This window comes from Mauremys reevesii, linkage group 4, assembly GCF_016161935.1.
Source record: "Mauremys reevesii isolate NIE-2019 linkage group 4, ASM1616193v1, whole genome shotgun sequence".
Classification (NCBI taxonomy): Eukaryota; Metazoa; Chordata; order Testudines; family Geoemydidae; genus Mauremys; species Mauremys reevesii.
In genome coordinates, this window is record NC_052626.1 from 131,271,719 (window position 1) to 131,413,734 (window position 142,016).

The window sequence follows — 142,016 nt, forward strand, 5'->3', positions numbered from 1 at the left end:
AAGCTTCTAACAAAGAGAACAAGGATGGCAGGGGGCTAATACTCAGGGAGGAGAGTCAGAATCTAGGTTTATTTAGGGTCATTGAAAAAATAAGGGGCTAACATAGAGTGGCTGTGAGGCTTGGGTCATCTGTGGATAGTACTTTGATTTCATCAGATAGAGGAGACCACTCAGATGGCAAAATATGACCCTCTTTCTCTTTAAATCATTGTCCTATATTCTGTCACTGGGGGACATTTCAGATGCTGGAGGCAACTTGACATTTACTTATTGATTCAAAGGTTTTCCTATCTCCATTCACAGGGGAAGTTTGTGAGGGAAAACCAGCTACAGAAAACGAATCTCATTTGTAGCCAGAGGTGTATTGAGTGCCCTGAAAACCCACCATGATCCATCACCTGATCTAAAACCCAGGTTGGGCTGGGTTGGTGGTCTATACAAACAAAACAAGTATCCAGCTTTACTCTATTTTATCTGTCCACTTGCAAAATAAACTCAGCATTACTGCAAATAACAATCTCAGGGTCCACCTAATTCTAAGGGGGAAAGGGAAAGTTCCTTTGGCTGTGTGCTTCCTGGGTTTGCATTTGAAATACTTTCTGATCTATCACTACAAGAGACCAAATGAAAGCACAAATGTAGAAATGCAGTTTGAATCTGGAGGGGCGGGGGGGCTTTGAAGTTGTGGAGTGTGGAGATGAACAACTTGACTCTAAAAATATAAGCAATCCAGAAAACACTCTTGCAGACTGTGATTCTGCTCTTGAGGGGCATCCCCAGAATCTCTGGCAAAGGACCCCACATTTTCCTAAATTACACAAACACTTTTAAATTGACTTTTTTTTTTAAAGGTCTCTTTTAAAAGCTAGGGAAGGGGGGGAAGTAAGTGGATAAAACAGGGAGGACTCCCTGCCAGGGGGAGGATTTAAGACTCCTGTGAACACTTAGAGAAAGAAGCAAGGAAAAGGAATGTTTCTCCGTGCATAGGGGAAGTAAACGATCTACCAACAAGCCTGTGAACAGGGTGATGTTGCAACAATGATGATGAGTCATAAAGCCACTTTTTTTATAATCATAAACAGACACACTTACTGGGATAAGGAAAACAGTATTATTCCTAGAGACTTATTTTTCTTTTTCTCTCACTTAATTGTAGAGTTTCTGCCTTCAACCCTCCTCAGTCCCCTCCTGCCTGGCTTTTGCTAGGGATTGAAAGAAATGGGTCTAGCCATGCAATTCAAGTAATCAACCAGTAGGTGTCAGTGTTGCTTGTTCGTCTATTTCAATGTGGCAGAGAGGTGCTTCCCTAGCCGGTAGAAGAAATGTTCTGTAAAACTAGAAACAGTGGTTCAAGTCCCAGCTTTGGCTCCTTGGAAGCTGCACCTCTAGAGGTTGCTAACCATTCATTGTTCCAAAGCAAATCAAGATCCTGAAGTTGTCCAGAGCCTTCTGTAGATTTACAATGCCATGTTGTGTATATTAGTCTTTATAAAAGATCAGTGGGACGACAAATGCAAGTCACATCTAGGCAATGACTAGACTGCAATGTCAGTAGGCAGCTATAGTACCATGTGATCTTTATCTATAGTTGAGATAAGGAAAACAAAGCTACCAAATGGACCTTGTCTTCCAGCCAGATCCTGAGTTTTGGCTCTTTCAGAAATACAATCCATGATCTGAGGCCCCTAATGTTTATACTTGACTTAATTTCTCTCATAAAATGGCCTGCAGAATGAAAACTCTGGAAAATAGCTATGCTTAAGCCATTGACTAGAGATGAGACACAAATCTTGAAATATTAAGCTAAGTTGTTAGTTTTAGCAGCCATGATAAGGGCTGGACTTCTTTGTAGTCCGGGAAAGTTTCTCTTTCTAGGCTAGATCCTCAAAATGTGTTTGAGGAAATGCAGGTACAGACAGGAAAACTACATGGCCTAATAAATTGATTGTTGGCACAACCGACTGTATTCACAGCCAATTGCACTGGTTAGGAAAGAAAAGGTTTTCCTTTGGACAATCACTCCTTTGATATATTGGACAAAGTTTGTGATGGGGAGAGTGTCAATTGCAATAGCATCAGATTATTACAAACACTGACATCTGTGTCATGTTTCCTGTGAGCCATAAAAAAGTGTCTTTGTGGCATGTCTCTGTGGCCTGGTCTACACTAGGACTTTAATTCGAATTTATCAGCGTTAATTCTGGTTGCACATCGGGGCGAGCTCCGCAGCACCCGCAACGATGCAGAGCTCTCCAGCAGAGGAGTCCGGGCAATCCCAGAATAGAAAGAGGTCCCCAGCATGGAGTGACCGGGAAGTCCAGGATCTGATCGCTGTGTGGGGCGAGGAGTCTGTGCTCTCGGAGCTGCGCTCCAACAAGCGGAACGCGAAGACCTTCGAGAAGGTCTCTAAAGCCATGAAAGACAAAGGATACAGCCGGGATGCGATGCAGTGCCGCGTGAAAGTGAAGGACCTAAGACAAGGGTATCAAAAAGTCAGAGCGGCAAACGGACGCCCGAGCCCCCCAGACATGCCGCTTCTACGAGGCACTGCATGCCATTCTAGGTGGGTCTGCCACCAGTGCCCCACCAGTGACGGTGGACTCGAGGACGGAATAGTGTACCAGGACAGTTCCCCCTGTTCGCCGATGGGGAAGATGAGGAAGGGTCTTTAGAGGACGCGCAGGCGACATCGAACCCACTCCCGCTTTCCCTGACAGCCAGGATCTCTTCATCACCCTCACAGAGATCCCCTACCAACCGTCCCCCGTTAACCAGGACTCGGAATCAGGGAAGGAGGATCAGGCGGTAAGTGCTACAAACAGGGAAACATTTATTTTTTTAAGAAACAGGGATTTATATAAAAATAGAAATACTATATAAACATTTTTAAATATGAAACTAAACAAACAGCAGGTCTACACAAACAGCAATGGAGCAATAGTCCTCTGGGGATATTTCAAAAAGCTCTCAGAGAGCAGCTGGAAAAGCCTCAGCAAGAGGTTTCTTGGGAGAGGTGCTTTATTGGGTGCTCCGTTGAAGCACACTCTTCCGCGCCATGCCATCCTCAGGTAGAGGGGGACCATCGCCTCTGAGCATGGCAGCGTAGGGTCCTGGTCTGTGCAGGGCTTCTATTAACATCCGCTCTCTGTGTGCGCCTGACACGCCTCAGGGTGATGTCGTTGTGGAAGTGCTGCATCTAATTAGTGGAATTAGTGTACTGTTACTATTGTGCATGGTAGACTTTTACTTTGCATAAGAATGACCCTCGCTTAACAGAGTTTTACTTTGCATAAGAATGACACTCGCTTAACAGAGTTTTACTTTGCATAAGAATGACCCTCGCTTAACAGCCACGTGTTGCAGGCCTCAGAGGAAAAGCATACGGGGTCTTTCGCGGTCACTGGCGGGAGATGCCGCATAACGCTCATCTTTTCTGCTTTGCACATTGCCTCCAGCAGGAGAGCACAGCTAAGCACTATCTGATAAGCAGTCTGTACTGTAAGGCTTACCAGGACTTTGTGCAAGAGGGATGCAGCTGTCTCTCCTCGCTTGTGCGCTATCCAGTGCAATCGCGCCGCCAATGAGAGCGTATTCCGAAATCTCGGACTAGTTCCGAGATCTCCTGAGACTTGGTTCCCTGTTTGGTCTTCTTAACTGAAAATGACTAGACTGTGTTTACTGTTGGCAAACATGTATTTGTTCAAGGAAATCACCTACTTTTTCGCATCACACAGCTTCGCTCCTTCACGGACTGCCCGCCATCCCCTCGCAGAGGCTGGCTCAGATTAGACGCCAAAGAAAAGACAAGGGACGACATGTTCCAGGAACTGATGGCCAGCTCCAGAGCGGAGGCGGCAGAGCAGAGACAGTCGAGGGAGAGCCTGTGTCAGCAGCATCGCACACCTGGAACGGGAGGATAGGTGGCGGCAGGAAGACCAGCAGGCGACTCAAACGCTGCTTGGTCTAATGAGGGAGCAAACGGACACGCTCCGGCGCCTTGTAGATGTTCTGCAAGACCACAGGCAGGAGGAGAGAGCCCCCCTGCAGTGCATCTGCAACCGCCTCCAACGCCAAGAAGTCCTGTCCCCTCACCCAAAGTGACAAGAAGGAGGTGCGGTAGGGGCCGTGAGAACTGTCACTGCACCGCAGCAGAGCGCTAATGTACAAGACACCTCTCGCGCTGTAAATTTGTAGAAGTTCTTCCCTTACAGGATCACCCAGTCCCAAATCCAAGTTTCAACCCCCCACTGTGTATAACATTATTAAAAGCGGTTTGCTGTTACTCTCTGTTTCCGTCACGTTTCTCGTGTCAGAAGACTTTGTGGGGGGGGGGGATTTTTAATTACAGTGCATAGCCCACATTACCAGGGTACAGACTTGGGGGCAGGGTCAACTGCAGGGCACACACAGACTGCAGTCACTAGGCACCAGGGACAGTCTGTGTGGTGTATGCTGCCCCGGGTCTTTCCTTGATGTGTAGGGTCCTGGTGCCTGACATCCCCGAATGTAAAGGCAGGCTTCCCTTCACATGCATTTGGACCGTAGTCACGATCCTCCCCGGTGCCCCGAGCCCCAAAAAGAGACCTCATCCAGGGGCAGATACTCACCCTTCCCCCACACCCCTCACCCCTTCCAACGCCCAAACCCACAGCCGTCATGGTAACCCCTATCCAAGGACGGCACCCCTCGCCCCTTCCTGCAAACCCACCCATCAGTGCACACCTTAACCAGCACAGAATGCTTCCATGTTTCAACGAAGAAACAGAAATGCAAAGTCAACGAAAGATTTATTATTAATTACTAAAACATGTCCTTAGTTTTAAAACGTCCTTGGGAAGTGGGGAAAACTTGGTTTATGATCAGGCTCTCTTAAAATCAAGTGGACAGTCACAGGTTACCCTGCTCTGCGAGGAAACTCGCTTTCAAAGCCTCCCTGATGCATATCGCTTCCCGCTGGGATATTCTCTCAGCACGGGTGTCTGGCTGATCATAAACAGCAGCCAGGCGATTTGCCTCAACCTCCCAAGCGGCCAAAAGGTCTCGCCCTTGCTCTCACAGAGATTGTGGAGCACACAGCAAGCAGCAATAACTACGGGATATTCTTTCGCTGATGTCCGAGCGAGTCAGTAAGGTCCGCCATCTCCCCTTGAGACGTCCGAAAGCACACTCCACCACCATTCTGCACTTGCTCAGCCGGTAGTTGAAGAGTTCCTTTTCAGTGTCCAAGGTGCCTGTATAGGGCTTCATGAGCCAGGGCATTAGCGGGTAGGCCGGGTCCCCGAGGATCACTGTAGGCATCTGCACATCCCCAACCGTTATTTTGTGGTCCGGGAAGAAAGTGCCTGCCTGGAGGCGTCTAAACAGACCAGAGTTCCTGAACACACGCGTCATGAACCTTGCCCGCCCACCCGACGTTGATGTTGGTAAACGTCCCCTATGGTCCACCACAGCTTGCAGCACCATTGAAAAGTAGCCCTTTCGGTTAATGTACTCGCTGGCCTGGTGGGCTGGTGCCAGGATAGGGATGTGAGTCCCATCTATAGCCCCACCGCAGTTTGGGAATCCCATCGCGCGCGGCCATCTATGATGACCTGGACATTTCCGACAGTCACTACCTTTGAGAGCAGTTGCTCAACGATTGCGTGGGCTACTTGAATGACAGCAATCCCCACGGTAGATTTGCCCACGCCAAAGTGGTTCGCTACTGACCGGTAGCTGTCTGGCGTGGCAAGTTTCCAGAGGGCTATGGCCACTCGCTTCTGCACAGTCAGGGCTGCTCGCATCCTTGTGTCCTGGCGCTTCAGGGCAGGGGACAGCAAGTCACACAGTTCAAGGAAAGTGTCCTTACGCATCCTGAAGTTTCGCAGCCACTCTGTGTCATCCCAGACCTGCAGCACTATGCGGTCCCACCAGTCTGTGCTTGTTTCGGCCCAGAATCGCCGTTCCACACCATGAACTTGACCCATTGCCACCATGATCTCCACTGCCCGGGCGTACCCTGCTTTGTGAGAGGTCTGCGCCACTCTCTCACCGTGCTGCTGGAGCCTCCTCGCCCGGTTTCTCAGCATCTGACTGTGGAAGAGGTGGACGATAACGTGCGAGGAGTTGACAACGGCCATAAGTGCAGCGATGATCGCAGCGGGCTCCATGCTCGCAGTGCTGTGGCGTCCGCGCTGTAACCGACCAGAGAAGGGCGCGAACAGATTTCCCGCCGGCGCTTTCAAGGAAGAGAGGGAGGGCGGGATTGACGGTTCAATGACGACACATTTTTCCCCCAGCATGCATTGGGGGGAAATCCCACAATTCCAATGGGCAGCGGGGAGTGCGGGAACTGTGGGATAGCTTCCCACAGTGCACCGCTTCCAAAGTCGAAGCTGGCCCCGTGAATGTGGACTCAGAAGTTCGAATTTGTGTATTTAGTATGGATACACAAATTCGACTTATTAAGGTCGAATCCACAAATTCGACTTAAGTAGATTCGAAATAGTCCTGTAGTGTAGACAAGCCCTGTATGTCCCACCTCTTAATCTACCAATGTTTGTAAAGTACCTATCATCCTATCTGTGTAATATGAAGGAGCAGTGAAAGTCAGTCAGAAGGGACAGTCAGTTTTCTCTTTATCCTGCTTTGTGACATGGTCATTGGCTTCTACCTTAGAGCGCATTGCAAGATATTCTGTTGCGTGGAAGAATGGTTTGATGAGGAGGAGTATATGTGTGTGTGTGTGTGTGATTCTTGTAACCTTCAGTTCAAAGTGCAAGGGTCACCTTGCGAGTGTGCAAGGATCATCCTATCTCCTATTAGTGAGTTCAGCACCTAGGGCTTGCTATTGAGAAGGCTCCTCTGGCTACATTAAATCTTTGGCAGCTGCATCCATCATGAGTTAAATTTTTAATCCCCCAAAGGAAATTTTGTCCTATGGGAAATTGTGCTCAGTTGATCAGATCAGATAAGAGGCAAAGTCTCTGTCTCTGATCCCATTTTGTGGGTGTGGCCTTCAGATGCTGATTTTTACTCAAGTGGTTCTGTGTTAAGCAAGTATATGCTTCTTGGCATATAGTTTATTCTGTATAAGTAGGAAAATTTAAACCCAGATTCAGTGTTTGTGGTCCCCACCTTTCTCTTTATGGTGGAGAGTTTTAGCTGTAAAGCAACCCCTTAGCACTTAAAAATATGAAAAGAAGCAGCCACTCGTGCACATATTTAATAACAAATGTTACTGTCTCTGGTTAACAGGTTTTTTTCCTCATGTCCCAAGGAGACTGCTGCTGCCGTTCTATACAATTTTTATACAATTGTTATCTTAAAGACACCCAAGCAAAGCTAACTCAGATCTATTGTCACAGTAAATCAATATGCTTCCAAAACCTACAGTGATCACTTCCCTTGTATATATTGGAAACTTTTGCACTTCATTGCAATCACTCATTGACTACCAGCGTTCAGCGCACTCTTCAGTGTCTGCGTGAGAGGGTAAGCTCCTTCATGGCAGAAAGAGCCGCTGAAATCATCCAGATCGAGGGCCCAAACCATGGCCCCTCCCAAAGCATGTTGCTTCAAATATTTAACCTAAGCGAGGGAAAGGGAAAAAATGGACAACGTGAAATGAGAAACAGACAGACATTTTAGATGCACCTGTGCTATTTCAGCTCTGTCAGGTGGGCATCTCCTTTCAACATGTTACTAAAGTGAGAAATAGCCCTGACGAGGCAAGAGGGGTGAACGGGACAGCCTCTCTCCAAACTTTTTCTAAGATCCTGAACTCTTTTTCCATTTGGGCAAAAGCCTGTTGAAACAGGCTATCTTGTGAATTGTATTTCACACCTGTTCCCTGCTTGACCTTCCTCTGGGACCTAAGGGAGGGATTTCATTGTGTTAGTGCAAGGGGTCTCAAACGTGACTGTACCGTGACCCCCTTCTGCTAACAAAAATTACTACATGACCCCAGGAGGGGGGACCCAAGCCCCACCGCCCCAAGTGTGTGTGTGTGTGGGGGGGAGCGTTAAGCCCAAGGGCCTCAGCCCCAGCCAGGGGGCCTGTAACCTGAGCCCCACCACCCAGGGCTGAAACCCAAGGGTTTCGGCTTCGGCCCCGGGCAATGGGGCTCAGGCTTTGGCTTCAGCCCTGGGCTGCAGCAAATCTAAGCCAGCCTTGGCAACCCCATTAAAACAGGGTCATGACCCACTTTGGGGTCCCGACTCACAGTCTGCGTGTGTTAGTGAGTACTCAGCATAAGAACGGCCATACTGGGTCAGAGCAATGGTCCATCCAGCCCAGTATCCTGCCTTCTGACAGCAGCCAGTGCCAGATGCTTCCGAGAGAATGAACAGAACAGGGCAATTATCGAGTGATGCTCCCGTTGTTCAGTCCCAGCATCTGGCAGTCAGGCTTAGGGACACCCAGAACATGGGGTTGCATCCCTGACCATCTTGGCTGGGTCCTGTCTGGTACCCACATGTTGCAGGGGGTATTGGGAGCTCTCTCCAGCATCTGCTTTTTACACTTAAACACCAGCTCTGAGAGCTGCATTATTTCCTTGGGCAATTTATCTTGTAAAATAGGGCTTCCGGTCCCAGATGCCCGTGTGGAGCTAGAGCCAGATACGCTGGATGAAACCCCATGCACGTTGCCCAAAATGAAGCTGTTACTCTTGCCATGTGACTTGGGTGAGGGGCCATACTTCTCAGTGGAAAGTAGGTGTCATGCTTATTCAGGGGCAGCGCCAGGCACCAGCGCACCAAGCGCATGCCTGGGGCGGCAAGCCTCAGGGGGTGGCCTGCCAGTCACCGTGAGAGCGGCAGTCAGGCAGCCTTTGGCGGCGCACCTGTGGGAGTCCGCCGGTCCCGTGGTTTCGGCGGCAATTTGGCAGCGGGTACGCCAAAGGCGTGGGACTGGCGGACCTCCCGCAGGCACGCCGCCAAATCCGCGTTACCAGCAGACCTCTTGCAGGCGCGCCGCCGAAAGCCGCCGGAGTGCCGTGCTTGGGGCGGCAAAATACATAGAGCCGCCCCTGTGCTTATTGGCGCCAGACACTGGGTCGCTCTCGGCCCAAAGCGAATGGTTGGGACCCTCCTTACCTTGGTTTTAATGCTCTCCATGTCATCGTACCCTACCCACTGGTTCCCTTTATAGGAGTAAGGGACCTTCTGCTCCTCAATCATCTCCGTGGTGGCACCTTGTTTAAAGGTGCAGATCTAAACCAAAACACATGTGGAGGCAGGATGAGGCTGTGAGTATTGGTCAGAGCCAGTGTGATGGGGAGGAAATGGAAAAGTAGCCTTTTCCTCCTTGGCATGCAGACTGAAACCATGTTCATGTTAGAAAACTGAGCACGGCTTCCCTTTGATTATGCAAAATCAGATTATTCTTACGGCTGCTTCCCCCCAAGTAAGCCCAGATGGAACAAATATGCTCCTTACCTCATAATAGGCTAAAAATCCTGCCTCGGAAGTGAAAGGGCCTGGCAGTCCTGCCTTGGAAGCCTGGGCCCCGACGCCTGTATCCAGCGTGTCAAGGGTGAAGCTCCGCCCATAGGTTGGGATTCCCATTATGATCTTCTCCCCTGGGGCGCCCTTTCTCTTCCAATGTCTCACGGCGTTGTCCTGTTCGAAGGAAATATTAAATCGTGTATTTGGCAGCTTAAACTGAGACCTGGTTTTTATACCGCCCTGCGGTGCTTTGGTACAAATTCTAAGGCTTCCCAAGATATGGCTGCCTATTCATCTCCATTTTTCCAGCAACATGCTTCTGAACATTGAACATCTCCATGCAAAGGGTCCGTGTCAGTTCCAGCCTGCTCCATGGCTATAGGGGACTCCATTCCCGGGGACAGGAAACCATCCTGCAGATGGCATGATAGCCATTGAGAGGGCACAAGGAACCCCAGTCTTTCAAGTGATCAGACATTTCACAAGCTACTGGGCTGGTCCTAGAGTGGACCAGAATGGGTGACAGCTGTTAAAGGTTGTAGGAAATATGGGGCTCTTCACAGTCAGGCTAAGACGCATCCGTTTCCCCCGTTATTTCTGTCGTTAGGGTGACAAACCTAAGACTGAACTTCTGAAGGGAGAGACAAAGACTTGGGCTCAGTTCTATTGGTTAGTGTCTTCATGCTGAGGGAACTGATAAAAACTAACTAGAGCTCCCCAAAAGATGCAGGCCAAAGCTGTGTCAGCTGGAGTGACACTGCTCTGCTGAAGAATCAGCCATTAGGGTCCTGATCTTGCCTTGGAGAGTTCTACATTAGTTTACATTCAGTAATGGAGTTACTCCTGGATCTTACTGATGGGAGATGACAGGGTGGCAAGAAAGAACATTCTCATCTCCTCTTTCTGGCCTCACCATTTGGGCCGCTACATTGCATGGTAATTTTGTTTATTAGAACAGTGGTTCTCAAACTTTAGCAACCTGAGGACCCCCGTTTTGATTTAAACATTTTCTTGGACCTAGGGTTGCCAACCCTCCCAGTTTCGCCGGAAGTCTCCTGGAATCAGGCCCTATCTCCCGGAGGCTACTGAAGCCAAACTGGGAGATTTTAGGCACTGAAACTCTGGCAGCACAGTGGGGCTAAGGCAGGCTCCCTGCCTGCCCTGGCCCCATGCTGCTTCTGGAAGCAGCTGGCACATTCCTGTGGCCCCTAGGGGAGGGCCAGGGGCTCTGCGTGCTGCCCCCATCCCCAGCGCCGACTCTGCATCTCCCATTAGCCAGGAACTGCAGCCAATGGGAACTGTGGGGGCGGTGTTTGCGGGCATGGGCAGGGCGCAGAGCCCCCTAACCGTTCCCTCAGGCACTGCAGGAATGCGCCAGCCACTTCTAGGAGCAGCGTGGGACCAGGGCAGGCAGGGAGCCTGCCTTAGCCCCATTGCGTCACCGCCTGGGAGCTGCCCAAGGTAAGTGCCTCCTGGCCAGAGCCTGTACCCCCCCCCAACCCCCTTCCCTAGCCATGAGCCCCCTTCTGCACCCAAAATCTCTCCCAGAGCCTGCACCTCACCCTCTCCAGCACCCCAACCCTCTGCCCCAGCCCTGAGCCCCCTCCCACACCCAAACTCCTTCCCAGAGCCTGCCCCCCTCACCCCCTCCAGTACCTCAACCCCCTGCCCAAGCCCGGTGAAGGTGAGTGAGGGTGAGGGAAAGTGAGCGATGGAGGGAGTGGGGATGGAGTGAGGGGGGGGGCTCAGAGAAGGAGCAGGGCAGGATGGAGCCTTGGGGGAAGGGGCAGAGCCTCGGGAAAAGGGGCAGGGCAGGGGCCGGGCAAGGGTATGTGGGTTTGTGTGATTAGACAGTTGGCAACCCTACTTGGATCCCCAAGCCTCCTGCTCAGCCCCAGGCCCTGCCCCCACTCCACCTCCTCCCATGCTTGCTCCACCCCTGCCCCTCCTCTTCCCCACCTCTTTCCACCCCCTCCCCCGAGCACACCCTGTCCCCGCTCCTCTCCCTCCCTCCCAGTGCCTCTTGGGAGGGAGGGGAGGAGTTGAACAGCAGGGCCCGGGGACCCCCTGGAATACCCTCATGGACCCCAGTCTGAGAAACACTGTATTAGAACAAAGGGGCCAGATTTCTTCTCTTGCTTAAAGCTGTTTTGACACAACTGCCACTCGGGCTTCAACAGTTACTCGTGACTTTCAGCTTGCATCTACGCTGGAACTGCCAAACTCCTCTCCGGTGTGATCCACGCCAGACTTAAACCCCAGACCACACCAGACTTACCTGGAGACTCTAAATACAGTTTTTAAAAAAGAGACACTGCTGTCCTACACTATCTGCCATCACGTAACTTTGGGCAGCAGGTTTTAGCCCAACACCAGCATCCGAATGTCTTCAGGAGAGCTGGAAGGGTGTGGTCATACTGTTGATGAACCTCATCCCATGTGCCCCGTCATCAGTCGACACTGAAAATACCCCTTGACCTGCCTTACCATGTTGTAGGAATGTTGGCAATGTACAGGGCTGTTTGTACTGAGGCATGTGGAGGAGTCGGGGAGTGGTGTCTGTCGAGCATCACTCACAATCACAAGTTTCTCTAACTACTTGGTAGCTAGCTCAGTTACTGTGGAAACAGTTCCAAAGCAAGTCACTTCCTCTTTCAGTTCCGCTTTCAGAACTTGTGTTGCTTGTAAAACTTTAGGTGGATGAGGGGAGGAGAGACAAAAGGATCTTTGTCACTTACAACATTGTTGTATGCAGCAGTTCTAAGGTCTTTCTTTCCCTTGTTAAGAGGACTGACGTGTCCTGTAGTCTTCTCCCAGGAGGCCCCATGGAAGTCATAGCTCATGAGGTTAATAAAATCCACAATCCTGCAGGAAAGGAAAAAGAGAATGAGATAAGTTACATAACCCAAAATAAACATCCCAAAAATGGCACACAGGAATAATATGTGGAGAGGGATGGACAACCTAATATTTACATTTGGATCTGGATTAGGTTTAATAGTTTTGAGGCTGAACTGGAATCATAGAAGATTAGGGTTGGAAGAGACCTCAGGAGGTCATCTACTCCAACGCCCTGCTCAAAGCAGGACCAACTCCAACTAAATCATTCCAGCCAGGGCTTTGTCAATCCTGACCTTAAAAACCTCTAAGGACGGGATTCCACCACCTCCCTAGGTAACCCATTCCAGTGCTTCATTACCCTCCTAGTGAAATAGTGTTTCCTAATATCCAGCCTAGACTTCCCCCACTGCAACTTGAAACCATTGCTCCTTGTTCTGTCATCTGCTACCACTGAGAACAGCCTGGCTCCATCCTCTTTGGAACCCACCTTCAGGTAGTTGAAGGCTGCTATCAAATCCCCCCTCATTCTTCTCTTCTGCAGACTAAATAAGCCCAGTTCCCTGAGCCTCTCACACAATGAGTGTGTGGGTTTGGATTCACTGATAAGGTGGAATCTCTTGCAAACTGTTCTCATAAGATTTCAGCCCAACATGTCTCATCTAACAAGATCTGCTGATTTTCTCTGTTGGTGAGACTTCTGCTATCTGAGGTCATTCTGCCACAAACTCAGCTGTACCCAAAAGAAAAAAAGAACATGGACCCTTTCTAGTTCTGGCTTGGAACATAAGAACGGCCATACTGGGTTAGACCAAAGGTCCATCCAGCCCCGTATCCTGTCTACTGACAGTGGCCAACGCCAGGTGCCCCAGAGAGAATGAACCTAACAGGCAATGATCAAGTGATCTCTCTCCTGCCATCCATCTCCACCCTCTGACAAACAGAGGCTAGGGACACCTTTCCTTACCCATCCTCGCTAATAGCCATTAATAGACTTAACCTCCATGAATTTATCTACTTCTCTTTTAAACCCTGTTATAGTCCTAGCCTTCACAACCTCCTCAGGCCAGGAGTTCCACAAGTTGACTGCACACTGCGTGAAGAAGAACTTCCTTTTATTGGTTTTAAACCTGCTGCCCATTAATTTCATTTGGTGGGCCCTAGTTCTTATATTATGGGAACAAGTAAATAACTTTTCCTTATTCACTTTCTCCACACTACTCATGATTTTATATATCTCTATCATATCTCCCCTTAGTCTCCTCTTTTCCAAGCTGAAAAGTCTTAGCCTCTTTAATCTCTCCTCATATAGGACCCATTCCAAACTCCTAATCATTTTAGTTGTCCTTTTCTGAACTTTTTCTAATGCCAGTATATCTTTTTTGAGATGAGAAGACCACATCTGAACGCAGTATTCAAGATGTGGGTGTACCATGGATTTATATAAGGGCAATAAGATATTCTCTGTCTTATTCTCTATCCCTTTTTAATGATTCCTAACATCCTGTTTGCTTTTTTGACTGCTGCTGCACACTGCGTGGACGTCTTCAGAGAACTATCCACGATGACTCCAAGATCTCTTTCCTGATTAGTTGTAGCTAAATTAGCCCCCATCATATTGTATGTATAGTTGGGGTTATTTTTTCCAATGTGCATTACTTTACATTTATCCACATTAAATTTCATTTGCCATTTTGTTGCCCAATCACTTAGTTTTGTGAGATCTTTTTGAAGTTCTTCAGTCTGCTTTGGTCTTAACTATCTTGAGCAGTTTAGTATCATCTGCAAACTTTGCCACCTCGCTGTTTACCCCTTTCTCCAGATCATTTCTGAATAAGTTGAATAGGATTGGTCCTAGGACTGACCCTTGGGAGTCTGTTCCATTGTTTCATGTTCCATTGAACATGGAAACAAAACTCTTGTGGCAGGAACATTCTTGATATGTGATTGAGTTTCAGAATCCAGGTTCTAGTTTTAGTGCCTCTAACAGCAGACAATGATATGAAACATTCTGGGTAACTGTACACGGCCAAGTATATTGACTATGTACCTTAAGAACTGTCATACTGAATCAGACTCAGGGTCCATCTAGTCACTATCCTATCTGATAGTGGTCAGCGCCATATATTTTAAGGAAAGGTGCCAGAAAATCTATTGGGGACATTTGTGGAATGAATCTGCTCTAAGGGAAGTTTCTGTCTAACCTTGTCAATTGATGACTGGTTGATGGCCTGAGCTGTGAAGATTTATAGCTCTTAAAATAAAAAGCTAAACTAATGTAGTCTAATCCTTGTCCTTTATCTTGTGGCAATGAGTTCCACAGGCTAATCTATACTGTAAAATTTCCAGCGGCATTCATGTGATTTCATGTTCCCCTTCTGTTGCATGATGAGATGGTAAATAGGAGCTGGCAATTTCAACTTTTCTATACCATTCACTATTTTATTTCTCTTTCATAACCCCTGTTACTCATCTCTCTAAGCCAGTCTCCAATGTCTCTCTATGGAACTCTCTAGGTGTCTAGATTTTTGTTGCCTATCTCTTTATATATAAATATTTGTATGCGTATGTATCCATAGATCTCAAAGCACTTTCCAAAGGAGGTCAATAGTGTTATATGCCCATTTTACCCATTGGGAAACTGAGGCAAAGGAAGGAAATGACTTGCCCAAGGTCACCCAGCAAACCAGTGGCAGTGCTGGGAATTAAACTGAGCTCTCCTGAGTCCCTGTCCAGTGTTCTACCCACTAGGCAATACTGCCCGCCAGAACCCCTGCTATTTCTGCTGTATCCTTTTTTGAAAGAAGGTGACCTGCACTGAACACAGTAGTGTGGATGAAGATGTACCACTGAATTATATAATATCACTGAAGCCAGGTTCAGGATGATTCTCTTCCTCATTCGTCCTAACTTTGTTTTGCTTTTTTTGGTAGCTGCTACCTGAGCAGATATTTTCACTGAGCTGTTCACGATGATGCTCAGGTATTTTTCCTGATTGGTTACAGCTTCTCTAGAAGCCTTTGTAAAATAGTGTCACTGGATACACTTACTTGGAGATTTTGTCGACGTCATAGCCTGTGTCAATATTTATCCTTCCAGCGGACACTGAGGTACTAAGTAGAAGTTTCTCTTTTCCGGTTTTCTGAGCTTCCTTCTCAAATGCCGTTGCTAGTTCCTAGAGGGTATAAGTAAGAATATCTGAATTAACATAGGAACTTCCCACATTGGATTACACCGGGGGAGCATCCAGCCCAGCATCCTGTCTGACACTGATCAGTACCAGCTGCTGCAGAGGAAGGTGCCCATGCAAGGAACCCTGCAGTGACAGTTCCATGGGCGTTCCTATCTAGCCTCTCAGAGCTCAGCTTCTGATTTGAAGTTAGGAGTGTTTAGATCTTTTCTGAAACTCCTGGTGGGTTCTTTTAAAACTGATTTGTTTACTTCTGGATGTTCTTAGGATCAGGATCAATGTGCCAACTCTTTTGTACTAAGTCCATGTTTCTCCATCTCCCCAGGCTGAAGCACATGGGTTGTTGTGAAAATGAGACATGGGAGGGTTCCCGCAACAGTGTGCTTGGAGGGAAAGGAACTAAGCTATGATCCTGCACAGCAGGATCTCATGGGCATTGTTCAGACCTTTCAAAATCTGACACAGCATGACTGTGTTGTTGCTTTCCTGGGTGATACTTCCTAAATGTTCATGTGCCTCTGAATTTCCCTTATGTCCAAACTCTTTCTGAAAGTGGTTCCATCTCTATGAAAGACAGACAAAATTCACCTCCCCAGAGATCTAGCTCCACTGGGGGCGTGATGTGCTGGGTGCAGTAGGCTGTGAGCTTGATATGTATGTTCTGCCATTGTTAGGTATCCCTTTTGCAACTGTGACCACACCCCCTGGTTTTATTGTACCTGAATCAGAGAAGTGAAATGTCTCTTATCCTTCCTCCCTGGGTAAATCCAGGCTACATCTAGTCCATCAAAGTCATGCGTCCGGAGGAACTGTACCACAGAGCGGACAAATGTCCAGCGATTAGCAGCCGAAGCAGCCATGTGGGAGAAGCTGGAATGAAAGTGACATGCCTTGTGTGTTCATGTATATCGTAGTATAGATTCCCAGTGCTGTTTGAATTGGCTACACTCAGTATCAGGGCCGGCTCCAGGGGTTTTGCTGCCCCAAGCAGCCAAAAGGGGGGGGGGGGAGTCACGATCTGTGGCAATTCAGTGGGAAGTCCTTCGCCCCGAGCGGGAGTGAGGGACCCTCCGCCGAATTGCCACCGAATACCTGAAAGTGCCGCCTCGCTCCGGAGTGGTGGCCCCAAGCACCTGCTTGATAAGCTGGTGCCTGGAGCCGGCCCTGCTCAGTATGCAGACTTCACAGCTGCAAGCTGTCCATTACAGGGACAATAATAACGCAGCAGCGAAGCACCCTAGACGTGCCCATACTCCTTTACCTCTGCTCTTGGGGGAACCAATTTCCCCCTTCCTCAGCCTCCATGTTTATAAGTTAAAAGCTTTCCCAGAGCTGGAGGTGGTGGGTTCAAGCCCGTCGCTGTTCTGAGCAGGTGTGTCACGAGGGTATATTAACTTCCACACTCAGAAGTGGAACAATACTGCAGATCCCAGTATTACCGTTCAGTTCCCATGCTTGATCCTCCAATGGATAACAGGGTCTTCAGGCTCTGATTCCTGAAGGGAGAAAAGTGCATTTAAATGAAGGATGGTTGGCTTGGCTTGGCTGTCTTATGGGGAATCTGTCACTCGGCAGACATAGTTCCCTTCCCACCCACTCCCTCCGCCTGCAGGGAGGTGGGTGTCAGGGGAAAGGCAGGGAGAGCGTGGCACTCGGATCCAGCTAGCACACTGGGCCCTGTGGGACTGCCATAGCTAATGTAGTTTGGAGAGCTTTGGATGATCTAAACGAGTGGTCCCCAATGTGGTGCGGGGCATCTATGTCCGCGTACTGGCCGGCGGACAAGCATCCGCTGAAATGCTGCCGAAAAGCAGTGTCATCAAGAGGCATCGCTGCCAAAATGCTGCTGATTTTCAGCGGCATTTCGGTGGATGCATTTCCACCGGCCAAGGTCCTCGGTGGCTCGTCGTCCGGCACCTGCCACCTGGAAAAGGTTGAGGACCACTGATCTAAACTATGCTCGGGGCGGTTTCAGGCCCGGCCTACCCAGGATGAGTGGAAAGCTGGCTGACTTGCCTGCTCAGGCTCTGCTTAGCTGCGAATCTGGCTCAGAACAGGCTGCTGGCAAGACGTGGGGAGCAGCTGCTCCCTTCATCCTCTGTCACGGAACTGGGTTTGATGTGAATGCTCAGCAGTGGAGCTTTGTTTAATTCCCTGCCCCTGGAAGCTTCCTGTTGCTTTCTGGCTACATGCACTGGCCCTTCTTTCCCCCGAGGATGACACGATGCTCCCTGGGAAAACTCTCACCCTTCGACCTGAGGGTTTGAGCCTTTCCTCCTGCAGCCAGCCTGGTGGCGAGAACCCCAGCTGCGGGGACGCAGGTGTGCCCCCTGTGTTACTCACTTGGCTTTAAGGCCATTGAAAGCCTCGTAAAGTGTCACATCGTTCCACTCCACGGTGGTGATCTCGTGGTCGTTCATGCCGGCAAAGGCATAAATGAGGTGGGTGCAGAGATGGGGGTCGATGTCATCGGGGAGGAAGCGCCCCTCCCCAGGCCTGTACTGGGCCCAGTTGGTGAAGTAACAAACCAGCTTAGAGGCAGAACCTGGGGAGACAGCGAGAGGACGGGGTGCCATGTAAACCTGAGATTGCTGTGCTGTCTCTGCCACCTCCCGGGGATCTCCCAGCAAGACAACAGCCAATGGACCCGAATGGCCTCTTAGTCCTCTAATATCAATATAGCTTTGTGAGTGGATTGTGGTTTCTGTTGCGTTTACTTTGGGGCCTCGGGCAGACAGTGCTCTATTATGAGAGGCTGTAACATGGCATGACTCTTACAGGGCTGCGCCATGATAGAATCTTCCTGGGGGCACCCAGGCCCCACCTGGTAAACTAACCACGGTGTGATCCACAGGATGAATCAAAATGTATTGAGCCTTATCGTGCCTATGGCAGCTTGTGATGCTAGAAGGTGCATCTCCTGTAATGCGAGAGCCAGGTGAACGAAAGCCAAAGGAGGAGGAATCTTGACTTGAGTTCTGAAGGATGAAAGCAGCTCTGTGATCCATTCCCCCCCGCCGTGACTAAGCATCATGGTGCACTTTGTGCAGTGCTAACAGACAGGACTGTAGCCTGCAGAGATCGGGTATAGATGGAGCAGTCGATATTAACCACAGAGCACTGAAGTGGGGCTGCTAGACTGCCCATGCTCTACAGTAAAACACTTAATCACTGGAAGAAATGGATTTCCTCTGTCTCTCTGCCATGAGTGTAGCTGGGATTGAAGGGGAGGCAGAGAAGGGGCAGTTTTGGCTGGTGGTGGCCTCAGGCAGGGAGGCAGTGGATGTGCAGCCAGAATGACCCCTGCAGTTCCTCCTAACCTTGCAACTTCCCTCCTTCCTTTTCAAATGACTCGATGCCTTTGCAGGATGTGAATAGGCCTGGCACAGCTTTTTTGGAGCGGTTTTGAAGGAGAAGGACTTTCCTCTTCCGCTTTTGAATTCCAGAGCCCGGTACAAGCATCAAAAATCCTACCCACACTGGAGCACTTACTAAAACCCAACAACCTTTTTTCCCCATCCACTGTGATCGATCATGTTTCTATTGGCCTCTGTAAAACCAGGTGATAATGTAAGTTGGCTACTTACCGCATTGTAGAGACAGCAAGAGAGCGAAACCTAGAGAAATACAAGAACAAGGGTAAAGTGTACTATTGACCTATCTTTGAGATCCTGTGGACTGTATGAGTAAAGTAATATTGGTGCTTTGGATGATAAATGCCCCACCTCCCTACTTCCAAAGAGGCATAAGAAATCTTCACAATGGCCTTAACCACACCTCGTTTTGCACCTGCAGTTTGGTGCCTACAATTATTTGTGGGTGCAATTTAGGCTGCTTAAATGTCGAAGCACCTGATTGCAAGCACAAATTGCAGATGTGAAAATCAAAGGCAGAATTTGGAAATCTCTCTTTTTAAAATCTCTTCTGAATGTTTAAGACCTCTTCTGCTTGGCCTGTCACAAAATTTCAGATTTTTTTTTAAAGCATCTTCAATTACTGTCTTGCTTTAAAATTTGCTTTGTGGTGGCCCGTGTCACAAGCCATTAACAACCGAGTCTCCAAAATACATTCACCCCAAGTGCCTATTTCATTGAGATTTCCCCAGCTGGGAATCCCATTGCATCCACTTCACCAAACTGCCGTACAATTTAGGGACTAGTCAATGACACCCGTCACAAGAGTTAAACCAGTTCACCAGCCCCAGTCTTACCAGCCCAAATGATTGCCTGTCCCATGCTGGGTCATACAGCTCTGCTCTGGATTCTGTCACTGTGGTGTGGAGGAGACAGTATCTGACTGCCAAATGGTTGGTCTCTGCTTTTCATTGTCACTTTTTATACCTGTCTGACACAATAACCCTGATTTACAAGAACTCAGCATGTTCTTTTTCACAAAGGAACAGTCTTATTTACTCTGTCTCTCTGAGAATTCAACTGGCTCTTTTTAGTGAAGAAATTCTTGTGCAATTTTAGCATGCACTGTGTGTGTGCTTGTGTAGGTTTTGCAATACCTACCATCAGCTTGGCTCTGTCCTGTTGTGCAAACACAAATGGTGCCGAGGCAAGGAGCGGGAGACCTTGGGTACACATTTCTGTGGTTTATTACTGTTCTTGAAGATGTAGAGCAAAGACTTTTTAAATAGTGTCATTGTACTGGAGAGACTTGCGTAATCTCCAAGCCTCATTCTCTTATCATTGCCTGCAAGCTCCCCAAAGGGGCTGAGACCCTGATAAGCCTCCTAGTTTTTTTCACTTCTCCTATTGTGCTACTTTGCCAAGGGGAGGGTGTCACGAGAAACTGTTCGGCTCACTTCCTCTGTGCTGCTGAGGTCCCAGCAGTAAAATGGGGATCTTGCTTCACAGAGCAGTGGGAATGGTTTAATGCATTTATATTTGTCTACCCATAGCACCTTCGGGGCCAGATTCTCCAAGGATGGAGGAATGGCTGCTCCGGACCAGACCATGGGTCCATCTAGCTCAGTGTCCTGTCTCCAACATCTGCTCCTTCAGAGGAAGATGTGAGAAACCCTGCAGTTATGGGATAAACAACTTCCCCCAAGGACAGGTTATCTTTTCCCCATAACTCTTCATTCAAGGTCAGCTTGTGCCTTGAAGCAGGAAGGTTTATATTCCTTCCAAAATTCCTGTTTGGTTTTTAAGATGAGCAGCAACTGAACCAAGTCTGTCCGTAGGGGAACTCTGTTTGCTTGAATGGTCTTAGGCCGGGAATGAATTTACCCCCTGGATGAATCATCACTAGAGCGGTGAGGACCAAATGCATTTGGAGTCACTTACTCCAGCACTTGCTGACAGTTGCTGCCTGTATTTCTAATCATTCAGAAAGATCTCTGCCCCACTAATGTGACCACTTTCGCGCGTAGGTAAGGCCTAAATGTCATTTCATCTGGGTCAGTCCATATGGGCAATGATGGATGACCTGTGTTGGATTCTGCAGGCTGGTCTGTCGGTGCCTCTCTGTTCTCTTCAGTAAGTGAATTTGTGAAGGCTTTGTGATTAGCTACCAAGTTATGTGCCTCCAAAATATCAAAGACAAATAAAAACCAAAGCCCTTGCACTCCTTGGAGAGGAAGAAATCAGATGCTTTTGATGTATTAGGAGTCCCAGTCAGTCAGTCATTCCCGTAGCAGATGTAAGGCCACCTTTATTATCTGGCGTTGAAAATATTGTGACTCTATCCCTAAGTTTAATGGCTCTTCCCATCCCAGTCTGCACTTATGTCAGGATTTCTGCTTTTGAGAGGGTCATTGGCCCAGTGGTAACAGCAAAGTCCTGGCCAATGGAAGACCTAGGTTTGTAGGGGGGGGCTCTCTGTTTGGTATCAGAAAGATCACTTGACCTTCTTGTGCATGATTTGAAAACCATATAACGTGTCTGAGTCGAACCTTCCTGGGTAAGCATGCAAGATGAAGAAACAGCTTTGATACCTGTGGCAGACTGGACTAATAGCAGGTTGTGTTCTCCTACAGACACTCCAGTACATCTTGAATTTATCTTGCCGAGCTCTCCAAGAGGGATAATATGGAGCTGAGATAATGCATGATGCTTTACTATACTGTCTAGTGAACCACACATCAAACTCTAGGATATTGTATTGATGTAAGAAGGCCATAGATCTCCTGATTCCTTCCCTTCTCCCTACCCCATTTTTCAGTAGCTTATAGGGCCTGACACTTCTACCCAATATAAGAAAAGTACAACAACTTCCTTTAGAAATGAAAGCTTTATTTTCTTGGAGCAAACAAACATGAAATAAGGACAGAGGATGAAGCCAGACTCTAAAAGAGACCAATGCAAAATGAAAAATCCATCAGCCCTGCTTGTCAGTGCCAATACTTTGCTTTTGTTCACTCTCCTCCCTAACTCTGACCTGTATTACTGCGATGGTAGTTGCCCCTGAAAGTAACTCACCCAGGACAGAGAAGAAGGTTGCTGGGGACACTTGCAATATAGACCATCTCCTAAGCTTGGATTTGATGGCAGAGGAAACTAAACTATCTGAGCTGATATAAATCGATCTCTTATTTCATTCTCCATTAAGGTAATTTGAGGCTTTTTGCTTTTACGGCCAGTTGCAACATTTGCATAAGTAATCAAAAATCAATCCTTCCGGGCAGGACATTCGGAAGGTGCGCCTGTTGGCACATATGTAGAACATGGCGTGGGCCTCGGGGACAGGGTAGATCCCATTGGCCTTATGGAGGCAAAACCTGCTGGTCGTGGAGTTGGTAGTTGTGGCGGGGATGGACGGTAGTGTAGTGAAGCTGAGGGTAGAGGATGAAACAGTTGGTGGTGATGTAGTGGAGCTGGTGGTGGTGGTTTCTGGAACAGGCGTCGTCTGAACCAGCCCTGTGGAGGCATTAGCAGAAGGAACAATGTTATCTGCATCTACTAGTCAGAAAGAAAATGGAACAAAGGGAGACATTTTGTGGCCAATCCCTCAGATTTTAGACAGCTTGGTGGTGGTTTAAATGGTCATTAGGTGACATGGGGCCTTTTATTGTGAAATATGAACGAGTGATGATGTAAAGGTGCCAATAGCTAGATTGGTGGCTCTCTAGGGCAGAACAAACCAACAATAGGACAACCTTTTGATACACAGCAGTTGTAGTGGACTCGGCATAAAGTCCACAAGTATTCTAACTCTGAATCGAATGCTGTAGAAAGGTGATCTGGTAAACTACTGTTCGGTGCGATAAATATGGACTATATTATGCGACGCTATTTAGACACTTTTGGGTAGAGACACCTGTAAAACTAAAGGTGACTTAATGTTGAAGCGTAAATACATGGTGGCTGGATAGATTATTGATAGCACCCCAAACCTAGGACCTTGCTCTGAAGAGTTTGCCCATGACCTGGGCGAGGGAAACAAATGAAGGGAATGAAATAAATGAAGAAAAATGTTACAGCAATGCAATGTGGCTATTTACTTTAGAGATGCACAAATCATGGCAGTATTTCTGGTTGATCTTTTTCATAATGTATCTAAATAGGGTGGGGTTGAAAGTGGATTGGTTTATTGGGAGGATTGTATGAGCGATGAGTTTGTATGAGGGATACAAATGTGTGACAGTGGTGGTCTTGCAGAGCAAAGAGAACAGGGCACATGGGGACCAACATGGAAACAGGCCTGGGGGGAGAAACTAATAAATAATGCTATTACAAGAGGCGTGGCGTTACAGGAAATCAGCTTTGGGCTAATTAGAGACAAAGCTATGCTGCTGGGGAAAGGTCTCTGCTGTGTAATTTCCCAGCCTGCTTTTGGCAGGTTTGGTGGCTCAGCTCATGAGTGTTTTTTAGATGCAAACTCTTCCAATTCTCTATATTTCCCCAGTTATGTGGCTTTCCCCCAAGTATTCCCAATGGACTTGCATGGGTGAATTTTAGGAGGCATAACAACATGGCCTAATGCAAAGATTTCAGACAACTTTCATCAGGGTGTTTTGTGTCCCAGGCTCCCCTCTTTAGGCTGCAACAGTGACGCAGCTCCAGCCTTTGCGCTCTAAACCAAAAGCTGGCCATGGGTGTTTAAAAGAAAAATGGTGTATTACATAAATGTTTTTGCCATTAGGGCTTTCCCTGGAGACCCTGAGGGCGTTCAGAGGAGGCTGAGGCTGTGGTGCAAGTTTGCAATTCATTCTCTCTCCCCGCCCCCAAAAAATCTCTTGCCCAATAATGAAAAAATACATGTGTCAAGAAGATATTGCATTATCTGTAGGGGGCAGACCCTTAACTCATGCTTTACCGCATCTCAGTTCTTTCTTCAGAGTTTGCAGAAGAGGGTACGCCCCCTGGCCGCAGAACGAGTCGCTGAAATCATCCAGGTCGATGGCCCAGACCATGGCCCCTCCCAGACTTTTCTTCTTCAGATACTGAACCTAGGAGAGGAAAAATCTCTGAAACTGTGACATTGGGTGCTGGTGGGAGACAGAAGTTAAAACATCTCGCCTCTGTTAGAACTCCAGCAACTGTTACTTGTCTAAGGAGCCTCTTGCAAGTCCAAAACAACCTGCCATGAGGTTGAGAGGTGGACGGGAGAAGGGGCAAGTGCATGCTAAAAGCTTGCCTATGCTTGAACCAATGAATCTCCATGTAGGCAGGACTCCCGTTTGGGTTAAGGGTGCTCATGCCTGGCATGTTTACAGCCCTGTGCTGCTTCCTGCTTGGTCTGAAATCTCATATGACCTTAAGATTCTGTTGCCAGGGTGGAGTAGATTGCAAGTCATGAAACTTTCCTGCTCCAGAACATTGTCTGGATCCTCTCGCCTACATTTTACATGCAAGGAAAAGATTGTGTGGGCTCGTGGGGGGCCTATTTGCTGAATTCACCTGCTGATGGGCCAATGTTTCCATTCACAGCACACCGCATAAGTCATCTTCTAGTCTCATCTTTTGCTGTGATTTCAAGCGAATCATGTTCGCTTTCTGTAGGTGACCAGATGTCCCGATTTTATAGGGACAGTCCCGATTTTTGGGTCTTTTTCTTGTATAGGCTCCTATTACCCTCCACCCCCTGTCCTGATTTTTCACACTTGCTGTCTGGTCACCCTACCGTTCTGTGCCTTGATTTCCTCATCTGTAAAATGGGATAACACTAGGCTTCCCAGAAGATAGGCAGGACTGGAGGCTTAACAGGTTAACTTTGGTGAAGTGCATTGAGATTCTCAGATGCACAGTGCTAGGGACACACAAAGCATTGTCTGCCGATACGCACAATGACACAAAGTGGAGCCCATCTCTCTGGGCTACAGGAAGGTTCCGACAGCCCCCCTCCAGCCTTCCACAACATGTGACAAGAAGAATGCATAGGAACTGCTTACTTTGGTTTTAATGCTCTGCTGGTCGTCATACCCCACCCACTGGTTCTCCTTGAAGGAATACGGGACTTTCTGTTCCTCGATCCTTTTGGTGGTGGCACCTTTCTGGAAAGTACAGATCTGGAAAAAAACAGAAATGGAGAGATGGGAAGAGACCATTGAGATTGGCTGCCTCTCTGAATTAATTAATAATCTTACGAATATTAGCATGTTTGGCAATAGAAGGATCAAAGGGGCAGTTTCAAGGCACCATATTTAAATCATAGTAGACCCAGAAGCATTTAATGAGCTGCTTGCAGGAAAAGTGAATTCTTCCCTACCTCATAATAGGCCCAGAATCCTGCCTCTCGAGTGAAAGGGCCGAGTGATCCAGGCCCAAAGGCAGGGGCACCAACCCCTGTCTCGGAGGAAGAGAGGGTGAAAGACCGTCCATAGGTGGGGATTCCCATGACGATCTTCTCAGCTGGAGCACCATTGTTCCTCCAGTACGTCACAGCATAGTCCTGTACGAGGGGATCAGACATGAAGTCTCTCCATGTAACCGGGGTGCTGGAACAGTTTTTGGAGTTTGCAACCAAACTGTGATACAGCCACTGAATGTCTGTTGTCTGGGGCTTGTGATGCAAGTTCTGATACTTGCACCAGGGGTAAGGATGATACATGCAGGTTTGTTGGAAATGTGACTTTTCAACCATTTCCTGAGGCTGAGCTCTATTTATTTGTCAAAAAGAGGGGTAACCTACGAAGTTCTTTGACACTTACAGTGTTACTGTACACAGCAGATCCAGTGTCGGTCTTCCCTTTGTAGAGAGGACTGACGTGTCCTGTGATCTTTTCCCAGGAACCGTGGAAGTCGTACGTCATGAGGTTAATGAAGTCTAAGGCCCTACAAAGGGAGAATAAGGAACCAAGATGACATTGATTTCCCCTCTGCAAGAGAAGTGTTGCAAAGCATCCTGGGTAATAGAATTTGGTCCTGTAGCTTGATTGTCCTCTGTAAAACTGCGTGGCTGGATAGACTTACTTTGAGATGTTCTCGATTTCATAGGCTCCATCAATGTTTTCCTTCCCAGCTGCCACAGCAGCAGTCAGCAGCAGCCGCTCTTTCCCTGTCCTCTTGGCTTCCTCCTTGAATTCTTCAGCCATTTCCTGAGGGAAAATAATAGCCCCAAACAACCGTCAATTATCCTCTTTTTAATTGTGCCTTCCATCTTTTTTTTTTTCTTTCAAAAAAAGCAAATCTAAACTAAAGGAGAGACTGCACACATGTCTGACAAACACAGTTAGAGTAGGGTCCCGAGCATTCTAGTAGCTGTGGGTCATGCCAATTAGATCACATATTTGATCAATTTATTAATGTATTCAGGGCTGATGCTGTGAATGATTTGATTCTGGAAAGGCACAGGACTTGATGGTAGATTCCAGGAAGCAAATAATCAAAGTGGCTGATCAGCATCTTCCGACACTGGGAGCATTATGTGTCTGCTCATCTGGTGGGGATTCCTTGAGCCAGGCACCAGCAGGCTAGGAAGTCCAATCCCTGACCTTACCTGTATGCCCCTTGGGTACACTCTTCCCCCACTCTTTGGAGATCTCTGAGCTAGAGACGAGCCCAAACCTTGGATCCAAAAAACATGGTTCAGACGGTTGAAACAGTCTGGTGACTTGATTCCGTCACTTGTCTGACCCTTTCAGATGTAAGCTGTCTCTACCTTAGAGAGCACCCCAGCTTTGACTTCAACTTTGCAGACTGTGTAGTGTTTGCAGGTGAAATATGAGGACAAAGCACACGTCCTGCATCCTTATATCTCTGCCTTGGCAATGGAAGGAGGGGGCTTACTCCTCGGTCTTACTGTACCTGGACCAGAGCAGTGAAACGCTGTTTATCCTCAGGTGGGCTTCCCCTTGCACCTGGATATTCCCAGTCTAGGTCCAGACCATCAAATTCATACTTGCGCAGGAACTCAACCACAGAGAGGATGAATGTCCGCCGATTACCAGGCATGGACACCATGCTGGAGAACCTAGCATGGAAGTGACAAGTTAACCAGGGGTGGCTCTAGCTTCTTTGCCGCCCCAAGCACGGCAGGCAGGCTGCCTTTGGCGGTGCACCTGTGGGAGGTCCGCTGGTCCCGTCACTTTGGCGTACCTGCCGCTGAATTGCCGCCGAAGCCGCGGGACCATCAGACCTCCTGCAGGCAAGCCGCTGAAGGCAGCCTGACAGCCGCCCTCGCAGGGACTGGAAGGCCACCCCCCGCAGCTTGCAGCACCAGGCAAGTGCTTGGAGCGCTGGTGCCTGGAGCTGCCGCTGACGTTAACTACCCTGTCCGTGCTGCTAACCACCCGCTGCAGATTTGGGGGCTAGTTTAGAGTTTCTGTGTCCAGAAGGTAAACTCAGCAGCACAGAGGGCTACATACAGCTGGGAGGAAAGGCCACTGGTCCTCGCAGGGCCATATTCAGCCTCAGTTCACTTTAAATTCCAGCCCATGTCACATCCAGAGAAGGAAGGAGACTCTGTCTGCAAAACAGTATTCTGAATATTGTTTGCTTTGGAGACAGCTTTCAGGGAGAGCTTCAGGTTCAAAGCTTTACAAATGAATATAAAAAAAATCTAAGTTGCTAAGCACTGATGAGATGAATTGTTGTCAATACCAAAGACTTCACAGCTGCTAGTAACTCTATTGCTGTCAAAGAGCATGAGAGATTTGGAAACTTCCCCCAAAGTTACTACACAAATCTCAGTACCAAACACAGTATTTGCGTTTCTGCCTTCCAAGACCACCTCTTCATGACAAAAAGCCCAGAACGAAAATTCTGAGGCAACCTCAGCAGTGACGAATTTTAGTCAAAAAAGGGCATAATAACCTACAGGCGAGATCTTGTTCTTAAACCAGTGTCAAGATGGAGTGACTCCACTAACTCTAGGTTGTACTGAACATTGATGTGGGCATCACGAGGTGGTGTTCAGCTGATACTGATTGTCTTTGGAGACTGAGCTCTGAAATATAATACTAATGGGCTAGGCAGTAGTCTAGGAGTGAGGAAACCCAGATTCAGTTCCTTCTCTGTCACAGACTGGGTGCGCCTTGGGAAAGTCATGTAGTGTCTGTGTCTTGGTTCCCCATCTGCACAATGGGGAAAACGGCACTCAGATACTATCGTAATGGTGATCATACCATAGTCATATAAGTGCCTAATGTAGGTAGATAGAATGCACAGTCTCCTTCCTAAATGCTACTGTTTTGACTCTCCTGGATGTCACAGGATTTTGAGGGTTAGCATAATTCACTACCCCCGCCTCATGCTTTGCATGCAGAAAAAAGATATCCTCCCATCTTACTTTTCAGAGCCAAAATTCCAACCACCAACAGCCAAGAGGGTCTTCAGCCCAGGATTCCTGGGTGGGAGAAAAGGTGGCATTAAAAGCAGTTGAAAAAGCTCACTTTCATTGTATCCTTTGCACTTGGACTTGCAAGTGTTCTCCGATCTTAATAAACACAGCCATAATCTGGAGGTTTAATCCATACTTCTACAATGTAAACACCCTCAAACCTTCCTATAGATAACTGGGAGGAAGGAGAAGTTGGGACCTCCCTGAAGTTTAAGGAACTGTCCCCAGATTATGCTCAGATACTGAATGGTGGTTTTTCCCCCCTCTAGTTTAGCTCCTGCCCCAATGCTTGATGATACATTCTATTTTGCTATAACCCTACTGAAAACCTGTTTGTGTACATTGTCCCTCTCAGATGGAAGAAGTTGGGATTTTTAACACTTATGGTGATGTCAACATGAGTCTTCAAACGGTCACATCCACTCTTCTTCTCGTGGGAGATTAAATTCTAAACTCTTTGGGCCAGGGACTGACTTGGTCTTGTACGCTCCTGAGCACATGATAAAGAATGATTCCAAAGGAGTTTTCTCCCTTGGTGAAGCTAGAAACAGCCTTAGCTTAAATCCCAGGTCTGCCTCCTCCTTCAGGATAAACCCAGATAGGCCCCTCTCCCCTTTGACTCACTTGCTTTTGAGTCCATTGAAAGTCTTGTAATGCTGCTCATCGTTCCACTCCACAGTGGTGATCCGGTTGTCGTTCATGCCAGCAAAGGCATATATAAGATGAGTGCACAGGTTGGGGTCAATGTCCCCAGGAAGGAAGCGCCCCTGGGCTGGTCTGTACTGGGACCAGTTGGTAAAGTAACAGACCAGTTTGCAAGCAGAGCCTGTGGAAATAGGAGAGAGGTGTCAAGATGTGATGAGGACTGAGGCAAGGAATCAAAATGCGACGCACCCCTTCAGTTGGCTGATAGTCTGTGAGGCCCCATGCTTTCTCGAGTTCATTGTACAGTATTCAAGCTCTTGAGTCCACGTGGGCCATTACCGTGCTCCTTCTAGCATGGTTCCCCAAACCCAGAAGGACTTGGAATGCCCTTTAAGTTCCTTTCCTGTCTCTGGGGAATGGGACTGCTTGTGCTTTGGTACTGACGTGACGAAAGCTTTTGAGAAAAGGTGGGTTGCACACCTGGGTGTAGAAATGGCCATGCTAGGCCTCACTGCTGTTTCGCTTTGTACTTTGTCCCACAGCGGGGGCCTGTGGCCGCCCCACTGACGATTGTAGTACAGCAGTGATACAGGGCTTTGACCATCTAAAACATGCTCCAGAAGAGGGTCTGTTGCGCCCGATCTTTGAATGGAGACAGGACAAGAGTCGGCTAAGTAGGAACAACCTCCATTGCCTCGGTTCTCAAAGTGAATGTGTCCCACTTGTGCTCATATGGGACAGTATGGGAGGGCAGCTGTTTGCCACTGCTCTGCAAGTAGCATTGCAATCTGGACGCAGCAAAGTTACACACATGCAGGCTGGGGATGGGCTCACAAAGCTTTCATGTAGGTAACGGACTCGAGTTTATTAGTAGCATCTAAACCCTACTGAAGTTAATGAAACTTCAGGAGGCTTTGGATCAGGCTCACAGAGACCACTTCAAAAATTAAACCTCTGAACAAGGAAATGGCTCCTGAATCCCAGCTAAACACTGGGCCTGATTCGGTTACCCACAGGGATTTCTTTTCTATTACCCATGGCTCTTTTAAGAACTGGATGATCATGGAAAAGGTGACTTACTGCATTGGAGAAACAGCAAGACAGCTAAACCTACAGCAAAATAAAAACAGAAGAGAAGATTATTTAAAAATCCCTCCCCCAGGCCTAGAATATCGTAGAATCTCAGGGTTGGAAGGGACCTCAAGAGGTCATCTAGTCCAACCCCCTGCTCAAAGCAGGATCAACCCCAACTAAATCATCCTAGCCAGGGCTTTGTCAAGCCTGACCTTAAAAACCTCTAAGGAAGGAGATTCCACCACCTCCATAGGTAACCCATTCCAGTGCTTCACCACCCTCCTAGTGAAATAGTGTTTCCTAATATCCAACCTAAACCTCCCCCACTGCAACTTGAGACCATTGCTCCTTGTTCTGTCATCTGGTACCACTGAGAACAGTCTAGATCCAGCCTCGTGTTCATTAGCAGTAACTGTTACAAGGTTAAAATGTGCAGAAATTCTCCTACTAGAAAGAAGTGTAAAGTCCATTGCATAACTAATGACCACACATATTCTCATGGACCCATTATTACTGAGACTACTGTGGCTATCTAACGTATGCCACTGCCCCTCTGTTCTGCTTCCTTGTTCTCCACCTGGGGAAGGGGTTCTGTCTTGCCTTACTTGTTATCATGGGACCTTGGCTCCTGACTGGGGTACTTAAGTGCTACTGCAATACAAATAAAGTCAAAGCCGGAGAGAACCACATGCTGCAAAGTCAGTTCCAAAGACACAGTTGCTCTCAGTCTCCAGTCTCTGCATGTGGCAGCAAAGACTGTTGCATGTTATAGTTGAGCAGAACTTAGGTTCTGCTCAAGAATCTTACCCAGGAGAACTACCTTGAAAAGTAAATTAACTAATGTGCAGGGAGAGGTGGATTAAGAGCACAGAACTGAGAGCCAGGAACAACTGAGTTCTAATACTAGCTCTAACCATCTGCCTCTACAGCCTTCAGAAACAGGGCCGGCTCCAGACCCCAGCACGCCAAGCGCGTGCTTGGGGCGGCATGCTGCGGGGGGCGCTCTGCCTGTTGCCGGGAGGGCGGCAGGCAGCTCCGGTGGACCTCCCGCAGGCATGCCTGCGGAGGGTCTGCTGGTCCTGCGGCTCTGGTGGACCTCCCGCAGGCGTGCCAGTGGAGGGTCCGCTGGTCCCACAGCTCCGGTGGACCTCCTGCAGGCATGCCTCCGCAGGCACGTCTGCGGGAGGTCCACCAGAGCTGCGGGACCGGCGACCGCCAGAGCGCCCCTCCCGCCCGCCGCCGCGGCGTGCCGCCGTGCTTGAGGTGGCGAAATTCCTAGAGCCGCCTCTGTTCAGAAAGTCCCTTAAAGTTTTCCTAGCTGCAAGATGGAGGATCATACTATGTTGCCTTAGTGGGGTGATATTGTTCCTCTTTTCCACCAGCACCACTGAAGTTAAGCATCCCAGTATTGGTTAACCCAAGAAATGTTGGGTTTCAGTTTAGACAGTTGCAACTTTTCTCTAAGCCACTTTTTATTAGTGGGTGTTTTGCAAGATGCAATTGGCCTAATCCAATGTCTTCCATTATCCATGTCATGGGTGAAGAATACATTATACAGTCTCACATCCAAATCCCATAAAACTCAACAGTCCTGTCCAGTAACATCCCACATAAATTCATCTCCAGTTGCAAACTTACCAACCCAAACAAACGCCCGGCCCATGGTGGCTGCAGATGGTCTGGGCTGGGTTCTGTAGACCTGGGTTGTGCCTCTGGCTGCAGATTGATGCTCAGCATTGGCTTGGGCTCAGTATTTCTCTTTATACCTGATCACACCCATGCAGGACAGCTGTGTTGAACTGAGAGGCGTGCATGCTGCCAGTCTGTGCAGTTAAAGAATTTTGCCACGTGCAGGAATTTTGCTCAATTTCCTAAATTTTCAAGGGCAGGTTTTGCAATTGCACTGGTGATCACAGAATCACAAGATTTTGAGGATCTAAAGTCATTTCTTGAGGCACATGTTCTGTTTGACTAATTATACTTTTAATTCACTGATCCTTGGCAGGAGCCCTGTTTTAGTTAAGAGCAGCCTGTAAAGAACTGCAGAATATGGTGCATAACAAAAAGAAGTTGGTTAGCCCTATAACACCCAGAAATGATGCTACATAATCTTGCGTGCTACCTACTGGCATGTTATCTAGTAATTATTTGCATAACTACAGACATCTCTCTAGTACAGAGCACTCCTGTAACACTAGTAGATGATGTGGCTTTTAACAAATTCCTACAGTACATTCTCTGAGGGAACTCACCCTTGTGTCAGATAAAGACAAAATGATCAGTGCCCCTCAGCTCCCTGCAATTAAGTCAAGTGCTCCCAAAATACTGGAAACCATGTAAAGACTTGGCTAAGAACCAGGACCTATTGATCCCATAGCTCTTTTCATAAAGGGGGATAGGAGTCTGCCACAGTGTCCCAAGCTGAAATTTGTAGCACTGTGGGCCCGTGCTGCCGTTCACCCCAGAGGTAGCTGCATTTCAGTGGTGGGCTGTGCACCCTTAGTTCTAGCACGTATGCTCCCACCTGTAAAATGACACCATGAGGTCATCTATTTATTGTGCCTCTATCACTCCCAGATCAATCTTGCTCAGTTTACACGTGAAAAGATACTTTTACTGACTGCTGGGGTCACAAACTCACTCTTGAATCTAGAAATCCGGCCGCGTTCCTGCTGTTTGACATCACAGGGAATAAGGATTCTGCAGGCGGAACTTAGCTGACCATTCTGTTGAATGATGTACAAGACAGAATAAAATCTGGATCACCCGCTGCAACGGTTCTGCGGGAGGAGAGAGCAAACAGCTGTCAGTAAGGCCAGCAGATGTGACTTTTAAGACCCACAAGGAGCAGCTATGGATTAAGGCAGTGGCCTTTTCAGTCACTTTGCTGTTATTACACTAGTGACTCTGCTAAAGGCAGGTCTGTAACCAGGTTGTGAAAGAAAATAAAGCCCTAAAACAAGTCTGGAACGTGGAAATCTGTTTAGGACAAAAGATAATTACCATATCTTTGCTCAAAGGCGAGAAAGCAGTTGACTTATAAAGGCTGGAGACCTTTATAATGCATCAAATAAACCTTTATGCACCATATAGCACCAGGAATGTATATGAACCTAGGAAAAAACCCAGTCAATGGAGAACAGTGATTTGGATTGTCTTGGATATAACTAAGCAATGAGTGTCTTGCAGCCTGCCAGGGGAAAAGAGAACTTAATTTTTGATGAAAGCAAAGTATCAGATTTATCTATGGCCTCCTTTATTGTAGAATCTGAGCATCTGTGATTTTTCTTCCTAGATATTGGTCCGTAGCAAACCAGAGCACCAGGGACCAGTGCCATGTGATCAGCCTGCCTGGACTCAAGGGCAGAAGCCTCTGTAGGCTCTGGACTGTAGCTTCAGTATAAGTCCATATCCACAAGATGTTCGCTTTTCCTTGGATTTTGAATGTGCAGGAAAACTTCCATAAATTCAGAACTCACTGAGAACCCACAAGTCTGTGACTTTGACATTCATAACTCAAAAATCATCATAGATGAGCCATAAAACATATCTCCTGACCACACATGGTCATTAAGTATTCCATTGCTCTTTCCACCAGACTGAGTACTAACCCCAGTGTCTTCACCTAACTCCAGTTCTGGTGCCTTCCATTTTGCCTTCCTAAACTTCCTCTGCAGGTTCAGCTGGAAACAGTATCTTTACACACTTTCTGTTGTGTAGTGTTGCTGTTTGCTGTTAAACGGCTGTTGTCAACTGGAAGTGGCTAATTTTCAGTGAAAGGTGAAGCAATCTGATCCTGTTTGTATAATTTGTATATCAACTTGTGTCTAAAGCACTTCTGGATTAAAAAATAGATTTAGCAGCAGTGGTAGCATTAATGGAGAAGGGAATTCAAATACTACCTGGAGAAAACAAACCGCTGTTGTAGGAAAAATCTGTACTAAAGCTTGTCTGTGAAGGGGAACCTAGTTTCACCAAAAATCCCTTGAAATTGGTTTTTGCAGGGTTCAAAATTGACCAGTTTGTCACTACTTGGAATTTTTTGTGATTTATTCATTTATTTATTTTTTTACAAAACGAGAAGACTGGAAAATAAAACTTCAGCCATTTTTGAAAGAAAAAGAAGGGAGAAGGGCAGAAAGGAAAAGGGTAAAAACAAGAAAAGGAAGGGAAAAAGATTCAGATTTTGTCAAAACTGTTCAAGTTTGAAAGCAAAGTTCTTAAATATTTCATTGGATAAAAAAGACCATTTTGTTGACCCAATTTTTTAATGCCAAGTTCTAATATGTATAAATACCAGAGGATTTGCACTTGATTATAGATTTTTCTTTAATATTTATAGCATTGACTTGATCATAGCAGATTAGAAAATACATCTGCTATCTTCAGTGTTGAATTATATAATTACAAAATAAAATAAGATTTAATGATAGGACCCTGTGCGTGAAATGAATGCAAACAAATAACACAACGTTGGATTCTTCAGAAGATTTTAGTTTCATATGTGCAAAATGCCTTGAAGCGGAGGCGCACTGTGTTGTGGATGACTTATCACTGTTTGCAGTCTCTTGCTATTTGCAATACAGTACCATACTCTTAGTTAATGCAAGGTGTCTATGAACCAGTGTTCCAACAGAGGAAAAGGCTATTGCCTAACGTAATCTGTGTGATAAAATAAACGAAACAAGGGACCACTCTAAAAAAAAAAAAAAAAATAGTTGCAGTTCACAGCCTCTGCTATCCAGTCTTCTACCTCGGGGACTGTGTATGAATTACTACAACAGGATATTTAAATTGGAATAAGTGACAGCTCTGTCCAACACTATATGTTGTAGCCATGTTGGTCCTAGGATATTAGAGAGACAAGGTGGGTGAGGTAATATCTTTTTCTCCCCAATGGAAGTTGGTCCAATAAAAGATATTATCTCACCTTAGCTCAGTCAGATACAATCATCCAGATTGCCAGTTGGAAATATGTATGAGAAGCACTCTGTTATTTTCCCCTATAGCAATGGTGCCATCTATTGGGTGTTTAGGTAAATCACAGTGAATAAAATAATCCACAATTTAAACATTGGCCAGCCATGTGTACTTATCCAGGAGAGCGCAGCTCAGATATTGGGGCTGTTTTCCATGGTGTTTTCTGCTTGATGCCCAGGCTTCCTGATGGACAAAGTGAGGCACAAACAAGTGATATTTTTTTAAGGTCCCACTGAATGAGAAAGTGCCTCAATCTGGATTAGGAATTTTTGGAGGTTCTGTGCTGTAGCCATTTTAGGATAGATGAGTTGGTCTATAAAGCAGTGCTTGCTGCTAGCAGATCCTGTAGAACAGCCTCCTCTGGTAGTTACATTTCATCTGTCTTTCTGTCTGGAAATTCCCTGAACAGGCTTTCTTCAGAGGAGGTGGCGTTTCAGTGATACCAGGGTAAAGATGGCCTGTGTGTGTGTGTGTGTGTGTGTGTTGGGGGGAGTGGTACTTGAGCTTGTGCACTTCTTGTATAAAGAAGTCCTGAAAGGATTCTCTCCTCCTCCCTACCCCTTCCCTCATTCCGCTGCCACTAGGGTGACCAGATGTCCCGATTTTATAGGGACAGACCTGCTTTTTGGGTCTTTTTCTTTAATAGGCTCCTATTATCCCTACCCTCTGTCCCAGTTTTTCACATTTGCTGTCTGGTCACCCTAGCCGCCACCCCCATCCCCCTGGCTTAATTCAGGCCTGTCCAGGAGGGCAGGACCCAAGGGATAACTGGAAAGCTAATGTAATTGGTCACGAGAGTGAAAGTTGAGCAATCGAGAGGAGAAGGATTATTAGTCACTGTCGCTTTGTTCGTGTAATTCACTGTTGAGTGTTACAGGTACTCCTCTGTGCCAATGAGCAGATGATGAGAGGTGTTGCTAGCCCATCGTTACAAAGCCTTGGCTCTTTAGCTTAAGATCATGCTTTTACCTCTGGAGGTCCCTGGTTCAATCCCTCAGGTTGACCAAAAGGGTGGCTGTCCATTAGCACCTCCTTAATGTCAACAATGAACATTTTGGATAAAAGGCTTCTCTGTTAAAACCTCAACACTCTTCAACTAAGCGGGTGAGCGCCCCATAAGCCTCCTTTGCGGTGCCCAACAAATCCTCCAGCAATAAGAAGAAAGGTCCCCAGAGGACATTCCTGATACTTCCAAACAGCTACAACTTACAGCCATGATTGCACTGAATGTGCAACTTCTAGCTGATCACAGCCATCTCCTTAAAACCCTTTGCTAAATCAGAATAAAATCCAAAGTGAGAAACTCTCCAGACCAATGCTTTGCCAGGACTTTTGCAGCATACAGTCAATACTTAGTTTCTTTTGGATGACTCAGAAAAGTGTATGTGAGAGTCTGAGTTTTCAGTGTAAAATTACAATAAAAAAGGGCTTAAGGGCCAGTGGCATTCAGATCATTTTGTTATTCATAGCTACTCCTGTGGAGTTACTTTCACTCCAGTCTGCTTGCTCTAGTGACTCATTAAACTCCCTGAGTTAAGTCTTGCTGATGAGTGACCTTGGTGCTCCTGACATCGGAGTTTGCGCACTGGGGTGACACATCTGAGTAGCGCAAGGGGATGAGCATCAGAAACGTTGATCCTACTTCGAGACCACATTGGCGATTTATTTTTTGTGTCCCTCTGTAGCTGGGCACCATGGTCCTCCCCTCTGCTTTGCCCATATCTGGCCTGAGCTGCGCTCTCCTGGGAAACGACTCTGATGCAATCCTTCCTGGTACAGATAAATAGTGATCCTGTTTCCCACAAAGCTTTTTCTGATCCCTGCATTAATTACCCGTATTGAATTTCAGAAGAGTGGGCTAGTTAAGACAAGCCTGTCCCGGGCATTCATGCAAACGCATTGCATTAATTTCATTTGCTAATGTCATGACTTAAAGCGAGTAACTACATAGGCCTCCTTTAGGTTTTAACTTGGTAAATATCAAAAATTGCACTAGCAGTGGTTAAGTTGCTAGCAAAGTATCAGAGAGGGCCCCGGACTTGGCTCTCATCACAACGAACCTGATGTCTGCTTCTACTCAGCCACCAACTCAGCATAGTGCTTTCACTAATTAGCTTTTATATTTATATTGCCTCTTTCATGCATGGATCTCAAAGCTTTTCAAGTAGACCAATGACTTAAGTCTTGCAACGTTGGAGTGGGTAAATATCTGCCATTTTCCTTTTAAAGATGAGGAAGCTACTGCAAAATAGCAACTTCCCCCAGGGCCGCATTGTGAGTTGGTAGCAAAACCAGGGATAGAATCCGAACGCTGATGGATATGTTAGAGACGCACTGAGCATACTCATGGAGAACTACGTGAGCCTTCTTCCAAGGTTTGTGTGGCCAGCTTGTCAAAGCCTCTCAGCCTCAGTTCTGAACATTAGCTGCTGAGCGCCTCTAAAAAGCTAGTCCCAGTAGTGTGTGCTGGTCCCTTGAAAATCAGGCCCTAGATGCAATTTTTTGGTACTTGGTTCAGTTTGACTGGGGCTATAACAACTTGATGTGTAAACACAGCTGGGGAGAATGATTTTCTCCGAGTCACATGACCCGTCAGGCATTCTTCAGTCTGCATGTGCCACAGAGATGATGGCATCTGGTATAATGTTACTCATTGTGTGAGTAAGGAGAGAGCTGAAATACCCAGGGATCTGGCATTGGCTCAGCTGCCCAGCAGCGAACTTGAGAGCAGTTAAGGGGCAGTGGTATTCAGTCTCTTGCTCTCCTTTCATGATGCAAATCATTTAGGGCTGGGGAAATGATTCAAATGGTTGGGGCTTCTGGTGCGGCGGTGGCAACTCCATTTCTACAGGCCAGCCAAGAAGAACCAGCGGACCGGGCACCTGTTGTAGGTGTGATAGGAAGAAGGCCGGCCCCAAATGTGCTGAAAAAATAACTGCATGTTGGGGGGGGAAAAATATCCCTGGATCAAGGGGAGAGTGCCTGCAAATTTTACAGCCTGGTGAGTCCCCGTCCACGCACGACAAGGAGAAAAGAATGTAGTGGCACTGCCGACCCATGAGACTACTACAGTGGGAGCCCAAACCAGGCTGATCCAAAACCAGCCAGGCACAACAGCAGCCCATGCACAGAGCTCCACACCAGCTGCGAGAAGACCTGGTCCATCCAGAAGCACACAGTGCTCCAGGGGCAGAGGATAGAGGTGGAGGACTCAGTTCTGTTTTAGATCAATGGAGGGGAACCCAAAGCTTAAACACATCTGGGTTTGCTCACTCGGAAGATAACCACGCTGAGTCTCTTCAGCGCACTTTGCCTATATAAGGCAGTCAGGAGGGAGTGCTAATTCTTTTTTATTAATGTCATATGACACCTGTTGATTTGTTTAAAGGACTCTCTATTTTTAAGCCCAGCTTCCTCAACAGTAGCCCTTCGTGATGTGGGCTGGGGCTGTTCTGCTTCATGTCCATCTACCCTGGATGCTCGGTCCCTCTTTTCTGTAGATCAGAGTCGAATTAAATAGCTGCTAACTTCTTAAGACGCCAGCCAGTCCTGCCTTCAAAGCACACACTCCCATAGACATCACCTGTAATTCACCACTCACTACTGCCCATGACTTACAAAATTCTGTGGCCAGATCAGCTGCCTCCAATGGAGCTACATCTACATACACCAGCCATGGATCTGGCCCTGTGTGCATTTTGTCACACCATTGGGAAAAGAATTTTATTGAAGAATCAAAGAAGCATCATAATCCCATCTCCATGTATACCCGCCCTCTGAGGCATCATTCACCTCTCCCATTCCCTGCTGGCACCAAACAGCTATCATTAGGCTATGAAAACCTATCTCCAGCTTCCTCTGAGGTCGTGGAAGGCTTTGACTCAAATTGTGACCAACCCATTCCTCAAATAAGCCTTCGCTCTGCACCGCAGGCATCGTAAGGACATTCCACAGCAATCAGGATTGAGGTAATGTGCCCTTTTGCTCTTTGTGACCATGGTGACCTCAGTTTCATGGTCTTCAGTGAAGTGGATGCCATCTGCATCTAAGAATGTATTCTAGTGCCAGGGTCCTCCATCTGTCTCTGTATTTCTAATGGACCTATCACGTAGTATCTAGGTGCCATGTACAGACTTGTACACATTTACATATAGGTGCATGCACGAAAATGCAGATGTTGCACAACTGTGCTTAAATACACATGCACACAGATGCACCTGCGTGCCCAACAACACAAATGTGTACACAAACAAGTGTGTGTACACAATCAAACAAAATGTGTGCATGCCCAACGGGAAAACCAAAAGCGTATGCACATACACTGCAGAACATGCATGTGTTGCCTTAAGCAAAGGGAACGCCTGATGAAGAAGGCTTTGTGTTTCCAGTTGCTCAGCAGCAAACTTCTAGATTTCTCTCCTCCTGCTCTTGGATAATGTGAGCAGTCATCAGTGGGACCTGCTCCCAAGATCTCTGGACTGGGAGCTCTTAGGCAGTGTGTTTAAAGATCCCTAGTCTGTTCACTGGAGGCACCGAGGGGGGGCTCGGATATTATTAGCTTGCCATTGTGTTACACTTGGATCCATTTCTCTCAGACCCAAATGAGACAGTCCTTGGGTTAGCTGTAGCCCCAACTCTAAGTAAGTTACACTAAGGCTTAAACAAAGAGGACTCTTCTAGGGTTCCTGGCTACTGACCCACTCTTTCTCCACCAGATACTGTAGAGGTAGCTCTGGCCCCACCACTATCCCACCTCATCTAATTACTTATTTAAGCCCATTTTCTGCCTGGCACTTTTGCTTAGCTGACATCTGCCACTTTCCAATTAGTCCTTGTTCACAAGCTCAGTAACCTAAACCATCTGCCTAGGTAACAGAGATAACAACTGTCTCCTATTAAACATTTACAGGACTTAACAGGAAGAGTGGATCGAAGCAACAGGTGCTGAGGTGCACCCGCCTGGCAGGTTAGAAGAGCTGAGAGACTTCCATGTGCTACTCCATGGCCAAATTAGAATTGAACGTGAACAACCCTTTTCTGCCACTATTCCCCCGACCCGATAATCCTCAACCTGCAATCTGTGGGGCATCGGACTGCAAGCAAAAGGGCAGTGGTTTCTGTTTCCTACACTTTTAAGTGCAGGAAACAGAATTGTTACTTTTGGGTCCCAGTGTGCTGAATTTCAAACAATTGAACAACACTTGGATCATAGAAACTTGGAAAAGGAAGCCCCTTTTACTAAAATAACTAATATTAAAAGACAAACAATGTTTGATGCCAACTAGCCTGAAAAGCATTAAATATAAAAAATAAACATTCAACTTGAATCCTTTCCTTCAATTTTCTTGACGCTAGAGAAACGTGCACTCAATTCTAGCAAAATTTACATTAGCTTCCACTCTCTATTTCACCACAAATATTAGTGAGTTTTGTTTCATAGGTCCCTTTTGAAAACACTAGCTAAGGTGATTTTCTTGCAGTGCCTCTTTGTCTTACGTTGCTAATTGTTAGTTGGAATGGAAACAATGACTTGAAATGCTGAGGAAAATAGTCTTCTGATGGAGTACTTATCTGTAGAAGGAAAAGAGTTTAATGGGGTGTAGGAAAATTTTAATCAACCAGTATGTGATGTGGAATGTACACAAAATTAAAACTGAGCTCCATACAGTAAGCTACAAATGAAATGGCCTTTACTAAACAATAAGCCAGTGCTGCCAAGGATCCTAAAAACAAACATTTATGGCTGTAATGAACAGTTCCATCATTGGATGATGCATGATGATCCATCCTTGACTGTTACTGGCACATCAGGATAATACAATGATAGTCAGTGATCTCGAAAGTGATCTCTATCCATTTCGCCGCCCCAAGCACGGCGGCACGCCGTGGGGGGCCCTCTGCCGGTAGCCGGTCCCGCGGCTCCGGTGGACCTACCGCAGACGTGCCTGCGGATGCTCCACCGAAGCCGTGGGACCAGCGGACCCTTCGCAGGCACGTCTGCGGGAGGTCCACCGGAGCCGCCAGCCGCCCTCCCGGTGACCGGCAGAGCTCCCCCTGCGGCGTGCCGCCCCAAGCACGTGCTTGGCGTGCTGGGGCCTGGAGCCGCCCCTGGGGAGGGCAATCATGTATTTTGGCACATGCTTAGTGGCTTTACAGTACCTTTTCCCCTTGTCTTTGACCAACTTTCTTGGTTTAGTCTCCTCTTGTTGGACAATGTCCTCATCTGAAGATTCCTGTCCCTGTTTAGAAAACAAAAAATGTCAAAAAATTATTCAATCTTATCGACTTTTGAAAATAAAGTCCTAGGTCAATTACAATGTGTGGGACCAAGTCTTCTTCCAAACTTCCATGTACTTGGACAGCTGCCCAGGAGAAGGGAAAAGGTTGCAAGATCTGGGAGACAATACACCTTTGTTTTTAATGAGGAAGGATACCCCCAGCTCAGTGTTGACTTCTGTAATCTGAAAAGCAACTTTGAAGGAGGGGTTCCTTTGTTTGTTTGTTTTTGTCTCTTGTAAAGTTAATTTACAAGGTTCTTCAGCCAATACACTTAGATTGGAGATGTTTTGGGGGCTTTCTCCCTTCTCTATCACCAGTTTTATATGGGTTTTTTTGTTTTGGTTTTTGGTGTCTCTTCCCTTTTTGACTGGGCAGCTCTCAAAGTGTCATTCTTAATGTGGAAAGGCTTTTTCGAAGACTTCTGGACGAGATAGGACAAAGCCAGAGTCTGACCATCTTCAAGAAACGCAGCAAAAATTTTTGCCGCAGACCACCTTCTTCGAAAAAGCCTTTCCACCATTAGAATGACACTCTCAACACTGACCCACCCCGTCTACCCAATCAGGGCCGGCTTTATGACCCGCAGGGCCCGAATGGAATACTCAATGGCGGTCTGGGGTTCGGCAGCACTTCGGTGGCGGTGTGTCGGCTCTGGGTTCTCCACGGCACCAAAGGACCCCCCTGCAGCTGAAGACCCCTAGAGCAGACCCCCTGCCGCTGAAATGCCACTGAAGACCCCCGGAGTGGGGCCCCCTTAGGCGCGGGCATGGGCCCTCTTCAGCGCGGGGCCTGATTCCACGGAATCGGATGAATCGTCTTAAAGCCGGCCCTGTACAATAAACAGAAGCCAAAATGAATAAAATGTAAAACACAACCCCACGCAAAGTTTATTTTTTAACCCCCAAAAGGGAGAAGAATCAGACACTCCATGAAGTCCACTAGGGATTCTGCTATCAGTTTTACATGGAAAGTGCCCAGATATTGTGGCGATGGCTGATGGGTGGCAGTATAAAATCCTAACATAGATTACCAACTGCCTGAGCCATCCAGTCACGGCCCTCCTCCCCCATTAAGAGGGTGACTGGAGTCAGTGTTGGTGACAGTCGATTCTCCATTGGTCATATAAGGAAAAACCCAAAGTCTTGTGTGTCTTCTCCTCAATCCTAGGCCCTTTTTATCCCGTAATCTCTCTGCAGAGGCTGGATCTGCAGTATATTAAGAGGGCAGGAGGAGGGAGTTGGCGTTGGGTGCTGTTCAGGGCAAAGAGGGGTCAGTAACTCTAATCTGAGATCTGTCTTAAAATTCTAGATTTGTTCTTGTTCTTATGACCTGAACAGGGAGCTGGATAATGGCGGAGATTAGCAAAGTTACTGTTTGGGTCGTCTGCGTAGGAAACACAATGGCTCCCCTGGCACGGGGAAGGAGAAGCGGCAGGGGCTAGATAAACAGCACACAGTAGGCATAATAAAACTGCAGCTCGGCAGTTCTAGCCGACGGGAAGTAGGCTTGTGCTTTCAGAATGCCTCCCACCCTGGCCACAAGGGGGAGTGGAGAACTATGGCTCATGCGCTCACTTCAATCCCCACATTTGTGCTCCATCCTCCCACTGTCTGTATCTGAAAGTTTCCTGTAACAGAGGAGGCTGCTGAGAATGAAAATCCCCGGATGGAACAGCATCTAGACTCATACAGTTGAAGGCCAGAAGGGTCCACCCCATCCTCTGGTCTGACCTCTTGTATACTACAGGCCACCACTACCACCCAGCACCTGCACGCTAAACCCAACCACTGAAATTATACTGAAATATTATTACAGCCCACAGGAGATGATTATCTGCAACCTCTCTGAGGGTATCTGAAATCTGAAGCCTGGAATCGGATCCATGTTTTGCGAATGGCTCCTGTCTTCAAAAGGGGCTGAACTGAAATCCCAGACCTGGATTCTGAGGCATTTGAAATCCTAGATCTGGATCCAAATGTCTGTGGTTTGAGCCCCTTCCATCAACAACCTTGCCTGCTGACAATCCACACATATATGGAGCTGTCTGGATCAAGACTGGAAGAGAGAAGAGACCCTTGTACCCGAACTGTTGGTCCCAAGCAGGGATATATACAACCTGAGATGTTCTGCACCAAAACCAAAGGCCTATATCCCAGAGTTAAAGGAGTATCTCCATTAGCTGATAGCAGTAGGAAGGCTCTTATCGCTCTGTAGACCAGCCAAGAGAGGGAGACATTGCATGCTTACTTAGAAAACGTTAAATTTTCAAACAAGGGTAGGCCGACGGTAAGCCTGATTGTAAGGATGCATTTTACTCTAGAGTTAAGTTGAGGGATCTACCCTTGAGTTACTTTAGCCTATCATGATGGAGAGCAGCTGTAAAGCCCTGCATTTTTACTGGTGCTCCAATACCTCCTGGTGCTTATCACTCATGGTGCTAAGACTTCTGGGGATACATCCCATGGCTGACAGCATCATAGCAATCTCCGCTGGTCTATGAATGCTTTCATGGTGTATTTAATTGTGGGAGAATTTCTGTCCCTCAGGAGACCCTTGTGGTATGAACCTGGCAATTCATTAAAGTAAACCAGATTCAACTTGGCAGATTCCAGATTTCTGTTGGTGGCCTACATTATGCTTCTCCAATCAGGGACCCGAAACAATACCATGTGACCTACAATGCGTGTACTCAGAACTAAGCACAGCTTAGATTTCAAATGCTTGTGAACTGTTTGTCTACCAGAATTACTCATAGAAATTATTCAGCAAATAACTTCAAATACCACAGACATTCATGAAATCCTATTAAATTCAAGGTTTACGGCCAATTTGGAAACAGTAAAATAGGTGAAATTCATTAAAGAAACTACTGATTATTTTCCCTGCCAAGAGATATGCTCCAGGGGGCAAAGAGCTGGGTTAATAAAGAGAAACATTAACAAGTTTGGAGTTTGCAATGTTGTCATAGCTGTTTTAGTCCCACAATTCTAGGCAGAGAAGGTGGGTGAGGTAATCGCTTTTATTAGACCAACTTCTGTTGGTGAAAGACAGACAGGGCTTTGGAGCTTACACAGAGCTCTTCGAAAGATGAGCCTGGGAGCTTAAATTCATAACTTTGCTAGACACTAAGGCTACATCTACCCTAGCTCTTTTGCTGGTAAAACTTTTGTTAGTCATGAGTGTGGAAAAAAAAAAAAACCCACACACCCTCGACCAATAAAAGTGCCGGTGTGGACAGTGCTACATTGGTGGGAGATGCTGTCAGAGCTACCACTGTGCCGCTGTAAGGTCTGTAGTGTAGACATATAAAAATCATGGACTTAATAAAGACACTGGATTTATGACTCATTACAAAAAGCTGTAACCTGCTAGAACCCTTTGTCTACTGTCTGCAGGGGTGTTAACTGCCCACTTCACCTTGTATAGTTCTTGCAATGTGTTAACTCCTGCTAACCAATCTGTTCCAATTTGTCACACTTTGAGTACCTTTCCCAGACCTGAAGAAGAGTTCTAGGCAAGCGCAAAAGCTCATCTCTTCCAGTAGAAGTTGCTCCAATATATTATATTACCTCATGTACCTTGTCTGGCTAAGTTCCTAGTTAACAATTGCTTGCTGGATGGCTTGTTTACCAGGTTCATGGAAGTTGGAAAGCAGGAACTGGGTGATGGGGACTACCTTAAGGCTGCTCCTGTTTTTCAGAACAGTTTGAAAAGCTACCCTGGCACTGTCAGATCTGGATTGGGCACAACAGAAGAGAATCTGTCAGGAATTCACTGAGCCAGGGTTGAGTGTCTTGCTCACCTCTCTTCAGGGTTTCAGCCCTTTAGTGCCATGGTGCAGTGGGTGAAATGGACCAGATTCACCTCCCTCCTTCACCCTGTCCACAGAGAAGATAATTAACATCTCTGCAGAGACCCCAACAGGGATTTTTATCCTCTGCCCATTTGTAGCATGAGGACATGCTCTCTCCTGACTCCTGCAGATTGACCTCTCCCTCTCCCTCCCCCGCCCCCACACTGTAGTGCACTGCAGGGAGTTGGGGGGAGCATGTTTATAGCAGTGTTGCCAACTTTTGATTTCATGGGGAGCCTTACAATTGTTAGTGCTTATATTAAAGTCCCAGCTGCTGGAATCATGAAATTGCAAGACAAATGAAAGCTTTCACTTCTACAAGGAAATGTGTAGCCCTCATCACGGTTGCAGAGAAAGGCTTTAAAATATGAAGCTAATGTGACCTAAAGGCTCAAAACCCACAGAGCAAATAAAAAGAAACCAGTGTGTTTTTTTCTCATGATTTTCAAGCCAATCAGGGCCTTTTTTGGAGCAGGGGGACTCATGATTTTTGAATGGTTGGGGTTAGCAGTGTGTGTGTGATGTGTGTGCTGGAGCTGGGGGACTCATGATTTTTGAATGCTTGGGGTTAGCTGTGTGTGTGTGTGTGTGTGTTGGAGCAGGGAGACTCATGATTTTTGAATTCTTGAGGTTAGCAGTGTGTGTGTGTGTTGGAGCGGGGAGACTCATGATTTTTGAATGCTTGGAGTTAGCAATACGTGTGTGTGTGTGTGTGTGTGTGTTACTGCAAGACGGAACTTATTTTGGCTTCCCTTGGTGGAATTTCTGTCCCTTCAGCTCTGGCCCTCCCCCAGCGCCAGCTCTGGATTTGGAGGGGTTAACAGCTTTGTGTGAGTCTGTTTGTCTCCTACGTCACATGTTTATAAGCAGCTTTCACCAGCCTCCTCGTGGGGAGCCGATCCTGCTGACGTGTGCAAGTCCGGCCACGTCAGACGCCACACAGGCAGGAAGGGAAATGCATTCCTTTTTTGGGCTCAGAGCGAAGCAAAATGCCTTGGCTGGGATGGAGGGGAGGGGCGAGATTCAGAGAAAACAGCTGGTCTCTGTCAGTAATCTAGTACTAATCTCTTAAACAATACTCCCCATAAACACATCCTAGGACTGGCAAATCTCTCTCCTGAGCTCAGCACAATTTTCTCCTTCTGTTATTGCTGAGAACTGCTTCGGGCAGAACGTTCTTCCTTGGGGTATTTTTAGTAGACTTCTGATTTCTCTCCAGTTTTGCTCACTGGTCTAGCTTCTCCAAGGTGGCTACAACAGCACGATACTTTTTGAAATAGAGCGACACCAGCTGTGCTTAGGGCATGAATCTTCCGATACCCTGAAGCAAGATCCTTTTGGAGCCCAAGAATTTGTCTTGTAACTAGAGAAAGGGCTAGAACCTAAGCCCCAGATCTGAACACCACATAACTCCAGCTAGGGTCTTGGCTTTAAAACAGGCCAGACAAAATAACCCTGGATCAGAGCACCCCTAAACTGCCATATGGGTCTGAACTTGTCTAGTTAAGCCAGTTCAGATCCTGGCCTCTGTCAGTAAGATGGGCTGGACCCAAACCTCAGAACCAACGTCCCCCTTAGTTTCAGGAAAATTCAGATCTGGACCCAAAATTCATGGTAAATGCCAGTCTCTGATTTTCTTTCTTTCTTTCTTAAAAGGTCTCTCAGGGTATCTCTACCCTGCAATGTAAGATGAAGGTCAGTAGAACTTGAGTGAGCAGATTGTTGCTTTGTTAACCTACAGCTTGAGCATCTACACTCATTTGTAACCCCAGATTAGCAACTGTTGAACAGTAGGGCCCAAGCTGGGACTCCAGCATCTACACTGCATTATCTGGGCCCATGATCGACCACTCATAGCCCAGACTTCCTAGCACCCTCCCAAAATTTGGCCGCTCTAGCCCTTTGCTCCTGGTGCAGTGTGGGAAAATGTGACTGTCCACCAAACTTGACTGTCCAGAGGACAAAGAAAGTTGGCCCGTGGGATTGTGCAATATTTTTGGAGGACTCCCAGAGCATGAGTTCAATGGGGCTGTGTCTACACTGCAAAGCAATAGGGCTTGAACCCTGGGTCCCGGCTTGACTCAGGCTCAGACCCTCCACCCCTGTGGGATCCTGAGTCCGAGCCTTGGGTTAGCACAATTTGTGGGTCTGATCCTAAATTCAGACCCTGGCCTTGCATTGCAGTGTAGACATACCCTCATTCACTACCTTCCCTATAGGTCTGACTGTGCTGTGAGCAGTGTTAAGTTCCTCCTTTAATGTGGCTCTGCAGTGAGCTAGCCTGTCTTTCACCCACCTACATACATTTTTTAACTGCTTTGAAGGTGAGAGAGCCATGTTAAAATCCTGCTGGGGGAGAGGGTAGTTCATCTTGTGAATAGTTCTCTGCCCCTCCACGCAGCACATTAAGCCAAGCCACTTTAGTACTACCATGGGCAAACGCAATGCTTACATACTGGCACAGGGGAAAGTACCTTTATTTCCCCCTTTCCATAAATATGATCCTGAGGCCACTGAGAAATTTGGCCTGACTTGATTTTAAGGAGTGTTTTGCCATAAAGGAGGGTCACGCCCAGGTCTCTAATCTCATAAGTACAGACTGATTAGAAACCACCACCCCAGCTAGGTTACATGGCCAGGCCCATGAAGGCTGCGCTAGAAGTGTTTTTCCATTGGTCGAGCCTCGATCAGAAGGTATGACCCTGTGTCCTATGCATTTATTTATAGGATTAATCATAGTGTCGTTAGGCAGCCCTGTGTAATTATAGAGCAATCATGTAGGGTAGGTACTAAGAAGTATAATTGTGGGTGATTTTTAGCATGCTCCACGGACTGCTAAGGTCCAAGGTGTCTGATAAGTCACTTACCGCCAAAATGTTGTTCTATGATGCACGGCTTAGGTGCTATTTAAAATGAGGAGTTTGCCTTAATGCTAGGAGCTGCCACAAGGGAGAACCAGAATCCATTCCACTTTAGGGCCTCTCAGCCTGTGGGCCGGCAAGGACTGAGCATGAGGAAAGAGGAGCATCTCCCGTTGAGAGACAAGCTCGTGTCCTGAAATCACCCAGAGGAAATCTTCCATGCACACATCCAGGCAAAATGGAAAACACCTGTCACAGGAACGCTGCACCACCACTCCAAGTCAAGCTTCCACCTCTTTGGGCTGACAAACAGCTGCCTTGGCCACTGCCAGGAGGAGGCTGACATGGAGGTCTTGGATGGGGAAAAGTGCAGCCAGAGCCTCAGCTAGAAGTTCTGGAGGAGATGGAAGAGGGGCTGCAGGCAGGTGTGTACCTGCGTCTCCCTCTCACCACAGGTGGGGCAAGCCCTGGCGGTGTCTGTGAACAGTTCCAGCCTTGAATCTGGGCTCATGGCTCCGCAGTGCCAATGCCCAGATTCTCTCCTCTTGCTCTCTGGCAGCTTCCTCCTGTGCCAAACGTATCACACAGGAGAGAACGTGGCCCACTGGTGTCTTTAGATCCTGCAGGAAGAGGGGAGTAGGCCTGCAGGCTCCAACACAATAATTATATTACCAGGGACTTTAGCTACCTTTCCGTTGCTGGGGTGCTCAGATGGGCACAATACTGTTCAGTGGAGGACTTTTTAACCCCCCCTTGGGCAAAATTATAGTCCATCTCAAAAAGGAACACGTCCATTTGTCCCGCAAAAACCCCCTCAGGATCTACATCAGAGGCTGCAGCCAGTTCCTTGCCTGGTTTGGGTGGCACATATGTTGGGGTTTTGTTTTTAAACATACAAGCTCCCATCTGCTCAGAGAGACCTTTCCAGGCCCCCACTCCAGATTCTAAAGCTGAGCTGCTCAGGTTCTATGAAATCCTACCAGAATGGGGGAAGGAGGGAGTGGGATAGGCACCAAGAGCTTGAATGCTGTAGTTGTATCAAGTGAGCCTATCCTCTCCATCTCTCTGTCCAGAGATAGAAAAAAACTCTAGGCCGCATCATGTTCCGTTACACTGGTGTAAATCCGAAGTAGCTCCAGGGAAATTGGTGGAGTCATAAGTATTTCCAGCTCCCCAAGAGTTCAAAAATCACATCAACCCCCTCGCCAAAATTATGAGATTTCTTAAAACAACACATTTTGGGTTCTCTTTATTGGCCACTTGGATTTTTTGAACGTTGGGCTGCACTTGGTTCACATTGTCAAGGTTTTGTCCACAACCATGGGGGTCTAGAAGTGTGTTTTAAATGAGTGCTGAGAGTCTCATGTAATAACTTGACTCCAGGAGCTGGGGCTTTAAGAAAAACATCAAATATCGTGAGGTTTGCGATGAGATCATGAGCTGGTGATGCTGAATTTCTCTGCCTTTCTACGGGTGTAACTGAGAGCAGAATCTAAGTTGTCATGTCCCGCTAGCCTTGAGAGGGAGGAAAAAACAGCCATTTATGGCAGATAAAAATGTGCCAGGCAATGTTTCCTCTGAGCTCTGGAGTGGCTAGGATAAAATACGTGGGCTATTATTAGTTCCTCTTCACCATGGAGAGCACCTGCAGTAGCCCACTTCCTGCGAAAGCTGCTCAGACCAAGAGTGCTCTTGAGAAGGGGGGAGGGAGTGGCAAACAGACATTCCAGACCCTTTTATGGTTTGTTTACTCCCCTAGTGCCAAACTCCTCCAGCCTCCACAGATTTCAAGGACCCGTGCGTGAGGCAACTCAAAAATGTTGGTTATCCTGGCGGGAGCTGCAGGCCCGAAGCTGAGAACAAAGCAACCAGGAGTGCTGACTGTCAGAAACATCTAATAAAACCAGCGTTGACACAGATCACAGAAGTTCAATATGGAAAAGGCCTCACTCAGGGAAACGATCTCCCTTTAATGTGTCAGACACTGCACTCATACTTCGCTCAATACTAGCTAAATTCTTTGCTATTTTCAGGTGCTAAATCCAATAGAACGTGGCTGATTTACACCACCGGAGGACCTAGTGTTTTACTGACCCAAACAATAATACTTTGTATTTGTCCAGCACCTACTAACCAAGGATCTTCATAATGTTTTACAAAGCTGGCTAAGCACTACTCTAGACTCCATTTAAGAAGGTAATGGCCAGGTGAGTGACGTGCTGAGGTGTCACACTGAGTTGGTGGCAGTCAGGAATAGCTCCTGATGTCTCCTGGCTCCCTGTCCGCTGCTCTGACCTGTAGACAACACTGCCTCACGATGAATAGGTCGGAGTTGGAGAGGTTTATTTTAAAATGTAATCTCTGGCCCCATAGGTTCTACCCTGCATTCAGTTTTGATCATCTAAGCCAAACTCTCATGGATAATTTTCCTGCTATGTATTAAACCTACAGAAATAGCAGACAAATTGTACAAGCACCTAATTACACATAACTGGGGAGGTGAGTTTGCAGAGAAACATGCGCACGACCCTGCATAGGAAACTCCCCCACAGGAGACAACTAACAAAGCAGTCCTCTACCTTTCACTTCCATTTCAGCCTCTGAACTACAGGGACGTGGGATGAAAACCCCCACCTCATGCTCTGTGTGCACACGTTTTGGATCAGCTGGAGGCTGCTGTGGGGGATGTGATCAGCATGCCGGGTCACTAGGGACACTCTTGCAGCTGTGTTCTCAGTCTCTACCTCTGCTGACCGGCTACGTCGTTCAAAACATCCCAGTGTTCATAGATCTCAGAGCACTTTACCCAATGAAAGCCACTATCATTATTGCTGTTTTATCAGGAGAAACTGAGGCATCGATGGAGGACATGACTTGCTTGTGGTCAGACACAAGTAGACAGCAGAATCAGGAGCAGAATCTAGGTTTCATGAATGCAGTTTAATGCCCTACCCACTGGACTGCTCCACTTGGTCTTGTAACCTAGGAGACAGTTGCCTAAGAGCGGGCCTGCACTGTTTGGTACCCACCATCTTCCACTCAGCTACGCCTACTCTTCCAGTGGTGGGTAGGCTAGTCCAAATGCTAGGCCTGTGATGCCTCGGCCCCAGATGTAACTCAGAGAAGGGGCCCCAGAGTGATAGCAACACAAACCTGAAGTATCCGAACAGACACGCAAACAACAGCATGCTTCCTTCCTGTGTGAAATACATCCTCTGCTATAATCTTAGGGTGCAGGCTCGCACAACTAGTTGGCAGATGTCAACCCCCTCAAAAGGGCTGAGCAAAGAGAGAATCTGCCCTGAGGGTCAATGGGCTTAGACCATGCTAGGCTCATGTCACTAGAACGGCTGAGCAATTAGCTGCACTGTCCCTTTAAAATTTAAGGCTGGTCAAACAGCACTGATGCATTTCTCTAGCGGGTGCTGCGACATTAGCAATAAGGGATGCGTCAGGCCAGCAGGCAGAGTTGTAGGAAAGATCTTAAGTATGCTGAGAGGCCAGCGTTACATGCTGTGGCTGTAGTTTGCAATGTAGCAGCCTGGCCCCAGCTTGCATTCCTGAGCCCCGGGTCACACCAAGCAGGGGAAGGATGAGCTAATGGTTAGAGCACCAGCCTGAGCTCTGGGACACCCAGAGTTCAATTGCTGCTCTTCCCCAATCACCCTGTGTGACCCTTGGGCAAGTCCCTCGATCTGTCTGTACTCGGTTCCCCATCAGTGCAATGGGGAGAATAGCTTGGCCCTGCCTCCCAGGGGTGATGTGAGGATACATTGTAGATGGCGATGTGCTCAGATGCTGTGGTGATGGGGCTTATAAAAGTACCTAAGATCGATCCCTCCAGAAATCCAGCCCCTGTGGTTCTGGTTCTCATCATACGGGTGCAATTCACTTGTTTTCCCACTCTCATCAGGTCTCATTCAGCAAGGCCAGGTGGCAAATCACTCCTTAGTCAAGCGGGCTCAAAAGAATGCAAATGTGCCTGGTTCCCAGTCCTGGGCTCAGAGGACTAGACCATGCTTCTTTGGTGAGCGTGCGTAAGGGCCTCCTAATCCTTAGAAATAAAGTGCTTAGTCAGAGGGGTTCATGGTGCAAAATCAGGGCAGGGCTGGCGGTGCCTGGAAACAGGGCGGGTTCTGGTTCAGCACAGGAGGTCACTGTCTGTGCCCCGGCATCTCCATTTCCCTCCTGAGGGCACCACTGATGTCTCAGATTCAGCAGTCTGGACTACCCTTTCCCAGCTGCGATGAGGGCTTCCTGACAAAGCAGCTGAGTGGTAACAGCCTCCGAGCAACCTCAGCCAAGACTCGTCACAGGAAGGGGAAAGTTTCTCCAAAACATCCGTTCTTTTATAAAGAGAAAGTGCAGCAGAGCCAGTGGCTGCCAAAGGCTTTTGGACCATGCCTGGCTCTTTCCAGATTCCTGCCTCGGAATTTAAGAGCGTGTTCCTCGCATTCCTCCGGAACAGTCACGTCCAGCCTGGGGAACATGAGTCCGCGGGAAGCTTGTCAGGAACAACACGAATGTCACCGCATCCAAACAAACGCAAAGGAGCCACATACCCAGATGCAACCATCTTGGGAGCTGTTGTATCGATTGTAACAACCTCCCTCCCAGCTGCTGTTACCTGCTCCACATCTTCTTAGTGCTGCCTTTGCCTTCAGCCCAGATAGGCCTCCCCCCGCACCTCAGAAAGAAACGCACCCCTAATCTGGGTTCCTTAGCTCTCTCCCCAGAGCTCATGAGCCAGGGTAGGGTTCGTTGTCTGCTCACCAGTAGTGGCATGTTTCATAGAGTTTAAGGCCAGAAAGGACCACCAGATCATCTAGTCCGACCTGTATATCACGGGCCCTAAACACAACCCAGCCACCTCCACACTATGCCCAGCAACCAGGATTAGAGCGAAATATTGCAGCTCAGAAGGTTTTGCTCACCCCTTATTGTCACAGGGACAAATCTTTCTGCGTGGGGCGGGGTGGCGGAAATCATCAGTGCCATTACTGCTGGGTGGAGTGGTGGTGGGGATGTAATTGGACTCTAAGGGGTATGCATGGAACTGCAGGTTGGCAAGCAGTGCATTGACTTCTACCCAGGCTTGCAGTGGCACTGGGACAGATTTTGGAGTGGGGGTGCTGAGCTGCACCCCTTTTACCCCTGTCCGCACTTCTCACCGCCCCCTAGAGCTGGGGCCGGGACAAGGGCCATGGCTCTGGGAAGGGGGGATGTGGACGGGGTAAGGCGGTCAAGGCTGAGGCCACAGCTAGGGGCAGGTTCGGAGCCCCGGGTGTGGGGCCAGCAGCTGGGACCCCGTATGTGGGGCTGGCGGCCCAGCAGAACTCCAGGGCTAGCGACCGGGTGGGACCCCAGGGCCGGCAGCAGAGCTTCTGGGACCAGCGGCCAAGCGGGATCCCAGGCCTGTGGCTGAGCAGGACCTGGGGCCACCAGCAGAGCCCCTGGGCAGCAGCGGGGCTGGCGGCTGGGACCCTCGGTGGCAGGGACACTGGGCACAAAACCTGGGGGTGCTGCAGGACCCCCCTACTTCCCATGCCTATGTGGGCTTGGGAGCTTTGTGGATGACACTGAGGGCCTGGCAGGTAGCATCAGATACACATAGCTGTACAACGTGAAGACAACTTCTATATTCATCACTTGAGCTCTGCACTGGGAGGGCGTTCACGGTTGTTGAGGAAGACCTGTGGGGGTAGGGAGGAAAAGAGGGTTTAGACACATGCCAAGTTGTTCCCTTTCTTCCCCTGCAAGACTCAAAACTATCTGGAGAATTCTGGGTTCTGTATTTTTCAGGGAGTTCATGTTCCCTCAAATCAATTCCCCCCTAACATAAACTAAACCGACCGGGTTAGTAAGGAAGCCTCTCAAACAGATTTCTTCAGCTGGAGGATGAGGCTTTGATCCTGCTGTCCTTACTCGTGTGAGCCATCTCTGCCCTCACAAGTAATTCTATCCACTCCTTCAAAGTGTTGCAGAATTGGGCCCTGAGATATAGCAAACAAATCAAATGCCTTCCTCAAACATTCCTGGGCGAGCTGTGTCCATTTTAACCTAGTGGTGCTCTCCTAGGAGGTACAAATTTTCTCTGTTCAGAGGGGAGAAGTTTAACCCCTTCTCTGGCAAAGTATCATCTGCTTATGGGAACATATTGTCCCGCAGCAAGCTCCAGGGGAGTGGGGGTAGGGATGAAACACAGGGAAAGGTCTGGAGCAGGCTGTTCTGCTCCTGTGTATGATCCAGCAGCTGGCAGGGCAAGCCGTGTTTAACTTGAACGTGTTTCACTTCCAGACTTGCCCTTTCCCTGATCACTCCTGTAACAAGCTCCTGGGCTTCAGTAGAGTGAGACTGGAGCAACGTGCAGAATTGAGCAATAGAACAAGTCCTTGGAGATGTCCCAAGGTTTTGAAAATTGAAAATGGTTCAAAGTTCCCCCTCTCTCCCCTCCCACCTCCACCCCGCCCCGCACACACTCTGAGATGACAGGCTAAACACCCTTCTCACTCCACTTCTAATATGGCTAATATAATGCCCTCAGAAACAACACTGATGTACTAGCTCGTGCTGAAATGCACGTTCAGTCCTTAATGATGAAGCTGGTTTGAGGTGCTTTGTTAGTAATAGTAAACTGAAAGCCTGGATCCAAACTCTGTGCAGACTCAGAATCCAAATCCAGACGTTTTTGCCAGTAGCCCCTACCTTTACAGTGAGCCAATCACAGCCCATGTTCCAAACACGCTGCACTTGGGGATGAATTCCGAATCCACAGCTGTATGTTTTTTTCACCCTGGCCCGTCTCTGATTTATACAGAGCCCCAACTGTTTGTGGGGCTTTGCAATGGGTAGAATCTGCTAAAAGTGGACAAAACCCACCATTGCTTTCCCTCCAAGAGCTTCCAATCCAACAGTGCAAATGGCGTCAGTGAGGAAAACAAGGGGGATGTGTCACACGCTATGGCTGCTAGGTTAAGGATTCTGTTCTTCCCCACCGCTGGGTTGCTGTGGGTCAGCCCACACAAGCCATTTTGCTAATAGAGCAGTTGCTGCTAAAGGGGTTTAGTCTGATTGATCCCCCAGGCCTGCCTGCGTCCCTCCTGTCTGGCTAATAAAACACAAACTCTGTGTTTGCTGCTGCCTTCCAGCTGTATTTTTGTGTTCGCTATTAGTGAGGTGGGAGCTAATGCAGAGTATTGGCCCAACCGAAGTTCACGTACAATAGAAGGCGCCGATTGCAGGGCAGGAGGAATCCAAGCAGCAACCCTTGCCCCGCCCTCCTCACCCAGGTGCAAAGAATTCCAGGGCAGTGCCCAGCATGGCGAGGAGCACTTGGGAATAGTCTCAGGGCTTCTTTCCAAGTCCCCCCACCCCCTCTGGTACTAGAAGAATCTCTTTCTAAATTTGGGATTAACCCTCTGGTCACACCCAGGTTTGAATGCCAGAGTGTTGCTCCGTCTGTGCGGTGATTCACACTCCACAGGGTGTTGGGAGGTTCATCCTGCACTCTCAGTGGTGAGGGGCAGGGCCCGTCTGTTCTTGGGGCTCTCGTCTCCTCTCCCTGACGTCTGTCCATCTGTCACCGTGGTCTCTGATCTAGAGGTAGATTCTCCTCCCCACACATACACTGCTCCAGCAGCGTATAGGGATCAAGTAAAGCCCCCAAAACAGGTGGGGGAAGACCTCTGACAGCATAGGAACAGCATAGCAGCCATTGCATCCATCGCAAGCCCTGACATCAGGGGCAGGACAAGATGGGGGTGGGTTAGGGGAGGAGACCCACAGCACATGGTGCTATTAGGATTCTGGCCTGGGCCAAGCTGTCATAAGTTAAATCAGTCGTGGGTGGTTTCAAGCCCTGGAGCAGCCCAGAACTTGGAGGGTTTAAGGCCACTTCTGCTCTCATCTTCCCTGGGTTGCCCCTTGTGCACTGAATCTCCTGGAGGTGCAGTACAGATTTGGACTCTACAGCAGCTGATCCCACGATCCTGCAATTAAATATCCCACTTGCCCTGTTTTCCATGCATGGCGTCCCCTCCCCGTAGGTATCAGATTTCATACAGCTCCAAGAGCCAAGTCCCCTAGAATCCAATATGAAGAGCTCTACCCGCTGGCTCTTTGGGTGTCCAGGGTCTCAGTGGCCCCTATGGATTGTTCTGTATCTTCTACTCTAAGCAATTCATCGCAGGCCTTAAAGACAGACGGCATAAAAATGTGTCCCGCTCAGGAGCCTCCCTGTTCCAATCAGGGTGTCGGGCAGTTCTGAGCTGGTTGGTAAATTCGCTCAACTGCGCTACAGTGACTCCTGCTATTCTATTCTTCACTGACAATTGAATTGCCATGGTGCTGAACGACATGTTATTCCACATTAATACTCTGAATCCTGCAGCAATGTTTATTGCCGGTGTGCTGCTTTGGCAGCTACTCAGTCGTGCTGGTGTCCTCTGGCCACGTTCCAGTTCAGGGGAGGTAGTTACGTTCTAACCACCTACAAATTCCCCTCCTGTAGTTTCAGTTGGAGGCGTTCTTCTTCTTCTTCTTCTTTTTTTCTTAACTTCTCTTTTTCTAAGAAAAGAACAACCTTTAGGTAGCCTGGCTTTGTTTCAGGGAAGTGTGAAATGGTTCCTATATATAGCTTTGGGCCATCCCTTAGAAGGAAAGGTGCTATCAGTCAGTATATAAACAAGAGATGGACCTGAGTGGGGAGATTTGGATTCAGACTCTGAACTCTTGCAAAATTGAAGGGCGTTCTGCTTCAGCCCATTTTAAAGCTGGGTTGAAATAGCGGGGCAGTGTTATTCTGTGGATAGGGACCTGTCCTACGAGTCAGGAGATCTAGGTTCCGTTCCTAGCGCTGCTGTGAGACTTTGGACAAGCCACTTCACTGCTGTGTGCCTCAGTTTCCCCTCCCACCCGTTGGCTGTCGTTTCTATTAAGACTGTAAACTCTTTAGAACAGGGACTGCCTTTATAGTGCCTAGCACAATGGGACCCTGATCCAGGCACCGCTGTCATCCTAATAATGACAAACTTGGGTACTGGATCCAAATGTCCCTCAATTTTTTGTGGGGGGTGGGTAGGTAGGAGAAATCGGAGCTTGTGCTCTACTTGGAGTTGCCACTAATATTTATTTATTAGGGGACTTTTCTACAGAAAGAGGAAAGGAGCAGGCCAGCTGACGTGGCAAGCCTCAGCGTGACTGTAATACCGTAGAGTTGCCTGGGGGACTGCTGGCCTTCTGCATGTGTCTGTGTTTCGAAACATGCTGTTTATCTTGCTTGCAGGAGGCTGGGACCGTGGGAAGATGTGTTTGAGAGAGAGAGAGATTGATTTGCAGAGATTGTCAAGCATGATGGTGAAGCAGTGTTGAGGGGCATGTCTTGTTGAATTGCTCTCTGCTTCACCTATCTCCCCAGCACTTCCTTTCTCTCTCTGCTCCCCTGGACCTCCCTCTGTTCCATCCAGTGCTACATCCAGCTCTCTCCTGCTAATTCTTGCTTGCTCCTCTTCTGTTAGAGAAAGGCCTCAACCAGGACTCTGGATCTGAACACCCCTCATATCCTGAGTCATTAATCTAGGTCCAGGCTTTGCAGCTAGCTGCTGCCTCTATAATGGGCTGAACTAAAACCCCACATCTGAAAAACTCCAAACTCAGGGATGTTTGGCTCTGGATCCAAATTTTGCTGCTTAGGCTGATCTCTGGTTCGTTTCTGCCCATGCCACCTCCTTGGGTTTTGCTCTGCAATGCGAATCACTGACACAAGCAAGGTGGGGTGGGTGGAGCTGCATTCTATAAAGAGGATGTGGAAAAACTTCAACCAGATGCGAGGAAGAGGAAACCAGCTCTGAAATAGATAGTGAGATCACCAGCTCACCTTCTCTGGCAAGATTTCTGCATGGGGGTGTTTCTGCCTGGGCTTGTTCTCCTACTGGCAGTGTCACTCTTTGAACACCCAACTTTTTCTAAGATAAGTTATTGTAAAGAGGTGAGGGAGAGCACCATCAGCACATGGGACCTGATTTTTCACCCACAATTCTTTCTCCCTGAAGTTAGCTGGAGTTGTGGGATGCTCAACATCTTTGCAAATCAAGCCCGACGTCTTAAGGAAATTAGAAGAAAATTCATTCAGTTCCCCATCACCGCTACTGTTCCACTGAGTACAGTAAGAAGGTGACGTCAATTGCTTAAAGTATCTCCACACAGACCCTCATTCACGAAAAGTCAGGTATGTTTTACAAAGGGAAAAATTCCCTGTGCTAAGAAAAGTGGAGTTCCGAGGGGCAACCCTGGGAAGTTGCTCCCCTGGGAATGTTGTTTGCACTACAAAAACAACCGTGTCCAAACACGGTTGTGAAATATGGCTGTCACCCAACTGTATATAAATACACCACCCAGGCAGGAATGCAATCATGTTTTAAGGGCCTGTCTATATTCCAAGTCTAACTGTGCAGGTGCTGTGCCCAGAAATACATGTTCTAAAATGTCTTATCCACGCCACAAACACTGTGATGTTCCGAAATCATGGCAGCCTAAGTAACCCAACAGCACGAAGGACCAGCTTTTCAGAAAGAGCTTCTATTTAGGCACCAGAGCCAGCAGCTAGATCTTCAGAGGAGCTCAGCACTTTGGGTGCATGTTGCGTTCTGAACTCTTGGAAAACGTGGCCATAAGGGTCACAGTGGGAGCTATGGGGGGAGCCCAAGTACTTGAAAATTGGACCCTAGCTGCTAGATAACGATATGCTGTGTGTTTCATCCCCACTATTTTCCTTGGATTTATCACAGTTAGGTGACAGCTATGATGTTTCACAACCATGTGCTTTTAAAAGAGGTTTTATGTTTGCAGCATAGGCAGAATTTTGTTGTGACCTCTGTCTCTGGTGTTCAGAATCTCAACTGGCTCACTACCTACAGCTGTGTTTAAACATAGTGGCCTGGCCCACCTAGGTCCCCCCCACACCCAGAAATTTGCATTGATTTGTCCTTATTGTTGGCAGCCAACAGGTTGCTGCTGGTATTATAACCATCATGGACAGACCAGTTCTGAGCAGGCCTAAACACTAGGGCTTGAAGTGGACCAGATTGTCTGGGGCAGATAAAGATGAGATAAGGTCTGTTTCCAAGCAACGATAATACAGAAGATTATGTACTGATTCAAAGTGACAACATAATACATGGTGGGTTGCTGTCCCTTTAAAGAACCATGGAAAAAGTGTGTTTGATTTCCTTTACGTGTAGGTGGTCAGCCTGTGTAGGTGCCTTGGCCTGTTGAGGCTGGGCTTTGACTGTGGTTTGAAAACCAATTGTTAATCTTTATTTAAACATGGTTCTGGCAAAACCGGTTTGAAATCTGGTTTGACTGGCTGGGATAAGCAGAGCCACACACTGTCTGAAAACACTAGTCTGAACTTGTTTCCTGACAGACTGGTTTTAAATCTAGTTTGACTAATTGGTATGTACAAACCCCGTTTTTAATAACGTATTTATTAAATAACCTAACCCATTTTCCAGCCAAACCCACATCTGAAACTGGTTTAGCTGGAATGGTTTTGAAACCAAATTAAAACTCCTGATTTCAATTATTATTTTAAAATGTCATTTTTGCTGCACGTTTGGCAAACATGTAGGACACTGCCCTGAACAGGTTACAATCTAAGGTGAGCATCCTGAAACTGGGTCAGATTGGGGGCTAAACTCCTGTTCCCACACAGATTGGTATCAGTGGGAATTAGTGTTGGTGTTAGGGATCATGTGCCGCTGGAGTATAGACTCTCCCTATCAATGGAAGGGGTTTCTCTGCTGATTGTAGGTAATTCACCTGCCGGTAGCTAGGTCAACAGAAGAATCCTTCCAGCAACTTAGCGGTGTCTCGACTGGAGAAAAAAGTTGACCTAACGATTGTGTTGAGGGTGCGAAATATTTCACTGCCCTGAGTGATGCAGCTAGAGTGACCTACATTTAGGTGTTGATCAGGCCTTAGTTAGATAAGGTCAACCCACAAAGTGACACACTGGACAATAGCGTGTGCCTGAGACGGTGCAGGAGTATTGCTAATGAGAGAGGCAGGAAGGTTGCTGGAAGAGATGAGGATTAAGGAGGGATGTGTAGCAGAGAAGGTTTAGCAGGTCTGAACTGAGAAATGGTTTCATCACATAGTTTGGCTAGTTGGTGAGGAAGGGGGAGGACAAAAACCAAAACTTGTCCACCATGATCAGGGAAAGAATTGTAAGACCACTGTTAGCACCAACTATATCAAAACATACATTTGTCACTAGCACAGTTCTGATCCCATGATGGGTTGAGTTTTAAGTGCAAGACCTATTGCTCTTCCTATGGTAAAGAGAGACATTGGCCCAACGGAGCCCCGCACTGAAGACAGCTAATGTTCTCACACCATCAAGATAGCTTTCAACGATTTGAACACCACAAATACTAGAGAAAAGTCCTTATCTAAAATGTGGGTTTTAAATATTTCCTTTCTCCCAGCCTTTGTCTTTTTTTGTCTAGTTAGTTTGTAAACTCTGCAGCAGGAACTGTCTCGCAGGGCTGGTCTACACTAGAAAAGTTACTTTAGTAAAATGATCCCAGTTAGGAATATGATTTTTTTAATCCAATATATTTATACCAGTATAAGCCCTAGTGGGATTGCTGTTATATTGGTATAAAGGTGCCTTATACTGGTATAGTTTATTTTGCTTTCCAAACTGGAATAAATTATAGGCACTTTATATAGGGAGGAGAGAGGACATTGCTGCTTTAACTACACCAATATAGTTAAAGCAGCAAAACTCTCTAGTATAGGTGTGCCCTTACATTGTGTGGGTGTTGGGCTACACAACCACAAAGGGGGTCCCGAACCTGATCCTGGGGGGGGGGGGCCTCTAGGCATTGCAGTAATATAAATAACCCCATCCTGCGCTATCCTTACTCCAATCTCACTTGCATCCATGTGCTTCTCGAAGCGTCACTGATTCAGAAAAAATAGTCCTTTAAATGACTTTAATCTCTTGGTTTATTTCAAAGCCTACAAGGACAAATCTGGTTTGTAGCAAGAGATTTGCCTGATTCCTTGTACCCACTGATGAATGCAATGGCAGATGGGTGGGGGAGGGTAGACGCTGCTGTTACTTTGTTCCACCTTCAGGCTAGCTTGACACTCAATTGGGTGAACACTGATAATTTTTACATGCAGATCCCAAAGCTTTCTTAAGCTAGGGCAAGCACCAAACCTGGATTTGTACAAAACTACAGGAGATCAATTTTTTAAATAAACTTGTTGTAAACAGAAACAAGATTTTAAAACTCCCCCACCCCCCCCATCCTGATTTGTTGTGTGAATGTTGCTGTTTGCTGTTTAATTACCATAGTGTTACTCTTCAGAAATGGCTGCATTTCAGTGGCAGGCAAAGAATGTATCTCCTTATCCTACAGTGGTCTGATTCCACACAAACACACACACATTCTGCAGTGGCAGTGTCATGCAGATCTGATTGCATAGAAAATGTGTTGGTTTATTTACATCAATTTTAACAAGAAAAATATAAAAACACGTTTGAATTGTCCCACCTGGTGTCTCAAATCCTCTCTGCTGAGAATGCCAATATGAGGTGTTAGGGATAATAATGCCTTATGGGATACTTACGCACAAGGAACTTGACTCAATGGAGTATTAACTCTGGAGCCTTTGAAATATCAGTCAATTTGTTAACTCTCCGTGGCCGAACAAAGCAGGCAAGGAAAGAGAGAAGGCCTGAAGTTGTATCAGGTTGGGTTCCTAAAAAAAAATGAAACCCCAAATAACTAGTCACAGTTGAAAATGTTGGATTTAATATTATTATTAATGCAAGTTTAGATTCTGGAGCAGTCATTGGGGAAAAGACCAACTCGTCTCATATGCCAGCCCAATCCACCCATAGTGCGTAATACCAGGTACCTCACAGGGATGTCTGAGAAGCTTAGTTGAATGAAGAATATTTGTTAAATGCTGTGAGACTCTCCCAGAAAACGCTGCTTTTGCCCAAGCTGTGTATCACAGCCATCTCTGTAACATCTAAATGCCTTTCCCCCCCCGGAGAGGATTATCATTTATTTAAATGTAAGCAAATACTAAAAAGCTCCTCTGTCCATATGCTCCTGGCATCCTTGAAATTAGTTGAAAATTAATAAGCAAAGTTCAAGAGTCCAGTGCAAAATAATCCACTACCAGCAAGTCCAACAACTCAGGAAAAAAAAGCCTAGAGAGTTGCTAGTTCAGAAGACTGGGAGTCGATTCATATAATGGTACCTTGTATAAAGCAGTGATTCTTAACCCGGGGTACATATACCCCTGGGGGAACACAGAGGTCTTCCGGAGGTAAAGCAACTCATCTAGATAGTTGCCTAGTTTTACAACCGGCTACATAAAAAGCCCTACATAAAAAATACAAGCTACAGTTTCATACAAACAATGACCGTTTATCCTGTTCTGTATACTATACACTGAAATGGAAGCACAATATTTATATTCCATCTGATTTATTTAGTCATTATAGGGTACAAAGAGAACGCTAGCAATGTTGCAGTACTAGTGTGCTGTGGCACTTTTGTTTTATGTCTGGTTTTGAAGTGAGGTGTAACCTGGGGGTACACAAGACAAATCGGACTGCTGGAAGAGGTGCAGTCCTCTGGGAAGGTTGAGAGCTGCTGGTATAAAGGGCTTAATAACAATGCAAAAGCAGCGGGGTGCCGCTGCCGTGCCCAGGCATTCCACGTGCCATTCTCTTCCCTCCTCCCGCAGCCCCCCTACCAGGAGAGACCCTAAAAATAGCCCCCCTGGAGCTCCCCCATCCCAGCTGCTATTGTCAGGCTCACACAGAGCCTGACTTTCCCAGCACCCACGTCACTCCTTCCACCCTGCTGAGGTCACACCATATTAGCATAGCAAAGCAGAACCCCAGCCAATCAGAGGCCCGGCAGCTGCTGACGCCTATCGGGGAAGGGGTATAAAGGACCCGGCTTCGCTGCTTCCCCTCCGAGACTAGCGCAGAGCCCGAGAGCGGCTGGGAAATCGCTCCCCCCGCCCCCTTAGTACACCAGAGCCTTAAAGGGGCCGCGCCGCCCTCTGAGCCCAACCATGAGCCAACGCTGGAGCGGGCTGAGCAGCCGGGCGGACATGGTGCCCGAGATCGCCGCCGCCGTGGGCTTCGTGTCCAGCCTGCTCCGGACCCGGGGCTGCGTCAGCGAGCATCAGCTGCAGGTCTTCAGCGGGGCCCTGCAGGAGGCGCTCACAGGTGAGGCGGGGGGCGGGGAGGGTATATACATGTTGCACCCCTAGAGAGAGTGGGGGGCACCCCATTGGGTGCTTAGGGGTCCCCTCTGTGTGCCCTAGAGGGAGCACCCCATTGACTGTGTGGGTGTGTCTGGGGGGGTCTTGTACCCTAGTGAGGTGAGGGCTTATTCACCATATCCCCACTTGCTCCAACCATTAGGGCCCCATTCTCCTTGGTTTCAGAGTGGTAGCGGTATTAGTCTGTATCAGCAAAAGGAATGAGGCGTCCTTGTGGCACCTTAGAGACTAACTAACAACTTTATTTGAGCATAAGCTTTTGTGGGTGTTCATTCTGTGCCACGTAAGCTTACTATGCTGTAGGAATTGAATGGCCATTTGCTTCTTCACACTCCTCCCCCCTCTCCCCCCATTCGCCTGTGTAAAGGTGTAACACAGTACAGGGATCACAGCTGCTACCTCTTTTTGAGAGAAATTAATGAGTGTCCTAAACCAGAATGGTTAAACTCATGTGTTACACAAGTGTCATCACCTTGGCACAAATACAGCTCTATTACCCCAAAACACAGTCCTTTTTCTGACCATCTGTGTGTCCCTATAACCTAAGAAATTTCTTTGGTTGGGGCGGGGGAGCTGCATCCTTACATCAGGAGAAGGCAGGTCTGGAAGTGGCTCCTTGCTTCGCTGGGACTAGGGTAAGGGGATCGGATGGAAACAGGCTCTTGATCTTTCTGTGCTGCTGGGAGTTGGAGCCCCTTTGTTTCAGCAGCTGGTGTCTAGGATCTTGTTTAGTTATATTGGGTTTGCTCTAAAGTCCGCTGTAGTAAACTGAAAGGGCTTTGGATCAGGCCAACTTCGTGGGGAGGGGAGACATTTCCTCACTTTGCTCTGGGCCATGAGACATTAGGACTCAGCTCTGCTATTTCCAGTTGAACATCGATGTGTCTTCAACTTGTTGCTAACCACCCCCTAGAGAAGTTTGTTCCTCTCTAGTCTTTGTTGCACACTGCTGATATTGGATTAGATGATATCTCCTGGAGTAAGACATGTTGGTTTGTGTTTATTATCCTGACATGTGAGCTGGCTTTGGGGTTTACCAAAACTAAATTCATGATGCCACTTGTGGAGGAACTAGGGTGACCAGATATCAGGACTGTCCCTATAAAAATCAGGACATTTGGGGCTTTTTCTTATATAGGTGCTTATTTTGCCCCCACCCCTCCTGATTTTTCACACTTTCTATCTGGTCACCCTAGGAGGAACTAAACATTGCTCATGTTTGGTAATACCGCCCCAGCCCTACCAAGCCATGCATATGGACTGGCCTCCAAGGCAGGCAGTTGCTGTACTGCCACACAATCACAAATCAGGAGATGAAAAATATCATCTGGGTCCCGTTTTGTGTAGTCTGTCGTAGTTTCATTCCCTATAGTATTAGAGCAGACTGACAGGATTGGTATAGTTAAGGTTAAAATAAGATCATTCTACTGATGCCTGGAGAATCCTATCTCTAAATGTAAGAGCAAACAGCTCATGTGTAAACAAGTGAAGTACTTAAGAGGGGCCTTCATGTATTTTGGGGAGATTGTTTTATAGGATGGGTGTTCTGCAAATACTTGTTATCCAGTTAGCTCCAGCAGGGTGTGCATGTCCACTTAGAAATTTCTTCTCTTCTTACAGAGCATTACAAACATCATTGGTTTCCTGAGAAACCCTTCAAAGGTTCTGGGTATCGCTGCATCCGAATCAATCACAAAATGGACCCCATTATCAGCAAAGCAGCTAGCCAGATCGGACTCAACCTCCAGCAGCTCTATCAGCTTCTGCCCAGTGAGCTCACGCTCTGGGTGGACCCGTATGAGGTGTCTTACCGGATCGGTGAAGATGGCTCCATCTGTGTTTTGTATGAAGCAGCAGCGGCAACACCTGTGAGCTCCTATGGGATGCTCACCTGTAAAAACCAGATGATGTTGGGTCGCACGAGCCCTTCCAAAAACTACATGATGACTGTCTCCAGCTAAATGCTCCTATTGTTCTTACCCTGCTAAGACATGGGCTACTGTATACCTCACTGGAGGATCTATTTTTAAATGAAGAGCTATTTATATTTTTTAAAAAAAGCAAGAAAATCCCAAATGAAATTTAAATATCAGACACTGCTCTGTAGCGAAGCAGTGTTAGGTGCCTTTTTTCTTTTTTAAAGCTGTTGCAAGCTTATGAGTTTTTATTATGAAGCCAATATCTACCTAATTAGTGTTGAGTGACAATTTGGGTGGGCGGCCTTGCCTGTCTGGGCAGCTTGGGGTGGAGGAGCTGAAGGGGGTGGGGGAAAATACAGCATTTCTAAAGAGTATTTTTAACTATGGAGTAAGCGCTGAGCAACTGTGAATGAAAAGGCTAGAATACCTAGCAGGTGAGGCTTTTAAAGATAGTTGACTGGAGTGTCATGACCCCCCTGAAAAGTCTATTCTGGCCTTGATTGTTGATTTTTTAAAAAAAATCACCTACTCCATTACACTGATAAGGGGTTGCAATTTCATCACCTGTCTGCCCCCATTTCCCCCAACAAGCCTGAGCAATTTGTGGCCTAAAGTTTCTGATCCTTAATCAGTTTTGACTGAGCCCAATGTTCAGGATGTGGCCCTGAAACTGTTTGGTAGTTCCCAACGCACATTTGTAATTCGCCGAAGTGCCAGACCAATGTGAATTGATCTACCGGCCGGGAACACGTCTTTACCAGGACTTTGTCTGTTCACTGCCTTTTTACTGACCAACTTCATGAAGCCCCTGCCAGTGACCCTTTAAGAGGTGATTTAAAAACACAAGGCACTTAAGACTCTTTATTTTTAATGAAACTTCCTCAGATTAGTTTCAAAGCACATTGGGTTTTTTTGCCTTCCTGTTTTGAACTGGCAAGTGATTTGCATAACTAGAGCTGTTCCTTCCCAGCCTTTTATGACTCAAGTTCTCAGACACTGTGCAATATATTTCCAGATCTTGGGCACTCTGGAGAAGGAAGGGGATTCCTCTTTGCCACAGTTCTCTTTTTTTTTTCCCCCACCCCAATCTTTTAAAAATAAGATAATTGTTTTTGATCGCTTCCCATGTGCAAACTTGGGTTCAGGCTTTTGTAGGGTTTTTACCAGCATTTGAATTCCTGAACTGGAAAACTTCCCTTCATACTGGGCATATCATTTAAAGGGCCCAATGGCCTGTGCTTATCTCTTTCCCCTCCCCCCCCCCACGCACACAGTTTAATCATCACTAAAGAGATCTGACTTGTAAAGCTGAAGTTACATCACACCAGCTGTAACTTCTCCGTCAGCAAAGCAGAAGTTAGAAGGAAGTGCTCTAGAGCCTTTTGTGAGCTGAATTGTGCAATATGTTGTATCGTAATGAAGGGAAATACGTGAAAGCTTCTGTACTGTAAATTTCCCTTCCAAGAAAAGTCTCGGTTCAAAGTGCTGTGTGGGATCCTTCTTTCTTATCTGGTGTCTTGATGAAAACATGAGTGAGAACTACAACGTTCCCAGAACAAACACCGTTCGCTTTTCTACACTCTCTCTGTACTTGGAATGTCCCAAATACTGGTACTTGGTTTGTTCATCGATGTGATGAATGCAGATCTTATCTTTATATGCTCCACTCCCTCCCTCCTACTAAAAATAGTGCTTTTGAAAAAGCCAAATTCCTACACTACCGTTGTTCCAATCATGCCCCTTCTTTTCTATTCCTTTTTTTAAAGAAAATCCTACCAAATTTCATGCTGTTAACTCCATGCCAGGGATTAGTATTAAGTTTTGTTTGCTTTAAAACCAACCAAATTCAGACAGAATAATTTTTTTGTAGCTTGTTACATGTAAAAGCTGTGAATTGAAGCGTGTTCTCTGTTGCCTTCTCAAGCCTGTTGCAGAGCTGAAGAACTGTATCTTAGTGTCTGTTGGGTTTTCTCCTCTTTCACTTTGTTTTTTCTTTTTTAAAAACTGAGCTGGACTGTTGAGCAGGACCTGCTTTGTATTTGGTGAAAATGGTAGGAAGTTTGTAAGCTATCTTTTAGGGGAAGGGGGAGGGAATAATACTAATTGTACAGTAGTGTTTTTATATACAAAATGTACAGATACACTGACAAATGTACACTTTTGTTACTTTAATAAAAATGTAGCAATTCAAAAGAACTACGTTGTGCTGAGAAACTCATCTGTGCTGGTGGATTGTTCGCAAAAGGGCATTGTGGTCTCCCCCTAAATATTGAGCTCCAAGGACTGTGTGCACAGACTTAAAATCCACACGTGAAAAAGATCTGGATCAAAAGAGCTTCACACTCAATGATCTTAAAACCAAACAAACCACAAAAATAAATCTCCTAGGAAAAAGGACCAGGCCTGACCCACAGCCTGTTGAAGTCAGTGAAAAGGTATCAGTTAGGTTTAGAATTGGGCACCAGTTCCCATCCAGAGTGTGCTGTCTTGCCAACTGGGTGTCCTTCCATTGCTGGAGGAAAGGGGTCATAAAGAACACAGAGGTGGAATAGCTTCCTGAACTTCTGTCTTGATACTTCCACTGTGGTTAAAAATATGGAATTATAGAATGAGATGAGGTGTCCTCAGATCTGTCCCCCTGCCACTGTGAAATGTCTAATGATGGCCCTTTGTTAGCACTGTGGTAGAGGATCCCAAACTACATGGTGGCTACAAAACACCTGAGCAATCCCAGTAAACAATGTTCCGTAAACCAGTATCCCTAAAGCTTGCTGTCACCCTTCCAAATGGACAAGCCAGTAGCCACTTTCTGACAGAAGTCCTAGAGAGAGATCATTTGGCCAGAAAAGCCTTTGATCCAGTCCATTGAAGGATCTGCAGCTGTCATGAAAATGGCAGCTAGAGTTGATTCAGTGCCTAAGGCTACCTTGGTCTGACTTCTCTCCAATATATATGGTCAATTCATTGTCCTTTTGAGAGGTGGATCTTCAGTGCATCATTCCCAAGGAATGGCTCGTGCAAGGAACTGTATTTAGGGAGGAGAGTCAAGCTGGAATGTTGAAGAGGCTGTTTGTGGTGTGGTTAAAATTGCCCCTGCTTCAGCAATGGAATCTGAAGCCCATTGAAATCAATTAAGACACTCCCATTGACTTTGATCTCCAACCCTGAAGTCTTGAACATCAATGGGCTTTGAACGGGATCCTGTCATTTACTTGTATTGTGGTAACACCTAGGACTACAGGTCATGAACCCATAGGCCATTGTGCTAGGTGTACACACAGATCAAAAGATTATCGTTGCCCTTAAAATCTAAGGTAATGACAAAGGACCAATGCACAAGGAGAGAACTTCTGTATCATGGATGTGAAGAGTTAGGTCAGCATAGGTGCTGTGATACACGCGTTCACTTGAAAGTCACCCCTCAGTAAACACTTACACCATATCTACAATGGTGTTTTTCCATGGCTGTAGGCACTCCCTCTTCCTGACCTAGTCGCTAGGTCAAGGGAAGAGTTCTTTAGTCAAGCTAGCTGTGTCTATACTGGGGGTTAGGTCGGCATAGGTAGGGCATGCACAGGTGTGACATTTTCACCCCCGCCCCAGTGCTGTAGCTATGTTGATGTAAGTTTTAAGTGTAGACTGGACCTTTAATTGCCCACTGCTTATGAAATTGGTTTTAAACAGGAACGACTGCCCTATTCAGTTGCTTACCTAAGAGTATGTAGGTTCAAGGGTTCTATTTAGAGTGAGATGTCCGCCCTCTTAATGACCTAACTACATTCATCACCATTATACAAGGTTGTATTCTGAGTTTTCAGGTGACACGGTGACTCACTCCATTTTATGTTGCAATCGATAAAAATACAGCTGCTGTGTTAGTAAGCAGTGAATGGTACTGTACCCCCACAGCAACCTGACTTGACATGGGAACACTTGCCCTTTAATAAGCCAGTTTATGAATCTAAAATATTTGTATCTGCTTTGCAGTTCTCCTTTTGGTAGAGTCATTACAATTGGGACCATACTGAGGATGTTTTGATGGAGTTTAGCAACTGTGAAACTGGATGTGCGCAAAGATGAACTATGTATGCGTTCACCTACCCCGGGGCCTTTTGAGACGGAGGCTATGGCTACACTGGCGCTTTACAGGGCTGCAACTTTCTCGCTCAGGGGTGTGAAGAAACACCAGTGCCAGTGTAAACAGTGCCCCAGCGCTGGGAGCCGCGCTCCCAGCACTGTAAACTAATCCCCTCGTGGAGGTGGAGTACCTGCAGCACTGGGAGAGCTCTCCTCCATCTCCCAGCACTGGCGCCGCGACTCCACTAGCACTTTAAAGAGCTGCTGCGGGAGTGCTCCCCCGGCAGCGCTTTGAAGTTTTGAGTGTAGCCACGGCCTCAGGAAAGCATTTTGGTCCCATTATAATACCACCTCTTATACAGCGCTTTCCATCGGGAGATCTCAAAGCACTTGATGAGGTCAGTATAATTACCCCCATTTTACAGATGGGGAAACCAAGGCACAGAGAAGGGAAGTGACTTTTCCAGTGTCACTAGCAAACCAGGGGCAGAGCTAGGAATTGAACCCAGGTTTCCATATCTACTAGGCCAAACCTGTCTCCCTCATTAACAGAATTCTTTCATGTCCCAGGGATAGGGAACAGCACTGGGAGTCGGGAAACTTGGATTCATTTCAGTGACTTAACCTCTCTCTACAACTCACCTTTGTAGCACCCTGTTAGTCTGTAGCTGAAAAGCCATGTGTAAGTGCTAACTGAAGTGCTGTCCCCCTTCGGTGTGGAGTTTCTTTTAAATTGAATAGATATTACTCTTATTTTTTCATTGACACTATTGAGAGATCCTTGCGGTTAGGAAGACAGACACACGATGGACTGAGGAGATCTGAGAAGAAAATTTTGCCCATTCTATAGCAGAAGTTTGCCAGACTAAACTATTGTGGGAGTCTCCCTGTTTTTCTGGGTGGCTGGATGCGGTTTGTATCTATAGACAAGGCTTCAATAAGCACTAGGGTGACCAGATGTCCTAATTTTATAGGGACAGTCCTGATTTTGGGTCTTTTTCTTATATAGGCTCCTATTACCCCGCACTCCTGTCCTGATTTTTTCACATTTGCTGTCTGGTCACCCTAACAAGCACCCACATGGCCTATGCAGGCCATATACAGTAGCTCTATCAGGTGAGACAAAGAAAGCTGGCAGGAGCTGCGCTGAGCCTGTCTCAGCTGGAACAGTGCTTCTTGCACCTCTTCCAATAGCACCAACAGGCAGGGCCGGCTTTAGGAAGTGCGGGGCCTGATTTTAACAGTTTCGATGGGGCCCTGGCAGAGATGACTTAAAAAAACATGTGGGTCTTGTACTCACCGAGTGGTGCTCTGAGTCTTCGGCGGCGGGTCCTTCACTTGCTCTGGGTCTTCAGAAGCACTGAAGGACCTGCCGCCGAAGACCCGGAGTGCTGCCGGGTGAGTAAAAAATTAAAAAGGAGCCTCTAGCCAGGGAAGGGATTCTCAGTCACTTGCGCCCGCCCCCCCCGCTCCCCGGCGGCCCTGCCACTGGGCGTGGGGCCCTCTTAGGCGCGGGGCCTGATTCGGGGGAATTGGTGGAATTGGCCTAAAGCCGGCCCTGCCAACAGGGCTTGTTAACCAGCTCTCTCCTCCCCTGCCAGATTGAAGCAGACTGTATAAAAGCTCTTAAGTCAATAAAAAAAGCACTGTTTAATCAAGGCAACTTTTTCCCTGCAGAAATCTGGACTCAGTTTTTACCGAAGCTTTTTGGGGTGGGTGTCACTGTAAATCCACAGTAACGCAGCCAGGGTCTATTTTGTTTTTTGTACGGAGGGATTTGTCCATAAACAAGGGTGTATGCCCGCCTCTGCATTGACATCTGAGAGCTAAGCCCTTTGCCCCATAAACCTGGCTGTAAACTTCTTGCTAGCTGAGTACATGCTGCTAATTCCCTGGCATCTCTCAGCTCAGCAGAGAGGGGGTTAAGGTTATGCGCTTCAGGACAAATTCAGGGCTCAAACATAGAGGAGCTCTCTCTGTGTGATCTCCATGTAGGAATCACTTCGCTGCTGAAATTCAGCCACCTCTGGTGTGGAGGACAGCAGCTAGCACACACTGAGGAAGATGAAACTAGCATACAAAAGCACAAGGGTAAATTCCTTCCCTCTCTTTCGTAATGGGCTTTTAATGTAGATTTTAAGATTTTCTTAATATCTATGTACCTCTGTGGCTTCCATGATTTATTTATACTACAGTAGCACTTAGCTGCATTCAGGATCCCATTGCCCTAATACACTGTCCATGCACAATGTATAGTATCTGAGTGCCTCATAAAACGGCAATTCGTTTATTCTCATAAATCCCCCCATGAGGAAGGGAAACAACCTCTCTGCCTCAATTCTCCATCTGTAAAATGGGCATAAGTGACTTGCCCAAGGTCATGCAGAGGGAGCTTGTGGTAAAGCAAGGAACTAAATGTAGATCTCTCAAGTCCGCAGTCCAACGCCTTAACCACAAGACTATCTTTCCTCCACTGCTCTGCTCCTTTGGAAAGATTGAGAACTGAATAGGACCCTTCTGGGCTATGAATGCAGCGAGTGAAAGAGTTGCAGATCTGGCCGTCTTTGTGGAGGTAGTGCAGTAACAAGCTTTTCCCCATCGCTGCAGTATTGGCCTAGTGGGGGGTTCTGGTTGGGCGCATAGCCCGGCTTCTGGCACGTTTGGGCTGGGAATGTTTCGCCGTTGTTGCTGGGGGTCTAATCCTCCCAGGCAGGCTGTTGGCGAAGGCGTCAGCTGTTTTGTTCTGTTTTTTCCCCTCCAGCAGCTGGCGGGGGACAGAAGTGAAACTAAGAGCTGCAGCTCTGCCCTAGCCGGGCTGTTTCCCGGAGAAGGCACTCAGCCTCCAGGTGCTTCCTGCACTGTCTTTGTTTTCTGATTGGGGTTGGGGGGAAGGGAGCTCTCTATTTTAGTGCTACAGAGGCCAATCAGGGAGCAGCGTGGGTGAAGCTGTGAGCTCTTGTATCTGGGGAGACGTGGCTGCGGCCTGACGCCGACTTGCAACACCTGCCTCCCCCAGCCCTGGAGGCGGAGAGGAGAGGAAGCCTGGTGCAGGCTCAGCCCTCCTCATTTGCCCACAGGCGCTCAAGAATGGGTGGTGTTTTACTGGGAAATTCCAGGATCAGAAAAGTGCATGAATCACGCTGCCTGTCTCCTTGAGAATAGATTCCAGAATCAGATAGGGAGGCAGATCAGCAGAATCCCAGTGCGTACGCTATGCCTTGTGCCACTAGCGCGGGTGGGCAAAGCCCCTGTTTGCACCGAGAGAGCTTTCTCCCACTGGTGCATATAGCAGCATTGTCTAGTTCCAGTAGGAGGTGACTGGAATCAGGGCAAATGCCAAGGGCAGTCAAGGACTGTGTCGTAGTCATAGAGTTTAAGGCGGGAAGGGATCAGTTAGCCTGACCTCCTGAACATCACAGACCACCAGGTAGTTCCTGTACAATGCATACCAATAGTGCTGGCTTCCCCCAGTTTCCTTGAGGGGCCCAAATACGCTCAGCGTTGAGAGCATGCAAATCGACACCCTCCCCCCATGACTGGTAGAGATGGGTCCTGAACCAAATTTCATCACATTTGGGACAAGCTTGGACTGTGACCCAGACTTTGCATCTGGTCCTCTATCCACACTGGACCTAACCAAACCCCTCACTCGCTTGAACGTTGACAGAAGGCCAGATCCAGGTGTTGACTTGGCACTTGGGGCCATGTCTATTGTTCTTACAAATCCTTTGAGTTTTACAGTCATTATAAAGGCTCCCTTGGCCCCGGTCTCCCACTGCGCCTCTCCCTAAGTGATCCTCCATTCAGTGCCATTCTGTAAGCTAACGACTGGGTGTCAGTGAGCTTGAGTAGGTCAAAGCCAAATGGCCAGCCCAGATTGTAAACTCTTTGGGGCAGGGACCGTCATTTTGTTGTGTGTTTGTGCAGCACCTAGGCGCAGTGGGGTCCCAGCCCATGACTAGGGCTGCTCGGTGCTACCGTGACACGCAAAATAACTAATTTGTTTCAAGTTTTGGCTCTAGAGAAACCTTGCTATGAGTGAAGTTGAGCTGTGGAAAATATGACTTTGAGGGTCAGCTATATTTGTGCAGATGCAAGCATATGTGTACACATACACACCAGAGATGCACACCCACGCACCCCGTTCTCTTCTACATGCTAATGCTAATGTAAATGCTTTGTGTTCTTTCTCGGTTCTTTCCTTGGGCTTGGTCTAGCTGGAAGAATTCCAAGATCAGAACTGAGCAGACTGAAGCGCTGTTTAATGCTAACAAAAAGTCCCCCGTGAACAACCGCAAAACCTTCCAGCCACTGAACAGCACAGCACCTTCCTTCAGCTCATTGTCTGCTCGCTTCCTTTCACAGAGCCACACGGGGTGGAGAGCACACAACACGCGCTGTGGCCGGAGGCTCTGAGATGCACAAGATCTCTCTTGTTTATTAAAAAAAAATTAAAAACGGAGAGGAAAAAATATAATAAATGTCCCCGGGTTGGAAGAAAGTAGGCGACTGTCTCCATTACGCTTCCTGAAACATGGGCACTTCCCACAGAGAACAATGGAGCCGGGAGGCGTCCTTCTCCGTTGCGTCACTTGATGCCTTGGCCTGTGTGAAGGAGGCAGAATGGCACCAAGTGATGTTCCCCCTCCGAACAGAAGGACACACTCAAAGAGCTGATGACAAACCTGGCTCAGTGGTGGGCTAGGGCTGGGCTCAGAGAGCAGCGTTCCTGCTCTGGCTAGGAGGGCTCTTTGGGGCAGAAAGTGTCTCTCGCTTTGTGTACATAAAGCACCTAGTGCCTGATCTCGGCTCGGGCCTCTCTAATATAGACAATAGAGGCTGGTGCCACACATCCATATCATATATCAGAATGTCTCTTTCCCTTCCCACCCTTTTTTTCTGTTTAGATTGTGAGCTCTTAGGGGGAGACAATCCCTGACCCAATGTGTCTGTACGGCACCTCGCTCCATGGGGCCCTGATCTCAGCGGGGGTCTCTTAGTGCTACCGTAATACACATAATAAATAATAATCCTTCTATTTGCCACCAAAAAATAGGCATGTGTAGGTGTGCGGGAGATCCTGTAAAGTGAATATTTGAGGTCAGTGGAAAAGAAACACTTGGATAGGCCCAGAGTGTTCTCTGTAGAACGTCCGGAGGGTGATGGGTGTGCGCCGGCGGAGCGCACGAACGCCGCGAGCACGTGGCCAAGGGAGTCCCAAGAGACCGACAGATGGGCTCCCTTGGGAGTGACTCTCAGTTGCTTTTTTGTCTCCCTCTGAGTGCCCTGACAGCACAATTCCCCCTCCCCCTCCCCCAGCGCTCCTCCGGGGCCTGTCTGCGGCATTCTCATTTACTGTTGTGGGATAAAAGGGGCTCGTTCGCGGTGGCACGCAACCGGTGCTCTGGGGCAACTGTTGCCATCTGTCTAGTGGGGGACGTTGCGAGGAGTGGGGGGAGCTGGGAAGGGTGGTGGCGGTGGGGAGGGGGAGGTTGTGTTTTGTGTCTCCTTTCAGGCAACGCTAAGCTTGCACCTTTTGTCTCTCACGGGGCTGGGGGAGCTTGGGAGAAAAGTGGCCTCTCTTTGTTTGTTCATTACACAGGTCAGGGCAGAACTTGCATCTCTAGCTGGGGGGATTTGCATGCTGATTCCCTATTCGGAGGAATCTGTCAAAGCTGAACAACCTAATGGCAACCCCCCGCCCTCACCCACCCCGTACCCTACCCCAAATAGCCCTCTGTGGGAGAGGGAGTAGTCCGGGCATGTCCCACGCTGAGCCAGCCTGATAGCAGGGAAAGCAGCTCTCTGATCCTATCTCTGTCTCTTTCCTGCGGTGATTGCAGCTGTGGGGGCTGCAAATGATGGATGGACTCTGCACCTCCCTCCCATGAGGAGTGCTGTGTTTATGGAGTTATTCCTCCCCCCGCCCCGGCCTTGCCCTCTTTCATGGTTGGGAGGGAGTGGGATACGATGGGGGAAGGAGAGAAATGTAGCCCAAACAGCTGCATTGCACATTGCATTGCTGGACCAGCCCTGATCATGCTGGCTGCTTTCTCTCCTCGCGGGGAATGTCAAGGGGACAGGACATACAGGAGACCTGCACAGATCAGCCTGAGGCTTTCATTCACCTGGGCTGTGCGGGGTCACAGGCGCAGCGAATCATTCAGGGAGCTCAGAGGTGGGTTGGCCAGTGGTGATAGTGGAGAGGAAGTGGCTGAAGCATAAGTAGCCTGCATTCACCCCACGGGGTGTTCTAGATCTGCCTCTCTTACAATGGTGCTCCTGTATGAGACAGGTGTCAAGTGGAATGTGAATCTCATGGGAATTGGTTTTTTGTTTCTTGCCTGGTTTTTGCACTCTGAGGTGTGGCTATCGGGCCCTTAGCCAGTCAGGTTCTACTGAGCCAGCGCTCTGGGCCCAACCCTAGTTGAGTGTTTCAGGCTAAGAACTGGACAGACAAATTGCCTGGGACTGAGATGAAAGAACCAGGTGCTGGGTATTCACAGCCACACACCTCAGGAGCTTGGACTCAGGATGAGGACGCTGAGTGCTATGTACATCATGGTGGCAAGGATTTTTCCTCCTGTCCTACTCATCACGAGACAGTTACCACTCTGGGTCTAACCCCAGCTTGTAAGCAGCCTCTGGAGATGGCTGTGACTAAGAATACATTGGCCTTGCTATCCTGAGCATTCCTCACAGCTTAGCATGGGCCTCTTTGGGAAGATAAGGGTCCCAATTTGCCCTGTATGCAGTATCACCGTTGGTGTCCAGTCCCTCCCAAGTCCTCTGGAAAGGCAAAGGAGTGGTTCAGGTTTCCCCCAACAGGCAGACGAGAATGTCGTGGTCTATGCTGATTGCTTAGGAGAGCAGGCTAAGGTGTGGCATACAGACAGACACCAACCCTGGGAGTGAACAGGGGCCTCAGCTAGAGAACATCTAGAATTCACATACGCAGGCTGAGCAAAACCGGAGAATTCAGCATTCAGGCGGCTGCCTGAGCTCTCTGCACATCATGTCTGGGTACGATCCCCTCCTCCATGCTCACACTACTCAGGGGTACCCAACAGACAGGCCCTTTTCATCTGTATACAATGCGGTGGACCTTAAGGGTGACATTGGAGTTCAAGTGCCATTGACTCCTTAACATCTCTGGTGGGTGCAAATATGGTGGTGGATTTTGTGATACCCGCATCTGTGGGCAAGGAATGGGACCACAATCCAGCCAGTCATTCTTCATAGGCAAGCCACCAGGTGGAAACAACTCTCGGGTCACTGCTAAGGTTTGAATGGATGCCCTGGAGGCAATAGGCTTTGCAGTTTATTCTTGATGCCCAGAACACCCAGCCTGGCTGTTTAAAAATGTCCTGGAGGTAAGAGTCCAACAAACTTGTGCTAATGCCAGTCCTCTTTGTGCTTACATTGGCGCCCAGCACTGTAGTAACTCAGCTCTGCAGGGACTGAGGCTCCCTTTGGCTTTTCTATTGTATGAGTACAAACGCTCCTTTAGGGACGTCTAGAAAATGTGTTCCTGGGAATATTTAATATGCAACAATGTCAACAAACCCGTATTATGTCCCAGGGCATCTCCAGCTGGCAGATAAAGGCTAAGGCACAGCTGAGATGTTTTTATTTTAGTGCTGGGAACATTTCTCCTCCGACAATGCTCTTTTCCCCAGAAGTTTATTTCTATTATATCAAATGATTAAATAAAAAAGTGAAAGCACTAAACTAAAGCAGAGCAGCTGGCCTTACTGATTCATTCACGGCATTGTTAATTAATAGGCTTTGGTTGAGCCAGAAAATAGGCTACCTTGCTTATTCAAAAGAGTAAGGGCCAATTTCCTCCTGTTCCAACAGGGAAAATCTTCAATGGGATTAGCTTGAATTTGACCCAATGTCATTGTGAACAAAGTTTTGTTGAAGTTTTCTCTGAGATGAAGCACTGACCTAGTGGTTAGAGTAGGTGACCAGTGTTCAAAATGCTTGGGTTCTATTCTTAACTCTACCACACACATGCTAGTTACTCACACGCTCTGGTCCTCAGTTTATCCATCTGTAGAACAGGGTTAACTTTTCCCCTGTCTACCCATTTGAGGTTTAATTTATTAATGTTTGAAAAGTGCATTGAAATCCTCCAGTTGAAGGTGCTGCTGATATTGAAAGTATTTATTATTAACAGCAGAAATGGTGAAATAAAGGTCTTTCTGTCTAGATACTTGTATGGCCGCCATCAACGTAGTACCTGAGTGCCACCCACCCATCTGATTGACTAATACCTATTTCAGTCATTCAGCTGTTAGTTCACAGATTGTTCATTTTTCCTTTACAAATGATTGGCAAACACTGTTTTCTGTGGAATCTAGAACATCCAATCTCCTGTCCCCCATATGCCTGCCTGTGACACACCTCTCCCTCTCTCTCTCTCACTCTTACTTGGAAATACAGAAGAAAGAGGAGGGGATTAGCTGTCAGAAACAAATCTTCCCCAACTGAGCTAGTCTTCTGACCAGTTGAGAGAGCATCCTCTTTGTACCAGTCTTGTCACAAGCTTGCTTCTCCTCTAGGTTGGGTAGCAGCCAACAAAAACATTCAGGGTAATTTTAAATAGGAGAAGGAATGGAATAAGTTGTCCAGCCCACACACTCACATACACTTATCACCCAGAGAGAACAAGCTTTAAACAACTCAGCTGATGTCTCAAACTGGGAAATATTAGGGCATGCTGGAACATGTTAGTACAGTATGTTTTATAGGGCATCAGGTCTGGACATGCAGAGTTAGACTGTTAGAATGCTAGATCATGTTAGGACATGACAGATCAGGTCAGGACATGACTCATTAGATGGGGTGTACGGTCTACACTAACCATGCTTCATGCAACAAAGTGTGTCTGACAGAGGCTGGCATATGATGCACATCACATCAGGTGATTTTTTGGCAGTGGGAGGAATAAATGGCATTTTTGGAGGAAAGGTGGGGGCGGGCATTGATTCTAAGAAGGGATCTGTTGCCAGCAAAAATAAAACCCCATGCCCTCGTGGATGGGTGTATTCAGAATATCCCTATATTTGTGCATTGCAGACAGCCAAAGCAAACAGGCACTTTCTACCTTCAGGCCTTTGATTCTGGGAGTGGGACCTGCGGGGCAGAAGCGCTGGGGTTGCATTTCGATTTGGTGTGAAACTGTCACTATTTTTATGGCTCAGCATGCAGACACCTTGTATTAACCTCTGGGTTCTGCAGCTGGGGGCTCATTTGTAAAAACCCACTGGAATCATAGCTTGTTAGAAATACTGTTTGCCCCCCTTTCTTTACTGGTATGCTGCACTTCTAGAGCATCTCTCACCCAAGGACGTCAAAGTGCTCTGCAACCATTGATTAATCAACCCTCCCAAACCTGCTGCGGTATTATCCCCATTTTAAAGATGGAGACACTGAGGCATGAAGAGTTGAAGTGATTTATCCAAGGTCACACAGCAGGACACCTGATTCCCATTCCCACACTCTGACTACTGTATCATGCTCCCTCTTACTCATTATATAATCACTAGCATGAAGTGCTATGGTATTTGCTACCTGGTGGCTTGGACGTTTGGCACTCAAAGGCTGACCAGTGACACTAATTTTCAGTGATATCAGAAACCATTACTGGTAGTATTACAATAAATCTAGACACACCGTTGGATACAAACATATAAGTCAGCTCTGAAGTCGATTGGAGTCCGTGGGAGTCTTTCAATGGGCTTTGGATCAGAACAAGAGTGCAAGACAGTCCCTGCCCTAAAGAACTTACAATCTAAACAGACAAGGGAGACCAAAGGTGGAAGGGAGAACAGAGGAGGGAAGTGACTTCCCCAAGATCAGTGGTAGAGCTGGAAATAGACCCTAGGTCTCCTGTGTTCTTCTCTGCAGTCCTATCCACTAGGCCTCTCTAAAACAGGAACCTCCTTTTTTTTTCTTTTTCTTTTTTTCTCAAAAGCTGAGATGCTGCCCTGAGCTTAGAGCTGCTATTGCCTTGACCTCATCTTTGCTGCTCATCACACATGACTTATAAGTAGCGAGGGAAAGCCAGATAAATGCCCCACCCAGATCTAAGCTGTCTGTTGCTTGGTGCTTAGATGTTATTAGAGAGAGAAATACTAGCCAGCACTAAACCTCAGCTCCCACACCTCCTATACTATGACATCCCCTGTGTGTCTATCCTTGAACCTGTATGTTCTCCGGGGCCAGAAGCTGTCTTTGTTTTGTGTATTGTACTATGCTGAGCGCACTGTCGGTATAAACTATAATAACGCGTTGGCTCGCAGGACTGTCCTCCAGCACGTACTGGTCTAGCGATTGAGACTACTAAGGGGAGAAGCAGGAAAACAGGGCAATTGGGATAAGTAAGAAAGAAAAAAAGGAGAAAACAACAGATAAGCACAAGAGAGGAAGGCCAGCGTATGGCGGTACACAGCAAACCGCGCTGGGAAATGGTGGTATAACCCCGTTCGAACTCCTAGGTGGACGGGATCCCTGTTACAATTCTGTCACTTTCACTGTGTAACTGATCCCTTACGCGCAAGCCCTGCAATTGGCTGCTTACAGAGTCCTCACTGCCCTGTTCTGACAGAGAGGATAATTTGAGATCTGATTTCCCTCTGGTGGGCTAGAGCTCCCTGGTGAAAGAGCGGAAAAGATAATCTGGGAGCCAAGGAGACTGGAGCGGTGACATAAATGCAGGTGGTAGAGGGAAACAAGGCATGGCTGTGGGAGAAGCAGTTAGGAAGGAAGATCTTGTTCCCACCCCATCGCTTTCTTTTTTTAAGAGATGCGCCTGAACCAACCCGCCCTGAGCTGAACACTCCTGAATGCTGCAGGGCTCCAAATCCTGGATCTGGATGGCAAGGCCTGGTCCCCTCTCTGTTTACTCAAAGCCCCATGATAGCTGGCTTTAAAATGCCTCCTTCCTGCATTTTAAATGAAACTGTGCAACTAGGAGCCCTGCAGCCAGTCCAAAGCATCCCTGACACGGGCTGGCACACAGGAGCCAGGATCAAAGCGCCAGTGAATGCCCTGGGTGAGCTGGAGGCTGTTATTTCAATAGGAATTTACCTTCTCCACAATAAAGGGTCTATTTGCACAGCTTACTGGAGGAGAGAGGACATCTGCAGACTCCATCACACCATGGAGCGTCTAAGTGCTGGAACAGAAGGACCGTCAGACAGCAGCAACCAGTTAGCCTGCTGCTCCCATGTCTAGGGGCCTCCCAAGCTACCTGTCTCTGTGTCCCTGTGACCTCAGCATCTATTCGCTTTACAGGCCTTTGCTTTACCGTAGCACCACGAGTACCCAAGGTCAGGGCCCGTTGTGCTAAGCCTTGTCCATACGTGAGAAAATCCCAGAGGAGCTTATTGTCAAAACAGACAAAGGACACGAGGGGGAACAGGCACAGAAAAGTGAAGTGACTTACCTAAGGTTGCACTGCAGGTCAGGTTGCACTCTCTGGAGCACCCTACCCCCTACCTTCTTGGTCCACATTTATTCCCCCATGTCTCTCTGTCCTGCATTATCCCACTGAGCTCCAGCATGTACTTTTCCTCTCCTGCCTTAAGCAGCAACAGCACCACTATATTGGGGTCAGCAACTATGGGGCCATCATGTCATATTCAGCAAATCCTCCCATCCTGAGAGCTTGCTCGGCAGCAGAGAGCCAGCCACATCTCTACCACATCCCCAGCCTCCCAGGTCCCTCTTGGCTAGTGCTTTCTCCTCCTCCTGGCACTCAGAGCAGTGATTTTGGGGCCGGTATCCATTCTTTGCCCCTTATACCCACCCCTAGCATGTGAAAGGAACCATGGTAGCTGCTCTAGGAGCTACCACCAGGGGCAACCAGAGCCTGGGGCAAGATGCCACTTCTTGCTCCCTGGTCTTTTCAAAGGCTTGCTGGGAAGGGGAGTGTGGACTGGTGGGCCCTCCTGGGTTCTTTGCCACTGACTTGCTGTATGACCTTTGACAACTCATTGACTCTCTCTCTGCCTGAGTTTTCCTATCTGTAAAATGGGGGATAATAATTCCCCACTTCACAAGCGGATTTTGAAGCTTAATTCATTGTTTGTTAAGTGCTTTGAGATCCTCGGATGAAAGGTGCAAGGAGAAAAACCCTAGAGTTTCCTTTATCTCTACAATACCCTTTGCCTGCCTTGAGGATGAGCCCTTTGGAATGGGGGTTACAGGCGCCTTTCTCTGGTGCTCGCTGGGGGAGCAGGACCCCTGTGTTTTATTTACATTTCTGTTTGCAGCAGAGACAAAAGGGAAAGAAGATCTTTCTGTGGCTCTCGTTCTCCTCCTGAACTCTGCAAGCATGGCATGGCAGTCGGCAGATGTTAGCTGAAGCACCATCTCCAGGGGCAACACACACACACACACTTCCAGGCAGCGGGACTCCCTGCCTCCCCTTCTCTGAACACAATTATCCCGCAGCAAGGCAGCAGCAGGGCTAGTATCATGGAGAGGACAAAACCCCAGGCTGGAGCAGGGACACACAGTGAGTGAGTTGACTACCTTTCGTCTGGGGTCAGAGTGAAACACTGCCAGGTTAGAAAGAGGAAACAATGCAAAGCAATCCCTACCCACCCGATTCCTGACCTCTCCAATGCAAGCACAGACAAGGGAAAGCCAGAACGGCCCAGCGAGCCCTGCAGGCCACCATGCCTTCCTACGTGGCAGCCCCCATTTGGGAAATGCTTTGGTCCCACGGCATGGCTCAGCAGCGAGGGTCTTGATGTGTCTTTGAAGCAGAAACAAAGCCGGTCTTGATATTTATGGCACGCGCGCTGTTACCGTAGAATGGTGTGGGGCGTACTGTACTGTGAGACAGATGGCAGGTTAAACAAAAGGGGAGACAAGAAAGAGAGCTGAACAGATTGGGAATTTCCTTCCCCCTTTCTTCGGCCTCCCTACATGCCAAAAATACTGGTTGAAGACTTATTTGTGTACAGGAAGGAGTAGGGAGGTACAGGTGCAGTCTCAAAATACACTGGTGAGGCTGGGTTGTCTCATGGTTAGATCACTGGGAGTCAAGGCTCCTGGATTCTATTCCTGTCTTAGGGTCGGGGTATACCAGAGCAGGGGACTGGGAATCAGTACTCCTGCATTCGTTTCCTGACTCGGCTGGATGACCTAGGATAAATAATTTACTTTCTCCATGCCTCAGCTTCCCCTTCTGTAAAATGGGGATAATATTTCCCCTACCTCCCAGAAGTGTTGCGAAAATGAGAGAAAGTTGGTGAAGAACTTTGAAGGCCTTAAATGAAAAGCGCGGCACCAGAGCAAAGTATTTATTATTTATTTCCTTGTTATGAAGGGAAGTCTTCTGTGCTGTTTGTTACCTCTTCCAGAACTACAGGAACTGCTGGCACCCAACATTCAAACAACCGACAGCTTATTAATAATAATAAACAATTAATAATTTGCTCATCTCTAGCACCTTCCTGCTGAAGATCTCAGAGCCTTTTGCAAAGAGTAAGGAATTAAGCCTCACAATACCCTTGAGAGGTGAGGGTTATTTTCCCAGTTTTACAGACGGCAGGCCTGCGTGTTTGCAAAATTTGATCTTAGCTACACAAGTATCCGTCCAAATAAACTCCCCTCAGTAGAGTCACCAACATAACAAAGAGCAGAATTTTGCCTGTGGCTGATAGAAGTGACGAATATGTATGATAGCTTCAACCAGGGAGAAACCCAACCGAGAAGGGAAAAACACAAAGCAATAGACAGTGTGTGTGTGTATGTGTGTACACTTCCCTTTGTTATGACTCAGACTCTGATTATGCAAACATTTACACACATGCTTAAAGTTATGTGAATAGTCTCACGATAACTTTGTGGAATCAAGGCCTTAGATAAATAGACAGAGACTCTCTCTCTATCTCTCTGATTTTTTCTATCGCAGCAGTAGTGTTAATCATCTTAAACGGATTACTCATTGCATTGTGATTTTCCTTGTGCCTTTTTGTACTTTTCTTGGGGGGAAATAGAGCTATAGATATAAACAAAACATTGCATATGCTGAAACAACAAACCCAAATAACCTTGAGAACCCAAGAGGTTTCTAAAGTTGTAATTGGGGGCTGTTTAAAACCAGAATAAAACAGCTGGGCATCTAGGTCAAGATTTTGAGAAGCACTGATTTTTAGGGAGTCCAACTTTTAAGATATTTCACAGATTTTCCCCAGGAACTCAGCACACAAGATGCATGTTGGCTGCTGAGTTCTTGTGAAAAATCGGCCCCTCTGTGTCACAGGGGGAGTTGCTGGGTGCTGAGAACTTTGCAAAACCTACACGGGGTGTTGAGCTCTTCTGAAAATCTGGCTTCAGCGGTGGGTGCTTCTGAAAATCTGGTTCTGAGGGGCTGATTTACAAGGGAGTGGATCAGCTGCAGCACTGCTCGGGGTGAAGGGGATCAGCACCTTTGAAAAACCAGGCTTAAAGTGTGCACCCTAAAAGGGAGGTGTCTGAAACCCGAGGTCACTTGGGAAACTGTGTCTTGCTAAGCCCTCTAACAATCTCCCTGCTGCGTGCCCCAAGACGGATCCCTCCAGTGCACTTTGCAGGGGAGAGCACTACAGGATTTTTATTTTTGGTGATCTAGGAAACCAGGCAAAGAAAAAGGTCGCCTCCTCCCCCCCCCCGCCCCCTTCCTGCAGTGGGTGGAAACAGCCTGCCCTGGATAGATGGAGCTTTGCCTGCTCCCATCCCCACAGGGCAGCCTGTCGTACCAGCCTCTGCCTCCTTCTCCCAGCAACAGAGTGAAAAATCTTCCCCACACTGCCAAGGGCTTGCTCCACCCCACCATGACAACAGACCTCTGATTGGGCAGCGTGGTGGCCCAATGGGGGCCTTCCCCTTTGGGAGATAAAAGGGGGAGGCGTGACTTGGGGTGCTGTTAAAGGGTCAGTTGCCCAGTGCAGGGGGAGGGTGGTGGGGGAGAGGCCCCTTAGAAATCAACAATCCTTGAAGCAGCCGTGGCCTTTGGTGGTGGGGAAGGGGGGTTGGCAGCTGCTTGTGTTCACCAGGGCTGCCTGCCAGGCAAAGTCTGTTTGCAGGGTGTTTTCCAAGCGCTGACCTGCTTTGCAAGCCCTGATCCCATTTTGTTAAGGGAGTGGGATAGTAAAGTCCCCTTGTCAGTCTTGCTGACACGGGGTGGATTAAGCAAGGCAGTAGCCCTGGCCAAGCTGGGATCGTTTACCACCCGCCTGCCCCGCATGGCGGTTTTTTTCCAGACAACATGCATGGAGCTGGAAATGCACAGTGATGTTTCTGAGGCTGCCTCAGGGACGGGCCATCCAGGGGAGTGGGGGTTGTCCCTCTCCCAGTCCTTGAGCCCTTTGTGAAGCTGAATATTAAGGGCCAGCTTCCCAGCTGGTATAAATTGGCATCACTCCATTGGATCCAACGGGCCAGCTCTCCGGCTGGGGTAAATCTGCTAAACTCCAATGGATTCTCAGCTGGTATAAAGCTGCAAAGTTCTGTTAGTATCAGTGGGTCAGATCCCCAGCTGGTGCAAATCAACGTCACACCATTGGTGTTAATGGGCCAGATTCTCAGCTGGTGTGAATCTGCAAGGCTTTGTGGCATTCAGAGGTGCTATGCCAATCTACACCACCTGAGGATCTGGTCCTAAAAGCAGAATATGCAGAGTCTCCACCTGCCTGTGACTCAACCCCACTGGCTATGAGAACCACCTCTAACCACAGCCCTAGTGGTGTCGGACCCACTTCACCCTGACATTAAAATCGGATCTGCAGATCTCAGTGCATCTTAATTTTTGTTTTCTTCCACCCCAGGCCAAATTCAATGGCTTTGGGGATGTGGGATGGGTCAGCAGACAGGGGCCTCCAATGCAGACGTCCCCGGGTGCCCGGCTCTCCTTTGCTCCTATAGGACAGTGTTGTTTTTGGAAGGGCAGCTCGGGTGCTCCAAGGCAAAAATCTGACCCGGGAACAAAGAGCCGTGTATAGAGGGCACTTGGGCAGCTTTCGAGCACAGGAAGGGGGGGGGGGAGGTGCTGAGCAACTGAAAGGGAAGGAATTTGAAGCCTTCCTTCCAAGAGAAAAACTGTCCCACAAATGCTTGCTCCCCCCATGGCAGTGGGGCTCCCCGCACTGCTTTAGAGGGTGTGTTTTCCATTTCCAGGCCCCCTCCCCTATGATCTGGATGCTATTATGGAGGAAGGAGGATGGGTAGTGAGCCATGGTACGTTTCTGGGTGGTTGCAGGCTGCCTCTGGCAGGGCTTTGAGACTGAAGGCAGATGGGTGTCAGGTCACTTGCCGAATGCCAGGACCAGATATGCACAGCCTGGAGTGTGCTGTAATGCCCGGGGTAGGACTCTGGAACAACTGAAGAGAAGGCTAGAGCCCTCCTCACAAACTCTTCATCCCTGGGCTTATGATGAGGCTGATCCTCTCCACAAAGAATCCATCTCTGGGCTGGCCCTGAGCCTGCCCCATGCTGGGGCAGGGCTTTGGGAGTTCAGTCAATCCCAGGGAGTGCAGACACATTCATTGCAGCTGGTATTTACCTACATCAAAACCATGTCAAAGCCAGGGGCACGGCCACTGTTAACCGTCTGCTTCCCAATGATCCTGAGGGAAGTCAGATGTGTGCATTTAGCAGGCATTATAAGATGTGGTTGGGGGTCAGCAGGGAGACCCATTGGGCTAACACTAGCTGAGGAGGTACCATGCACCTGATAAGAGTCGCTGATTCTCCCCACTTGTCTGGAAATTCAGCAGTCACTGTATGTTCACTGTATGTGAACAACTGTGCATGGAGGGCTGCATCTGCTGGAGAGGGACTGTCCGGGACTGATCCCATTTAACTGCACCCAGTGTGCTCCCTGAAACTCCCATGCTAGTGACAATCGGAGCCTTTCGGATTCCTGGACTCTTCCTGCTGCAGGGTTCCCTTGTTGCTTTGGCTCCGCTAGCTCCATAATCCAGCACGACCCCCTAACAGAAAGGGGTTCACGGTACGTCATATTCACTCATGCAACATGCACCCTGAACTCCTCTCCAAACCCAAGAGAGGCAGAGAGACCTTTCAGTACTTAGCCCAGCAACTGAGGTGTGTGGGTGGTCTAGGCCGGCTGTACTTTTCTCCTCCCACACGCTGGCCTTCTCTTTGCTAGAGATTTAACATAAGGTCTGGCTTGACTGCAGTGAGTCCTCTGTTGGGGAAGCCCCCAGCACAGGGGGTCTTGGAGCTAACACCCCCCTGAGATGCATGAGGCAGTTTCACACCTCTCAGAGCTATTGTTGCAGGCTGTCTGCATACTCAGGCATTGGGTTAATACTTTCAGGATGTTCTTTGCAACTACAAAGGCTAGAAATGTTTTGTTTTTAATGAAAGTTGTGATTCTGACACTGATCCAAGCACTGGGGCCCTCGGCACTGGCCTATAGTGCCTATGACTTAATCTGACCCTAACAACTGCAGATGCCTGGAGATTGGGATGGGAATTCAATCAGAGTAGATGATTAAGCTGATAAGAAGGGAAGTAACAGAGCAGTGTGGTTGGTGAGGAGGAAAATCATATGGTGACGGGGTGTGCAAAGGAGAGTCAAGGCCAGCAAACATCAGTCGACATGAGGAGGACATGGATCACTGGACATGGCACTCATGATGTTCTGAATATTAGCTGCCAACCCCAGCCCTGCATTTCACGTGTGCTGCCTGATGAATACATGTTTCCTTCCAACTCCTAGACAGAGAGAGAGAGGAGTGTAGTGAGCTCCAGTGCGTTCAGGCACTGACCTGTTTACAGGTCTCTCTCCTTATCTGGGTCAGGCTGCAAGCTGTTCCCTTCTTCCTGCACCATGGAGCGGGTGCTGTCAGCCCCTCGTGGAGCAAGCTGCAGGAGAGAGACTGCCATTATCTCCCATCTCCTGTTTGTGTAACCTCAGCTCTGCGCACCTGTGTCAAGGCAATTGGGTCAGGTCTGGTAGTCAGCCTCTCCTTACAGCTTTTGCTGCCCCAGTTTCTCTGCCAGGCAGCCTCCTGCCTGGCTGACCCGACTAGTCCAGCTACAGCAGCTCAGCAGTTGAGCTCCTACGTAGGCCCACATTGGGTACCCACAGGCTGAGGAGCTCTTCACACCTGGGCCGCTCCCTGCGCCGGCTGAAATCGCTTGACTCCACTGGACCTGACCCAGATTCTGTGCAGAAGGGATTATCTTGGGTTTTGTGACTGCTGATGTATTTATATTGTGTTTGCTCAATGGTCCCATTGGTGGGGGAGACTCACGTCTCATCCCCCTCCCTATCCTATCCTTTTCCATCTCCAGGGGCTTCCGTTCTTCCCGAGGGGTTGCTGGAATACCATGTGAGTTAGCTCAAAGTGCTAGCTGAGTGGGGAATACCCAAGTCCTGTGGGCCTCATCTCTAGCTCGTACTGGGAAGCCACGTGAAGAGGCAGTGTGGGCCCCCACCTGAAGGCAATGGATTTTGGGTGCAGGTAGGAAGGATGGAGAGATAATGGGCATGGAAAAGCATCCCATCTGGAGGCAGCTGATCCAGATAGTGGTGTGCCAGCATCCTGCCTGGGGCTGTACATTAGGGAGACCAACCTAGAAATCTCTGGGAATCTCTTGACTCTTTATCTCAGGCTCATCCTATCCCCACTCGGATGAGCCTGTTTCTTAGGTGAGATTGGTCTGAAGCACCATTCACCTCACCCCACCCGCTTCTCCTCGGAAAAGAGGGGAGCTGTGTATATCCCTGGATCCCTGTATTGCTCATAGGCTTGTAGTTTGTAGCTAGCCTCTGATCTGCTCTAACCTTCCAGGGTCCAAGGTCCTTTTTCATTTTAACAGGCACTGACTGCGGCTGTGCCTCGGATCTCCCAGTATGCCTTATCTGCCTCCTGCCTTCCCATGGGATGGGGCCGACAAAGGCTGTCAGGGAGCCTGGATTCATGAATATTTTGGGGAATCCCTGGAGACAGGTGCCTTGTCCCCAGACTAGATTCTACTAGATACATCTTTCTTCCTTTTTCCTCCTCCTGAGTGCTTGATGGCCCTCCCGTTTTAGCCCAGTCCAACCCTCCCGAGCATGGAGCAATCAGTGGGGGTTTTGTGCCCACCAGTCACTGCTCTGCCATCGACTTCTTGTTGAGTTGGAGGAACTTCAGACTGCAGACTCAGCTCCCACAGGTCTGGCCTTAACCTACCTCCATCCTGCAGGGTGCGGACGGTGTTCTTCATCAGGGCTTCAGAGAGGTGGCAGATGGATGGGTATCTGGGGGCCGAAAAACTTGGGCAAAACATTCCTATCTCAGCTCAGGCTTTAAAAACAGTGAGCTGAATGCAACTGACGTGCAGCACTGACACCTAGCGTCAGAAATACAGTGGTGCCTAAAGAGATTTTACTCCTCACAGTAAATACGCATCTAAAATAGAGGTGGGCCTACCTTATCCTGTGAATCACACTGCCTCTCTGATGCGTGGCTTGAAAGCAACACCCCCCCTCCCAAGCCATTGGCTACAGTAAGGGGTGCAGGCAGGGCTTACATTCTCATACAGTATTTCCCGGCACCCCCTCATGGCCCTGTCCCATTCGGGGCTCCAGGCTTCATCTGCAGGGTGGGGTCTCAGGGATTCAGCCCCACGGGGCTCGGGGCTTCTGCCTCATGGGTTTGAAACTATTTACCAGAGCTCTGCTCCAGACAGTTCTGGCTGAATTGAAGCCCTGGGTGCAGGGATGTTTGAGCAGTATCCAGAGAGGGGGACACCACCCCCCTAAACTCTTTAGAGCAAGGACTTTGTTTACTATATGGGCACACAGCACCGCGAGCAATTGTGCATTGGGGCCTCTAAGAGCTATTGTAGTGAAATTACTGGCTAATGGGGCTTTTGGCAGAAAGCCTTTACCAGGACACTGTCCAGGGCTCACCTACCAGACAGGTCAGTGGAGCTACATGATTTGCATCAATTGACTATCTGACCGTTTAGCCCAGTGGCAGATCTGGTACCTCGTGTGACTGTGTCAGCAGGCATCTCATAATTTTGGGTAGCTGCTGCTTTGTTTGTTTAAATTAACAACTCCCTCCGCCCAGGAGCCCCCTTCCAGAACCTTTCCGAATAGATACGAATTTAGACGAGAGTTTGCCAGTCACCACTGAAGAGGGATCCAAGCTGCAAAATTACGATCCAGAGATGCATTTTCAAAACTCCCGAAGCTCAGGCGTGTTTGGAGCATGGTATTGATTGTAAAAGTAGGATCTATGGTCTGCCTTTCCAAAAATGACAACCTGAGACTCTTAGGAGACTTCCTGATTTTTCAGCAAGTGTTGAGGGTCCTGCCCTCTTAAAAAACACGCCCCTTTAAGGTTAACATTTCATGTTCGGTACCCAAAATCACTAGTCACTTTTGAAAATTTAGGCTGAAACCTTTATAAAGTTCTGGAGTGTTTGTTTCAGGCCCATCTCTAATTGCCACCCACATTCAGAACTTGGCCTCTCTTTTTTGCATTCCTGAAACACGTTCCATGCAATTATAAAAAGGGTTTTATTGATTGGTAAGACATCTACAGTTCATGCTTTGGTGAGAGTACAGATTCCTTTATATTGTTAGCATGCAGTTTAAATGTGGAGGGTTTAGATGGCCTCTTGAGCTTCCCAAGTCCCCCAGAAGCTCACCTGACCCTTGTTCTCTGCCTTGTCCAATGAACCCAGCTGGTATTTTGGCTTTTGTGGAATTCAAATTCACCGCCAAGATTTTTAAAAAAATGGGACCCCAATCTGGGCTGGGGAAAAGGGATGTTTCAAACCAAAACAATCCAAGGGGATTGACGCTTAGAGCAGACTGAGCGTTGCTACCCTGTGAGTTCCTCAAGAGAAAAGAGCAAACAATTGTACAGGCAGAGAGTGCCACACTTAACAAATGCAATTAACCACAACGGGAAGGCACAGTGGGAATTTGCAATAAGGTCCAGTCTGGGCAGCTCCTTTCGTTTGAGTGCGACATCTGACTGGGCTCAGACACAACCATGAAACCAGCTTTCCAGAACCAGATTGTCTGCCTTAGAGCAAAAGCTCACTGAACCAGAGTGAATCCTGCCTGGTATTATAATGTCAAGGTGGGTCGCATTATAGTTACAACTGGCTCTGAATGCCACTTGGTTAAACTGTAGCATTCTTCACCTGCAGCCAAGCAGCACATGGAAAGAAAGATATGACCCATACCTTACGAGCAGTGATTAGTAAAGCTGGATTCCACAGGAGTTGAAAGTAACAAGAACGCTTTTCCTCTCCAGCTATGGCTGCTGCACTATCTCCTCCTGGTACCAGCTGGTCACCTGCAAATTCATTTGGTGGAGCTTACGCAGGCAAGGATGCTCAGAGAATGATACTACCCTAAGCTGCCACCCAAGATCTGCCCTTCTGCTACCTGGACTGTGAAAGGCTGCTACATTGTGCCAGAAGCTTATAACTTTCAGCTCAGTGCAACTGGGAAACGTAATGCTTCTGAAGCCTTGAAATTCCATTCGTCCCACCCGAAAGGGACAAAGTTCAACAGGAACTCAGTTATCCAGTGCAAACACCCTGCAGGAAAAGGTGGAATTTTAAACTGTAAACCCTGTATATAATGGAAACCACTTCAAGCCGGGGGTCTGGCAGCACCCTCACACACTCCTAGTTCCAGCACCTCTAGGTACTTTGGCATGGCTGACTGACAGGTCAGGGACAACCCCCACGCCGCACCCTCCATCTGTGAGTGCTGCTGCCTGGTAAATGCTTCACATTCACGTGGCTAACTTTGTTTCTGGTGCCTGTCGATCCATCCCTGTTGCTCAGCCACATATGCTCCTTTCGCTTTGCCCACCGAGGGTGTTTGTGTCTATGAATTAAGAGTTAATACAAAGAGGAGAGGTTAGATTTGGATCTCCAGCAAAAATGCAGAGTAACACCTCACTGACTTCCATTGGCAGCCATTTTGGCGGCAGGCACTCTATAAATGTTATAGAGAAAGATGAAGGATAGGATACAATAGGAATGGTCTTACCAGCTCAGACCAGGAGCCCATCTGTCTGGTATCTTGTCTCTGACAGTGACCAGTACCAGCTGCTTCAGAGCAACGTTCAAGAAATTTCTTCATGGACTATTCTTGGATGAGCTTCCCTTAGCAGTAGTTTCACCCTAACTCCAGCAGTTACTGGTTAGCTGGTACCTAGAAGCAAGAGGGTTTATAACCCTTATATTTTATCTAATGGAGTTGTTCTGGGTTTGACACCACTGTTATAGAGATCAGAATCTGGCCCATGGTCTATCAATTAAAAAACCCACCGTATGGAGTCTCACTTGCACTAAAGATAATTGCACTCATGCTAAAGCCGCTTTACCATGCCCTTGCAGTTCAAAAGAACCGTAGGCTAAATGGGAACCAGGTTTTATATATCTATTGGCATTTTTTTTGACCAATTCAGCCTGAAACATCCTCCTGGCAGGTTCCAGCTAGAGGGTGACACCTGACCACATCATCGGCCAGTAGGCTCTGTTGGTATGCCAACATTCTCAGGAGGGAGAGGAAGTGTGGGGCTCGAAAAACTAGCCTGCAAATCTTTGAACCACACAAATTTCCCCCAGGCAATTCCCCTTTATAAATCAGCTCCTACATCTTGCTAGCTACATAGAAGTGTGTTTTAGGAGGATAGTCTCCTGAAAGTTCGGCAGTCTCAAGCAAGAGGAGACCAGTAAATACAGGATATAAAGCTGCAGATCCTCAGCTGGTGTAAATCAGCATCATTCATAAGAACATGAGCACATAAGAACGGCCATTCTGGGTCAGACTAAATGTCCACCTCGCCCAGTACCCTGTCTTCCGACAGTGGCCAATGCCCGGTGCCCCAGAGGGAATGAACAGAACAGGTAATCATCAAGTGATCCATCCCTTGTCACCCATTCCCAGCTTCTGGCAAACAGAGGCTAGGGACACCATCCCTGCCCATCCTGGCTAATAGTCATTGATGAACCTATCCTCCATGAATTTATCTAGTTCTTTTTTGAACCCTGTTATAGTCTTGGCCTTCACAACATCCTCTGGCAGGGAGTTCCACAGGTTGACTGTGCATTGTGTGAAAAAATACTTCCTTTTGTTTGTTTTAAACCTGCTGCCTAAAGTGGGAGGGATAGCTTAGTGGTTTGAGCATTGGCCTGCTAAACCCAGGGTTGAGGGGGCTATTTAGGGAATTGGGGTAAATAGTCCTTGAGGGGGCTATTTAGGGAATTGGGGTAAAAATCTGTCTGGGGATTGGTCCTGCTTTGAGCAGGGGGTGGGACTAGATGACCTCCTGAGGTCCCTTCCAACCCTGATATTCTATGATTCTAAGTCAATGTGGCTACACCCATTTACACCTGGTGAAGTTCTGACCCATAGATTATAGCTAATTTTCCTCTCGCCCTTCCTCTCTGCTCCTCTCTTCCACAGTCTCTCTTCAAATGAGCTTGGTCCCATGGCCTGTTCTGTTTTTCCACACTACCTTTGAAAAACTTGAATTCTCCTCCTCCCCCGTCTCTGATCCCTTTACCACAGTTCCTCCTACACAGACCACGAACTCCAAAACCATCCCAGCTGGCATCAAACTTTCAAATCCAATGCATTTGAACGGAGACAACTTGAGTCCCCTCCAGGCAACCCACCCATGCTGGTGGGAGCCGCATGGACACACGTGCAGCAAGACAATGGTGGGGAATCATCAAGAGAACTGATTGGCTGTTTAGAGAGAGAATGATAGGGTTTTTATAAGACAAAGCAGAGAACTGCCTCCATACTGGTGTGACCTGATAGGCTAAAAGGGGTAGCATCTAGTGGGTGAAGTTAATGACAATCCCTCCTACTCTGGCAGGGAACCCATATTACGCTATTGCAGAAGCCAAATCAAACCATCAAGCCGCGTTAAAACGAGAGTGAAGGCCTCCCCCAGCCTGGATTACTGGAATGGGTGTGGTGCTGCCCTGAGGACTGGGGGAGAGCACGGTGGTGGGGGGAGGTTGGGGTTAAATCTCAATGACGGCAGCACGCCTCAGGCAGAGGGGAGCATCTGGGGGCACCGCATTCCGTTGGATCTCGTTCCCATCCAGCCGCAAGACCTGGAGCTTGGAAAAGTTCATGACGTCGACGACTGTGCAGAAGCTGCTGATGGAGAATTCTGCAGGGAGAAAAGGAGACAGGGAGCTAAGAGACAGAGCCCACAACTCGCTAGCTAGTGTTCGTACAATCCTGATGGAAAAGAGCCGTGCCCAGGATGGATCAGTACTAACAGCACCATCGGCAGTAATAGTCATAACAGTGAACATGACTAAAGCGTCAGGGCACTACGGTAATACTAGACAGCACGTTTTATTGCAATGTCTTGCTCCATAGTGCAGACACAGGGCCTTTGAAATTCAGCTGATAACCACTCTGCCCCCTTCCCCCCCCCCCCCCAATCCCTCCCATAACTAAAAACCACACTTGGGCTATCTCAGTGGGGTTTGGAACATGTATTACTTTGAACAAGGGCCAAGGCACTCAGAACTGAGTAATGATTTTGAGACTACCTTCAGGAGGCCTGATTTTCAGACAGTGCTGAGTGCCTTCTCTCTGCAAATTAGGACCCTTAAAGTTGGACACCCAACAAACGCAGGCTACCAAAATCACTAGCCATGTCTGAAAGGGCAGAAAATGCCCTGGCCCTGATTCTCCTCTCATTTATTCCTGTGTAAATCAGGAGTCACCCCACTGAAGTCAACGGGCGTGTAGCTGAGGGAGGGCTCAGACCCTGCCCTCCTGTTAACATGGGGAAGGGAAGTAGATTGCAGAGCACGACTGGGTCTGTTATCCTTACTTCTAGCAAGATCTCTCTGCTAGCAGTGCAGGGGGCTCAGTGATCTCAACTGAGCCACTACAGAGCCACAGCAAACCTTGAAATCCCCCTGTTGTACTGTGGGAGAGGGTGTGTTCTGGAGAGGGACATGCTCCAGCTTTCCGGGCAGCCTTTGGGAAGGAAGAGAACAACCAGGGGGCAGCAAAGCTCCAGGCCTTGGCGGAGACTTAACAAATACAGCACCTAGCCGGGGAGAGAGAATTCCTTAGCACAGATGTTCCTTGTTTAAAGCTGGGGAGATGACTGCACTGCTCACAAGCAGACTCAGAAGAACAGTGAGACTCCATCTCTCCAGCACCACAGAGGGGCAGAGAATAGGCATTGATAAGAGCAGGGAAACGTGAGTTCTATTCCTGCCTCTGCTACTGTTTCACTATGTGTCTTTGGTCAAGCCACTTCATCTCTCACTGCCTCCATTTCCCTGTTGTGACACCCTGTTATTTCTATTACAGCAGCACAGTGTTGCCATACGTACTGATAAAATGGACTTCCATGTAAGTGCCAAGTACACCATTACAGAGAACTTTGAAGTCCAAGTATGCTGTGGAAATAGAACTGATGTATTTATAAAGACATGTACAAGTTTTTTCAACCCCGTATTATAAGAATTAAGCTAATTCTTACAATAGCTTATCTGTTTTTTCTTTGGACACTGGCCCGTCACGGAGTTGTTGCTGCAGAAAAGTATCCATACAAGAGGGTCTTGTATTCTGGGCCTTCCCCAGGTGCTGTGAACAAGTCTCCCCATTGCAGCTGGGCCGGGGAGCAGGTCTCCTGCTGCTGGTTGCATTGACCAATCAGAAACGAAGATGGGGGGCAAGGCTGCCACCCTCCCTGACTAGTGCAACAGCAGGGCCAAAAAAAGGCCCTGGCAGCTGGAACTCAGGGCTTGAAACCCTAAGCTGGGACGGTGAGTTCTGGGGGCCAGCCAGACTCTGGGACGGTTGGGAGGGATGTGATGGTTTCAAACAGCTATTTTGAAAAAGTATTTGCAGATAAAAAAAGTTATTTATTCTTTAAGTACCTTTAAAATGTTCTTAAATTCAAGTTCTAAGTACAGAACATTTAAAGTACTTAAATACTAGTCTGTAGAGTACCTGACCCTACTTACCTACATGGGAACATGCAGTAGCAAGGGTGCAACCAAGATTCAAGCCCCATTGTGCTACGTACTGTCCATACATATAGTGAGAGACAGCCCTTGCCCTAAAGAGCTTCAGAAGACAAGACAGTCAGTGGGTGAGAAGGTTAAATGACATGCCCCAAAGTCACACAGCTCCTTAGTGGCAAAGCCAGGGGTCAAACCAATCTCTCCCCAAACCTAGTTCAATGCCCTATCCACTGGACCATACTGCCTCAGTGTCAGTCATTAGGATTTGTAAAGTTCTTTGAGATCCTTGGATGATGACACTAAAGACAAAGTGGTATTGTCCATCGGAGACGAGTCTCAGGGAGAATGTTTTCCGTCCAGGAAATCACAACATCATTATCTTAAAAGCTCAGCAGAGGCTCCCGGGCCGTGTTAAAACAAAACACGGCCTCTCGATTCTGTCGATCTGCAGCATTCCTCATTCACTACAGGGAAATAAAGATCTTCAGAGAACCTCACTGAATACTTTCAAGCTCAGCTGCAAAAACAGCCGTAAAAATGCATGACCAAATAAACACAAGGGGTTGAGCGCCAGCATGATTTAACCCCATCTAGGCGCAGACTCAACAATTGCACATGTTGAAAGCAAACATTTGGGAGTCTGTTCTCGTTTTGCATGTCTGTCAGTTCCCCAGTGCAGGGCTATGCATTTCCCCATAAACAGTTGATGGCATCACCAATGCTTAATTTAAGTAAGTGTTGAAGGCAGCACGGCTTGTTGCTCAGGTTTCTCTGATATTACAGAGCATCCTGATCGCAGGGCTTGTCAGGGGAGCGAAGCAGGAATGGATTTTTCCAGGCATTCAGCTTAAAAAAAAATGTTCCGTTTGTTTTCTTATTTCAGTGAATTTCGCCCTGGTGAAAGATGCCAGGTGGGTTCTGGAGATGGAAGGCTTCTGTTTAACCACAGAACCTGGGCAGCACAGGAAATGACAGGGCAAGCTTCCCACACATGATGCTTCCACTAACCTGGGGGGGGGCCTTTTGGGATGTCTGTCTTAAATGCTTATATGGCCCCCATAACTATAGTAACTGAACACCCCACCATTTTTAAAAAATGGATTTACCCTCACAACACTGGTGGGCAGTGCTCTTATCTGCATTGCACAGATGGCAAAGCAAGGCAAAAGAGACCAAGGGCTTGTTGACACATGAAAAATAATCCAGAAAAAGGTAGGATGTGAATTTAAAGCAGATTAACTATTCCTGATTCACTCCATGTGTGGATGTTCTTATTCCGGAATAGGAATGCCTTATTCTGAATTAGCATGATCCACTTTGGAGGTAAACTGAAATAAATAGGAGTTAGGCACCTAAATACCCTTGAGGATCTGCATTCAAGCTCTTTGGGGCAGTTCTGTCTCTTACCATGAGTCTGTGCAGCCCCTAGCACACTAGGGTCCCGATCTCGGTTGAATCTACAAGCAAGACAATCATAAATAATAAGATGAAACCCCTTCAGGGTCCTGAACATCCTTTAGAAAATAACATTAATGACTTACGGTCATCAATGGACCCAGTCTGGATTCGAAGTGGTGGCTGTCAGGTGAAAGGTTCCCGAACCCCCCAAAATAGCACATTTAGAATCTCAAACAAGATTTTTCCATTTGCCTTTGAGGGGGGAACCAAATATTGAATAGGAATGTTGCTCCTGTGACTTGGATGTTTTGGAAAGAAATCTAGATGCTGACATGAGACTTTCCGACATGAAAGAATCTGCCCATTACATCCAAGATGCTTTGGGTGCTCCAAGGTTTTAGAATAAACGGGTCCAAAGCAGAATTCCCTGATGGTGCCAAATTGGAGAAATTTTAAAGTTATGCTGATAGCTGAAGTTTAGTGGATCCCAGTAAGGAGGGATATAGAGCGAGGCAGACAGATAGGACCAGACAAAACCAAGCATCTTTTCTTCTTTGCATGTGTCTTCTTGGGATCCCTCTGAATGAAGATCATCTATGGAACCCAGTAACCTTTGTGTACTGGTTACTGGAGCCCATGATATGGGTTGCTTCAGTTACATGCTGTCACGGACTGAAGGCTTCCTCCTTCCTGTATTTGTTCTGTGTGTGTTGGGAATAGCTGGAGATGTTATTAACTAAGTAGCCAGCATGCAAGCTACAGTTTAGGGTTGCATCCCCTCTCCGCTGGCAGAGCTTCCATTGATGGCAGTTGGGTTCTGGGAACCAATAAGTGACCTTAGGAATGGAAAAAGAGATGGGCCACAAAGACTTTCCAACCAGGAGATGCTGCCCCTACAGATGGGACTTCTGCCGTGGCTAGTGACAAGTGGTATAATGGCCGTATCAAAGTCACAGACAGCATGTGCGAGGGAGTCCTCTGAATGAGACCTCACACAGCACCTGGCGCCTCTTGCGACATGGTACACTACTGTCCCACTGAACCAGACTAATTCCTTGGCTCTGTCGTTTCCCAGTCAGCTGTGTGCACGCTACATTGCAGAGGTGTCTGGAAACTCCATAGCCCCTTAGAACCATGGTTCTTAACCAGGGGTCCAGGGCCCCCTGGCGGGCCATGAGCAGGTTTCAGGGGGTCCACCAAGCAGGGCCAGCATTAAACTTGCTGGGGCCCAGGGAAGAAAGCCGAAGCCCCACCACCTGGGGTTGAATCCAAAGCCTGAGCAACTTAGCTTCACAGGGCCCCCTGTGGTGTGGCGCCCAGGGCCGGCTCTAGACCCCAGTGCGCCAAGCGCGCGCTTGGGGCGGCGTGCCGCCGGGAGGGCGGCACGCGGCTCCGGTGGACCTCCCACAGGCATGCCTGCGGAGGGTCCGCTGGTCCCGCGGCTTGGGTGGACCTCCCGTAGGCATGCCTGCAGATGCTCCACCGGAGCTGTGGGACCAGCGGACCCTCCGCAGGCATGTCTGCAGGAGGTCCACCAGAGCCGCGGGACTGGCGACCGCCAGAGCGCCCCCCGCGGCGTGCCGCCCTGCTTGGGGCGGCGAAATTGCTAGAGCCGCCCCTCGTGGGGCCCCGGGCAATTGCACTGCTTGCTACCCCCTAATGCTGGCCCTGGCTTTTATATGCAGAAAAACAGTTGTTGTGGGACAGATGGGCTGTGCAATTTTTATAGCATGTTGTGGGGGCCTCAGAAAGAAAAAGGTTGAGACCCCCCCTGCCTTCGAATATAACGTGCACTGGTAAAGAGGAAGCAGATAGAAGCTCAGCATTGAGTAGGGCAGGGGGAGCCTACAGCAGCAGTCATTGAAACCTGGAGATACCAGTCCTGATGGAGAACCGTTGATCAAGAAAGACTTTATCCTGTGCCCAAATCTCTGATTTAGGATGGCTCAGGGATTGCCACAAGTGAAAAGCATTTGCTAACTGTTCCAGTGTGAGCAGATATAAGAACCCCTGTGACAGCACAGACCCTGTTACCCCCGGCCCCATCTGACCCCAGCACAAACCCCATCATCCCACCCTGATGGAGACCCTCCATCAGATATTTGCTCAGGCTTTAGTGTCACTATCACCCAGGACACCCGAGCTAAATCCACACTGGAGTTTCTTGGCCAGTGCAGATGGATTTAGTTCCTGTGCTGAGGAGGCTGCTGGAAAGGCCAGGCAGCAGCTCTCACTAATTGTCTGTAATGATGATGCATGCTGGGAGCAGCAGTGTGGAAGAGATGCACTGTGGTGCTTAGCACCCCAGAGAGGGGAGCGTCACTATTTTTGGCTTCCGGGCCGGTAATGTCAAGCAGCCAGTGCTCCAGCCCAGAAATGGATACAGGATTAAGTTAGGCAGAAGCCCAAATGCATAGACACAAGTGCACTTCATGGGCCAAATGCAAGCTGGAGTGAACTGGTGCAACTCCCATGGGTCAAATCAGTCTTGGTGTAAATGACACAGTATGTTACGAGGTGCATGTAAGTGGCAAAGTAGCAAACCTTGCGCTAATCTGGCATTCAGAAAGCAGCCTTTGCCTATGCACGTAAATGGGAAGGTGCACCTACACCATTACCCATATTCCCAGAGTTAGCCTCTGGTCTGGTGTAAGCAGACACAATCCCCATTCGGTTTAATAGAAGTTGTGCTCACTATTCAGGTCTGAATCTGGGCCCTACAGACTTGCACGCCCACTGAATGCCAAAGTGTGGCGTAAGTTACACCACTTTGCCACTTACCCTCCTTCCTGATCAACCCTGTGTCATCTGGACCCACACCACTGACTTCAGCGGAGTCACTCCCCATTTACACCCACGTAAGTGAGAACAGAATCAGGTGCGTCACTTGCACCACAGTTTACATCCCGGTGCAGGGAACCAAATGTATGTCTCTAGGATTATTCAGCTGTGCACCAGCGTGAAGGGGAGCAGAATATTGCCTTTCCTCTGTCATGCAAAGGATGAGTTTCTTTCTGTTCTTTTCACACCTTTTCTGTTGTGCTTTTTTGCTCTTTACACAACAAAAGTTTATATAAAGAAACCACATGGACGCACAGCTGGGTCCCAAATAACTGTGTTTACTGATGTACACAAACACACCAGACCTAGCCACCTACATGCTGCTGCTCTCACTGGCTTCTAATATAGTGAGCACCACAACAGTGTTCTTAAAATATTTAAGGGGATACTATCTTATTCTTGCCACAAAGAGTCCTGTGGCACCTTATAGACTAACAGATGTATTGGAGCATAAGCTTTCGTGGGTGAATACCCACTTCGTCAGGGTATTCCTATTCTTATACACTATGCTTTCTTATGTCCTCTTCTCTCAGTGGCATCCCGCATCCTCAGTGCAGCCACATCACTTGTGCCAAAGATGACCTTTGTCATCTGACCTCTGACCATTTAATTCAGCTAGTATTTTTTTAATCATTAATATATCTCAATCTCGTTATTTCTTCACCTTTAAATTCTCTGTGGAGTTCTATCTCAGCTTGCAGAATTTAAAAAGATAATCTCACAGACACGAGAGAGACTTCCACTGAGCAAAAGGATAACACCTTGCACTTACCAGAGCACCGTGCATCCGAGCATCTCAAAGCACTTAACAAAAGTACCGTGGAGATGGGGCAAACTGGGGCACAGAGTAGGGAAGGCCACAGAAGAAATCAGTGGTAGAGGCAGCAATGGAATTTAGGTTTTCTGAGTCCCAGCCCCTGTGCTCAGGCCATTAGACCAGGCTGCTTCCAACAAACAGTGCCAGAACCTGGCTTCCCATCTCCTGACCCCTTGTCCTGACCATTTGACAATAGGATCCCCTAGCATCGAGAGGGTGCTGTTGGGAGGCTGCTCACCATTGATTTGGTTCCCTTGGAGGTAGAGGTTCTCGAGGTTGGTGCTAACCCGGGGGATCTTCTGGAGCCTGTTATAAGACAGATCCAGCTCCAGGATGCTGCTGGTGTTGAAGGTGTTGGAGGAGAGCCCATCGTTGGTCAGGCTGTTATGGGACAGCCTGATATAGAGCAGCTTAGGGGACACTTTGAAATACTCATCAGGGATGGTGTAGATGTAGTTGTGCTCTAGGTAGAGCTGCTCCAGAGAGCTTGGGAGGCCATCGGGGACCTTTCTGAGGTGATTGTAGCTCAGGTCAACAAGGATCAAGGACTTTAACCCTTTGAAAGATGCTCCTATATCATGGATCTGGTTGTGGCTGAGATAGAGGGCAGTAAGGTTCTCCAAACCCTCCAGAGCATTGGATGGGATCCTGGTGATCTGATTGTAAGCCAGGTGGAGTTCTCTCAGGGACCTGGGCAGGGGGCTGGGCATCTTGGTCAGGTTGTTGTTATCCAGATACAACCTCTCCAGGTTCTTGAGCTTGGCAAAGACCCTCTTGCCCATCTTCTCACTGGTTATCTGGTTGCCATGCAGCGCAATCCATTCCAGCGTTGTGGCGTTGTCGAAAGCCCCCTCTTGGACGGTGGTGATCTGGTTGTTCTGGAAGTAGACATACTTCATCCTGGAAGGCACAAAGGGAAGGTACCTCAGGTTGCGGCTGTCGCAGTACAACGCTGTGGAGAAGTTAGGGGGGCAGTCGCACTCCTGGGGGCATTCCCGGGAAACGGGCTCAAGGATGGGCCCAGGCGGGACATAAGAGTAAGGGGGGGCCTCATCCTCGTAGTACGGCATGTAGTTATAGGATGACACCTGGCTGCGAAGGTACTGATGCAACCAGTACATATCTTCTTCATCTTCATACTGGCCCAGGGAGACCCCACACAGCCCAGCAACTATCAGGATGGAAGCCCAGTGCATTGTGCAGAACCTCATGGAACCTGTATGGAAGTGGGAAAAATATGAGCAACTTTAGGTCAGGCATAAGTGACTAGAAATAGGGAGGAGGAGGGAGTTTATCATGGGGCGGCATGGGGCCTCAAGCGTTGGAGAGGGAATCAGGAGACCTGGGTTCTATTCCTGACCCTGTCACTGGTTTTCTGGGTGACCTTGGACAAGTAACTTCCCTTCTTTGTGTCTCAGTCTCCCCATTTTTAAAATGGGGATAATGACACTGACCTCCTTTGTCAAGTGCTTTGAGGTCTGCAAATGAAAAGTGCCATATAAGAGCTAGGTATTATTATCATTGAGGGAGGTGTCCCTTGAGATGCAGTAATAGAAAGAGCTGGATCCAATTCACCATCCTTTCATTTGCTTTTTGTGAACATTCATGCCAGTGACATTTTGATCATGATAACTTATTTATTATTATTATTATTAATAATAATATTTTTTGTAACAGTAGTGTCAATAGATGCTACAAATGAGATTGGAGCCCCATTGTGCTAGGAGCTGTACATTGTAAGAGTTCCTGCTCCCAGTATATATAGACAAGAAGTACACAGGATGGAGGAGAGACAGAGACAGCAGGTGAGTGATAAGCTGAGATGAGAACCCAAGACTCCTGACATTGCAAATATATTTAATTCACATGGACCTGTATAAAGATTTACATTATGAGTGATTGCCTGGAAGCTCCTTAGGTGTCACCCAATCAGGAAGCAGAAACAATACCTTGTGACTTAAGTGACCAGTTAGACCCCATGAATAACAATTGTTTGAAGTGACAAATAGTCAAGATGAAACCCAGAGGCTGAAGTAACCATTCATCATCGACTTTTGCATAGCAAACATGTTTATAAAGATCAAAGTCTATTCATGGATAATTTGCAAGCAGAAGAAAAGGGGCTAAATTAGTGGCATGAAATTGTTGCTGTTAATATTTCATCAGGCTCCAGTCACAGACCCAGGCACCTGGATGCAATGAGACAAAAGCTGTTTGGCTGGGGAGGAGGGGTGGCCTATTGGAGAGGGTTTTGGATTGGGACTCAGGAAACCTGGCATCCATTCCTGGCTTTTGTCACAGACGTCTTTCGTGACTTGGGCAAGTGACTTAATCTACCCCGTGCCTCAGTTCCACATCTGTACAATGGGGTTAATAGAATCATAGAAGATTAGGGTTGGAAGAGACCTCAGGAGGTCATCTAGTCCAACCCCCTGCTCAAAGCAGGACCAACCCCAACTAAATCATCCCAGCCAGGGCTTTGTCAAGCCGGGCCTTAAAAACCTCTAAGGATGGAGACTCCACCACCTCTCTAGGAAACCCATTCCAGTGCTTCACCACCCTCCTAGTGAAATAGTTTTTCCTAATATCCGACCTAGACTTCCCCCACTGCAACTTGAGACCATTGCTCCTTGTTCTGTCATCTGCCACCACTGAGAACAGCCAAACTCCATCCTCTTTGGAACCCCGCTTCAGGTAGTTGAAGGCTGCTATCAAATCCCCCTCACTCTTCTCTTCTGCAGACTAAATAAGCCCTACCTAAATAATACTGCCCGACCTTCCCTCATGGCACACCATGGCCATGAGGGCCATATAACCACCCACACAGTGGCTTACACTCTTTCCTTAATTCTGTGTGCATCGAACAGCATACAAGGAAGAGTTTGGAAAGCATCCGGGAAGTACCCCAGGCTGCCCTGAGTGGGGGAGGTTAAAGGGATGAGATGAGAGCAGATTCAATCCTGCCTGCCAGGGGCGGCTCTATGTTTATTGCTGCCCCAAGCATGGCAGTCAGGTGGCTTTCGGCGGCATGCTTGTGGGAGGTCCACTGGTCTCGTGACTTCGGCATACCTGCCGCCGAATTGCCGCCAAAACCGCGGGACCGGCGGACCTTCTGCAGGCATGACATGACCGGCAGGCCACCCCCCGTGGCTTGCCGCCCCAGGCACGCGCTTGGTGCACTGGTACCTGGAGCCGTCCCTGCTGCCTGCTGACCCCTACATACGTGGCTGGCTCTCTGGGTCTCCTCTATACCTCGGCTCCGTTGGAAGGAGTGGTAGCTAATCCAATGGGCTCTGAGCACCACGTTTCCTCTATCACCCTCTCTCTGGTCCTGCAGGCACTCCTGAAGGAAGGTCACCCCTGCTGCAGCAGGGAGTTCTGCCCCGTCACCATAGGGGTCTTTTAACTCGGTCATTTCTATTGTAGCGCCACGCTCTGGAACTTTCCACCGTGTGGCCTGTGGGGGCGGAGGGTTCTTAGCCCCAGTCACCCCAGCTGTAACATGAAGCTTTGAGCTTTTGCCAAGGGCTGGATGGAGTCTGAGAGCCAAGGCCACTAGGGCAGGCTTGTGGGAAGGGTTATGGAGAAGGAAGAGGGGTTGATGCACCTTTCCAGCCTGGGGAGAAAAGACTCTGATCCTGGGTGTGACATTCCCTTTAGTCACCTCCTCCTCTTATGCGTCAGGACCTCAGGGCAGTAATAACACAGTGGGAGCAGGCTGAGCCCCTCAAATCAGTCAGCAAACTCCCAGTGGGGGCAGGAGTGGGCTCACGAGAATGGCCCTGCTGGCTGAGGCATCTTCCAGTACGTACCACAAAGCGCTTGATCAGCATTCAACAGCCTGGCCTGATTGTCATGGAGTGACTAGCAGGATGGAGAGGGGGCTTCACCCAGAGCGTTCCAGGTTCCAGCTACTCTGAGCATGGTGTGAGTCCAACTTATTGTTAAGGTCTGCTCTGTGGAGGGAGAAGGCTTTCCTTGTGCTTACAGCACTGGCCTGGGCTGTAAGAGACTGGGTGTCAACTCCCACCTCTGCCACAGTCTTCCTGCGTCACCTTATCTCGCTCTGGGCCTCAGTTCCCTATCTGGAAATGGGGATAGCAGTAACACTTCCCATTCTTTCTCTGTGTAGTGTATTTAGACTGTCAGCTTTGTGGGACAAGGACCGTCACTGCCCGTATGTACAGCACCTAGCGCAAAGGGGCTGTGCTCTTGGCTGGTGCTACTATAATCCAAGTACGAGTGGAAGATCAGAGGTCCCCTTACAGGCATGCCCAGGCCCTTGCAAAGCTGTGAAATTGATGCCTGCTGGACATTCTGATCTAGATTTGCTGCTCCTGCAGTGCAGACAGCCTGTCCAAACTGGGCCTTTGGTAGGGGCGTCCCCAGACTAATTATCACAGGAGGCCTCTGGATTACTTGTAGCAGGCCTGACAGCATCCATAGCCCTGGCTCAGACATACATACTGAACAGAGCTGCAGGAAGGGGGTGTTATTTATAGCTTCAGCCCTAATGAGGAATCCCGGCGCTCCAGACAAAGAGGGTACAGTCCTGCTCTGAGCTAGACTGTGCATCGCCACCTAGGCACAGTGCTGGCTGGCAGTCTGCTCATGTGGGAAGAAAAGAAGGATTGAAACACTCCGTGGCTGGGCTCTTGGGTTTCTTCCATTTTCCATACGTACAGGAGTTCCCGGCAGCCGATGGGGCCCATGAAACTGAGTCTGTGTGTGGTGCAGGAGCTTGGCATGCAGGCTGCTTCAGAGAGCAGCTCTCCTCCTCCTCCCATTCCAGGGGTACCTTGACGGGTAAAATACTACTCCTACTTCCCGATAAATGGGCTTCCTCCACCCCCACTAAAGGCCATCTTTCCCACTGTACAGCACCATTCCTAGGGGGTCTGACCCCTCTATTTGGCACAATTCCTAGAGGGTCTGCCCCAATTGCTAGGTTTCTCCCACTATGTGGCACTCTTCCTAAGGGGGAATCTCCACTATTGTTCCTAGGGGGTACCTTCCTGCAAGTACATACCATTCTGAGGCGGTCTTTCCCTCAGTCTACACGTTCCTAAGGAGTCTCTCTTGCACATACAGCACAGTTTCCCTCCGTCCAATGCCAAGTCTACGGGGTTTGTCTCTCAACCTACAGCCCCCTTCCTATAGGGAGCTTTCCACTGTCCAACCCCATTTCTATGGTGGGGTCTGTATCCCTTCCATGTGTAGGATAACACAAGTTTAACTTCTTCATCTGTCAGCATGAATAAACTAGTCCCAGTTCCACTGGCTGCTAGTCTAATTGGGATTGTGCTGCATAGGGCACCTTGCTGGAACAACCAGAGTCAGACACCATGAGCTTCATCCATTGCCACCTTCTCACCCTGTTAACCAGGTAATAGCCCTCATCTAGGACCCAATGCAGAGCCAGGTGGATGTTGTGCTGGGTGGAGGAGGTGGTGGTTGGGGGTCTGGAGATGAGTCTGGCATGAATCTGTCTGTCTAGCTTGTCTCATTCCTCCCTGCCAGGAATTTAACAAGTCACCAAAGGAAAAAAAAGGCATCGTTAATAAGGACAAAAGCTCCCCCAGTAGTAACCAAAGCAATCCTTGAGGCTCAGACTTGTGCCATCCATGTCGTTGGTGTGTGATTCACATGGCTCCCTGTGTCAGCGTCGTGCCACCAGCATGGCAAGGGGGTTGTATTCTCTCTGCGGTACAGGTATGCAAACAAACAAAAAAAAAAGGTAGCACAACCCATGATAAATACAGAAATCGACTTACCAGACTCAGAGTCCCTTTTCCAAAGCCTCAGTGTTCGTCTGCCTGATCTCCTGTGTATTAAAGAGCATGTGTGTATCTCAATTTGCCAGGGTTGGTGCCCGCCCCGCAGTCCTGATCAAATATTGTGCTTGCAGGTCATGGGCACTGCAGGATTTTTCTTTTGGAGTGACCTCCCAGCGGCAGACAGTTTGCAGAGTCGAGTGAAGATACCCTACCACTGCCTGACTTTATAAATAACCTGCTTTTTCTCCTCTCTCACTCTCGTGTCTTTCCTTGCAGAGGCTTTGGCAGTTTCCAGCCTCTCTCTGTTTAACAAGTTAGTGGAATTGTGGGTGTTGTTTTGAACAGACTTTTGCTAAGTCGCCTGCGTTTCTCATCAAACAGAGACGATGAGGCTGCTTTAAAAAGAAAATCAGGCTTTGGGTGGGGGGAGACGCTGAGGATGAACGGCTTAGAAACAAAGCATCTTTCACGTTTTCACTGCGGGGGGAGAGATGGCAGAATGGCCCACAGGCTGCATCCCTTGGCTCTGGATCACCAGCAAACCTTGATATTTTATTATTCTACTATTAAATAGGAATGTATCATAGAAATATTTATTCTAATGAAGCAGCATCCAAGGTACATAAACTACATACCAAAAACCTAATGTCACACCAAGAATTTGTTTTCACCTGCTGCTGAGAGGTGCCAGGTTGACCGTCCTGCTAGCTGGAGTCCTCTGCTAAGCACATGGGAAGCAACATAGTTTCTTGCTTAGATACTGTGGGGAAGGGGGTTCTATAGAAATATCGAAGACACATAGCACATAGACTAGGACCTGGGAGTCCTGGGTTTCTATCCATCCTTTTATGATCCCCATTACTGCAATATCTGGGCATCTTACCATCTTTAATCTTTATCACATGCCTGTGCAGCAGGGCAGCGCTACTGTCCCCTTTTTACAGATGGGGGACCTGAGACCCAGAGACATTTAGGGCTTGCCTCCACGTGAACATTAATCTGGAATAATATAAACTGTTAATTTAAAGTGGATTCACTGTTCTTGATTAACTCCACATGTGGATGCTTTTATTCCAAATCAGCTTAACCCCCTTGCAAAGTGGAATAACTCCCATGTAGACAAGCCCGAAGGCACTTGCCCAGATTCACACAGCCAAAGGAATTGGACCGGAGTCTTCCAGAATCACAGGCTGGCATGCTAACTACTGCCCAGGACCACTCGGGGGGCGAGGGGGAGTGGGGCAATTTGCCCCAGGCCCCGCAGGGGCCCCCACGAGAGTTTTTTGGGGCCCCTGGAGCAGGGTCCTTCACTCACTCCAGCAGCCCCAGAAAACTCTCACGGGGCCCGGGCCCCTAGAGCTTCTTCCGCTCCGGGTCTTCGGCAGCAATTTGGCGGTGGGGGGTGGGTCTTCCGCTCCGGGACCTGCCGCCGAAGTGCCCCGAAAACCCACGGCGGGGGGTCCTTCCGCCCCGGGACACGCCGCCGAAGTGCCGGGTCATCGGTGGCAATTCCCGCCGCTGAAGACCCCAGGCCCCCTGAATCCTCTGGGCAGCCCTGCTACTGCCCCACCCTTCCTGCCTAGGGGGCTCTTCTCCCAGTTCTGCCACAAATAGTCGCTCAACTTCTGCAAGTCGCGTTGCGTCTCAGTGCCAGTTTCCTCACCGGTGTTATGAAGCTAATGCTACTGACCCAGTTTTGTAAAGCCCTTTGAGATCTGGGGTTAAAATGGGCCTATACAAGGGCTTAACTATTATTATTTATCCACCACACGGGCCATGGCAATCCAAGCTGCTTCCAGATTCCACATTATTCCCTGCCAACTTGCCTCTGGAGAAGCAAGAGGCCTTTGTAACTCCGGGGCTATCCGCTTTCACCAGCTCTCGACGCACAGGGTATTTTTAAAACTTCAAAACATAATTATTAGTTATTCAAACATTTCCTCCCGCTCCCCTCACAAAAGAAAAACCAATAGATCCTCATCCAGCTGCTAATAACCCCTCAGTACAGCAGCAGTCAGGGCACTGGGGATAGGGTTTCTGAAGGAGCCTGGAGTAAATTAGCTACATTCAACAGGAGATGGATGCCAAACTCCCTTAGGGGTTTGTGTTTATGTAGATTCCTTTGAAAATCCCAGCCTAAACTACCACTGCTTTTTGGGATGCTTGCAGTGACCCTAAATAACCCATAACGAATTGCTAGTAGGAGCGCTCATTGTAGCTGGAAAGAACGGGAGGCGCATTCATGGAAGTTATTAGGAAAGGGACTGGTTGTATGGAATCATTGTCCTACGGAGCAGCTGCCATTTATTAGGGAAGGGTGTGGCCGGAGAGATCAAAGGGTCACCCTTTCTGTAGCAATGTGAATGCTGGTCAGAGTAGAGTCCTGCCTTCTACGGCTCTCCCCACACTGCAGTAAAACACCTGCAGCTGGCCCGAGTTAGCTGACTTGGGCACGCGGAGCCCAGGCTGCGGCGCTATCCAATTTCAGGGTAGGTATCCTGGCTCAGGCTGGAGCCCAGGCTCTGGGAGGGCAGAGGATCCCAGAGTTGGACTCCAGCCTGAGCCTAAAGGTCTACACAGCAATTAATCAGCCACATAGCCCAAGCCCCAGGAGCCTGAGTGAGCTGACCTGGGCCAGCCATGGGTGTTTAACTGCAGTGTACACATATCCTGAAAGAGCTGGCCTGATCTGCAGCTACTGTGAGAAGCTGGACTGTATTTTTGGCAGAGATGCCCCCACTGCCTCATGGCATGTTGTCAACTCCACCACAGACAACCTCCTGAAATTCAGGTTCTTGTCAACCCTCTAAACCCCAAGGCTGACCCACTGAGGAGCCCCAGGCTCCCCCTGAATCCCAGGCAGATATTGCAGATCAGTGGCACTATCTGCCTCAATGTAGCCGTGTCCTGAAGCCCTCAGCTTCTGAGAACTCTGCAAACCGGGCTACACCCTTCACTTCCCCAGTCCTGTTCCTCAATCTTCCACGCCACAACACAACGTGGAGAGACGGAGAATCCCTCAACTCCCACACCCACAAGGGACAGGCCTTTCTCTCTCCCCCACATCCTACCCCACAAGATGCAGAGAGCATTTCCCTCCATGTGTGCAAATTGGTGATCTTGAAAGCACAAACGTGTGCTCCCCCACTCCTGTGGTTTTTGGCACTGGCTTGTAAGTTCTCTGTGTAATGCCTAGGCAGTAGTTTTTTTGCTGTTCATAACACACAACCGGGTGGATGATTTCTTATTACATTGAATGTCATTGGAAATGTCATGAGGTTGTTGAAAAATTTCACAAAAGCCTTGCTTGAAGCAGGATAAAATCCCCACATGAAGCTTGCTACAAGCCTTGTGCCATGCATCACTGGTCCCTGCACACAATCATGAGAAAAGCCTTACACTAAGGTAGCTGCATTGGCCTAACAGCAGGAGCATAATGCATCCCTGACACTGTGTCCTTGACCAGTTGAAGCATTTCATAGAAGCCACCTCTCTGGCTGTTCATAATGTTCAGGTTGTCTGTTCACCTCTTCCTTCCACCCGTCATTGAGGCGCTCTCCCTTGTGCTCACTTAGGCTGTGCAAAACACAACAAACAGCTCTCACACGAGGCAGATAATGTTCAGCAGCCTCCATTCTTGGCAGTAGTATCTGCAGCCTCCCTTCAGTCTCTAAATGTGCACTCCACTGTCATTCTGCAGCTGCTTCTGGCATAGCTAAACAGCTGCTTTCACCTATCCAATTATCCATAAAAGGCTTCATAAGCTGGGAAGCAGAGGGGTAAACTCAAGGCAAGTTTACATCACACAGTTAAGTCGACCTAAGTTATGTCGACATACAGCTGCCACAGTAATTAAATTGCTTTTGCATGTCCACACTATGCTCCGTGGGTCAGTGGTGCAAGTCCTCACTACTAGCGCTTGCATTGATGCAGAGAGCAGTGCATAGTGGGTTGATGCAGAGAGCAGTGCATAGTGGGTTGATGCAGAGAGCAGTGCATAGTGGGTTGCTATCCCAACTTGCCACCGTGGCTGTCCTGGGAAGGGTTTGCAATGCCTCGTGGGAGCAAATGAGTCGCACAGGAGGACCAGGAACATGGTTTCTATGTCTCATGATGCAGTTTTCTCCATCCCATAATTTTACCTGCATCCAATAATGTTTCGTGCCTCTTTTCAAAAGCACCTCCAACCCGTGCGTCCACCATCTCTGTACGCATGGATCCTGCACAGCTGTGCGCTATTGTGATGAGCGTTGCAAGCACAGAGCACCTGATCCTGCAGTATTTGCAGAGCCACCAGAGGAGCCGTGGGGAACATGGACATTTGTTGGAGGGCTAGCTTGCTGTGGGACACAGTAAGAAACAATTCAAGGTTGTTGTTGGCATTCACTGAGCAGCTGGAGACATGACATGAGGAACCGAACACCACCGAGGTCCATAGTGGTCCTCCAAGCAATGGTTCCATTTGTCATTGCAGGATGAGGTGCAGAGTTTGCAGAGTTTCTAGTGGTCTTGTCATCATGGACCTTCTCAGACCATCCTACATTAATACCGATGAACCTTCTATGTGGATCAGCCAGACCTTGCAGCACTGTGCAGAGAGACCCCTTACTGTTGATGAATTCTGAGTCCTGGGGTTGAGACAAAAATAAGCATGTGGGTCCCATCACTACCCCATGTACAACTTGAGAACCCCAACCATGCAACTTCAGCAATAAACTCGTGATCATCTCCAAGCTTTATGACCTAGGGCAACAGCACATTCCAAATAGCACCACTGCACCTCCATGACAGTAGCCCAAACAGCTGATCTACCAACACCACACTGGACAGTTGCTGACCGGTAGTAATCGGGGTGTGGCGAGCTTCCAGATACCACTAACCATGTACCTGGGTCCAGTGCTGCAGCTATGGGGTGAGCTCAGCACAGATTTTTAAGGAAGTCACCTCTGATATCCTGAAGTTCTGCCGCCACTGCTCGTCTCCCAGGTCTGCATCTCTGTCCTGCCCCGCCCATCACGGCTAGTTGGCCATGCCCAGAAACAGCAGCCCACCACGGGGAGCCGCTCCAGGAAAAGTTCATGCAGAAGTGACTGCTTGATTTCAGCCGCCTCCTCTCCAGGTGCCGGTATTGTGCTGCCCCATAAACTCCGTTGCCCAATTTGAGATACATGGGCAGCACCCTGTTTGTCAGGATCACAGCACTCAGCAGTGCTTCCGCTACCCTGTGTGACAGTGGTTGGAAAAGGGTGCTGGCTCATAAACTCCAGAAGAATGATGGGATGCGGTGAGAGGAACTAATTAGTTGGGAATTAATTCGTTTGACCCCAAGTTCCAGAATCCCAGTGCCTTGGGGTTGCTATCCCACAAGGCACAGTGGAAAAAAATACCAGAATGCATAGAGCCTAGTGGAGGAGTATAGCACCAGGGGATGTCTGCCCTGAATGCTGAAGGCTTATTTGGAGCAATGCAGTGGTGTGTGGCCATGATGATCCCAAAGATAAGTACATTAACCTGGGGTCATGCGGTGTGGATATGCTTAGGTACATACAAGACACTTCATTCTGATAGGATCTGAGCACCGTGGAATCTTTAAGATATTTATCCTCGCAACACATTTGTGAGTTGGATAAATGCTATTATGCCCACTTTACAGATGGGAAACTGAGGCACAGCGAGACTAAGGCATTAAATTCATTAGAAAAAAAGATGTGTTCTTAACTTGAGTTAGCTAACATGAGGTGAAATCCTAATGAAGACAAGGTAGTCTGTAGTTTTTACACAAGTTTGCAGGACAAGGTAAACCTTAGACTAAGAACACACATTGATTCCTCATGAATACACATCTTAAATGTGTATTCACTAGGGTAACCAGATATCCTGATTTTATAGAGACTGTCTCAATATTTGGGGCTTTGTCTTATAAAGATGCCTGTTACCCTCACCCCTGTCCTGATTTTTCACACTTGCTTTCTGGTCACCCTAGTATTCACCTTCAAGTAGGTAAAAGGTTGTTACAAGGAGGCACGAGAGAAATTGTTCCGCTTAACCTTTTAGGATAGGACAAGAAGTAATGGGCTTAAATTGCAGCAAGGGCGGTTTAGGTTGGACATTAGGAAAAACTTTCTAACTATCAGGATAGTTAAGCACTGGAATAAGTTGCCTAGGGAGGTTGTGGAATCTCCATCATTGGAGATTTTTAAGAGCAGGTTAGACAAACACCTGTCAGGGATGGCCTACTACTTAGTCCTGCCTTGAGAGCAGGGCACTGGACTGGATGATCTCTCACGATCCCTTCCCATCCTACGATTAGTGTCAAAGCACAGACTTGACCCTAGGCTTCCCAAGTCTGAGGCAAGGGTCCTACCCACTAAACCAACCAGGAAGTTCTAATTTGTGTGCTGTTAGGTGGATCTAAAGTTAAGAGGAAAAGAGCCTCTTTGCTTCACACAAGCTGTCCTTGGTCTAATATGAAGAGCAATACCATTATGAAGGGGTCTCTCCTGCTGTCAAAGAGAGGAGGTGCGCACAATAATGTACATTACCCCGTTGCTAGACAGGTGAACCAAAGTCAAATCTTTGGGAATTCAAGATACCACTAACACCAGGAACTTAGTAGGCTGTTAAAAGGGTGAGACATTTCTTTGAATAGTGAGAACACCCACTCTTACATTAGACAGGGTATGTACCCTATAAATATTATATACTTGCTGGGGTGAGTGACAGCTAGGAGGGTACCATCTGCAACACCTAAGCCTAAAGCCTTGAACACCTTCCTGTAGAGAAACCCAAGCATCTAGGATCCAGGCTCTGCTTGTTAGCCTCGTATATTTTCCAGAAGGCACTGAGAGAGCCCGATGATGAGAATGGTACAAATGCCTTCACAAACAGGCCAGCTAGATCCAGAAATGGTGACTACAGAACATCAGGGCGAGAGGCAGAGAAACAGCCCTTAACTGACTTCAGATTCTGCAGCTGGTCTCTGCAGGGCCTGTGGATCTCAGGCCTGATGTTTCCTGACTGGCACGTCTGAGAGTTTGTATCCACACAGTCTTCCCTGCCAGCGCTACCTCTCTCCATCCTCTTTGAAAGGCAGAAAGGATGCTTGTATTGACACTGACAGAGCCCTTTCTCCAAACAAATCTGAGTCTCTCTCTCTCCCTTGCTCATTTTCATTGCAGCCTGGAAAAGGCAGCTACCAGCAGAGGGGTGGGCAGCAGGTCTACAAACCACTGCAGGGCTCCTGGGGGGCTCTGTTGTCCAGCAAGGGGGTTGAGTCCAGATACCTGGGATGGGCTGTGCTCTCAAAGAAGAGGCAAGGAAAGGCAGGTTCATGTGGAACATCAATCAGACCCACATTAGAGATACCACCTGCTGCTGTACTAATGTCAAATATTATAACGTAAGCAGCACTGGCCCTGGTCACTACTTGGATGGTTGAGCTGCAGTGAAAAGCCAGGATAGTGTAGGCAATAGAGCTGGTGATCCAGCAGGCGTCACCCTTCCTGAGTTAGTACAGAAGAAGTGCCCTGTCTGCTGCAGTAAGCTGAGACCTAATGCCAAGGGGATGGGCCACTACTGGTCATCAAAGGTTCCATATTATGTTCCCAGGGGAACTGCCAGGGTGTGAAGCACAGGCTTTGTGCCCAGTACTAGCATAAGCCGGGAAACCATTTAATTCCTTTAGCTTCTTCTAAGAGAATCTGTGCCCGTGAATGGGAGTTTGGGGTTGGAAATGGCCTCTTAACCCTGGAAATTTTGGTGGCGGACACAGAATTCAGTCTGCTCACTCGTAAGAGTGTCCTCTGGGAAACCAAGCACTTCTCAAACCCCGCTCCCTTGTATGGATGGCTTAAATCAAAGCCTAACCACGGAGGAGCAGGCTGGCTGGGACCCCTGGGTGGGGCTCCTCATTGAGAAAAAAAATCTAACTACAAGTCGTGCACCTTTGACATTTTGCTCGGTGTCAGTCACTGTTCATCCATCTAGTCCATTTAGATGGCAAACTCTTCCCAGCCCGGGCCACATCTAACTCTGTTTGTACAGCACCTAGTGCAAGGGGGGGGCAGTCTTGACTGGGGGCTCTAGGCATTATTACTATGGAAACAATAATAATAGCATGGCAAGGCATGCGGCAGGATAGAGTTGAGGGCCAGCAGAGCTGGAGCCAAAGAGTGAAGTAGCCGGGGGTGCTGCCAGGCTGGATTCAGGTGCATTGGCAGAGCTGCAGTGGAGCCCAAGACTGGATTAGCTGGGTGGCATTGAGGTGCACTAGCAGAGTGAGGTGGGGGGGGGGAAGGCCAAGGGTGAAGGTGGCAGAGGCTTATCAGGGGATGTGGCAGATCAGAATGGAGGGGTCTCCATCAAACAGTCCATGGGAAGCATGCATGGCACCTGCATGACATCTACAAATTGGCTGCAACCAGTGATTCTAATTAGGCTTGGCAGGATTAGATTTGTGTCGGTAAACGTCGATTCCCCTGTACACACACACACACACACGCACACACGCTCACTCCCTCACAAAGAAGTAAATCCATCGATAATCATCGAAATAGACAGACGGACAAAGTAAGAAAAATGCTGCTTGAGAACGTCTTACAGCCGAACTTCAGTGATTTAGAATTTTGAATTAGGCTTGTTACGGATGGACTAGCCAGTGAACAGTACAGACAGGGATAACTTTTTGATTTGCTTTGTATATTTGCTGTTTGCTTTGTATATTTTGATCTGTGATGTTGATAATTTGGTGTCAACAGTTTATAAAGCTTTAACTTTTTCAATCTCTCGGTTTACTCTCATTGAATAATTATCTGACCCTTCCCCCGCCCCATCATTTCATGCAACTGAGATAATTTAAATCAATCAAAATTGAAGAAATGCTTAACAATAAAGTATCAGAGGGGTAGCCGTGTTAGTCTGGTTCTGTAGAAGCAGCAAAGAATCCTGTGGCACCTTATAGACTAACAGACGTTTTGCAGCATGAGCTTTCGTGGGTGAATACCCACTTCTTCGGATGCAAGCTTGCATCCGAAGAAGTGGGTATTCACCCACGAAAGCTCATGCTGCAAAACGTCTGTTAGTCTATAAGGTGCCACAGGATTCTTTGCTGCTTTAACAATAAAGATTGATATTATCCATTAAATTATATAAACATTTGAATTTTGCCAAGCCTCATTATAATCCTGCTTTCCAAAAATCCAAAGGTCATGATGGGGGTGAGAGGGTTAATTCTCCCTGGACCTGCCTCTTCACCCATGATCTCACTTTTCCTAGTAATAGTTTTTTCAACCCAAACAACATTCTTGAATTGAGATTTGAGAGAGTCTGAAGAGAGAGACGGTCACTTGGAGACAATGCGGCTACGGGGAGCAGCCCCAGCGCCACTCCCGGAAACTCTGACTCCAAGGAGGGTTGTTTGGTTGGTGTTTTCTAAACGACGCTTGTATTTCAGTGGAAAGTCTTTGCCACCTTGGATCCCCAGACTCTCTGGGGTCGCACTGTTTCCATGAGAGATTCTTTAATGTTTACTCTCAAATGAAATAAATAAGTGACTTAACTTCTCCGCCTGGAGTTTTCTAGAATAAGAGTGGTGCAACGGGAGAACCCTTTGCTAGCAGGGTGCATTGGTGCCACTCTGCTTCCAGCTGCTGACTCGGCTTGGCTGCCAGCACTGGGGAATGACAGTTTGCTGGAGCAGCCTCTGACTTGTCCCACGGTAATTACAGCTCAGATCCTGAGGGTAATTAGCACTCCTTTCTCCCAGGAACTGGGTGGGTTGATGACAGGCTGGAGGCATCGTCTCCTCCCTCCCGCAAAAGCCTGGACTCAGTAGTGAGAGTCCCAAGGCCTCATCAAGGAAGGAAGGTAGGTCTCTCCAAACCCACCTGGCTTGACCCATTTCAGAGCCATTCGCTCGAGGGATTTCAAAGCGGAATCTCCATTGTTTGCCCTAGAAATCCACTTCCTCACCAGCACCAATGGGCACAAGAGAGGAGAGGCTGGGTCCCAGGCCAGGGAGATACTCTGCAAGCACAAGACAGGATGGATGTGAAGAGGATATAATCTGAGTCACGGGATTTTTAAAGTCTGACATCTCACGAATCAGCCAAGTTGCTATATACAGCATGGGAAACCTGGGGCAATGAGGTGTGGCATGAGATTCTAACCTCGGAGGGTCATACGATGCCATCATCCCGACAATGGTCCCTGGGACCGAATAAAAATACAAGCCATTTGCCAGGCCAGGTGAGAGGGTTTCCAGGATCCTCAGCATCCCCACTCTTCTGGGGTGCTGTATTCAGATGATCCTCCTCTGTCTGAAAAGAACTGGATGTAACTCTGGAGAACTGCCACACACTCCATCAGACTGGCTTATCCATCTATCTGTCTATCTACCTAATCTTCATCCTTCCTGTTTTCCTTCCATTTTTCCTTAGCACCCATCGCCCCGGAACCTAAATTTTGCCTCCTCATCACTCCCAGCTGGTTTGGACTGTTATCCTCATAATCAGAGTGACCCTGAATACCCATTATGTACAAAGAGAAAGCGTAACAATACCCAACAGTGCCAAATCTACTTGAAAAGGATGGGTCCCTAGTTGAGGAAAGTTACGGGTGCAGCAGCAGCTTCCAATAGCTCTCCCAGTCGTCAGGGTGCATTAGCGATGCCGTGCGCATAGCTGGGAGCAAACACCGGGCAATGTTAATACCAAAGGAGCTAAACGGAAGGTCAGTTATTAGCCTGTAGAGAAACAACTTTGGGAAGAGAGGAGCCAAGAGAGACATTTGCACAAAATTAGCCACGTGCAAATCCATTCAGGAGCACAGTAAGTGAATTGCCAGTTGTGCTTATTTCTGGGAGGTGGCTGAGTTTTTCCAGGATACTGAAAGTAGAATAAAGAAATGCAAATGCATCCACCTGATGCAGCTGCATTTTCATTTTGGGGGGCTCGCATTTCCCTCTTGTGGTTTATGCTGTCACCCTGGATAACCCTGTATGGCTGAGTGCAGTTTGTTCTCTTTATAGTACTTCACAGGCCTGTGTCTCAGTTACTCTGATCCTGTGCTTGGGGAAGGGTGGGTGGGTGGGTGGCAGATGGTCAAGTGTCCCTCTGACACTGGATTGGTTATGGAACCTGTTTCACTGGGATTCAAGGAGTGGCAGGTCCAGAGAATGTGGGATAGACAACAGATCCAGGAAGCTGCAACTGGCTTACATCTTCTCCTGTTGAGCAGTGTTGGGAGGGACATATCACAGGCCGGGACACGTCTTGTTTGGCAGAAATCCTGAGCAACCCCACAACGGGCCATACAGTGCTGTATCTGAGATCACAATTTGGACTCTTCTTAAAACTGGGGGAGCAATTTCCCCATTCATCCTCTGAGGGGTGCTACAGCTATCCCCCACTGCCCCTGACCGTCAGCACCTAGTCCTGATGCCATGGGACAGCTGGCAAATGTCACACAAGTTAGCTTTCCAGCAGATCTCAAGACAGAGGCCAGGTCCATGTGGCTCCTTCTGCTTAATGTCTGTTATGCATGACTTTGTTGTATGGTTACAGCAGCCATTTAGCACAAGGCAAGCTCTCGCCCTCCCCCACCATTCCAGTCTGTGGCATCAAGGCTGCTGCTGTGAGCGCCAACAGCTGTCAAAGGAGGGAGGGGAAAAAATGTTGCATTTCCTTACTCCCAGCTTTGAATTCATGTTTTCAAAGAACCACTGAACGCTTTGCACGTCTCAGAAGCCTCAGTGCCCTAAACAAACAGCACAACAGAAACAAATTCCTTTACATCTCGTTGACAGCTGGCTGAGATCCCTGGAAGGTAAAGCCCTCTGAGGAATGCTAGGAGTCATTTTTCGTACAGTTTGCAAGCTGCTGAGTCCCCGCGACTCCCACTGGTTTTGACTTCCAGGGTGTTGATCTGGAGGCAAAATTTGACCCCCAAATTTGACCTCTCCGAAAAAAGTGTCGCTGACTCTTTAGGAGATGAACACAAATCAATCCAGAGCTTAATAAAGTGTAGCTGACACCTTAAACTGCACCTACGAGCAAACAGATAGCCATTGCAAAGCACAGAGCACTGCTGTCATGTGTTCACAGCTGCCTGCCCTGCTCAGCTTCTGTGTGCTCTTCAGAGCACAGACCCTCTTTTTAGGGCACCCTTTCCCTGTCAGGCACTTTGTGAAATACGGTACACGGGAATTGGTTCACCTCTTACTGAAATGCAGCCACTTCTGGGGTGGAAAGAACCAGCTGTTTAATAGTGCACAGCAACAGTTTAGGGCAGGCAGGGCATAAGCATCCCCTCGTTTTAGAAGCAGAATGCACTTCTCCTTTTGGAACAATCAGCAGGCCAGTGTTTCTATAGGCCTGGGCTGGAGAGCAACACATTTGATACCCGGGACTCCATTGCAGATAGATCTCCTCCTTTCCAGCAGGTATGCAGGCCTCCTTCCCCTCTGCTCGCTCTGCTGTCTTTGCAGGTGGCCTGCTCTCTTTAAGCCGTGTTGATAGGCAGCCGAGGACCCTGTGGAACATTTCTGCACTTCTTCAAATCCATAATAGCTTTCCCAGTTTCCCCTAGTTTGAAATAAACCCCACCTGCCTTCGGGGAGACATTGTGCAGAAGGTCACGCACAGAACTTGGCTCCCAGATGGTGCACACGGGCTGGTTTTTGTCCCTTAAAACTGTCTGAAATACGAAATTGAAGGGAAACGTCAGCTCTCTGGGAAAGCCATTACAATTCCATGCTGCCTGGCTTTCTGTTAGAGCAAATAAATAAATAAATAAATAAAATGCCCTGCTTTTGAGCTCTCCTTGCCCTGGCATCAGCCGTCTCATTTCTCCTGATGCATGGAGCTCGTGTTCAGTAAACACAGCCAATGCCTCCCTGAAATGAGCTGCTGAGGCACTGCCCTCCCCTCCTTCAACCCCACTTCTGAACTACTTAGGCCTGCTCTAGCCGCACAAGTTCCATGAGTTTAACTAACGGCGTGCTTTAGAAATGGGTTGAGTTCAACCAGCACAAAAAGCTGAGTGGATGTCCTTTTAGCTAAACCATACTCCTGTCGGACAAAAGCCAACTCAATATAAGCCAGGTTTATATTGATTACAGGACGTCCCCACTGTCGCTGGCACCAGTTTAATGAAATCCATTGAAAATCACTCTTTTAGTTACGCCGGTGCAGGCTTGCATGCAGACAAGCCCATTGATTGTAAGGGACAGGGACTCTCTCTTTCATTCTGGGTACATAGCACAAGGGGAGTGTGACTGGGACCTCAGAGCTATATTGCATTGCAAATAATAACACAGGTTGGTTCCATAAGGCCTACAGGGGATTGATTGGCTGGTTAATTACAGAGATCAAGGAGCAGCTGGGTAGATTTGATGTGGGTTTGTTTAAATATATTAAAGTACATAATTATTTAATTGTAATTTAAACAATAAATAGAATGTGTGTCTCTGCTGAGGCAGTGTTGTTGAATGGTCAGGGCTCTAGATGGGGGGTCAAGAGACTAGGGTTCTATTCTTAGTTATGCCACTGGCCTGCTGGGTGACCTTGGGCAAATTGCTTTCCCTCTCTGTGCCTCGATTTTCCCTTCCCACCCCTTGTCTATTGAGACTGTAAGATCTTCCCGGCAGGGACCGCCTTTTACTATGTGTCTGTGCAGCACCTAGCACAGTGAGACCCTCATCTCGGCGTTATTTGCACTGTAATACAAATAATAACAGAAATCACTGTTTCATGCATCGCCTGCGGGGTAGTAACATGAAAGAACTCCGGGCTCATAAAACTAAACTGGATCTTTATTAAGAGAACGATTTACAGAGGTACTGCAACCGTAGCTAGCGTTTGACTCTGGCCATGTGCCTGTTGACTACGTTCCAGGTGCTTCCTCCAGACTCTTCCCTCTTGAAACCTGTGTTCCTCCCTCCAAGTTCCAGGCAGGTTGCCACAATAACATGCATAGACAAATTGTACATATTTCCTTTGTATCCATCTCCGCTCTCCTGTGTGTGCTGGGGGAAAGGGGTAGGGTTGGGGCCATGATGAGGGCCCATGTAGGTACTTAGATACAGACTGAATTCCGGGTGTTGGAGGAAGAAGGAGGGAGTACCTAGCACATTGTAGGTGCTGCCAGAATACAAATAATAATTAATAATGATTAAAGCTGCTTGTGGATAACATTCATGAATATTGATGTATGGAAATCCCAGTTGGATGCAAACCCTCTTTCAACCCCCCAGTGTAAAGACAGCAAAAACCTGCTTATGTCAGAGATTCCTCAGTAGATCGCAGACACAAAATCTGTTTGTATGCAGAGCTCACTCCCTGGGCCGAACAAGTTTTGCAGTGTCCACAGAGTTGCACCAGTAAAGTTAGGGAGTTTCTTCTCAAGCTGATGCTTGACCAGGAAGAAGAATGGTTGAGTGGTTAGAATACAGAACTTGGGACCAGGCCCACTGGGTTGTATTCCCAGCTCTGCGACCAGTTGTGCCTCAGTTTCTCCATCTGTAATAAATAAGTACAGTGATACAGACATTAATTTCTTTTAATTAAGTAAGCTCCTTGGATGGAAGGTGCCAGAGGACTGCAAAATGCTATAATGCAGCTGTGGCCACTTAGCACTTCATTTACTGCAGACGAGACACAGAATTTCATTGCAGTTTCTGTGTAGAGACGTAGAACTTATGAGACACACTTGGAAAATTCTGATTCCCTAACAGAGGACCATGGTGCACAGACACACTAGCCAGTTCATTCCAGTGTTACTATTCAAATATCCACATGGTCAGGTCATGGGCTCCCTAACACCCAACCCCTATATTGTTTATTCTTAAATGCTACCACGGATTAGCACAGGGGGAGCTCGATATGTTATAGGGAGGGTTGGATACATGCAATTAGAATGACGTTTCCCAGTCATATTCTTTAGATTGTCTTTTGTCTTCTGGTTGGCAGATGTTCTCTAAGGACAGAGTGGGGATCTGATCTCCGGTATGAACTGGAGCTGCTGTCAGCTGAGTTTACTCCATCTTCCATGAGTGAGATACCAGTGACTTCTGTTCTGCACAAACCAGGAGTATCCTATTTGTTACTGGTGTAAGCTGCCTTTTGCTGACACCAACATTTGCCAACACGGCTTCAAGATGAAAGTGACCAGCTTAGTATGTGAAATTTTGCCACACTCTGTTCTACTCTCCCATTAAAAACAAGTACAAGTCATTGCAAACCTTGGCCCTGTTACTCCAAACAGTGCCCCACCAATAGGCACCGACTTCCCCTCTGTCCAGCGCGGGTGCTTGCCCCTGGCCCCACCACTGCACCTCCCTCGCCCCACCCCCATTCTACCCTCTTCCCCTAAATCCCCACCCCTGCCCTGCCTCTTCTCCGCCTCCTTCCCTGAGCGTGCTGCATCCCCGCTCCTCCCCCTCCCTCCCGGAATGTCGTAAGTGCCGCCAAACAGCTGTTAGGTGGGGCGGGGGGGGGATGGGAAGTGCTGGGAGGGAGGGGGAGGAGCGGGGACGTGATGGGCTAAGGGGAGGAGGAGGAGGCGAGGAGTGGGTGAGGGTGGAGGGAGCTTGGCTGCCGGTGGGTGCAGAGCACCTGCTAATTTTTCCCCATGGGTGCTCCAGCCCCGGAGCACCCACTGAGTCCCCTGTACCCAGCTCCCTCTGCACCTGTGTGATGCCTCCATGAAATGGCCTTCCCCCAAAATCTAGCCACAGTCATTGCAAAGCTCTGTCCATTACCCAAAACCCCACCTCTCCTTGATCCTTCAGCCTCAGTCAAGCTTTCTGTACTGTGTGATTCATAGATTATTCTCCCCCCTCCGCCCCGCAATTATATGTGTTGTGTTTTTGATGTTCCTGGGAGCTCTCTACTCCTGCTGGGATGAGTTAATTTCTCTGCCTTTAGGGAAAATAAGTAAATAGACTCTGTAAAGCCAAGTTTTCAGGATTGAAAGGATTCCATCAGCAGCTCCTTGCCAAACATTCCCAGGGATGGGGATGTGGCTGTGCTCTGCGCCCAGTGCTGTATTCAGTCAGAGACAATGGCAGTATTCCTCTAACTGGAGACACGGAGAGGAAGACTAGAGAACGGAGCTTAGCGCCTCACATCTAAAGATTTCACCGTGCTTTCTGAACCTGTGAGTTGGTGAGTCTAGCTACTCCACGAAGAGGGAGACGGTAGATACACTTTAAAGACTAACAGATTTATTTGGGCATAAGCTTTCGTGGGTAAAAAAACCCTTCACTTTTTCAGATGCATCTGAGGTTTTTTTACTCACGAAAGCTTATGCCCAAATAAATCTTAGTGTCCTTAAGGTGCCACCAGACTCCTTGTTGTTTTTGTGGATCCAGACTAACACGGCTGCCCCCTGATACTGGGTAGATACGTTTGACAGCAGTGGTGTGCTGAGAATCTCATTGTTGTGCCCGCCAGTGTTTTCAAAAGGCATTTCTTATTTAAGGTGCATTCGTTTTGGGAGCCCAGCTTGAGACCGGGCCAGAAGTTCAGGAAGTGCTGAGCATCCACGCGCTGATAATCAGGGCCTCTTAATGTGGCCCATGTCGGGCATACAAAATCACTGGTTCTCTTGAAAAGCTTGGCCACAATGAATCAGTGACAGCGCTGGGGCAAGGACTCAGGGGGCCTGGCTCTGGGTCCCTTGCGCTAATTCTTGCGCTAATTCAAGCTGCTTCTGTACTGTGAGTTCATTCCCTGCAGGAAATGATGCCTAAGTTCAATCATTTCCTGCAGGACAGTCCTGTCTGTGCCTCTGTCCATCCATTCATCCAGTAGAAACTGTAATTGCATGTAACTAATGCAGTTGCTCTAACATTGCCATATGCCACTTCCTGGGATACAGAGCAAATGCTTGGGACTCATGCAAGCTATGCCCCCATTATTGATTGCAAGGGGCCTTAAAGATTTTGATGCCATCCCACATCTCCACACCTCAGTGGGATCTGCAGCTCTGATGACATTGGTCGGAATTCCACCTGGGCTGAGACGGGAAGAGGAGGACAGGGGAATGAAGAGAGAGGAGACAGATACTGAAGGGGTTGTGAAGACTGAGGTGAATGTGGGGGGAGGGAGCAGAGGTGGAGTGAATGGCCCCCTTGCCCCATCAAACTCCCTGTGAAAGGCAGCCTTGCTAGGAGAGCGGCAGGCATGGGCCATTGTTTGCACACGACCCCTGGGCCAGCATGATGAATTCTTCAGCAGCCCGGGGGGTGCGTGGATTTGTGCACAGGGTCAGCAGCCTTGATACCTCCTCCTCCTCCTCATCTGCTCTGCCTTCCCACTGCCAGCGCTGACGAGAGGAGATCAGTTTCTTTCGCAGGAGGGGCAGCTCCGTTTGCAGCCGCTCTTCCGTGAGGAGGCGATCGCCGCCTGCCTCATTCTCCTGTTGGTCCGGCAGCACTAATGATTAAAAAGCTGCTTTTGATGCACAGGTGGCAAGTGGGCGGACTCGGGGAAGTGTGTGCCTGTCGCTGCCCGACCTGCCAACACAACAAATGTTAACTGCGTGTGCAGGGGAGGGGCTGTGGCTCAGGGGCTGCAGTCTTGCCTGGTCGTAGACCGATGTGGCCTGTTGTGGAGGCTGCTGTAAGGGAATCTGCCCTGATGGGCAGCCATTGATGTAACTGCACAGGTGCAAGCCCCTAGAATAGACTGACTACGATGAAGCGACATCCCTGATTGATTAAGCTGCCCTGGTGCAAATCACAGTTTATTTACTTGTCTGCGCCTATGGGCTTGAAGCGCTGCAGCTACACGGAGCGCTGGAATCAGGGCAAATTGCCTGCCTGGCCAGGGCTTAGCGTGCTGGGTTGAATCTGGTCAGATCCCTAGCTGAGCAGATGTCACTATCTGAAGGCTGTTACATGGCCTATGTGAAATGAGGTTGGTGAGTCTCAGTCCAGGCAGGTGACACATGATGGAAACCTCCACCCTAACTGGCAGCTATTGAAGGACTGAACGGCCACAGCGGAGGGACACCTCCATGTTCAACCATTGCTCCTTGCAGGTGCGGGAAGTTTGCTCGGCAGCTGCTGATGTCAGACCCGATCGGTGGATAAAAAGAAAGCTGTCAGCCCGGCAATTTCCTTATACACTGAAATCCCTTGGAAGATGCTAGCGGTGCTGTATACCAGCGGCAGCCCCTTAAGAAAGAGGAAGAGAGTTGGCCTCTCGCCCACCGTGCCTGCAGCCAATGTTCCTCTTTGCTGTGCTGGCTGACACCCACACGGGGGGATGGCGTGGTGGGAAGGCTGCCGTTCGTAACAGAGAGAGGCCCAGGGTCGGAAAATTCTGCCTGGACATTGGAGGCCCCCAAAGCTCAGGAGTTAAGCTCCAGGGTTCCAGTTTGGTCACTTATAGAGATCAGGACTCAGCCCTGCTATCTGGGATTCTGACTCCCCCTTGCCAAAGATCTGGGGGATTTGGTAAAGGGCCGTGTCTAGGCGTGATGCAATGGAGCATCAGTCAACAGTGAATCCCCTGCATTGTATGTCCCTACATCGCATTGTTAGCTATTGATCGGAGCGGAGGGGCAGCCCAGCTGACAAACTGTGATTCCAGTTCCACACGTGGGCTCTCCAATGTAATGCACCTCTCGGGGACCAGCCAGCCTTAGTGGCGGACAGGGCAGCTCCAGCAGGGTTAACAAGCCAAGTCAATCCCTGGGCCAGGGGCGGCTCTAGGAATTTGGCCGCCCCAAGCACGGCGGCACACCGCGGGGGGCGCACTGGCGGTCGCCGGTCCCGTGGCTCCGGGGGACCTCTTGCAGATGTGCCTGCGGAGGGTCCGCTGGTCCCGCGGCTCCGGTGGAGCATCCGCAGGCACGCCTGCGGGAGGTCCACCGGAGCCGCGGGACCAGCGGACCCTCCGCAGTCATGACTGTGGAAGGTCCGCCGGAGCCGCCTGCTGCCCTCCCGGCAAAATGCCGCCCCAAGCGCACGCATGGCGTGCTGGGGTCTGGAGCCGGCCCTGCCCTGGGCTGCTGACAGAACCATTAACTGTGGCCGGAGAGGAGAGAGGATTATTCTGGAGCACAGAAAGAGGCACCAGGAGGAGGAATTGTGGGTATTATGCAAAATAAGGCTCTGCAGGCAGCAGGAATCTAACTTTCAGTCTTGGTTCCCGGCAAAGCCCCCAGCTGGGAGTTGTGCTTACCCCTGAGCTCTCTGTTGAGTAACCTGCCCTCCCTGCAGCCATGGAGCTGTGCCTCGAGAAACGACCCTAATGATACGCCCCTAACACCTTTCATCACCCTTCCCATGGCTGAGACACAGCTTCTTCTGGAGCAGAGGGCAGCCGCCGCAGGGTGCACCCCACAACAGCATGGGGAAGAAAAGGTCTGGCCCAGGACATGGGGACACGCCCCGGCGCTTTCTGAGAGAGCCACTGCAGAAGGACATCTAATAGCCACTCAGCAGGGAATTCAATGGATTGCAAAAGGTTGCAGGGCTGAGCCAATGGTGTGGACGTTCAAAGCTGATTCCAGAGACCTTTGAGCCAGAGGCCGAGGCATCTGGAGTCTGAGCCTCAGTGATTCTGCCAGGGGCCATCAAGGGGCCTTAGCGTGGGTGGGATTGTCCCCTGAGAACACCTAAGTGTAGGGGGCCTCCCTGGCTGTGGGAGAGCTGGGATAAAGGCTCTCATCACCCCATTCCCTGCCCTTGGTGTGGGGGTTGGATTGGGAGTGTGACTGGAGTTCACTGTGTCTGTTCACAGCTTCTCAGCCATGGCTTGTTGGGGGGGGGGGCAAGTTAGAGCAGCTGTAAGGCTGCCCTAAATTACACCAGGGCCCCTGCACGGTCACAGAGTATGGGGATCGCAAAGGAGCCTTAATCTACTCTTGTCCCCTCTCCCTTCAGGGCAGGAAGAATCAGACCCCTTAGCTTTCCTTTCCAGCCAGAAACCGGATCTGGTCTCGCCTCCCCTTCCTGGAGAGAGGCATCATCCTGCAGCCGTACCCCCATGCATGTGAGAGAACATCCCACAGGGGGCACTATAGGAAAAGAATTAACAAAACCCGGGCATCTCATTGCCACTCAAAGAACAACTCCCCTCCCCTCCTGCCCCCCAATCCGCTCTGGGTGTCTCTCTCCACCAGCCCAGGGATCAGCGGGATTCCCCGCTGCACTGGCCAGTACAGTGACACCTCCTGAAAGAGAGTATGGGCCAGCACTCGGCAACTCACGTTGAGAACAATCCCACCTCCTCCAGGCCCCAGTGGGAACTGCAGCGTGAGGCACATGGACAATCATGCCCATATAATGGGCCCAACATTCTGGACTGGGAAAGAGGCAGGTCTGTCCTGTGGCAGGTGGCCCCTCTTCCGGCAGGTGCACAGGCTCCATACAAACAGCTGGGCACCCCCTCCGCCAATTCCCTGGTGGCGCAGCACTCAACACGAGGAACACCTGCACTTCCAGTGCCCTTGGAGCACTCGCTCCTTTCTGGGAGCTGCTGGAAAAAGGATTCCTTTTATTGCTGTTAATACTTTTCACCCTGCTAATGAAAGGCAGCTCTATTCCGGTCCAGGCACTGCCTGGGGTAGGGCTGGTGGAATATTAAGCATGTGATTTTTTCTTCTTTCCCTGAAAGAATGAGAGAGATGCTGCCGGGCTGATGTGTAAGCTCTGGGTCTCTTTGGCTCCCTAGGTTCTCTACGGCTGGTAATAAAAGTCACATTGCGCAGAAATAGCAGCCAGGAAACTCTTTCATATAGAACTCGGCTATATTCTTCCAGGCTCAGGCACTTAAATTTCCCTTGTGCTCACTGTTGGCTGTCTTGTGCTAGACAGAGAGAGAGAGTCTCTAAAGCCCAAATGGAATTAATGGGCTGTAAAGAATAGTACACGCTGCTCTATCAACGTGCAGTTCTCAGTTCATTGAAGGAGGCTGGGTCTTCATCCCTCCAAGTGTTTTCTCAGCTGAGCGGTCTCCAGGATTATTCAGGGAAATTGATTTTAGCAGCCTGGGGATGGATCACGTGACAGTGCTGTAGTGATACAGACACTGCGGGGGCGGGGGGGATAAACTCTGATCTCAGCGTCCTTGATGCTGCCCAAGAGGCCTCAGGTGTTGAAGCAACTTTGTTCAGCGATAGGAGCTGGGCAGCTGGGCAGCTGGAGTGGGCCTCCATGGAGCTGCCATGACAGCGGGCACATAGTCTGTACTGGAGGAATCCATACTGGTTAATTTCAGGATAATTGTAACGTGGCCTGCAGTGACTCAAGAGCATGGGTAGGAAGCTTAGGGGAGACTGGTAGGAACCAGGGCGTGAGGTCTATACTTAGATTTCACCACTCAATCATCAAGACTAAACTGCTCAGGTGCTATAACAGCGTTAACCTGGAGTCACAGACAGTCCCCTGGGGTACTCCGATCTATCCTGCCACCCAGGTGAGCCTGCCTCTGTGATAGATCAGTGGTTTTCAACCTTTTTGCATTTGCGGATGGAGGTGCGGCCTCCTTTGGAAATTCACGGACCACAGGTTGAAAACTACTGTTCTATGGTAACAACAGCCTTTTGTGGACCCCTTAGTCATAGTCTGCAGACACCCAGGGGTCCGTGGACCACAGGTTGAAAACCACTGTGATAGATGATTGCTTACACCAGGAATCACAGTAATATTCAGGTTACTCCCAGAGGACCAGTCACTTACTCCAGGTCAATTGCACCTTAGATCGCGCACCAAAGACATTGCTTGTAAGTGTAACCAATACTATAATAAACGATCTAAAGCTTTATTAACTAGGAAAAAGAAATGAGTTATTTATAACGTTAAAGCAGATAAACATATGTACACAAATGAGTTTCAGTTGTAAATTTCAAAAGGTAATAAAAGCTGCTATATCCAGCAAGCGCTATATGTCCCTGAGGGCTAACCCAGGCTAAGCAGCTAAGGATCTCTTGTTTATGCCTAGAAACACTTTGCATCCCCGGAATCCAAGCAGCATAGAGATCCCAGGTTCTTTTTTTTTTTTTAATTTTTTTTTGCCCCTGCTGCCTTGTGCTCAGACCTGCAAACTCAGCTGATGAGAGGAGTCCACTTGCAGGGCTCATCTTCACAGAGAGGAGAGTCTTTTGTTCTCTTGTTGATGGTATACGGGGAAATTGCATTTGCAGTGTCCCTCAGTAGTCTGTCTGGTGTGGATGGATCCTTCCTTTCGGGCAGGGCGTAACATCTTTTGTTGGAGATCAGTCCTTCACGCTAATTAATGTCTCTCTCCTGTCTGGTGATTTATAGTCACAGAGACTCACAATACAACCACTGAACTATTACCTTGCAATATGGGATAGAGATGTTATAAGAGATTTATGCTGGCAGCAGCTTACAAGTATTCAGTAAAGTCTAAACACTAAACACATTCTTATAACTCTCATACCTATTTTAACAATACTAACACACAGGTGAGCCAGACTGACTCCAGCTGTGTATTTGTCAGTGTTCAGCTGAGACATGGGGATCTTGGTATGAGCTGGAATTTAGTCTGCCAGCATCACAGTAACCAGGGAAGGATGATCTTGGGGTTAAGGCACTGGGTTGGGATTCAGGAGATGTAGGGTCAGCTTTCAGCTCTGCCACAGTCTCCCTGAGTGACCTTGGACAAGTCACTTAATATCTCTGAGACTCAGTTTCACTTCTGTAAAATGGGATTGATAATCTATTCTTTCCCCCACCCTTTGTCTATTTAGGGTAGGTCTGCACTTACCAGCAACATGCAGGGTATAGACACTGCACGCCCTGCTAGCATGGGTATAAATAGCAGTGTAGATGGTAAGGCCTGGTGTAAGTGAGTAGAGACATGCCAGGCCCCTAGGATATGTACCCTCCACAGCTCTCTACAGGTCCAAGCAACACCTCCCACAGATACACTGCTATTTTTTAGCAGTGTTGTGTCCCACTGCCATGTGTAGCTGCACACCACAGGGAGAACGCAGCCTGCCTTTCACTGCCACCTGTCACGCCGTGTACCCTACAGGCTGCCACCGATGTATACAAGGCCTTAGACAATAAGCTTTTGGGTCTTTTACAATATCTATGTGCAGCACCAAGCACAAGGGCCGGGACCGTCTTTTTGTTCTGTGTCTGTACAGAACCTGGTGCAGTGGGGTCCTGGTACATGACTGGGGCTCCTAGGTCCTATGGCAATACAAATAATAACAACAACCAGGCCTTGATTTTCAGTGGGCTGTCTAGGTGGTATCGTCCTAATTATAGCTGGGATTTTCCAAGAGCATAAGGGAGTCAGGCATCCACATTGCATTGGCTTGGAGCTGGGGCTGTGAGACGCCTTTGAAAACACCAGCTGACAAGAATAATAAACTGATGCTTCACTTCTAAGGACTCGGAACTTTTCATCAATAAATGATCACGAATGTGAAATGTATTAATAATAAATAACCAGATCCCAGTTCTGCTTTAAGCTAAAGGTCTGCAACTCCCACGGGAAAAACTAAATAAATCCTCACCTGCAAGGTGCTCTAGCCACCACCCTACATCTCCAGCCAGACCCTGTTGCCCACTACACTGCATGGATGAAAAACAACTAATTAGCCCAAGGAAAATAATTATATTTACTTGGCATTTCAGAGGCATCATAATGTTACAGGAGGAAAAAAAAAGAAGAAGAAAAATGGCCTTCCTAATTTGTTTATTGATTTTCCCAGGAGGGACCCAGTTGAAGTAAGATGGGAACAATAAGCTTCCCTTTGTGTATCTGGTTTATTGAGACCAGAGATCTTCCGGGCAAGGATTGTCTCTTATTATGTGTCTATAGAGCACCTTGGAGAATGGGGCCCTGATCTCAGCTGGGCAAATAATGGAGTTCTTGTCTTGCGTTGATCCAAAATACCTTTGCAATCCTGAGCAAGTCACCGCTCTGTGCCTCAGTTCCCCTACCTATAAAATTGGCATAATAAACCTTCTTCACATGCCAGGGGGTTGTATCATGATTAGTTGTTTAACATGCACAGGGGACTTTGAGGAGAAGTGCAAGACATCTCACTATTATTTAACTTATTTTTCCCAACCTTCAGCCCAGATCAGCGACATTTTCCAAAGTAAAACATGGCACAGAAATGCACACACCGCTAGGGGAATGAAGCTGGGCATGTGTAATATTCCATTCCCTCTATATCTAGAAAATGCTGGATTTCCCTGAGCATTTGATGCTGTTCTCGCCGTCTGTGTCATATACTCACAAAGATTCTTTATTTGGTGTGCTGGTTATCGTCAGCTGTATTTAGGAAAACACTGTTTCCTGTTGACTTGTGGGTTCCCAGCTGTGATTCCAAACATTGTTGGCCAACCCGCCTCCCCCAGCCTTTTTGTCCCTTCCGCCCATCCCACCCACCCCTTTAAAGCGAGAGTAAGTGACACAGCAAACACTTTTCCAAGAATTCACATGGGACCTCCTCATCCAAAGCCCTTTTGAAGTCACTGGAAGGGAGTCTTTTGATTTTGCTGTGAGTATCAGGGATGCTAATTGTGATTCAGTGACTCAGAATGATAAGGCTACTGTTCCGAAGGTGGCCATGATAAAATAGCAGAGTTAGGGAAATAATTCACACTGGAAAATTTCACATCCTGAGCTAATCTCTTTTGCTGGCTAGGGAATATTCCCGAGCAGACCAGGATGTCCGCTGACTACTTTAGTTCATGGTTTGAAATCATTCAATGCACTTTTTATTATAATTTTTTTCCTCTGGAGTATTCACCATTTTCTCTGTGTTGGTTAGTTGTGATTGGTCAGGTGAGTCCTATGGTATTGTTTCTCCTTCCTGATTGGAGAGGAAGATCTTGTGGGTAAGGCCTTGGATTGGGATTTAGGAGAATCAAATTCAGTTTCTGGTTCTGTGACCTTAAGAGAGTCATTTAATCTGTGTATGAACTTCCCATCTATAAAATGGGGATAATACCTCTTTCCGCTCATATTTTGCCCGTCTTGTCTGCTTGGGCTGTAAAATCTTTGGAGCAAGGACCATCTCTCACTCCTTAGCATAAGGAGGCTTCCCGGTCTCAGATGGATTATTCTACAGATGGGGAACCGATGCACAGAGAGGGGAAGTGACTTCCCCAAGGTCACACAAGAGATCCGTGGCAGAGTGAGGAACTGAACTCATCTCACTTTAATGCCAGGCCCATGCCATCGCCATATGCAATGAACCCATCCTTCCTCTCTGGCAGGGATTTTGTTTCATGATATCTGACACTCATCGAGGAGAGTCAACCCCGAGGGAAGAGTTTTAAATGGAAACAAGGCGAACGAGCGCTTTAAACTGGTGAAGAGAGCGCCGCCTGAGTCCGATACGATCTGCCTGACGTGCTACTGTTATTGCTCTGGCCGGGGAGGCTGCTGAAGCGCTAGGTGAATTAGCAAGCAGCAAAACAACACCTGTTTGTGATTATGTTTGCCCATCTCCAATCAGCGTGAACAGCAGCTGCAAAGTCACCCCGTTGACAGTGCATGAACGAGCCAGGGCCTGCTCTCTTCCAGCAGCGCCTGCTTCTAACTCCTGTGCCTCCAGATCCCTGGATTTACCTGGCTGGTTCCCTCTCTAATGGTTGCCATAGAACCTACATAGAGAGGCATCGCCCACCCGGCTGTCTCTGTGTCTATGCAGCTCCCCACTGTGAGAATGCCACAGCTAAGCCCTGGCCTGTCTCTCCTGCCCACCAGGCAGTGCTCTTGAAACGGTGGCCGGGGGGTGGCACGGGGCTTGGAACCGGATTGCCTTTCTCCAGCCAGAGAGCAAAATAAAGGAAGCGGCCTGGTCTCCAGCTGCTTCTCTTTCCAGTGACTGAGGACAATGGAGAACAGATGTGAAAGCTTGACCCCTAGTGGCTGTAACTCTCGGCTGCGGTGCAGGCTGTGAGGAAGGTGGGCCGTGAAGCTGTGGAGTGGTGTAGCTCAGGCGTCTGCCCCATCCCAGCTACACAGCATGCAGAGCTCAGTTCCTTCACCTCCTGCTCCCCCATGCACATCTAGGGATGTCACTGCCCAGATAAGCCACTCTAGAGCCTTGCTCCCAACAAAACCCTAGAACTAGAGGATAGTGAGAGCTAACCCTTTCCTCTAGGAATCCAGAGAGATGAACGTGACTTGTCTGAGGCTTCACAGCACGTCAGCGTCAGAACGAGGAACAGAACCCAGCCCTGATTCCCTGTTCCTCACTGTAGTATCGATTATTAAACTTCAGAGAAATCTGTTGTGTGAAAAGGGCCAGGCACTGAAAGTGTTAAATGCTTTGCCAATGATAAACTCAGCATGTTGTTGTTTGGAAATGATCTGAGGATCAGGGAACTTGATGGGGCCAGATGAACTCCTGGGACCTGTTTCTCAACTGGTGTAAGGGGCTAGTGCTGCACTGAAATCCATGAAGCTCTGCTGATTTACGCCAGCTGAGGATCTGGCCATGAGGTCTCCTTGCCTCCCCGTCCATGCATGCATGGTTTCAGTGACTGCATAGAAAAATAAACACATTTCCTTATAGCTCCACATACAAAAATGTTACCGTTGGCATCCTCCAAGGAGCCAGGAGCACAGGGACTGAAGGGGCTTTTGTTGGGGAAAATGGCTGCAAAATAGTAGTAGGTTTTTCTTCCGTCCTCTCTCTCAGCCCTTCTCCCCCACCCCCCGTCCAGAAAATGAAAACCCAATATTCACACATGGGGGTTTATTACTGCACTCTGGTGGAGCGGAACTGCAGTTTGGGATGGCTCGGCTTGGTACCATCGTTCCAGATAGAAGGACACATTCTGCCCTGGAATCCACCCAGTGGCCTGCACTTAAAACCCAGGTTGATGTACCTGCAGCGCTCAGGAGTGTGAAACACCTCCCCCGCCTTGAGCACTGGAGCTACACCCCTCTACACCTCCCACCCCCTGGTGTAGATGCAGCGAGGTCAATGGAAGAATGCTTCTGTGGATGTAGCTACCGTCACTCGGGCAGGAGGAGAAGCAAAACCCCCTTTTGGTCGCTGTTGGCAAATACAGTGCTGTAGCAATGCCACCAAAGGCCCACGTGGCACAGACCTGGCCTCAGCTCGGCTACTTTGCTGTCACTCTGCTGGGAAAATCCTCCCTGCAGACCCCAGTGTGACGAGCGGGCACTGGGGAGATGTGCGGGAGGGAAGGTAACAGACTGGAATTCCCCAGCTGCAGGGTTCACTCTGCTTCACCCTGCATTTGCCCCCAGGGTCCTAATGTGACCCCACCTACATGGGGGGAAATGGGAGGACCCGCCAGTGCCTTCCCCCCTTGAGTGCTGCTGCACAGAGACCCTCTGCAGAGAAGGCTCCAAGCTTCAAGGGGGGGGAGGGTTTGCACCCCACACACAGAATCCCAAAACTCTGCCTTTGCCCTGAGCCATTGTAACTGCAACTACAAGGGGAAAGACTGGCTCCAGTGTCTGTCCCCAATGCAGGCCTGTCCACCCTACAGCTTCTACCACTGATAGTGCCAATGGAGAATGATGGGTCCAGCATAGACACCCCTCTGGGCACAGAACTCCCAGGAGAACAGAACTGCACAGCTGTTAGCCCACCGCCTGTGGCAGGCTGTAGGGGTGTGGGTGGGTGGCATAGGCCTGGTCTACACTACGCGTTTAAACCGAATGTAGCAGCGTTAAACCGAATTAACCCTGCACCCGTCCACACAACGAAGCCCTTTATATCGATATAAAGGGCTCTTTAAACCGATTTCTGTACTCCTCCCCGATGAGGGGAGTAGCGCTGAAATCAGTATTGCCATGTTGGATTAGGGTTAGTGTGGCCGCAATTTGATGGTATTGGCTTCCAGGCGGTATCCCACAGTGCACCATTGTGACCGCTCTGGAAAGCAATCTGAACTCAGATGCACTAGCCAGGTTGACAGGAAAAGCCCCGCGAACTTTTGAATTTCATTTCCTGTTTGCCCAGCGTGGAGCTCTGATCAGCACGGGTGGCGATGCAGTCCCAAATCCAAAAAGAGCTCCAGCATGGACTGTACGGGAGATACTGGATCTGATCGCTGTATGGGGAGACAAATCTGTTCTATCAGAGCTCCGTTACAGAAGACGAAATGACAAAGCATTTGAAAAAATCTCCAGGCTATGATAGACAGAGGCCACAACAGGGACTCAGCACAGTGCTGTGTGACAAGCGTAACGGAAAGCCAAAGAATCAAATGGATGCTCATGGAGGGAGGGAGGGGGGCTGAGGACTCCAGCTATCCCACAGTCCCCGCAGTCTCCGAAAAGCATTTGCATTCTTGGCTGGGCTCCAAGTGCCTGAAGGGTCAAAAACATTTTCCCGGGTGGTTCAGGGTATATCTCGTCAATTTAACCCCCCTCTCCCCCCGTGAGAGAAAAGGGAAAAAAAATCATTTCTCGCCTTTTTTCAATGTCACCGTATGTCTACTGCATGCTGCTGGTAGACATGGTGCTGCGGCGCTGAACAGCAGCATCCCCTCCCCTTCCTTTCCTGATGGCAGATGGTGCAAAATGGTGGAAAACTGTCCTCATCAGCCTGTCAGTGCTCCTGGCTGGCCTCGGTGAGGTCAGCTGGGGGCGCCTGGGTAAAAATGGGAATGACTCCTGGTCATTCCCAGCAGATGGTACAAAATGCTTGGTAACCGTCCTCATCATAGCAGCTGGAGGCTGAGCTCCATCAGCCCCCCCCCCCTTTCATGTCTAAAGAAAAGATTCTGTACTCCCTGGACTATCATAGCAGTGGGAGGCTGCGCTCCTCTCCCCTCCACCCTTTAATGTCCTGCCTGGACTATCATAGCAGCTGGAGGCTGCCTCCCTCTCATTTTATCTTGCTAAAAAGTCAGTGTTTCTTATTCCTGCATTCTTTATTACTTCATCACACAAATGGGGGGACACTGCCACGGTAGCCCAGGAGGGTTGGGGGAGGAGGGAAGCAACGGGTGGGGTTGTTGCAGGGGCACCCCCTAGAATAGCATGCAGCTCATCATTTCTGCGGGATCGCTGGGGCTCTGACATGGAGCGGCTGTGCTCTCTGGTTCTTGCCCCATATTCTAGGCAGGTCTGACTCTATTTTTAGACAAAACATAAAGAAAGGAATGACCCAGGGAGTCATTCCCATTTTTGTCCATGTGCCCCCGGCCGACCTCAGCGAGGCCAGCCAGGATCACCCATGACAGCAGCAGACGGTACAAAAGGATTGATAACCATCATTGCCAATTTCCAAATGCAAACGGTGCAAAATGACTGATAACCATCATCTCATTGTCAATTTACAATGGCAGACGGTGCAATAGGGATGGTAACCATCTCTGCTACCTTGCAAAGGCAAATGAATGCTGCTGTGTAGCACTGCAGTACCGCCTCTGTCAGCAGCATCCAGTACACATATGGTGACAGTGACAAAAGGCAAAACAGGCTCCATGGTTGCCATGCTATGGTGTCTGCCAGGGCAATCCAGGGGGAAAAGGGCTCAAAATGATTGTCTGCCATTGCTTTCATGGAGGAAGGATTGAGTGACGACATTTACCCAGAATCACCCGCGACACTGTTTTTGCACCATCATGCATTGGGATCTCAACCCAGAATTCCAATGGGCGGGGGAGACTGCGGGAACTATGGGATAGCTACAGGATAACTCCCACAGTGCAACGCTCCTGAAATCGACGCTAGCCTCGGTACATGGACGCACACCACCGAATTCATGTGCTTAGTGTGGCCGCGTGCACTCGACTTTATACAATCTGTTTTAAAAAAACGGTTTCTGTAAAATCGGAATAATCCCGTAGTGTAGACATACCCATAGATGTGAAAGGAGCTCATTAAACACAGCCAACGGAGAGACCGCATCACCCCTGCTAGATTTACAGGTATCCACATCCCCACTCCAAGTGCACTTCAGACAGCATTTCATCCTCTGCGGGGGTGAGCTCTGTATCAGAGCTCTGGAGAGACAGCTCCACTGCAAACCCTCCCTGGGGTCATTATGCCATAGAAAAAAATCACACCTGCACACACTCTACTCTCTTCCTTCTGTTCCTTCTCCAGCAACTGGGCATGCCTGGGCACCCCGTCTCCTCCCACCCCCTCAATTAGATGCTGCCGAACAAGACTGTCTTGGTGCACCTGCCGTTTCAGTTTCAGGGGTCCCCAGGAGGTTGCCTTTGAGGAGCTGATTCAAAGGGCTTAGCAGTGCTTGGTTGCCTGCTCTCTGGGCTCCCATTTGAAGCTCCTTAATTCTGTAGAGGCTGCTGGCTTGCCAGTCTCACTTGCAACAGCTGGGATCCGTACGGGGTGAAGTTCACCTGCTGATCAGAAACCAGGGCCACTATCTCTGGGATTTTGGCACATGTACTTTTTGTTCCAGCTTTAATTGCAGGCTCTGGCATTCCACTGAGAAATGCCCCAGACACCATCAGGCAGGAAATCCTAGATGCTCAGCTGCAGCAGGATGTATGCTTTATTAGGCGAATATCCCGCAGGAGCATTCTCAGTTTCAGATAATACATGGTCACAAAAGTATGTCCACCTTGCGGTGCGACTGGAGAGGACTTGGAAAGCTCTCAGACCTTGGGAAATGGCACTGAAAGCAGAAAGCTGCCTCCCCTTTCTCCCTTAGGTCCTACCTCGATGGGGCAAAGTGCAAACCCTCCATGGGGGAGGAAGAAAGGAAGGAAGGAGTGGACAACAGGCTGTGCAGAGAAACAGAAGCTTAGAGCAGGGTGGTTTACAGTGCTCTGGATGAGCGCTAGGGCCTGGCGATGACTCCCTCCTGTGTTCCCCTCCTTCCTATCTGGGTTCAGGAGAACATCTGAGTCTAGGTTTGACTACAGATGATGAGCCAGCCTGGTTAAAATAGGAGCCGCCACTCAGAACTTAGGTCCAGGGCAGTCGGGTTAAAGATGCTCCTACAACATCTTCCTTGAATGGGGAGTCCCAATACTGAGCCTACAACCTCCCCATCTTACCTGCCCTCCAGCCCCCTTCCTCTACTTCTTACTTGCTGTGTGGCCATGGTGGGAAGTGGGGCTGGGAGCTGGCCCTTGAGCCTCAGTTAGGCTTTAGAGTTTGTTATCTCATCTAGCATCAGGGACTTCTTGTGAGAGAGTCAACAGGTCTTGCCTCCACCAGCTCCCCATCTATTATCATTTTACTGCAAGAGACAGCTTTGGCTAATTTCTCTCCTTCCACCTGAATCCACTCAGGGATCTTCCTCTGGGGTAGGCCAGACTGCCTGCTGCCCTGTTCTGGGGCAGTGGGGCCAGGAAACCCCACCTCTGCCCCCCCCCAATCTCCCACTACCAGATTTAAGATGCACTTCAGAGCGTATGCTCCCAAAATGCAGAATGGTGTCATGGAAAACCTTCCTCCATTTCTCTGAGATCACCAGGGAGCTGGGATCCACTCTGCGCCACATGTCCGGCTTCTCCTTATAGATCAATACTGTATATACTTAATTGGTTTACCAGAGCAGATGAGTGTGTAATATCCTGGAAAATATTCACTCCAGATTTCTGATGAAGCCTATGGAAACCCAAAAACAGAGAGAGCCCCTGGGGAAACTACCATCCACTCCACAATCCTGACCAGGATTTTGGAAAAATCATAGAAGAGACCAGCCTTGGGCTGTGCATAGAGCCCAGTTCATGTAATGATCTGTGCAGTTATGTCATTCGGTCACTAGATGTCTTTGTATGCTACACAGATTTCCAGACGGGATGTGGTACCTGGTAAACAAGAGAGAGAGCTGGAACTTGAGCTGTGTGAAAGTCTGTTTGTGTCTGTAGCTACAGCTGTTTTCTTTAACAGATGCCTGTTTATGAAGGAGTTTGGTTCTATTTACCATGAGCAAGAACTCTGATAGTTTGTGGTGTGTGAATACTCATGCAGCGCAGAGCAGCGCAGTAAAGTTTGGCAACATACCTTACTACCCCAGCTCGGTGCTTTGATTTAAAAAGATCGAAGCAACTTAGGACACAGCAAATCCACCTCCTTAGTTTTGCATGGGATTGATTGTATGCAATTGTAGGGCATTTGGGGAGTGTTAGTCATTTTCCAGGCAGTCTGTTAGATTGGCTAAATATATTCAGTGAAATGGCTAGTTCATTTCCTTCACACTCATCCTAGGGGGCTGATTTTCAAATGCTCAGCACCCAGAATTAGGGTACCATATTTTCAGATGTGTTCCGCACCCAGCAGCTCTTTGGAAACTCCAGCCATTTCTTTAGGGGCCGAAGTGGGAGTTGGACTCTTACGCTAAATCTGGCTCCAATTGTGCTGAGCACTGGGAAAGCCTTAGTGTGCTAAAGGACGCAGCAGTGTGCAATGGCGTACTAATGATGCTAACCGGTCCTTGATGAATGAGAGCAAGCGCTCCCCAGTGCAATCACCAGATGTGCATTTCATTCCGATTTAATAACGCATTTATTGTGGGTCCATAAAACAATGAATTGTTCAAAACGCATTTCCACAGCTGTTCCCTGGGGCCCGTTCTCTTCCATAATGATCCCTCTCCTCTCATTGTGCTTGCTGTCCAATACCTAGTTAGCTAATGCCCTGTTTGTGAACCTTCCTTTTACATGATGTGACCAAGTCTCAGCTCCATCAGAGCACGTAGCTCTTTAGAAACATCCCTCAGGTGGGCCAGGAAGTTCTCCCGAAGGCTATCACTAATTATTGTCTGATCACATAAGAAATGTCTCAGATGCAATAACACGTGCAGCTGGGAACTAGGTTCTACCCTGTTTTTTGCCTGGCTTTCTTTGTCTTTGATCAAAGCAATTGTTCTTCTTGATCTGCTCTGGAATAGCAGCCTGTTCCTTGCAACTGGATGTTCTGGTTTAATTAAAGGTAGTGCACTTCAGCGTGCAATGGAGTCTGCCATGCCCTGATGGCCCCCTGCATTGTGACACATAACATGCACCAATGTGTCCTGGTGTGATGCTATGCACCACATATCAGAGCATTACACCATAATGGCCTGTACCATCTATTGCTGAAATCGAGTACCAAATATCAGGAGGTTTCTGTTGAACCACGCATACTGCATGTAGTAGTGCTTGACTTTAGCAACGAGTACCACAGTGGTACACTCTGGCATAATGGCATGTCCCCCACATTGATATAATCCAGGGGTCAGCAACCTCTGGCACGCAGCTCGCCAGGGTAAGCACCCTGGCGGGCCGGGCCAGTTTGTTTACCTGTTGCGTCCGCAGGTTCGGCCAATCACAGCTCCCACTGGCTGTGGTTTGCTGCTCCAGGCCAATGGGGGTGGTGGGAAGCCAGGGCCAGCACATCCCTCTGCCCATGCCGCTTCTCACAGCCCCCATTGGCCTGGAGCGACGAACCGTGGCCAGTGGGAGCTGCGATCAGCCAAACCTGCGGACACAGCAGGTAAACAAACTGGCCTGGCCCGCCAGGGTGCACACCCTGGCGAGCTATGTGCCAGAGGTTGCCGACCCCTGATATAATCAAATATAAAGGTGTGTGCCACGTATTCTGAAGACATACCAGGCCTTTCCATCTGGTTTAGCAGATTTCAGCCTAATGGCGTGGATTGCACATGTGCAGTTGGCATCCACCAGTGTTGGTGTGCACTGTACGACTGCACTGTACGAGTGCATCAGTGTAACGGAGTCTATGATGCATTTGAAACGTGCTCTGACATCATAGCATGTGCTGCCCATTCACCAAGTCCAGGGCAGGATCTGGATTGATGTGCACTGATGAACATGAGAGCTGCCATACTGGGTCAAACCATGGTCCATTGTGCCCAATATCCTGTCTCTGACAGTGGCCTGTAGTGGAGCTTCAGGGGGAGTGTACAGAACAGAGCAACTACAGAGTGATCCACCCGTCTTTCACATTCAGCTTCTGGTAGTCAGAGGTTTAGGGTCGCCCCAATCCTGGGGTTGCATGTAACAGTGCATGCTGCACTTTGGGGTGCCGTGCGGCAGAGCTACTGTGTAGACTCTAGAGAGACATGCAGAAAAAGCAGGTCAGCTATTTGCTAACTCGAACCTCAGTGCCAAGGGACTCGGCAGAGGACTGCTTGTGGGCCTTTCATCGTCAACACTACGAGAGCAGAATTACTCAACCGTCCTCATCAGCAGAGCAGAAGAATAAACAGCACCTTTGGCTGGTTGAGGAGAGCTCAGTCATCTGTGGCTGTGACCACTGGGGTTTCAAAGAGGATGGGGCTTGTGCCGTGATTACATGGAGCATAGTTGTGAATGGGGTGGACTCTGGCATATCCATGTTCAGCTAGCAATTCCTTCCAAGCACCAGATGGAACCTCGCTTCCTGACATGCCTCATTTCAGCTAGCGTGGGGCTTTGCTGCTGCCTGTCTGTCTTCCACCCTTTCAGTCAAGGCCTTCCCCACCCTCCCACCCGCTTACATTCTGAACTCATCCGCGACTGATTCCAGACTCCCTGGCACCGTTTGCTACTGCTCTTGTTTTTTTACCCATCAGAAGACACTACATTGCTTCTGATTTTCTGAAGAGGCTCAGAAAACAAATCAGTGAAATGTCTCACATCAAAGGTAGCATCAAGTGCAATCTTATGTACTGTGGTGATGGGGGATGAGACATATAAGTACCTAGAGACAGACAGACAGATTAGATAGATAGGAAGCGAGTCATCATCATACAAACCTCTCTAATATCATCAGAAATATTATAATAAGGAAGGATTGATCTCCAGGGATTCACTAAACTCTTGAGAGTGTAACAGATCTATCTATCTATCTATCTATCTATCTATCTATCCCCATACACCACATCTATCTATCTATCTATCTATCTAGAACAGAATAAATCTACCTTACATTGTACCTAAAATTCTTCTAGCCAGTTGCATGGGAACAACTTCTACTGGCTCAAATGGGAGGTGTTCACATGCCACTGGTGGGAAAGCCCTTCCATGTATATAGAATGTTTCATCCTACTGGATCCCAGCTGCAGGGCAGACCCTGGATCGGGTCGACAGCTGGTGTAAATAGATGTAGCTCCTTTGACTTTGGTGGCGCTAGGCCCACTTATAACAAGGGCCAGTCAGGCCACCTCAGTCAAACTCTGCACCAACTTCTGTTCCATGCAGCTCTCTGGAGTCGGGCAAGGTATAAGCCTAGGCAGATGCTGGCCACATCTCTAGAGATGATCTCACTCATCATTGCCTGTGGCCAGCTCTGGGTGGGACAGGGCAGAAGTTCTACATCTGCCCTAGGCTTAAGAGAGGAAATGAAGGCTACACACACACACATGCTGTGCAGGGAGCGGGCCATTATGGAGGCTGGAATTAACGCTTTTCATGGTCAGAAGAGGACGGAGAAATGAGAGGGAAGGGGGCAGATAGAGCTAGACTGCAAGGGATGGCAAAGTTGCTGCTGGGATTGCTGGCAGTGTCCGGGCTGCTGGCGAGACAGAGCTGGCTGGCTGGATTTTTTTTTCCAGGCCTGTGTCTCAGTTTTTCTGTATTTTATGTGTTTTTATTTCCTATTAAAAGCTCCCTGTCTCATTTCCTCCATGAAAAACAAGGCTCTTTCAGGGACATGAATTCCTTCAGCTCCAGAAGAGCCCTAGTCGGCACTGAAAAATAAACAGCCTGCAGATTGCAGCGTCTTTCCCCTGAGCCTCCTCTTTACCCCCACATTCTCCCCAGCCTCTTCTCCCCCCATAGCCTGTGGTTAGCCTGCTTTTATTCAGGGCCGCCCAGGGCAGGGGGCAAGTGGGGCAACCCCACAAGAGTTTTTCGGGGCCCCTGAAGCGGGGTCCTTCACTCGCTCCGGGGGCCCCGGAAAACTCTCGTGGGGCCCAGGGCTCCGGAGCTTCTTCCGCTCCGGGTCTTCGGCGGCGGGGGGTTCTTCCGCTCCGGGGCGGAAGGACCCCCCCACCGCTGAATTACCGCCGAAGTGGGACCTGCCGCCGAAGTGCCGGGTCTTTGGCGGTAATTCGGCAGCGGGGGGCCC

At 48.4% G+C, this 142,016-nt stretch overlaps 4 protein-coding genes and 2 long non-coding RNA genes across 10 annotated transcripts; 3 read left to right on the forward strand and 3 right to left on the reverse strand.

The window, feature by feature from the left end:
• Positions 1-7,190: 7,190 nt before the first annotated feature.
• Positions 7,191-19,812, reverse strand: LOC120405078 (chitotriosidase-1-like). Its single transcript, XM_039538323.1, has 10 exons — positions 19,667-19,812; positions 19,044-19,073; positions 17,800-18,001; positions 16,896-16,952; positions 16,176-16,326; positions 15,317-15,441; positions 12,167-12,293; positions 9,420-9,602; positions 9,078-9,194; positions 7,191-7,569 (listed from the first exon to the last, which is right to left on the reverse strand). The coding sequence occupies exons 1-10, from the start codon at positions 19,689-19,691 to the stop codon at positions 7,426-7,428; spliced, it is 1,161 nt and encodes a 386-aa protein (XP_039394257.1). The 5' UTR covers positions 19,692-19,812; the 3' UTR covers positions 7,191-7,425.
• Positions 19,813-21,677: 1,865 nt separating this feature from the next.
• On the reverse strand, positions 21,678-32,653 carry LOC120405075 (chitotriosidase-1-like). Of its 5 annotated transcripts, none has more exons than XM_039538314.1 (12): positions 32,516-32,653; positions 31,543-31,727; positions 29,911-29,940; positions 28,810-29,011; positions 28,135-28,191; positions 26,652-26,817; positions 25,818-25,942; positions 25,556-25,679; positions 25,114-25,296; positions 24,797-24,913; positions 23,722-23,854; positions 21,678-22,322 (listed from the first exon to the last, which is right to left on the reverse strand). In XM_039538314.1, the coding sequence occupies exons 2-12, from the start codon at positions 31,565-31,567 to the stop codon at positions 22,036-22,038; spliced, it is 1,449 nt and encodes a 482-aa protein (XP_039394248.1). In that variant the 5' UTR covers positions 31,568-31,727; positions 32,516-32,653; the 3' UTR covers positions 21,678-22,035. The 5 variants fall into 5 exon arrangements, with proteins under 5 accessions (XP_039394248.1, XP_039394251.1, XP_039394249.1 ...); XM_039538317.1 differs by having other exon boundaries at positions 31,543-31,719; positions 32,516-32,604; XM_039538315.1 differs by having other exon boundaries at positions 31,543-31,775; positions 32,429-32,560.
• LOC120405079 lies at positions 32,649-33,766 on the forward strand. The gene is made up of 2 exons (XR_005598351.1): positions 32,649-32,713; positions 33,200-33,766. It is a non-coding gene; the product is annotated as an uncharacterized LOC120405079 (long non-coding RNA).
• A 29,128-nt stretch (positions 33,767-62,894) lies between these two features.
• BTG2 (BTG anti-proliferation factor 2) lies at positions 62,895-67,316 on the forward strand. Its single transcript, XM_039538728.1, has 2 exons — positions 62,895-63,145; positions 64,822-67,316. Exons 1-2 carry the CDS (start codon positions 62,989-62,991, stop codon positions 65,160-65,162), a joined length of 498 nt encoding a protein of 165 aa, XP_039394662.1. The 5' UTR covers positions 62,895-62,988; the 3' UTR covers positions 65,163-67,316.
• Positions 67,317-92,516: 25,200 nt separating this feature from the next.
• On the reverse strand, positions 92,517-106,286 carry FMOD (fibromodulin). The gene is made up of 3 exons (XM_039533679.1): positions 106,045-106,286; positions 100,509-101,486; positions 92,517-93,386 (listed from the first exon to the last, which is right to left on the reverse strand). The coding sequence occupies exons 2-3, from the start codon at positions 101,479-101,481 to the stop codon at positions 93,235-93,237; spliced, it is 1,125 nt and encodes a 374-aa protein (XP_039389613.1). The 5' UTR covers positions 101,482-101,486; positions 106,045-106,286; the 3' UTR covers positions 92,517-93,234.
• LOC120403028 lies at positions 101,957-121,277 on the forward strand. The gene is made up of 2 exons (XR_005597429.1): positions 101,957-102,075; positions 121,014-121,277. It is a non-coding gene; the product is annotated as an uncharacterized LOC120403028 (long non-coding RNA).
• The last annotated feature ends 20,739 nt before the right edge of the window (positions 121,278-142,016 follow it).

Coding starts and splice junctions, on each gene's coding strand:
- LOC120405078 (XM_039538323.1), bottom strand. CDS start 19,691: ATGGGACAGGCAATCATTTGGGCTG. Junction 15,442..16,175: donor ATTTCACTTCTCTGATTCAG/GTACAATAAAAC, acceptor TATACCCTCTAG/GAACTAGCAACGGCATTTGA. Junction 12,294..15,316: donor GACGTCGACAAAATCTCCAA/GTAAGTGTATCC, acceptor CCTTTCCTGCAG/GATTGTGGATTTTATTAACC.
- LOC120405075 (XM_039538314.1), bottom strand. CDS start 31,567: ATGGGCCGGGCGTTTGTTTGGGTTG. Junction 29,941..31,542: donor CCGGGCGTTTGTTTGGGTTG/GTAAGTTTGCAA, acceptor ATTTTGCTGTAG/GTTTAGCTGTCTTGCTGTTT. Junction 28,192..28,809: donor TTCAATGGACTCAAAAGCAA/GTGAGTCAAAGG, acceptor TCTCCCACCCAG/GAATCCTGGGCTGAAGACCC.
- BTG2 (XM_039538728.1), top strand. CDS start 62,989: ATGAGCCAACGCTGGAGCGGGCTGAGCAGCCGGGCGGACATGGTGCCC. Junction 63,146..64,821: donor CCTGCAGGAGGCGCTCACAG/GTGAGGCGGGGG, acceptor CTCTTCTTACAG/AGCATTACAAACATCATTGG.
- FMOD (XM_039533679.1), bottom strand. CDS start 101,481: ATGAGGTTCTGCACAATGCACTGGGCTTCCATCCTGATAGTTGCTGGG. Junction 93,387..100,508: donor CCAAGGGAACCAAATCAATG/GTGAGCAGCCTC, acceptor TTCTCCCTGCAG/AATTCTCCATCAGCAGCTTC.